This window comes from Ostrinia furnacalis, unplaced genomic scaffold (assembly GCF_004193835.3).
Source record: "Ostrinia furnacalis isolate ACB-3 unplaced genomic scaffold, ASM419383v2 OfSCF7464, whole genome shotgun sequence".
In the NCBI taxonomy this organism is placed as follows: Eukaryota; Metazoa; Arthropoda; class Insecta; order Lepidoptera; family Crambidae; genus Ostrinia; species Ostrinia furnacalis.
The window spans coordinates 1,127,100-1,239,621 of NW_021137703.1; the positions used below are offsets into that span (position 1 = coordinate 1,127,100).

Here is a 112,522-nt window from a genome sequence, read left to right on the forward strand (position 1 = left end):
TAATTTCTCAATAGATATGCAAATTAAGTAAGTAGTCAACCACAAAGGTTATTAACTTGTTTGAAGCTTATTAATAAAACTAAAACAAACAAAATATAATTTCTCTGAATCCTACGTACAAACCATAAACAAAGTTGTCAAGGATTTCAGTGAAATCGGATGATTCAGTGAAGTCTTTAATATGATGGCATATAATAAGCGTTGTAGTTGTAAATTATTATGCAATATAACCTTTGCCTGATGTTGTGTGGAATTTAATGGTTTGTGTATGGATTTTTTTATTAAGCAAAGTCAGCGTTAAGCATAAGCAGCACATCATGATAATTTATCACCGTTAATAATCGTCCGCAAGAACTTGAGATTTTACTTATAAACATTCTTTCAAATCTCTTACATAACAAATAATATGTATGCATAAATATTAGTTATAAATCTCAGTGCACGCATTTTTTCAAGGATAATTCTCTTTTCCGCATTTTTCTATTCTGTATAGGTATTTAATAGAAATAACTAGTGACGATAGTAATAAATAAAGCCGATTTACCTCAGCTGCCAATGCATAGCAACAGCAGGTCATTTCATTATAGTGCTTCAGTGCTTCTGCAGTGATCACTCGTATTTACCCCTCTCTAATTTAGTAGAAGAAGCATCCCCCACACTGACAAAAAGGGTTGGGGAGACCTGGGTCGATATTTATCGTATCTTCTATATTGCTAGTTTATATTATTTACTGCCTAATCGATTACTGCCTGGTATACTGGTATACTGTATTGGTATGGTACAATAAGGAGTATTCAGCCTGCGTTTTGCGTAAAGCCCTCAGATGGCGTGTTAGTCCGGTGGAAGCACCTGGCCTGCCTGGTAGAGTTCGCGCTGGAGCTGCAGCACGTGTTGACTGGGATCAACGAGCAGTCGTTTAACCACTTCGTATTGAGACTCGGCGTCAACCACGGCCCCATCACGGCCGGCGTCATAGGCGCCAGGAAGCCCCACTACGACATATGGGGAAATACCGTCAACGTCGCCTCGAGAATGGAGAGCACGGGGAAAGCTGGCTGCATACAGGTTCGTGTTCGGTTACTTCAAATCTTTTTTTTGAAAATTATAAATAACTTGAAAAAATCGAACTGCCTAAGGCGGGAATTGAACCCATGACCTTCCGCTTGCCAAATCTTTTTATTTTTAAATTTCACTTTAAGGACGTAACCATAAACAACTAGGTAGTTAGGTTAAAATGTTTATATTTTTCTCTCTAGTTTTTTTGTTCTGCTGGAAAGCCTGCCTTTTCTACGTTATTTTTGACTAGGTATCGGGATAGTATAAATAATAAAATAAAAATAACTTATCGACTCTTATTTAATATCAAAGGTCACGGAAGAGACTTGTCACATTCTGGAAAACTTTGGTTATTACTTCGAACAACGGGGCCTAGTCGCAGTCAAAGGGAAGGGCCAGCTCATGACCTACTATCTTCAGGGGAAGCACGCCAGCGGTACACCACAACCGATCAAACAACCCGTGAGTTCGTAGATTTTTATATTATTCTTTAGACATACGAGTACATAGATATGTACATTAATTCCAGTTTTTCAGCGCCTTCCTTACCGTAGACTATCAGGCTGAAATAAATAAGGTGATATGAGAGCGATCCAGGTGAAGTCTGATTAAAGACATAAATTAAGAGAATGATATAATGTATCCTCATATTATGGCATCATCATTTTTTTAATAATCTGTAGCAAGCAATATTTTGTACGATGAAGTTAAAAGTGTGGCAAACGGTGAATGGATGTGGGACGTTGCACTCTCATGTAGAGCAGTTTTTAAACATTGAGCAACTTTAGGTTTGTTAATCAATTCATATCTGAATAATGTTAATGTAAAGGTTGTTTTGTCATTATTTTCCAAGACTGGTCGTACTGCTTAAAGCATTTGAAGCGAATAATGTGTTTTGAATTATTTCGTTAGAACCGCTTTCACTAACAAAAATGCTTATTTTAACAAACTCGTTTCGAAGGTCTATAAAACTGGTCATAGTTTTCACCAAATAATTTAATTAGTACATTGCTAATTGCCTTCGTTGCCAAACAATAGTAAGGTTGTTAATACTAATAATAACTAAATGCGTAAATAATTGAAATGCAAAATATATTTTTTTGTCATTAACTTAATACCTACCGTATTAATATTTTTTTAACTAGAATATGTTACGTAAGAGATATTATGTAGTACGAGTATGTAAGTTAGATGATATTGTTTGTTGTGACATTTTATAGTTTTTGATACTTGTTTTTCTGAAAAGCAAGACTGAGACGTGTGACGACCCACAAGGTGGACCGAAGATCTGATAACAGTAGCAGGAAGGCACTGGATGCAGGCTGACCAACCTTGTCATGTGGAAATCATTGGGGGAGGCCTATGTTCAGCAGTGGACGTCCTGTGGCTGAAATGATGATGATGATGATGAAGGCTGAGAAGTTGGAAAGCCCTGCGAAGCATAGTGGCGTGCTCCGCACAGTCTACCCGGACAGGCCGACCTCATAGAGTCGCCCTGCACGGTCAGGCCGCGCGGATTGCGTTCACAAATCAGCGCCACAGACGATGCACCGTTGCGAAGGATCTTCTGACAAGATCTACGGAGCTGTTGGATGGAACAACTTCACTTCCTTTTAATAATGTACTAGGTATATCAAAAATAATTACATTATGAAAATAAGAACATTGTGACTCTTATTTCACACTAGAATGTTTTTCGATACTAAGTATAATATAGTAAGCACTTAAATATGTCATGCATTATACATATGTAAGACTGTAACTCATGTTAAACATTCGTTTAAACTAAAAGACTGCTGCTGAAGTTTTCTACAAGGATTTCCACAAAGGCTTGTCCTGTTCTGTCCGCATCCGCATTTTAAGCATTGTGATGTATTAAATTAATCTAGATTTCTTCGATTTAACAGAAGTACCCAGTTTCTGATTGATCTCTACGTTAAATTACGTAGTTATGTATGTATTCTCTTTCTATGTTCTGAAAAGCGATTGTTCATGATTTAATATAGCGTTTTTATAATACAAGTATTAATGAGCAGTGCATCCTTACTACAGTTACTTTTCATAAAGCATTTCCAAAATGTTATAGAATTATCTAACTAATGTTGTAATGTTGCAAAATATTGCTTCACAAAAAGTAGCTGCAGTGTGGATTAACTTTTATAAAATTGTCTTGTCACCTAAACATTTAGCTAATATACAATAATTAAGTATTCCTACTTACCTAAATTGCGAGCCTAAATACTAGTAGAACTTGTTTGAAAAAAAACCATAAAGTCGCTACAATTTATTTCTAAATTCGCAATTCTTCATTTTATTGTACAAATAGCTCTACTGAGAAAAATGTAACACATACGTCATTTAGATATGTTGCACCGGATTTGAAACGAAAATAATTTACTGTGTGTACAGTGTGCTTACCATGAGTTTACGTTAGGTGTGCTCGCTAGCGACTGCGTAAAAAAATGACATTTAAATGTATGACATATTGTGCAGCGCCCCTAGCGGCTACTTTCAAGAAATAAAATCTTCATAGAATTTTTTGACGTATTCGCTAGCGAGATCACCTAATGTAAACTCATGGTAAGCACACAGTACACCACACTGTTAACTATCCATTTCCGTTTTTGCTCTCGCTCTCATCTAATGGGTTGATTCAAAATCAAAATCAAAAGTATTTATTCAGTTTAGACCACAAGTGGCACTTATGAACGTCAAAATTATTATAAAAAATAATAAAAAAGAAAAGTTAGTCCTTATGGGGCACTTTACATGTCTCCTTATCTTTTGGGCCCTACCAGCGCTTTTTGCGATAGAACGAGATGACATGACCGCAATGGGTAGTTAACACTGTTGCCGATAATACCTTTTTAATTCCATTATTATTATTACACATTGTATCATAAATATTTGACATACGATTAGGTATATGTTATCTTAGCTTACTTCCTAAATATTACACTTAATACTCTTTTGTGAATTTGAATGTATTGTGAATATAGTTTGGGTACTTTATACTATTCAACACTAAAAATGAAATGGTGAAAATTTCAGGACGACGTTTCTGCCCTAGACGAGGGCGGCGCAGGCGACGCGCTCTTAGCCAACGGCGGCACGCCCGCGCCCAATCGCCCTTCACCGCGCCACGCAGCCTCCGAAGATGACAAACCCCTCTTACAATCTCAACCACCACCAACCGAGTAGTTCTATACCTTTTGTTCTAAAGCGTACCCACCACGTAAAACGCAATCTTTACAAGTCACTGAAAAGTTTCATAACGCCAAAGTCTATTAGTGCATAGTTAATGAGAGCTTAGAGCGTACTCGCTCTCCTTTGGCAATAATCATTTTTATTTTCAAAGTACAATTGGTAGATGTCTCACAAACAAAAGTTTTCAGTTACCAAAATTGTACTCGTAGTAAAAACGAATCTTCGGAAAATTCTAATAATATGTTTAGAAATCGGTTATTTTCATTTCAAAATCGTAAATCTTAAATTATCTTACACGCCTCTTTTCTCATCCAAAGATCGTTAACCTTTTGTTTGAAGCCATTGACCTTGACCGCGTCACGTAATTTTACGATGGCTTTGTTGAACAAAATGGTCATTCCTTCATAGTACTATTTCTGTGACTGTAAAAATAACGGTACGTTTCGAAATTCATAAAAAGGTGAAATACTGATATTCCAATAAAATATTTGAAACGGATTACGCTTACTGCAAAAAAAACTTGATATTTGTTATTATGCCTTAATTTATCAAGTAAGCTTGAGTATTAATAAAACACCACTAATATATCTAATAATAAAGTATTTAGCTGTAGAGATGTAGTGTAAGACACAATTACTTTATTGATGTGTAATTTTACATACTATGTTTTGCATATCTCATAGAGATGTGATTTTGACAAGTTTTAAAATTCCTTGAATAATGAAAAGAATGAAAATCGGACGCTAAATGCAATCCTGATGGTCTATAGATACCTACCCATTAACAAAAATTAAAATATATTTACATGGGATGACCAAGCGCTGGTTTAGATAGAGCAGACAATATACATAGGTACAGAAATATTAATCAAACTGAAATTTTAACTCATAATCATGAATTTATGTAACAAAATTTGAGTTTTTGTTTAAACAAGGAGACTTTAAAAAATCTCGTTTCCGATAAGAATGTGTGAACGTATCTATCGTGGTAATTAAAATTACCGCCTTGAATTAACTTGCGGATAATAATGAGAAAGTGAATGTAGCCTAATGGTCATTACGTAAGATTCCGACTCATGCTGAAGCCTGTGACGAGGTGTCATGAGGTCATCTGCTGCGTTAAGATTACTAGAGGAAAAAGGGACAAAAAAGTAACTCCACTCAATATAAAACGTGTCAGCAGATAACGCGTTACCGCCACTCATTATGAATCCTAGAATCCATAAAAGCCAGCCCATTAAATTGGCCCTTGCGACATTTGCGCAAAGTAGGAGGAAACAGCTTTTTTCGCATTCTAAAAAACACAAGTACATGTGCATTGTGCAGCTCACTTCGATTGGTTCCACAAAGGAAAAACAATAATTAAAAGTGGCATTATATTACTCCTAAAACAGACGCTCTATCTATTATTTATTATTTTCCACTTATCAGCGAACTGTTTATTCCATTCGGTGCTATTTCTCACGCGTCACGTGTGTATCAATGAAGCGGCAAGACGCAAGCAGAATAGTTAGACAATAGAAAGGTTTAATCATAAGAATGTTAGACCAAATAATGTGACTCAACTTGTTTTGTTAAATCCATTGATTTATATCAAGGATGAGGAGAAGATTTGCTTTTTAGATTAAAATGCATACACTTCATGATTACTGAGTTGGTATTACTTGGTCCCTGGTTCCAGGATAGACCCATCATTTATTCTCGTAGACCTTAAAAAGATGGTACCTATTTAAAGTTGTTTTATAGCATTTAATATGAATAGTGATACAAACGCTGTAATTAGAACAAAAACCACGTACAAATTACTGCTACAATATCTAACAAAAGTAGGATTTACGGGTAGTCATCTGCAGTCGGTATTTCTTCATATTTACATCGGCTGTGTCTCTAAATGTCGGCAGACGAAATGTGCACGCTCTTGATCCTTTGATCGAGCGGCATATTAACGATGGGTGATTGTTATTAAACAAACAAATAATTTGCCTGTTGAGTTTAAACCACAGACAAAATGTTGAAAGAAAAACCACCATTTGTTCTCTCAATAAATTGTTAGACAATAATTAATTACCAGCTAATGTTAGCGCACGTGCGGAAATTAGTAACGCATATTTCTGTCGTTTGGTTGTTCTAAAATAATTAATAAATAAATATAGAGATACTTGCACATCTACATGTTGCGCACTAGCCTAAGAGATACATGCTATAATTATGTTAGTACCTACAAGGGGGTTCTGGAACAAATAATCTCTATTGAAAACGGAACTTAAAGCTTTTAACTACCCGACATTATAATTTCACTATTCACATGCAAAAACTTTCACATACGTTGTTCTTTCCATATAAATATCTCATCTTAACAGTTAGTTGGTGGTCCCATATAAAAGATTTTTCATGGGGTTTATTAGAGAGAACTCTTTTGGTTAGTGTGCTAGATCGCAAGATCTCCTTAAATATGTATACAGCATCGATTCATTCGATTGTTTAGACGCAAAACGCTCATCGATATTACAAATACGCGACCTAACTTCGGCATTCAGAGATACGTAGCCCTTTACAATCTCATGTCTACAAGTAGCTATATTGTGATATTTATTACTAGTGTATAGATTGGTTAGCATCAATGTCGCATAGTCCAGGTAGCGTGAGTTGATATTTTGTGTCTGAATTAACTAGGTGATGATTAATACATTTTAATGATTAGTGTAGGTTCATAAAATTATTTGGAAACTGTGCTTTCATAACGTCGCCTAGTATTAATTTTTAGCCTAAGAAATTATCACGAATGTGTACTTTTGTATTAGAAAAATACTTAGATTAGGGCATAGTATAAACTTTGCTACTCTAATTAGAATTACCATACATTTAGTTTAAAGTTTTATCTGTATCTATATGTACGTACTAAATGTTATGATGTAGATCTTTGGTGGTGATATTATATCTATAGCATGATTTAGGTCTAATATAGAAAGATGACTTTATTTTTTCTCTAGTGAATATTTTAGAATATCTTAGAAAAATATCTTCCTGTGATTTGTGACTATTAAATAATTTTGTACATGTTTAGCTCAATAATCTGAAGGTTGAAACTCTCTCGGCTATAATTTTATTAATAAAAAGCAATATCTTTATTAAGTCTAGTCATTTATTTTATTAAAGTCCCTACCTTATCCACCTTCGGCTAATTTAGCAATAAACTAGAATTTAAATAATCAGATACAATAACAGACCTCAAAACTTTAAAAAGAACTTGCCAAGGCAAATCAAACGAGCCCTTTGATAGGGTTTCATCGTTTCAGATCATAATACCTACCGGCTCCATCGTTAGACCAGCTAGGCAGATCCATGGCATTATTATTTACATTGTCATCCGTATTACATGTGTATGCGGTTGTTAAAAAATGTAACTAAAGCTTCCAAGATTTGACCTGAACGTACTCTTAAGAGTACATACGAGTTTAATACCTACAGTAAAAGCTTATAAAATAAGGATGTTTCATCCTATTTTTTTCTCAACTTAGGTGTTTTTTTAATGAATTTTTAATCCTGTTAACGCTCATTTACAATCAAGTAAGGTTTGTTTAGATATTAAGTTGCCCATGCTTGATCACAATTTTCACTATAGGTACGTACCTACTCGTATCAAACTCAATTTTTAAAAGTTAAAAGTTCTGCATTTATAAACATGCTTTTAAATACCAAGAAATGTGTTGTAATTCGTTCTATTGAGATCCATTTATTTTGTTATAATTGATATTCAAATAGGATAAATAATTCCTTCTGTGTGTTTATTATAATAAGGCATTATGCAAAATAATAATATCATAATACTTTATAGCTAAGAGTAGGTTTAATACTTGCAGTTTTTTTTTATTTTGGTTTTTATATGTCAACTACACAATTACCTTGTTAAATTATTATCCAAAAACAACCTAAACTTGTAAGTAGTTAGTAGTTAGTTAGCATCTGACATTGTATGTTATTGTAACACGCGGTTCAAAGCAAACATAACACTAACAGTAAAATCATCAAGCTGTAAATCATTGCCCAGAATCCCAGTAAGTAATAAGTAAAATTCGTTTTTTTTTTCAGAGAGTTAAATATTTCACGTTCACGTTTTTCAGGGCTTCTTCCGTAGTCCGTTTTCACAAGGATGTTGTAAGTTGTAAGGATTATGTAAAGTGGGGATGAATTTCTTTTTCATCCTCTACCCCATCGTGTGGGGTATCGTTGGATAGGTCTTTAAAATGTTATTTTTGAGCACATGTTTATTATAGGTACGAGAAGTTACCCACACACAGCTTTTCTCAGTTTTGGAACTATTTGGCGCAGTGCAATAAATGATATGTAAATATCGAAGGATATTAAAAAAAATCATAAAACTAATTTATTTCTGCAAATAGGCTATATAAAAGATCTTTTACACGTCCCAGTATTAACCCTACCTATTTATTTAATACCATATTATGTTAAGGAAAAGAAACAAGCTTTTTCTAATTCAGAAATTACTATAGGGTAGTATGACGACAGAGCCAGACTAATTGATATAACATTTGTTGATCATGTTATTATAAAATCACCAACTTCGCAGACACATAACGACTATGATATTTGTTAAAAAATTGCGAAACTAGCTTAATTGGTATTTTTAATGTTATTATTATGTTCACGAGTGTTTAACTCGAAATAACTATTATTATAATTTGTAATTACATTTTAAACAAATAAAATGATATGGTTGTATTAACAAGTTAAAGGCAAAATATTAAACTTGCTAGGTTTCGAGTCATTTTTTATGATACTATGTTAAACTTATTGGAGTAAGATTATCTTAAGACAATAACTTTATTATAATACTCATGCTTATATCCATATATTTGATTATGAACCAAATTAAAGGCAAAATATTACTTTAATTTTATTTGTTACACTCATTTCTTATGATACTTTATTAAACTTACCGGTTTTAATTGAGTAGCGCGGGTAGTCGTAACAAAAATATTGGAGTAGGTAAGCTTCTCTAAAGAGAATAACTTTATTTAATGCTCATGCATAATTTAATGTGCCTGGTTAAAAATAATCCTCCTAGAGGCTCTCTGATCATGACTAGAGGTCCTCAGACAGATCAGGATCTCTAGCGTATTTACTAAAAGTACCTAACTAAGATTTGTGCCAGAAGACTCGAATTTGCATAAGGCCTACTCCGCACTACCGGCTAAACCGCCGCGGTTTTTAACCGCGTGATATTATAACCAAGTAAAACTAATGCAAGCGTCCGCATTGCGGTTTTTTCCCGCGGCTGATTTTTACGTACGTTTCAGGCAGTCTCGTGCTTTGGCGGTTTACCGCTTGCAGGAAAAAACCGTAGTGCGGACTCAGCCTAACCATAGATGCTATAATAGCTGAAAAATATCTTTCAAAAATATACATTTTTCTTGGCTTACCCTTTAAAACATTCAACATTTTACAAAATATTGTATTTAATTATCTCACGTAAGTGAATTATAATTCTTGTGAGAAATATAATAAAGATCTTAAACCATAACATTCGTATAAAATTGTACGTACAGTCCTACTTCCTACTAATATTATAAATGAGAAAGTTTGGATGTCTGGATGGATGTTGAAGCCGCGGGCAAAAGCTAGTAAAACTTTCGACAATGTTTAAAAAGCAATATAGCTTATATTATTTACATAAAAAATTTACATTTTGAAATGGTTATTTAATTACGATTGAAATCAGTAAAAAAAAAATTGTGGATAAACAAAAATTTGAGTTCGATAGAACCTTGATTTATAAAATAAATAAATATAATAAAAGGTAGGTTAATTCAGGCATAGCCCATAAAAGTGTGTTAGAAACAAAGGTCTATTTATTTATGGAAAGTATATTTTCTTAAAAATGGTGCCATTTATCCAAAAACTGTGAAATTCTTAAATTAACAGGGATTCAGAAGAGTCATTTTCTCATCTATAAGACACAAAAATAAAATAAAAACAACTTTATAACGGCCGATAGTTTGGTCGGGTTGGTAATCATTATGAACATGTATGTAAGTGCGCATATTTATTATTCCTGGTACAAATTGGATGCAGATAAAACAATCGGCCGAATAAAATGTGTCTTAATATGACTATTATTTATATATTTTAAAAGCTCGTATTGTAGCAAGTAATGGCAAGCATTCAGATGTTTTATTCTTGTGTTATTTTCAGTTTCACAAGTTTTTTTTTCAGTGAAACGAAGTTTACATTCTAATTTTAAAAATAAATATATTTTGTGCAAATAAGCTTTTAAAAAGCGCATTACGAGTAGTAGGGGAGTTCCTGTGATCTATATACAGGGTGTCCCGTAATGTAACGTCAAGCCGGAACTGGGTGTTGAGGCAAGTTATGCTGGTTATCAGAAAAATATTAAAAAAAATCTATGTGGCATATTTTCAAAATAATAGGCATTTAAAAAAAAAAAAAAATTCTACTCCCGGTGACGGTCTTTTTACTCGTGTTGCTACAAATCTTCACTTTTTCCAAATTTTTTTTTGTTATGTAACCCTGAATAATGCTTCTCTAAATTGTTATCAAAATTACAAAACCAGCTGCTCCAACTTGGATGAAAAAAATACATTATTCCCAAAAAAAATATCAAAATAAAAATTTTGCCCAGTTTAAACTGACTGTACTGAAAAAAAAATGTACTACGCGAGTGTGGCAAGTGACGTCATAATTTGGCGTATTTAGTAAGGATTCCAAAATGGTATAACACTTGGTAAATTTTTGCTGTTTTTGTCGACNGGGACACCCTGTATATAAAAGAAAGTCGTGTTAGTTACTTCGCTTATAACTCAAGAACGGCTGAACCGATTTAGCTGAAAATTGTCAGGGAGGTAGTTTAGAGCCAAGAGAAGGACATAGGATACTTTTTATCCCGTTCGAAATAAAAAAAAAGTCTGCTTATTTATTGCCATTAAGGCGGAACAAAGTTCGCCGGGTCAGCTAGTTTGTTATAAAACAACATAGCACCGAGTGAAACAAAAACTTTGATGTAAGTTTAATTATTAAAAAAATATATCATTATACAGCTATTTATAATAATCATTGAAATAAATAAGTAATTATTAAGTTTAATAATCAATTAAATTGATTTATTTATTTGAGTAGATATTTAAATATTATCCTGAACCTTGTTACTTATTTGAATAGTGTAATTGCAGACTAAATAAATCAATAAATTAATTGCAGTGCCAAAAGAAATAAAATACGAGTATTAAATTCTGCATTCTGAGCACTGAAGAAAAATGTACAATATTAATGCTATAATTTAACTTCTAGAAGGTATCTTTGCTTTCATTATCACTGTATCGGTCAGACGAGTAGCGGGCTCGTAGTAAGATACTACCTACATCTCTTAAAATCGACATTCTCATAAAATCAAGAAGCCAATGTCTACATTTACAACTTAATTAATACACAACAATCGTTCTTATTAGGCATCATTTGCCCATATTCTAAATAAATAAGACATATTTTCAGAGCTTTCAGTAGAGCTTTCAGAAAAGTAAGATTGGCATTCTGTAGGGGCTTAGCTTGCCTCGCTGCGTGGGGGGTGCGCGAGCCGCCAAGTGGCCCGATCTCAGGGTGCGCTGGGCAGTCGGGCCGCTCGGGTGATGCAGGTGATTCACAGCTGATGAGTTCGAAGGGTGTCGGCAGAGGTGTAAGCGCTGTGGGCGAGCGGGGCGGGCGGGGCGCATATTGAGGCCACTATTTAACCGCACGACGGCCGCGCAACGACCTGTTGTGATCCCGTCATGGCGCGCTACGCCCGTGTCGCTACTTTGGCCGCGTGTCTCTTGTTCGCCTGCGGTGAGTCCTAACCTTAATTTACGCCTCCAGAGGCCGTCCATCTCGCGACGTCACGGGCGACGAGACGTCACAAGTCATCTGCAAAAATTTAGTGATTGCGTCAATGCCGAGTGTAGCTCAAAGTGAACAGTGAAGTTGCCCGAAGCTCGACCGTCGCGAGATAGACCGAGTCTCCGCAAAGTTTACAAATGAATGCAGCCAAGCACGATTGCCTTGCATCGAACGGCCTAAGGATATCTGCGTGTCGCGGCTCAAACACTTCAAGGATACTACCAGACGTCGCACTGGGAGGAATCGTGCCTCGAAATATGATGTGCCTGTGAAGTGAAAATATTTGAAACCTCTTGTCTGACTGGATCAGTAAGGGAAATCAGTAGAAGTTACGAAATAGGGTATACTGTAACTATACATGTTCTGCAACACAGCATAGCATATTTGTTAAAGGCACGGTTTGTCAATAGCAGTGAAATTAAAGTTGCGTTGATGTCTGGCAAAGAAAGATTTCATAACAAACGTTTAGTACCGTTTTCGCCATTTAAGTTTAAATAGATTTCTATTCTCTGAAGGATGAAAAACACTATCCAGGATTTAATATAAAAGTTTTGTATTTATCAAGTGGAACAACTAGTGTTTAGGAGTTTGTAGCACTTGTTGTGTCTGAGCTGAGTGTCTCGAGAGAACTTTCACATTCGCTCTGCGTTGCGCGTTGCAGCAGCGTGCGCGCGCGGTGACGTCACGTCGTCGGCGCAGGGCCGCGCGATCCCCGCACGGCTTGGCCCGGCATTTTGCCCTCAAAATAACCCGATAACTTGCTGTCCCACATAGCCAATTTTATTTATTTCGGTGGTTACATAACGTCGATTACAGTCATAACTGCGATCACCACAAATAAGGAACTTGCAACAATGAATTGAAAACTAATTAAATATTGTCTGTCTGATTTAATAGAAAATAAAGCCGAGTTTCAAATCTACAAACATAGAAAGTTGTATAATGAACAAAATGATAATTTTGTTACTCATAATAACATTGTTTATCACATACAATCAAAGACTACTACAGACAAACATCCAGTTCATGATTCACATGATGGACTTGATTGATTAGCTTCGATTATACGTAATATTTATATCTATATGAAAACTATTTAACAAAACAATATTTCATTCATAAATCATAATACGTAATCGTATAAACTATATCCACTTTGTGCCTAGATTATGAATTAACCTTGGGTGGTAAATCCATTGGCAAATTTTTAATTAGATATTTCACAATGTTCGTTTTTACTTTGTGTAACTGTGGAATTTTAAACGCTATTAAAATCAAATTAATGCGTGTAAATTTAGTGAAATAATACCAGTAACAACCAAAGTGATCGGTAATTCAAGTAATTAGTTCTCAATCTAGTTTGTTGGTCGGAACTTCGTTACAGTAACGAGATCGTACATAATAATGCATTACATGCCATTTCGTGATTGTTAGGTAGTCGGTAACCCTGTATGTTTCATTTTGCACGATTGCATGAAACATCTTAGTCTAGAAAATCAAGTAGAATGAGTTACTAACACCAACAATCACTCTTATTAGAATATACCCTTACATATTTTCTATGAATCAACCTACGCCCTTTACGTAACGGAAAGTTTGCAAACCGCATTCCGCATTCATTGAGACACTTATCAATAAATATCTCGCGCAGTACACTATTATCTCCTAAATTGCGTACTAGGGAACTTTTCAACTGATTTTAGTGTCTGATTACCCGTGTAAGCCGACAAACCAATTAATGTTTCGGTATGAACCAATTGAGACATTAAAAGCTCACGTGCTTTCAATGTAAATAGTAACTTAGTATGATACTCAAACTAACTAAGTAAATAAGCATCATATGGAAATCGCATCATGATTATCGTTTACAATTTTCGTTACGATGACTAACTTTTATTTTTCCTTACATTTTTCATGAATAACTTGAATATTTCAGTGATCAGCGTTATGAAATAAGTAATTCTGTCAACAGTTGTTGCAACTTCCTCATAAATGATAAGATATAAGATTCGTGTGTCATAAGTATTTAATACAAAAAAGATAAATGATAAGATTCGTGTGTCATAAGTATTTAATACAAACTTAATCAAGAGATCCGTCTGCTTGTTTGCCTCCTATCACATAAAAAAACTCTATAAGTACATATGTAAAAATATGAAACGTAGGTATCTAATATTAAATATATAAACGGTATTTATTTTAGTGAAGAAGACATAAATGCATATTCAACATAAAGAACTTGTTATTTTTTTTATATATTTGCAAACCCGACCTTTAGTAACCTTGACCCCGATAATTTATTGAGCAACAGCATTTAATTGCAAATTAACATAGCTGCTTATTAAATAGAATTGGGCACATTTTAATGTATTAACCACCTAGTCTTTTCCATTAATTTTTAATATAGTGTGTAAAATTAAAAAAAGACTGAAGTTGTTTAAAATCTATTAACTAATCCCATATTCGGTCGTATAGTTTTAGATTTGACTTATTACAATATCGAGTTAGTGTTTAAAGTTGTTACAAGTTAATATAATTACAAAGATTCTTAAAAGTACAACAAACGTAACCGCAAATTAGGTTATGCTCTTAAGTATTGCTTATAACATTTGCATTCATGTAGCTGCAGCCAGGCGGTGTGGATTGCAGTGATTGCGGTTAGCAGCAATCGCAGATAACTACTTATTGTTTGCTGCTTCGTTATGTTCCTGAATATTCGACTCAAATGCCTAGTATAGGCATTCCTGAATATTCGACTCAAATGCCAGTATTCAGCTTTGGGAGCTTTAAGTGATAGGCTGATGCTAAAGATGAAATTTTTATAGTACATTAAACTTGATACTTTCAATGTATAATTTCAACAAACAATCTTCATTTAAAAGAATTTACTAAAATTGTCATTTTCATCAAATCGCTGAAGATATGGTCAGATACATAACAAAAATTTCTTATCATAAAGGCAGTTTAACTTCAGGGAAATATATTGGCTACTTTAATTGTAACTTGGTACCTACCTGTTTGTTTTGACAGTATCGAATCATTTCAATTCACCAACAATTGTGGAATGCAATACCCTTGAAACTTGTTGATTTTGGATTACAGTACGCATTCACCAAGAGCAGGTTTCAATTTCCGCATGCGGAAGTTTTCCGTTACCTACCGATAAACGGCTAGTAGTTGAAGGGAGTGCTGCTAAAGAAGGAAAGTCGAGAGGTGGCGCTAAATATTCATAAGGTCGTCCGCGGATGGAATGCGCGGTGGCGGCCCAAAGCCCCGCGCGGCATACCTATGCTCTGCCGCGCCTCGCCATTCATTTGCATATGAGATATCACCTAACGATCGTGAAAACTCACTTTCAATGTCGATAAACACCATCAAAAACACATCAAACAGCCGCCACAGCCGGTTATTTTAGAACGCTTCTCGTTTTCCTGACACGTGTTGAAGAAATGTTAGATTTATTTTAATAGTTGTGACTTCAAAATGTGTTATTTGATGTGCTATAAATGAATATCATTTTAACTTTATAGTTTTTCTAGACAACATTGTACATCCTTGTTGTAATTATTGTTCATAACTGATATTTTACTCGTTCGTTTATTATTTGTGATTGAGCTAATAAGATTTAATATCAGCTGGCAATCTAAATGCGTTTTAAGATATGTACCGAATATGTAAAACATACAACAAACAATCCATTAATTCAATAAAAAAGTGATAATTTAGATTGTGTGAACATGATGGAGCGCACGCACACACGGTAATGGTAACGCGGCGCGTCTCGCCTCTCCGCAAAAAGCTCGCGCGCGGCGTGCGAACTCCGCCCGCTCCCATTGTGATGTCGGCTCGATCATTGTATAATTAACTGGCTTACATGTCGCATACTTAATAGATTTTATTTCTTACGTAAGCCCTCTTTTTAAGTATACCTGAAGTTACGAAATTGTAGGTCAGATAGCTTTTGTTGAAAAGACATCAACGCGCTCGTGCTACGAAAATACGCCGACTACGAAACATTCTCGTAGGCATCCGATTCCGAACCGACTGAGTACTAATAAAACTATCGTATTACCTTCACTTAAGTTGAAAGGTTAATATAAGAAATCAAATCGTAACATATTCATCTAACCACACGTGGTAGATCCGGGTCAAAGAGAACCAGTTCTTGTTTACGATTCCGGCTGGTGATAGGACTATCATATTTTTTGGCATAGGCAGTAGTAGGCAATGTTGAAAATTGGACTACATTTTGAACAATGCCTTTGTTGTTACAATTATTTTTTATTATATTTTTCGTTGTAAATACGTATTATCTAATTTCAAGTTTTTTATTAACCTCAGAAATATAGGTTTTTAATTTAACTGACGTGTATCTAAAATCGTATAAATAAAACGAACCGTAGTTATCATTCCTAAACAGGATGATAATCACACTAAATAACATCATTATTTTTTAAAGTTGTTTTATTATTAAATTATTTTATTAATTTTGATACCAAATTAAAAACAGATTTAATGCTTCGAGAAAATAATTTAGTTTTAAAGACACAAAATCAACCATGTGAATGATTGATTGTAATGAGTGAAATATTTCGCAAGCCGAATATGTAGAAGAACAATGAGATAGTGTTTACATGTGAGCGTGGCGTGTGCTAATCGGGCGCGACCGATTGCTGCGTCTAACCCACTTCGGCTGTTTTTCTAGTTATTTGAGCTTGATGTTGCAGCAAGCGGTCACGTTCGTAGTAATTTTGAAATTAGTGAATTTTATTACTCATGCAACCAATGTTTGATACTAATTTCAAAATTTGCATTTAAATTTTTATTTAGTTACGTTCGCGACGCTTGCGAATTAAGATTTATGGTTAGAAGATAAAAACAGACGATTTGTTAAGAGCAAACGAGCGTGGATCGTATGCCAAGTGTGACGTACAGTCAACCGCACATCAGGCTATACATTTTTGTTGCAAAATCGTACCTATTACAAGTGATTAAGACGCCACAGTTAGTCCAGTCAATGAATGCCTTAACGACGGTGTAGAGAGAAATCCGTGGAACACAATTTCTGACCTCGGGACTTTATTTAGCCTAGTTAGGAGGTGAACATAGCAAAAGTCCCCGCCCTTAGCCCTTGAGCCGGCGGGGGGAGGGGGGTTTAAAGTTACCACTTTTCAGTTTTTCGCTTAATCCTCGGAAACTATGCGTCCTAGTGACATGACTACTAGGAACCAAATAAAGCTTATTCAATTTGCTACAGGCGAGACCGTCAAGTTTTTCTATATCTTGTATAGTTTTTGCGGCATCTGCTCTAGGAGGTCTATAAAATTGGAAATTTTATTTTTGTCTTATATGTTCCTATCAGGAGAAAATCGACTAAATCAACATTGAGCAAACACTATAGACATGCGGGAGCATGTTAAGCCTAGTTCCAGTGAGGGGACTGCACCGTGCGTATATTTAGACGAACCAATTGTAGCCACTTTTAACTCCTCGTCATTTAAAAACTACTGTGCATTAACACTTCAAATTTGGCTCATGTATTGAAACTTGCAAGATATACATCAGCTTCAAATTTCCTAAATATACCTCAAACGGTTATTTAGGTATTGACGTTCAAAAATCGACATTTAGAACACTAAAATCTATCTATCACCTGTGAAATGTTAAAATTTACTGGTTTTTTATTTGTTCATTTATATTTACATAGCTACCTTTCTGGATGCAAAATTTGAACCATCGAGGTCATCTGGAAGTGGTTAGAATTTGGTCTATAGGTCAGACATGTAGATTTTTGGACGTCAATACCTAAAGAACCGTTTAAGGCATATTTATGAAATTTGGAGCTGATGTATATCTTGCAAGTCTCAACATATGAGCCAAATTTGAAGTGTTAATGCACAGTAGTTTTTGAATGATGAGGAGTCAAAAGTGGCTACAATTGGTTCGTCTAAATATACGCACGGTGCAGTCCCCTCCCTGGAACTAGGCTTAACATGCTCCCGCATGTCTATAGTGTTTGCTCAATGTTGATTTAGTCGATTTTCTCCTGATAGGAACATATAAGACAAAAATAAAATTTCCAATTTTATAGACCTCCTAGAGCAGATGCCGCAAAAACTATACAAGATATAGAAAAACTTAACGGTCTCGCCTGTAGCAAATTGAATAAGCTTTATTTGGTTCATAGTAGTCATGTCACTAGGACGCATAGTTTCCGAGGATTAAGCGAAAAACCGAAAAGTGGTACCTTTAAACCCCCCTCTCCCCGCCGGCTCAAGGGCTAAGGGTGGGGACTTTTGCTATGTTCACCTCCTAACTAGGCTAAATAAAGTCCCGAGGTCAGAAATTGTGTTCTACAGTTTTCCATCTATAATGCTTTATTGACTGGACTAAGTGTTTACTTTGACATGCCGTCGTCTGTACATGACTCCATGGCGTCGAGGCGGCGGCGCGGTGCACGCTGCACGCGGGCGCTGCAGCCGTTAGATAATGTTGCAAAATCTCGGCTTCCTCGTGTTACGTACTCGCGCCGCGACGCTCATACACACCGCCTGCCTCTATTTCTTATTATCTATTAGCAAATATTATCTCATCACGTAATTATATGACAGACCATGAATTTGGGACATGATATATTTATTTGACAGACAATATGTCTTCATTGAAAATACACGTAAATGCTTACATAATCTATTAATGGTATTCATATAGCAACTTACAAACTAGGATCATAGAAATTGTATATTTTAAAACTAGTTTAACTGTAATTTGATTTGTTAATAGGCATACCGTAAATTTTCCTGAATCGTTATTCAAGGAAATCAACTATTCCATAACCTTTTTGAATTATAATAATTTCGACAGCTCACCTGCACACAAAAGCATCAAATGGCATGCATAATGTACGATTTAGTATAGACAGAAGAACTTAGAAAGAGTCGTCCTTGTCGCTTGCCCAAGCGCTGACATTTCGACTCGAGTCAAATGTCACGCGCGCTCACCCCACCTTTGACATTTAGATGTATTTTCAAGTGACATTTTAGTTCGGATGATGAGAAAAATCTTTGAATAGTAGGAAGTGTAATTTAATCTCATTAGTTGAATATTCATCAGAGGATTTATATTTAAGGAAACATGTAATTTGCAGCCGAAATGTAGTTCCGGAGTTATGATTTATCGTTTTTAATTGCCAGCATCAGCGTAACGGTCGAGTAAGATAATGAATTGTGAATAATGTTTTTGATGTTTGTGTGCAGCGGTTGCCGAGGGGCACAGATGGCGGCGGCAAGCGGACGAGTCGCCGAAGAAAGACGACAGCCTGGAACAAGAGCTATGCAAGGACAAGGACGCCGGAGAATGGTTCCGGCTGGTGGCCGGCGAGGGCGACAACTGTCGCGACGTCATCCAGTGCACCGCCTCGGTAACTACAGCCGCCATGCGCATTACACTCCCATCCGCACTACCTATGATGACCTTACTCAAATTACTTATTGAAAGCGAGCTTACTAAATACTACATATTACTATTTCCGCCTTATTCTTACTCATAGATTTCATTTAGCTTCAACGTGATCTCAATATAAATCTTATTATTAAAAGCACAATGTTATCCCTCACTACTCATAGATTGACATTTACAGAATATAAACGGTTCTGTTTGTAAGGTATACGAATAAAGTACCGTAAGGTACGGTATAGACCACCGTACAAGTCATTGTTTTTCTTATGGAATGGCTTTTGACTATTCCACTCATGCCTTGTGGAAACTATGTTTAGCTGAAGGATGGTGTCCTAATTTCAATATAAATACTTATTAGATTATATTTTTCATAAGAGAAGCACTGAGATCTACTCAAGCTTTGTCCTTGTCCTTGCGGTTGCTTATCCATTCACATCTTTTTTTAGTACCTACGTTTCTGGTTTTTCCACAGACTGTACCATTTAATTTAAATACTAATAAAATACAATATATCTTTGGTGCTTAGAGAATACTTAATATCTTTATCCCTCTGCAAAGTCTAATTTTAGATTAAAAAACGTAATAAGACGACGACTTACATTTGCACTTAGATAAAAAATATGTTTGAAAAAGAACCTTTATGCAGTTGATTTAAAATCAAGTATTTAAATTGGATTTTTATACGATGAGTAACTTATGTCTTACATTTTATCCTTTCCTTGTATAGGGCATTCAAGCTATTCGTTGCCCAGCCGGTTTGTACTTCGACATTGAGAAGCAGACTTGTGACTGGAAGGACGCCGTAAAGAACTGCAAGCTGAAGAACAAAGAGCGCAAAGTCAAGCCTCTCCTGTACACCGAGGAGCCCCTCTGTCAAGACGGCTTCCTGGCCTGCGGAGACTCCACCTGCATAGAGCGTGGACTGTTCTGTAACGGCGAGAAAGACTGTGCTGACGGCTCTGATGAAAATTCTTGTGGTAAGTTCACATTTCATGTCAATTAGTATCATACACGAGAAGCAGGAACTTATTAGAAAAATTATCAGGAAGCTTATAAGGCTCTAGTTACGAGAAAACATTAATCACTCACATTTTAAGAATATCTGATTGAACATACACCAGTGTTTTATGGAAAATTACACATAGTTGGCCGATTGTGTTAGTAATTATTAATTCTTATGGTATATATTGTGCAACAACATTGATGTCTACTCTAGATTTTTTCCGATACATAAGTGTTCTCAATGAATATAGTGTTTCAATGATAAAAGTTTACGTTAATAATTTCAAAATATTACGGTTACGGCTTTTTTTTATTTGCAAAAATCAAAAAGCTGGTTAGTAAGTAAAAGCTTCTATACGAGTACATAGTAGTCACATGTATAAACCTAATCAAAATTTGAATTATGTACGCAACTGAACTTGAACAAACTTCACGAGTAAGAACTGGCTCGTGAGGCGTGACGAACGACCTGCCTGAAATGCCAATCACTTGGCCTAAAAAACATCTCAATGCTATGTTGCAACCCACCTTAAGCAAATAGGGTGCTTATATTATTTACATTTGATTGAATATGTTAATAGGACCAGAGTAACGCAATAATCCTGCAGACTACCAAGACCTCAACAGCAAGGGATATTCTGTTGTGGGCGTGGGTTAAATATTTTAAACCTTTGTTACTTGGATTTAACGGTAAAATAGGCCATGATTGCCCACCACATAGATGTGTGAGCACTTTAGTAGTTATTCTATATACATCACGGTCAACAACACGTCTCCAGTCGACACAATACGCTTTTCTTCGTCGCACTGACTTGAAATTAAAGTGAAACCTTAGTTGAATTCTAATTGCGTACATGATGGCCATACTAAAGCATAAACTTGAACATTCACTCCCATCGAACCGTCTTTCGAATATGGCTGCGCATATCATATTGAAAACTACATTTAGGCTATGAGTAATAAATAAATTCTATATTTATACCTAACCCACTTATGCTTTATCTTTGTCAGCAATAACGAGGAAAAAAGATTTTTATGGGAACGTTCTTTTTGCCTCAACCTTTAGGCCAAGAGCTAAATTTAAATGTATATTTAATAATTTATATAAATAATCGATACCAGTATACATATTTAATTTTATTCTCACAAGTCCTCAATTCACTGTAGGCATTGACTTGTCTTTCACATTACGCAACTTGCTTAGTCTTGCAACGCGCCGTTCCCACCAATGATCGAACACGTGCATACATACATACATACTTGCAAATATATCAACTTTTACAGCATCGTACCGAATCAAAAGTGAAATCCAGCGAGTGTCAGCTGTGCCAAACGGTTTGACCGGGCGAAAGTACCCATACTGGTTCCGACTCTCGCCCCACCCGATTGTAGCACGTCTCAGCACTCGACCACTTAACAGCCACCCATTAATTATATCATGGATTAAGCTTGCATATAAAATGACTTAAAAAAAACTAATCGATAAATTACATAATTTTGAAATTATTCTTAAAATTACATACATACACATAGGTAGTAATATGTTACAGTGTAATTCAAAATTAAAATGAATAATATTTGTTTTAGATATCGACAACGACCCGAACAGGGCTCCGCCTTGTGACCCCTCGCAGTGCGTGCTGCCGGACTGTTTCTGCTCAGAGGACGGCACCGTCATTCCCGGTGACCTTCCCGCAAGAGATGTCCCCCAAATGATCACCATCACCTTCGACGACGCCATCAACAACAACAACATTGAATTGTACAAAGAGATCTTCAATGGAAAACGCAAAAATCCCAACGGTTGCGACATCAAGGCTACATACTTCATTTCGCACAAATACACCAACTACTCAGCTGTTCAGGAAACTCATCGTAAGGGACACGAAATTGCGGTTCACTCAATCACGTAAGCTACTTACTTCTCCTTAATAAAATGTGTAAATAATTCTAATTATTGTCATTCAAATACTTAATTATGAATTTTTGTTCAACAGGCACAACGATGATGAACGCTTCTGGAGCAACGCAACTGTTGACGACTGGGGTAAGGAAATGGCTGGCATGAGGGTCATCATTGAGAAGTTCTCCAACATTACTGACAACAGCGTAGTAGGTGTACGTGCTCCTTACCTGCGTGTGGGTGGAAACAACCAATTCACCATGATGGAAGAACAGGCTTTCTTATACGACAGTACCATCACGGCACCATTGTCCAACCCACCTCTATGGCCATACACCATGTACTTCAGAATGCCTCACCGGTGCCACGGAAACTTGCAAAGCTGTCCTACTAGAAGCCACGCTGTATGGGAAATGGTAATGAATGAGCTTGATCGTCGTGAAGACCCTACCAACGACGAATACCTTCCTGGATGCGCTATGGTAGACTCTTGCTCTAACATTTTGACTGGAGATCAATTTTACAATTTCCTAAATCACAACTTTGACCGTCACTACGAACAAAATCGTGCACCTCTTGGTTTGTACTTCCACGCTGCTTGGTTGAAGAACAATCCCGAATTTTTGGAAGCTTTCTTGTACTGGATCGATGAAATTCTGTCCAACCACAATGACGTTTATTTCGTCACTATGACCCAAGTGATCCAATGGATCCAGAACCCACGCACAGTCTCAGAGGCCAAGAACTTCGAGCCCTGGAGGGAAAAGTGCGCTGTGGAAGGCATTCCCTCTTGCTGGGTACCACACTCGTGCAAGCTGACTTCCAAGGAGGTTCCCGGAGAGACCATCAACCTGCAGACGTGCCTGAGGTGCCCGGTCAACTACCCCTGGCTCAACGACCCCACGGGCGACGGCCACTATTAAAGCGCCACGATCTCGCGCCTTAGCGCTCTAAACTTAGTTGATATAAAAATTGCGGTTGAGAGGTTGCATGGGTGACATATTTGGGGTTTGTTTTCGCTACAAGATATAGAGGTATTCGTTAAAACATTGGACAATTACGTAATAAGTCTGAATGTGTTTCCCTGTAATTTCATGTGTACCGGGTCATAATCCCGTCCGTAGTCTAAGTACCTACCTGTATGTAATATAGACTCACATAAATATTTAATAGGTCTGTTTAATACTTTATGTGATTTTCTAATGTAAGTCTGTTTGAAAAATTTAAAAATACAAAACACAAAATATCACCGTTGTTTATATTGTGTAGTTGAACCTTATCCTTGTCCCGATTACCCAGTAATTACCTATTGCATCAATAATTGTGTTACCTTATAGTTATGACCAGTAGGAACATACGAACCTGAGAGACTATACTTCACTGATATGTTTTTCAATCATTTGGCAATCAAATATCACTCTTAGTTCACAGACAGAAAAAAGTCTTTAGTCACTCATATAACAATTTAGATACAGCATGGAGACGCGAAATCCGCATGACTTGTAAATTCATCTACCTGATGAATTTTATACCTACAACTTGCAAGCCTGAGTTACCAATTCTGGTCACGCTCAGAATCCAATATACGTAAATATCAGTCAGAGTTAATACAAGGCGTAGTTTACTCGTATTAAATTTCTTAATAAATCAACCACATCTATAAAATTCGTTGTATATTTTATAACTTACAAAACTTAATATTTTATAATTAAAACAGACAAGATCAACAAACATTTTGTTAAAAATTATTTCAGATCCGAGTCTGATATGATAGTTTGAGATGCTTGGAAAAGATTGCATCAAAAGTTACTACTTATTAGAAATGCACATTACAGTCTAATAAATAAGGTACTGAACTACCCGCCCTTGAACTACTAAACACAATATTTGAAATGATTACATACTGTGGCCATCGTGTGTTGTTGTGTAGGTAGTCACAGGAAATATAACTTTCGCAACTAAGAACTAAGTGGCATTTATTTCCGCTAGATAGGTATACTCATATGATACGACTAAAAAACAAAACGATTTAAGCACCAATCAAATTATTTACCAATTTATTGATTTTTTGTACTTGTAATAGACTTATCTATTGTTATGTAGAAGCAAGCAATGGTCAAATAATTTTTACGATAGGTACAACATTTTAAAAGTCATAAAAAAATCAGTCTTAATGTATAATTTATTGGAACCAACCAAAGTGTTCCTATAAAAAATAAGTTCCAAAAAAAACAAGGCAGTCCTTGTTTTGAAATGAAGATATAACGACAACAAAATCTATCATCAAGCTTTTTTGTACCTAGTTGTTTGCTTGTACGAAGTCATTAGCCTTTCAAAAGCTTCATTACATATACTAAAAGCTTATGCCAACATGTCGCGCTTAAATCTTCCAAGACGAAGGTATGTGTCGTCGTTTAAAAAGGACAAATAAAATTCTTGAAGGAGGATCCAGGGGTATTGACCAAATGATTTATGTTCAAACGACAGTAATGTCTATACAGTGTGTCCGGGCATGTAGTGATCAAACTTTAAGGGCGTAATCTATGGACAATTTTATCGGTGAAAATACCTGACTTGACCCATTTCTCGCATATTTACAAGGATTTAAGTTTTTAATTTTAAGTTTTCACCTCTTCCTTCAAAAACAAGTGATAGCGTGGGTAACTTAACATTAATAAGCAAATATTTTATATCATGCGATAGCCAATAAAATTATCTTTTAGTAGAAGTAGAAAACAGACACAAGTTTCATACATTTTAAGGGTGTAAGAATGGATTTATTTAGAAATAAACATGATTTTTTTCACACCTTTTTCAGTTATTTCCCAACACAAGAAAAACCAGGTCGTTAAGGTATGTTTTATTTNCCCTTGCGTTCAGTACCTCTAGTAGGAAAAACTTTCGAGTTCGTTTCGTTGCGTATTCAAAGTGTCATCGAAAAATTTTGTATGAAAAATTAAACAGCGCCCCCTATATTATAGCCGCCCTAGGGGGCGCTGTTTAATTTTTCATACAAAATTTTTCGATGACACTTTGGATACGCAAACGAAACGAACTCGAAAGTTTTTCGTACTAGAGGTACTGGCTATGTATAGATTGGAAAGACGCTGTCGCGTGCGCTATGGAAACCGCTGGGAAGGGGTATCTTTGTTCAACAATTACGTCGAAATTAATAGACGTAGACTAATAAATTTACATTCGTTTTGTAGAATAGCTCAAATACTAATAATGAAATGCAAATAAAACATACCTTAACGACCTGGTTTTTCTTGTGTTGGGAAATAACTGAAAAAGATGTGAAAAAAATCGTGTTTATATCTAATTAAATCCATTCTTACACCCTTAAAATGTATAAAACTTGTATCTGTTTTCTACTTCTACTAATAGATAATTTTATTGGCTATCGCGTGATATAAAATTTTTGCTTATTAATGTTAAACTACCCATGCTATCACTTGTTTTTGAAGGAAGATGTGAAAACTTAAAATTAAAAACTTAAATCCTTGTAAATATGCGAGAAATGGGTCAAGCCCCAAATTTAAAGTATTTGCACCGATAAAATTGTCCATAGATTACGCCCTTAAAGTTTGATCACTACATGCCCGGACACACTGTATATACATTTGGTGTTTAATTTGAGCACTCAGAGCTAAGTGTGTACTTATTATGATGTATGGAGTTCGTTTAGATACGTACGACAGTGTATGAGAGATTTCAATGATACCTAAATCTATGATTAAACAGTAGCTATTACCTACTTAATAACAAAAGTAATGAATAATTTGCCGAGAGTGCATAAATAAAAAAAAATCGCATGAAAGATTATGCCTTTAATATTGTACGAATATAACTGAAATATTATGATGTAATACAGAAACTAAGTACTGACTGCGCCGTCTAGACCAAAACTAAGTAGAGCTTTGTTCTAAGGGTACCAGACAACGGATATACTTACTAAATATAAACCAATACAAACAGACATGTTCATGTACACAATACATGATTCCCGCACGGGAATCGAACCCGCGAACTATGTCTTAGTAGTCCGGCACGCGAACCACTATTGCACTATACCAAATGTATCCTAATTATCTACCTTTATTTTATAAATGATGCCATATAGTCGTGCCAACCCTGTTGAAACGAGTTAAAGGTCTACAACATGCAACCTAAAGTCAGAGTTACACAGACGAGTTTATTGATAATATGTAATAAGGTCAAGGAAGCAATAGATGCGTTGACGCATAAAAACATTCAGAAATTCAGCAGCGTCGGGCTTTTGATGAGTCGTCGACTGTCTCGTCGAACAATGGCTCATGGGCGGGTCGCGGGTTAGCGGGCGCGCGGGCGCGAGCGCAGCCAACACGCCATTATCCCTGCGTATGCGACGCGCTGGTGGGCGGCTGTTGCACATCATCACCCAATATCTGCATATTATCGCCAGCACCACAACAAACTTTCCTTTTCATGTCGCAACGCGCTTATATGATAGCAAAGAATAAGGACAATGAAAAGCAAAATGTATTGTTAGCAGCATCTAAATAAATAGAGAGTTTGAGGTTCGTTCTGTTGATATTAAGGTGGCAAAGAATAACGATGCAGTCTACGACAGTGAAAGCAGTGAAAGTATTATGTCGCACTATTCAATTGTATTTGCGGCAGTCTCGGTTAACACCATCTTAGTTGTTATCGCGTCTGTAATTCCGTATCTTCGTCTGTTTTCAATAAATGGTATGCGCTGAATATGTCAAGGCTTAGCCAGAATATATAATCTCTTGGGTTTAAAACCATGACCCAAACGCGATTAGTGTTCTGAGAGTTCACAAAATACTTTTTTTTTGCCCCAAAGAGTATATAAGCGTTTTTCCTGTATGATTTAAGTTACAACTCGTTTAGTCAAGGATACATGCCATTGTAAACGATTTGCTGTTCTGTATGTAACCATTTCTGCGAAATGTACACGTCATTGTTTACGCATTGGTTGTTACTGGTTCCACAGCGAATAATTAACATTAACTGAAGGGCCCTCTTGGCTCTTATACTGAAAACAAAAAATATTAACTTGTCAGATTACTCTTGCGATTCAAATGTACAACGTCTTAACAACGTCTACAAACTTTGCCGATAGGTATTTTGCGGTAAAGCTTTTTCATTTGACCTTATCTTAATTCTAAATCTAGCTTCACGATTTCCTAGATACAATACGAGACTCATGCGATCATCGATATTATAGTACCTATGTAGGTACATAGTTGTTTTGTGCATTTAATTAGCCTTCATAACAATGACGTATTTGTATGCTGGACGTAGAGATACCGACTATTGGTAGAGCTACTATCTATACGGATAGGTATGTATATGCATTGTCGCAAGTGAAAGGAAATATCTGGTAGGATCCTTGACTCGCGCGCGCCTACTTGCGACGACATCGGTAGGCTACGATGTACCACTGATACATCATGAAAGTTATTTTTATTAATACACGAAGTAATTAAGATCCTCGGAAGCTGTTTTATTAAATGTTTAAAGCTTGTAATTACAATCTTTTCCTTAAATTAATATGATTACCTACAAAGGAAGATGATGTTTATGGCCCGTGCTCCGCTTTGCAAAATGTCAATCACTATTGTATTTACCTATTTAATAATATACTAATTTATTAAATTTATTAAAACTTAACATAAAAAAAACATAAAGTCAATTAAGAGCTTAGTTTAATAAAATTGGTGGGTCTCATATTAAAAATTAAGTATTTTAATAATATATCATTCAAACGGTGTCTAGGAATGTTAATGTTAAAAGTTTTCAGATTTAGGTAGGTATACATTAAGAAAAATACTCGTAACAGAATTCTTATTAAAAATCAACCATTATGTTAATTCATAATACTAAGAATACTAAAAACTCTATATCCAGGTCAAATATGCACGTAACAACCGCAAGGTGTAAGCAATCGATAGTTTAAATGTTAAATCTTCAGTATCTTGCGCAACAAATAACGCATCTCGTGAAAGTGCAAATGTAAGAACCTAAGTAATCAATGGACATGACAAGTGAATCCAAATGTTTTCAAGAGTTCATGTGAGATGTTATAAACTTTTATGTAACTTTACAGGCATTGTAAGTCCAGATTAACGGTAACAATGTGTATCGTCTATTATACCGGTTCCTGTGGATCAAACAGTTATTGCAATACGAACAAGATCGTCTTAGTGGCCATATGTCTGTAATTCTGGTTTTGCAGACATCGCTAAAGATGTCGGTTCAGTCAGCGGTCAAGAGGTCGGCCTCGTCGCGTGCACGTCGCGGGCCGCAGCACCCGCCCGCCCGCGCTCGCCGGCGCCGCGCCCAGACCCCGCGGGTCTTACATAACCTGATCCACCCGGACATTACAATACGACTCGTCTCCCAGATGTTTTCATCTTCGGAAACAATTATCACTGCGTTCAGCATTGTTCTTTTACACTTAATTGCTCATTATAACTATGCTATAGCCGGCCTCGCATGGTGGTTTGGGTGACGCACTACGAGATGTCGCGGGTTCAATCCCCGCTCACAGACATTAATTTGTGCCCATGTATGTACAGGCTATGTAGCTTTTTGTATTGTTCTGGGTGATTTCTGTATACTTACAGATTATAAGGATTCATCTTGTTATGTGTATGGACTTAAGCGCCGTAAATTTTTCTGGTACATAGTTACTTACTCATTGTACAAGTTTCTTAGTTTGGATACAGAATAAATACTAGTGTGGGACCTTAGATTAATAATCTATGTTTGAGTCTAAGTGGTGCAGTGTTAAAACATGGAAGGATGTTATTTTATTTTATTTTAAATAAACAGAAAACAATATTTATCTGTTATATCAAGGAACGCATACATGAGAAGGGACCGGCTTGATCAATTGCTACGATGTTGCACTGTCACGTCGCGAATAAACCTGATTGCTATTTTTATTCAACGGGTAAAGATGTTCATAAGCACGTTCAAGATTCGAAATCAGGTAGTTTTTAGAATGGTAAATGATTGAAACCTTTTCAACTAATAAGAAGCAGACCTTGACGTCCTTGACTCTTTCTTGACTTGTACCCCATCTAAGCAGGTCTTCTCGCGCAAATAACAGGCACGTGACCTCTGAATCTATTAACATTTTCTCAAAATCACTTTGCGAATATTTAATTAAACACATTTTTTTTTATTAATTCAGCTGTCAGTCCTACATTTGATATGAGTTAAAAAATATGTAGATTTGTGTTAATTAAACTTACCTAACTACATTGATTTGTTTAAAATGATAAAATTGATTTTATTTGTTTTATATTATAGTAGGTACTATTTACAAAACGGGATTTCGTAAAAAAGGCATTATTTGAAAAATATCAAGCATACCTACTTACATTGATTCAGTTCGAGGATTAATCGTAATTTATTTTTTAGAGCAATTAAGTACTCCATAAAATAATCTTTGCTACACAGTAAAAATAAATATGGCTGTCGGAAGGTCGCAATAGTTGTTGGTGGTGGTTAAAAATCGTATCATATTCCATGAAAATACTTTCAGTGAGGTATTTATGAAGTAGTAAACATACTTATTAAGGTCGGAGTAAGTTACTACTTTTCTACGCGGCATTATTTTCCGGAAACTTCAAGTTCATGTAGATCAATGTCACATCCTATTTATGTAGATACGGCCTACTTACTGTAATTAAGAAGTAGGTAATCGTACTTTCCGCACTTTATTATCAAACATTAATAACTTCGTTAAAAATTATATGTAATAATTGTAGATGTTACTTGATTAGCCACAAGACATAAGAAGCAGTCTGAGATACTCGAAAATAGAATCTTTCTATCGACCTTGATTTCACATTGACATAATTATTTAAATAAAACAGGTTCACGCTAACCTATTTACCATTGGACCAGTATGTAAAAGAGTATTCTCGATTTCATGGAATTGGCAAAAAGGCCATCATAATCTAAAATATTAAAACTTAACTGGATTTCATCTTGATTAATTTAATATGATAATATTTTTCTAACAATCACGTTATGTAATGAAAAGGTTTAAAATGAGGGTAGAGAAAATGCGTATGACTCTGACACAACACTGGCGAGACATGCTTTTGATGAAAATCGCAATTAACGAATTGAAGTCTGTTTGGGCTATTGCTTCATGTAGACATGGTAAAAGAAATGAAATACCTTGTCTTGCACAAGGAGAAAGTAAATTGATTGATCAATTAGATTCTAGTATGCTATAAAACATTAAAACATACCTATAAAATAAAATTATTTCCCTTAAAATCTATCCATAAATAAAGATTCAAAAACAACTTTTAGTCAAAATTAACAAGGTTGCCGATTTAATTCAATAATTTGACGAAAAGTTAACCTTCAATATCACGTCGTGAATGCGGAAACTGTCTAGTTAAGGCAAAAATTTTGATCAACTCCCGAAAGTGAATATGTCATGAATAGTTTCATAATTATTTATAGGGACGATGTAGGTATAGCTTATATGACCCATATTTAATTTTAATCACGAGTAAAATAAGATAGGTAATACTTAAGAACTACAAGTTTTACAAAACAATAAAACGTATTACCTACTGAGCAGAGATGATGCACAGAATTCAATTTTGCAAAATCTATTATTTCCTGAACTCATAATTTATCACTTCAACCCTGAACCCTTTTTCAAATACTTTTCTCATATCTCATTTTACAAATATATGGGTGTCATAATAGCCTTAAATGTTAATAAACGTGATTTGGAAATATCTATGCAATATATTAAATTCCATACATGTAGACCATAATACCAAATAATGTTATTGGTAGATGTTAAATAGCAATTCATTTATTAAGTTTAGACCATGAGTTAGGTTAGCCCATGAAACTCTGATTTTAAAATCACTCCATATTGGTAATAAAAATGTGCAGCAAATGTGGTCATCAAAATTAAATATTAAAGATTCAACACCTGAACTGAAGTTCTTACCACTTGTCAGGTTTCAAAACTGAAACATTTACTCCAATATTAAAGGTACTTACTTCAAAAAGTTAGTATTAAAATATAAAATGAATTGCTTATATCTCCGTACAATTTTTCCGCGCGCGAGTCTATGAAAATGTAAAACACAAAATTATTAAAGTATTTTTTTATTTAGGAAATTAGGAAGTGATTTATTAGATGTCCTTGAAAATGGTTTTTCTTTGTAGGTAACGTTTCCGTAACACTTACTAGTAAATGGGTAAATAAAAAAAACCTTAACAACGATCGTTAAAAAAACTACAAATAGGTGTAGATTATGCAAAATATTTTTAGAAAGTTTATCATTTATCATTACGTAATAACATTAGGGGGTGCTATTAAATGACATGACGTTATTTTTCTAGCAGTCATTAACTAAAAAGGTAATAATCGTTAAATTTCGTTAAGTCCTAGTAATGTCATCCAGAGCTTAATATAAGCTGGTTGGTGGTGAGGTGGTTTACATCGACGGGAGGCGCAGTTGGTATAGGACGGCTGGAAGGTGTCAGTGCGCTGGGTACTCGGCGCGCCCTGCCAGCTTATATAAATAGGTGAAGAGGGGCAGCGGAGACCTCTTGCACTTTCTTGGCGGAGCGCGACGCAACGACCAGTCAACGCCGAGCGCCATGGCTCGACACGCGTTTTTGTGTCTTGGTGTGTTGCTGTTCGCCTGTTACAGTGAGTAACCCACCATATTTTTTTTTATTTTACAAACAAAAGTTTCATAACAATAACGGCCTTCATTATTTTAATTTTAACTTTAAAACTGGAAAACTCAATAGATTTTTACAATTATTTTTAAATTGGTACTTTATTTTTTTAATTAAGCTTATTTTGAGAGCTTTTCATTCTATTTAAAGCTACCTATTCATATCAAGTATGTACTTAAAATATTGTTTTAATGGTGACAACTTTTATTTAGGTACACAAATTATGTGTAAATTTTGTGTTACATATTTTTTTAAACTACCGGCACAAAGAAACTAAATCGTTAAATATTTGAATAATCGTGTTTGTCTTTATTATCTTAACTTATAAACTGGTGATCTTCTGCTTTTAAGGCTTTATAAATAAAATACAGGAGTGACAATATGAAATTATTTAATCCATTTTTCTTTCTTTAATATAGTTTCATACGATGGCTAGCATATTACTCGATGGTCATAATCTTAAATATTTTCAAATGTTAAAATGCCGTAAGTGGCTTGAGGTAGTGTCTCAGGCGCGGGTTAAAGGCAACAATAAGCGAACGCCGGTTCTACGTGGCTCGTTTACTTGACTGAGCTGACCTCGATTTCTTCTCAACATTTCAACTTTCAATGCCGACGTCAAGTTACTTATAGAATGTAGTTCTAACTTGAATATCTATTATGCTAAGCCGGTTTTATACTAGTGACAAATGTCATTAGTAGCATGAACTCTGTTGGTAATTAACTTTAATGATATTAGTAAGTTACTAAAGTTTTTTAAAAACTATGTGGAAATACTAATGTATATTGGGTAAACCTTGTGAATTTCCTCGGTTTAATAAGGGATATAATTAAAACCAGGCAAGCATACTCAAGTCGCGTGGCATTCGGCGTCGCAATGAAACGGTACTACATTCCTTCACCGGCGGTGTTGTAATCGTTGCTTACGCTAAGTTGCGTTACCTAATAAATATGTTAACGTTGCCGTGTTTGTAGCGAAATTTTAATTTTTTTCTTTCGTTACATAAGGCATAAAATTACAAAAAAAAATTAAACAATGTTTTTAAACAATCTTATTTAACTACATGCATTTCTAAGACAGGATCTCTATCGTACATTCACAAAAAGTAACTCTCTTTTATTACACTCTGAATACATCTATATATATAAAAGAAAGTCGTGTTAGTTACTCCACTTATAACTCAAGAACGGCTGAACCGATTTAGCTGAAAATTGTCAGGGAGGTAGTTTAGAGCCAGGAGAAGGACATAGGATACTTTTTATCCCGTTCGAAATTAAAAAAAAAGTCTGCTTATTTATTGCCATTAAGGCGGAACAAAGTTCGCCGGGTCAGCTAGTTTTGATATAAAAATTATGTAGGTACTTTCTATTTGAGGTAGGATGATATTTTATATTCATGATATTTGTTGCACAGTACACGGCGAGAACCTGAGAGTTAAGAGACAAGATGAAGATGCTGGGAGCGACGATGTGAACCCTGAGCAGCTGTGCGAGGGTCGGCCCGCCGACGAGTACTTCCGCCTCACCACCGAGGGAGATTGCCGCGATGTCGTCAGGTCAGTACCTCTATCTAGGAACAGATTACCCCATGGCTGATTGTAAAGCCCTACATGGCGCCGCAACGAGACCTCTACAAGAAAGACTAGATGAATAGTTTACCGAGGCGCTACGCCTAGACGCAGCTATCGCATGTTCTGCACGAGTTGGACCCTTGAAAGTGAAACTCACTATTCTAGTTTTGACGCAACGAGAACGCAAATACAGTAGTAGTTTGCTCTGTTTGTAAATAGAAACAACTTACATAATTTATTATTTCCAAATCATTTCCAGTGAGTACTAACTGCACTACAGTCATCTTCACACTTTTTCATTATTGATGTTAAAATTTCGATTAAGATAACTTTGATCCGACTCTATTACCTTTGCTACTGCCTTATAAAAAGTTGAAATAACATTTGCATTCTACATAAATACTATATCAGTCAAAAATTCGAGTGTCACTTTCATGATGAGGGGGTAGATCAATCAATATAAAAATATGTTCTTCTAGCATTAATCGCAGATTAAAGTATCGGATATGATGAAAAAGTTATTGTGATAGTTTACTCACATGAAATTGTGACTAAGTGAACTCCTTTTTGCTTAAAACAGAGACTAGAATAGAGATATTTATTCATTTAAATTTAGCACTTGGTATGCGGTGGTGACACTCGTGTCCGTGAACGGGCCAGTCACCGGCGTGTCATGAATACCTAGTATTTTATTTTTGTTCAAGTAAGTATACCTACCTAGTACGTGTTTAGTCCCTCTTGGGAAATCACTACCAGTCAGTAGGTTCATTTAAAGTTTCAGAATATTAAGAAAAGTTCCAATATAGTATAAAAAAATATATTAGCTTTTGTATGCTTATTTTTAATTTAATATTTTTTCCTTCTGATTGTAATTTCAAGCAAAATATGTTTATAGTTAGTTTCTTTAATGCAAAGAGAGAAAAATGTGCAAAGATGGAACTTTAGTAGTAGTTATGTAAACCACTCATGTGTCAACAGCTTTATTATAACTGTACACGAGTTGGATGAGAGAGAGTGAGTTGTGCTTTTGCTGAAAAAATCGCTGTGTACAGGTGCGACAAAGGCGGCGAAGACGGAGTCACCCGGCTCGCCTCAGTGAGGTGCCCCGGCGGTCTCGCCTTCGATATCGACCGCCAAACCTGTGACTGGAAAACACACGTTAAGAATTGCGATAAATTAGAAAGTAAGTTCCGTGTACCACAGGAAGTGGGCATGCGAAGGGCTCGATTACAGCGCTGGAATAACCAGATATAGCAAAGTCGCTACGAGCTAGCCTTCCGGATGTTCACTTCCTGTTATAAAACATTTAATTTAATTACATTTCTTGTCAACGCAGGTGCACTAGGTCAGGTCTTAAACAGATCACTTGCCCGTCTGGACTGGCTTTCGATCTCGATAAACAAACCTGCGACTGGAAGGGTAAAGTGAACAACTGTGACAAACTGGAGAGTAAGTGCCGAAATAGAAGCTATTCGCGTGTAGCGAGCAACCGGGCTTGGGTGAAGGGGCCGCGTCGCACTGTAGTTTAGGCGTTGCATGAGGCCCCGGACCGGGGAGCGGCCCGTGCTGGACCGACCCGTTGGTTACGCATTAACATTCTTCAACGATAAACTATAACTAAAATATTAATGATAAAATAAACAAAAATAAGTTATAACTACTTAAGTGCAAAACTTGTTTAAACCTACTTTGAGATCAAATTAATTGTAAAGAAGAAATTATTTTTGAAATTTCTAATCAGTATACTTATTAAAGAACAGAGTAATTTTTTGAAGTAATGTTGATGCAAAAAAATATCTTCCCCCAACGTATTTTAAACTAGCGAATTAGTGTAGCAAGGAAATGCTACAAGGGATTTAATCGGAACACTTTGCCTGTTCACTATTTAAATAAGCACAGCCAGGGATTGTAAATGTAACTTTTGTAAATATACACAAGTCTAATAACTCACTCCATACACTACACAATCCTCTATCTTCTTCTGTTACCTTACTAACTAACCTAAACTGCTTTTGAGCTTAATTTATTCTTGAAACTGTCTAACCCAACAATAAGTTTTACTCATACTACTAACACCTTGGAAATCACTTATCTAACCTATTTAATAACTACTTATTTGACTTGCCACTAATTTTTTGTTTCGAACACAACCAATAATGCTTTTCAATGTGGTACCATGTTTTGTCCAATGCTTCTTTATGTTTGATTCTGTTTCTTTCTAATTGCAGTCGCTTTAAGTTCTATGGTATGCAAGTAGCAAAAAATATCAATAGAGCATTTAAATTACTTAGTTCTTTTGTTACCCCTTAGTTAGATATCCTATAAAGTTTGAACATACCAGAACTTGGTTCGGCTGTAAATTCTTTATTACCTATACGTTTGATATTTTCACAAATAAGCATGTACCTATTTACCATCACTTAATTTTACTAAAGCTTAGTTTGTGAATATATCAAATGAAATACCATGTTTTATTGCAGTCTGATTTCTATTAAACTCCATATTCCATGATTTTAAATTCAATCTACCGTTTGTGGACCTTTTTCATTGTTAATCAATCAATATACATACCTATACCTAATTTATTTATTTCTTACTTATCACATTCAATCTAATTAATTTCTTGCTGACTTATATTTTTTCGTACCTTTCCTTTCTCTTTATTTTTACCATAATTGTTAACTTTGTCATCCTATCATGCTTTGCCGAGTCTTCTTCGCCAGATTCTCATGGATCTCATAACACAATTACATTAAATACGGAAAAAGTCACACAGACGAGGCACCGAAAGCTAAATTTCGAGTTAGACACCTGCGACCTAAAAAGACCTAATCACAACAACATTGGCTTTCAAGAAGCTTAATATCTAAATAACTATTTTCAGAACCAAGAAAAATCTTACCCATCCTGAAAACTGATGAGCCCATTTGCCCTGAGGGAAAATTAGCTTGTGGAAGCGGGGACTGTATCGAAAAGGAGCTGTTCTGTAACGGAAAACCCGACTGCAAGGACGAGTCCGATGAAAATGCATGCAGTAAGTAAATACATACATCAATTCAATACTAGTTAGTTACGTTCTAACTTTAATTAGCATATTCTTTTCATATTTTTACAATTTCTTCATAAGTGTTTCTTTTTGTGAGAAGTACAAAAATAACATATTGTTTTTTTCTTTTACAGCTGTTGACTTAGATCCCAATAGAGCCCCTGACTGTGACCCTAAGCAGTGTGCACTTCCTGACTGTTTCTGTTCTGCTGATGGTACTCGTATCCCTGGTGGAATAGAACCTAACCAGGTGCCTCAAATGATCACCATCACATTTAACGGTGCCGTTAATGTTGACAATATTGATTTGTACGATCAGATTTTCAATGGAAATCGCCACAATCCTAATGGATGCCAAGTACGAGGAACCTTCTTCGTTTCACACAAATACACAAACTATGCTGCCGTTCAAGAATTACACCGTAAAGGACACGAAATTGCTGTATTCTCAATTACACACAAAGACGATCCGCTTTACTGGACTAGTGGTAGTTACGATGACTGGTTAGCAGAAATGGCCGGTGCTCGGCTCATTCTCGAACGGTTTGCCAATTTGACAGATGCCTCGATCATTGGTGTCCGTGCTCCTTATCTCAGAGTAGGTGGCAATAAACAATTTGAAATGATGGCTGACCAGTACTTTGTCTACGATGCATCGATCACTGCTCCTCTAGGTCGTGTACCAATCTGGCCTTACACCCTGTACTTCAGAATGCCACACAAATGCAACGGTAATGCCCACAACTGTCCGTCTCGAAGCCACCCTGTTTGGGAAATGGTTATGAACGAGCTAGACAGAAGAGATGACCCTACCTTCGACGAATCACTGCCAGGTTGTCATGTGGTTGACTCTTGCTCCAACATTCAAACTGGTGATCAGTTCGCGCGCCTTCTGCGCCACAACTTCAACCGCCACTACTCTACAAACCGCGCTCCTCTCGGTCTGCATTTTCATGCATCGTGGCTCAAGTCAAAGAAGGAGTTCAGGGATGAACTCATCAAGTTTATTGAAGAAATGTTGGAAAAGAACGATGTTTATTTCGTATCGCTGCTCCAAGTTATTCAATGGATGCAAAATCCAACTGAATTATCATCGCTACGTGACTTCCAAGAATGGAAACAAGACAAATGTGACGTGAAAGGTCAACCTTACTGTTCTTTGCCAAATGCCTGCCCATTGACTACCCGGGAGCTGCCAGGAGAGACACTACGTTTGTTCACCTGCATGGAGTGCCCTAACAACTACCCATGGATCCTAGATCCCACGGGGGAGGGTTTCAATTTTAAGAAGTGATCTCTTTAAGTTAAATTAAAAGACTGTAAACACATGTAAATAATACTCAGTAATGTTAACAATAATTACAAATATGATCGATAGGCAGGTCGACATCAACATTAGTAAATATTCTTAACATTAATATATTTTTTGTTCTGTGCATCATTTAAAACAATAAGAATTCAATTAACAACGCTATAATTTGAGTTTGATGTTTGGAACACGTTATTATGTTGATAGCAACCACATGCTGCCTTTACAATTTTTACTGCAGTTAGGTAGAACGGTAGACTTGATGTTTCATTAAGTATAATTTAGGTTAAAACAAATTTATTGACAATAAAAAACAATAATTGGATGTTGATTATAATCATTTTACCCCATTTATACGCGTTACTGTAAAAAGGAGAATGCTACCTATAACTAACAAGAAATTGACGTATTCCACATTGAGTACCCGCCCAAATAGCATCTGCACGAATAGATTCCATACCATTATTTTTATATCGATAGGTGCTCTAAGTAGAATAGGCCAGGTGCTATTCGTGCAGGTGCTATTTGGGTGAGTGCTCAAAGTGGAATACCAAGAAATTAACAACGTTATTTTAATTACAATCCTAACTGAAAATTCAGATGTTATGGACAATTTTATCGATGAAAATATTTCAAATCTGGGGCTTGACCAATTTAGTATTCTTTTACATTCTTCCTTCTAAAACAAGCGACCGCGACAAGCAAATATTTGATATTATATCATGCGATAGATGATAAAATTACTTATCTATCGGTGGAAGTAGAAAACAGACACAAAGTCTCTTCCTCCATTTAAAAAATTAAATAATAATAAATAAATAAAAAAGTAAGAATGGATTTAAATAAAAAAACATTACTTTTTTCTATGCTTTTTTCACTTCTTATCCGACTGCGCCAGAAGGAGGGTTATGCTTTTTTAAGTTATTTTAAAATACGAGAAAAACCAGCCCCTCTAGACAATTTGAACTTTTCATCGAATCGAAATTCGAATCCGTCATAATCACAACTCCATAGGTACAACCATTTTTCGATTTCGATGTTTGCGATTATATTGTGCATTTTGTCTATCTAGGCCCACAGGTCGCTAAAGTACATAAATGTTTTATTAGTCTACGTCTATTAGTTAGTTGTTGAACTAAGATACCCCTTCCCAGCGGCTCCATAAAAAGCGAAAATGCACTGCCTGTAAGAATCCCACAACGCTTTATTAATCTAAGCCCACAAAACGCCACAACCTAATCCGACTACTATTACGTGCTCTGTGACTGCATGACTAGCCGCGCTATGAAACCCGCGCTGGCAAGGGGCCACTTTGTTCAAATAACGACGGAACTAATTAGGCCAGTAGAATTAGATTTTAAATCAGAAAAATTCCTACAAAAGAGTTTATAGTTTTAATGGCTTCCTTTGTTGCCCATTAATACTATCTATTTTTTTTTATTTAAAGACTTTATTGCACACACAACAATGTTCTGTACAAAAAGGCGAGCTTAATGCCATTCTTCATTCACTACCAGCTGACCTTGAGCAAAACAGAGATATTTAGTAGGCGGTGCTAAAAAGCTACAAAAATGTACACAATATAATACATAAATATTCTATATTCTATATTCTACCTTCAGTCACTATTATCTAAGACATGCAGTTGATATGCTGGATTCCTGGCTTGAATTAAATTCTTATATATTAACACGGAAATTCGATTGAATGTAGTTCAATTAAATTTTTGTGTTTTTTAATTTAGTCGATACTACGCTTCCACGCAATCTATGCACATGTCGTGGCAGCTTTTAATTAAGGCTACACTATAAACATGTATTGTTTTCAATGTTTTTTTTTCCTGTTAATTGTGTATGTCTTGTTAGCTGTCCTTAAATAAATAAATAAAAAATAAATAAATAAAATATTATAATATATATTTATACAAAATATATACATAAATTATACATACATATAATTTATATAAAATGGATGACGAGAGGTAACTCTCAGGTACTGATCTGCATGACAGTTGAAGGGCATTCAATCCTGCATTGAATAAGACCAAATTCATATGTTTTGGACAAACCGTTCTCGTGCTTATCTTCAACAAAGTAGAAAATATAACGTATAATTAATGACCCTCTCTACGTCCAATGGCTCGATCCCTGTCAAGCCTCACGAGTTGAATTTGCCTATCCTTGTTCCTCCCAGCCGATCCTTAACTAGGTTTGCTGCACCTCTTCTCTGCACTCTCCTGAACGACTCGGTGTTATCTACTATTACTGCCCCTCTTCCTTGCACCCTACTGCACGACTGCGTTACCTAGCCGTACGCCTGGTCCAAGGTTCGACGCCACAAAATCAACTACGTACGCGTGAAAATAGTTTGAAAACTATTTCCCGTGCTTACAACATTTTATTTTTATTTACTGCTTCGTCCCTATTAGTCGTAGCTTGATCCTATGTACCTATCCTATAGCCTTTTTCAATTTACGAGCTATCCCACACAAAAACAATTATTTAAATCAAACCAGTAGGTACTTTCTGAGATTAGCGCGTTCAAACAAACAAACAAACTCTTCAGCGTTTTAATATGACTCTGTTGTTGTTGATTTTTGGAGTCAAACCTTGGACCAAGTATAAGACTAGGCAACGCAGTCGTGCAGGAGGATGTAAGGAAGAGGGGCAGCCACAGTAGGTAACACAGAGTCGTTCAGGAGAGTGCAAGGAAAAGGTGCAGCAACCGCAGTTAAGGAACCAGCGCATCCAGCTCGTAAGCCTTTATAGGGTTACACTGGTTGAGGCGGTCCTTTTCAAGACTTAGAAGCCTGCGGATAACGAGACATTGGACGTGGAGAGAGTCATTAATTATACATATATTTTATACTTTGCCAAACATTGACACGCACGAGAACGGTTTGTCTAAAACATATGAATTTGGTCTTATTTAATGCAGGATTAAGTGCCCTTCAAGGATTACTAATGTTTGACCAAAAAACGTTTCCCAAATTATCACATCGCAAACAACGTTTCGCAAATTTTCATTTGGCAAAACAACTTATTGCAAATTTTTAATTCGCAAATGTCGTTTTTGGCATATTATTGTTTGGCAAAGTATGTTTTGCCAAATGTTTCATTTCACGGGAAACAATTTACAAAATAATTTGATTGGTGCATAGAATAGAATGGAATATAAATTAGCTTGTGGTTGTTATTTTGTTTAGTGAGTAGTTACCTAAGTAGTTAATTAATTGTTCTAAATTTATTTTCAGATTTCATTCTTGTGCATATAATGGAATATAAATTAGCTTGTGGTTATTATTTTGTTTAGTGAGTAAGTAGTTAATATAATTGTTCTAAATTAATTTTCATATTTCATTCTTTTTGTCGAAACTTCCAAATGATTCATTATAGGCCAGTAGAATTAGATTTTAAATCGGAAATAATTTCTACAAAAGATTTTATTGCTTTAATGGCTTCATTAGTTTCCCATAAATACTCTCCTAGGTTTTCGACTTCGACGGAGTTGTGCTTAAGTGGTGGGGGCCCCCGAAAGGGGCGCTTTTTCGGTTTTCCGGTTATATCGCGTAAAGGACTTACCCTATCGAAAAGTGGTCTTCCTGACGGTTGAAGGGCATTTAATCCTGCATTAAATAAGACCAAATTCATATGTTTTGGACAAATCGTTCTCGTGCAAATGTTCGGAAAAGTAGAAAATATGTGTAGATATAATTAATGACCCTCTCCACGTCCAATAGCTCGTCACCCGTAGGCTCCCAAGCCTTGTAAAGGGTCGCCTTAACCAGTGTATCCCTGTCAAGGCTCACGACTTGGATTCGCGTATCCTTGTTCGTCCCAGCCGTTCCTTAACTGCGGTTGCTGCACCTGTTCCTGGCACTCTCCTAAACGACTCTGTGTTACCTACTATGCTTGCCCCTCTTCCTTGTACCCTCCTGTACGATTGCATTGCTTAACCATATGCCTGGTCCAAGCTTCGACGCCACAAAATCAACTTCGTACGCGTGAAAATAGTTTAAATACTATTTTCCGTGCTTGCAACATTTTTCTTTACTGCTTCGCCTCTATTAGTCTTAGAGTGATTGTATATATCCTATCTATAGCCTTCCTCAATTTAAGAGCTATTCAACACAAAAATAATTATTTCAATCAAACTAGTAATTCTTGAGATTAGCGCGTTCAGACAAACAAACAAAAAACTCTACAGCGTTTTAATATGAACTTGTTGTTGTTGATTTTTGGCGTCGAACCTTAGACCAGGCATACGGCTAGGCAACGTAGTCGTACAGCAGGTTACAAAAGAGTGGGGCAGCCACAGTAGGTCACACAGAGTCGTTCAGGTGAGTGCCAGGAAGAGGTGCAGCAACCGCAGCTGCGCAGTTAAGGAACGGCTGGGACGAACAAGGATACGCGAATCCAAGTCGTGAGCCTTGACAGGGATACGCTGGTTAAGGCGACCCTTTACAAGGCTTGGGAGCCTACGGGTGACGAGCTATTGGACTTGGAGAGGGTCATTAATTATACCTACACATATTTTCTACTTTTCCGAACATTTGCACGAGAACGGTTTGTCCAAAACATATGAATTTGGTCTTATTTAATGCAGGATTAAATGTCCTTCAACCGTCAGGAAGACCACTTTTCGATAGGGTAAGTCCTTTACGCGGTATAACCGGAAATCCGAAAAAGCGCCCCTTTCGGGGGCCCCACCACTTAAGCACAACTCTGTCGAAGTCGAAAACCTAGGAGAGTCTTTATGGGAAACTAATGAAGCCATTAAAGCAATAAAATCTTTTATGGGAATTATTTCCGATTTAATTCATTTTTGTGTTTAATTCTACTGGCCTATTAAAAATAGAGGTGATTAGCTAGCGCTCAGCGGCCGCTGCCTAACGCGTTAATGGTCACTGTTATAACCTAACCTACTATTATCTGCAATACCTACTTTCTGCAACCATACTATTTTCTGGAATCTCTTTGTTTTACATAAAATTCTTGTGAAAACCATGATCTTTATTTTTACCGTCATGAAGAACACTTTTCGATAGGGTAAGTCCTTTACGCGGTGTAACCGGAAAACCGAAAAAACGCCCCTTTCGGGGGCCCCCACCACATAACCACAACTCCGTCAAAGTCGAAAACCTAGGAGTGTTTTTATGGGCAACCAATGAAGCCATCAAAGCAATAAAATGTTTTGTAGGAATTATTTCCGATTTGATTCATTTTTGTGTTTAATTCTACTGGCCTACCAGTATTTAATTAAAGTATAGCCTGACCAGGAACATAAAAACCCTGGCATAGAGGCGCTTCAATTGCATTTGATAGTGCAACACTGAGTACAGTCGTACATGTGTTAAATTAATAGGGTAAATTTATGTATCAGGATTCAGGATTACGGGCTAATTTGATATTTTCATAAATGAACGAAAAATATTATTTAAGGTAACCTGGTTTAAATAAATTAAATGAAACCATCAATCGAGCTAGTAGGGTATATTTTATTATTCATCAATAATCAAATTCAGAACTTGATTAATCAACTGTAATGTCTGCTCATGAACGCTTCAAACTCGGTACTTCTTTCCCAATTCCATAAAATTCAAAACTTAGAAAGTAACAAAAAACTTTAAAATGGGTAGTTGAAACAGACTACAGCTAATTTTCATAGTAGACTGTACTATACGATAAACATGTCAGTCAATTTGACAACCTTTGTCGGAAACATTATTCAATGAAAATATTGTCTGAACCCTTAGTATTTCTCTTCGACAAATACAATAACACACCGTGAACCACTTTTCTTTCACGACTATAAAAAGATTTTAGCAATTTAATTCACAAAATCAATTGCACACATTTAAAATAAAGTTTGTTTACACTTTGACAACAATAGACTGACATGCAAGGTGACATGTCAATGAAGTTTTCAGTTACTGTTGCCATTAAAATAAATTAGTACCATTAGTTTTCCGCAACATGGCGAGGGTTTTTATGTTCCTGGTCAGGCTATATAACGCCCTTAAAATGTCTTATCCATTTTTGCATAATCGGAACTAATAATCTAGAATCGATAGTATAGTTCCAAAATACTGAACTGTCCTATCGATGACATTGACAGCGGGGCGCCACCGTCATTACCGAATCGCTGGTTCCGATTTTTGTCATGTTGGAAACCATAAAGTTGAACGATGGTAGCGCCCCCCTGTCATTGAGTTTGGCGGGACAGTTCAGCGTGGGTCATCTATACGCCCTCCTGTCAATTTCATAGATGGGTTGCTGGGGACCCGGCTGTATGGCGTAATGCCCTTGCATTTTCATGGAATTAATCAAACTAAAAAATCGTGTAGATGTCATCACAGTCATGTCATGTATGTCACTTGTCAAATCATCATCGATGTTTTAAAACTGATTCCTCTGGATTCATTGAATAGGTATTTCTAAATTATCCGGCTATTCAAGATAAAAAAAAATTGAGTGCGCTACAATTCTACGAAACTATCAGAATGTCATCACCATTAATTGATAAGTTTAAACAGTTAGATGCTTATGCCAAGACATTGGAAGATTTTAGAATTAAAACTGCTACCGGTGCAGCAAGTAAGTTAAAATTTGCCTTACTACAATAAAATTATTAATTTAAACGGTGCCAAAGATAAAAAACTAAAACGTGCATTTTATTTTAGTTACTATCATTGGCGGTATTGTTATGACTTTGTTGTTTATTTCTGAACTTCATACGTACATGTCTCCAAACATATCTGAAGAATTATTTGTCGACACGTCAAGAGGACACAAGCTAAGGATCAATTTCGATATCGTTATACCTAGGATATCATGTGATTGTAAGTATCATTATAATGTAGTTTTAAATAAGTGAGCCTTGTCCACTAGACTTTGTCATCTGCATTACAAAATCAGTGTCATGAATAAAAATAAAAGAGACAAAGCTTCACCTACGATAAGTACTTAAATATTTATTTATTTTAGTCCATTTTGGACCACCACATCCCAAACAAGAATATGATACATAAGTAGTAAATGAATGTGCTTAGCAATCCTAATAATTAAAGATAGATAATCTTGTATTTATTTTGCTAATAATATTTTTTTACTATCTGTAACCATTTTATTTTATTTTCTAGACCTGGTGTTAGATGCTATGGATTCATCAGGAGAACAGCATTTACAAATGGATCATAATATTCACAAACGCAGACTAGATTTAGATGGAAATCCTATAGAAGAACCTAAGAAACAAGAAATCGCAATATCATCCACTACTGTAATTTCAACATACTTAGTAACCTAAACATAAGTATTCTTTAATTACTTACTTTTTAAATATTCCCAACCTACATAATATTAAGTTAATATGCTAATAATTTTTATAGTTTTTGTAGGTCAAGAAATGAAAATGTACTGTTGTCAGCCCCATGAGACAAAAATAACAAGCATTGAGAATAACTAAAAATCCCTTTGGAATAAATGATATAAATTACATATTTCTATATTGTTTATATATTTTTATACATATTGCAGAATCATCAAAACAACAGTATTGCACTTAAAACAACATGTGGTAGCTGTTATGGAGCAGCTTACAATGAATCTCAGTGAGTATTTAAAGTAACATATTAATTTTTTATGTGGATATACATATAAATAAAGCAATATTTTCCTTTCCTTCCCAATTAAAAAATGGTTTACTTTTACACTCACATTTACTTCAGATGCTGCAATACTTGTGAAGATGTAAAAGAAGCTTATAGAATAAGACGATGGGCTCTTCCAGACTTATCAACAATTGAACAGTGTAAAGATGATGACTCTATTGAAAGAACTAATTTGGCTCTTAAAGAAGGATGTCAATTATATGGATACATGGAAGTTAATCGGGTAATTTAGATAAATGGAGTTATATGTATGTCATGAGCTTGAAGTTTTTACTTGGTTTGTTATAAAATGGACAAATACAACATTCAAGCTTAGACTTACTAAGCCTAAATTAAATTACTTTAAATTGTAGACTGTTTAATTACAGATAATTCTCTTTTCTAGGTTGGTGGAAGTTTTCATATAGCTCCAGGAAAGAGTTTCACCATCAATCATGTTCATGTTCATGATGTGCAACCATTCTCATCTTCTGTTTTCAACACCACCCATATAATCAAACATCTTTCATTTGGAAGTGATATTAAAAGTGGGAATACTGCACCACTGGATGGTATTACTGGCACAGCTAAAGAAGGTTAGTAAAACTGCATACAAATCCTTCATCTTTGTTTATTTAAAGTTGTTTGTAATTCAAATGAAATCTTCATACTAGAAATCACTAAATTATCATATTAGCATTTTCTGTTCATTAGTTTTCATAGATTTTCACAATTTAACCCGGCGTCAATGACGCTGGGTCATATTGACCCGAGGCATTTTCAAACGTTCATATTTTTTTTTTGCGTCCATTTTGTGGTTCTAGCGTTCGTATAGCTGGAGATAGAACCTCCCTAAATCCATTCCATTAGTTAACGTATTGTGACTCCGCTTGCGTAGCGAAATACACAGGCTACAAATTAAAACGGGTCATTATGACCCGGCGTCATCGGTGGCGCGGTGACTTTGTGACTTACTTTTATTCGCTTATTTTGTGTTTAGTGCTAGCTTGTGTTGTTCTTTTTTAAGTTTTAGTCAAAATGTCTTTGTTAAATGACCTAGCAAGAATGTAGCGTTGCTGGAAGAGTCGGATTCCGAGATTGAAGAATTTCAGGCTGTAATAGCCAAAACTTAGAAATGGCAACGAATATGAAAAAGACGCAAGTAATGGGAACTCAGTCTTCGGATAATCTCGAACTTGCATTAGTACGACGCCGGCAAGTGCGTCATGCCACATTTACATGCCCAGACCATTTAATTACATACTGCACCAGTTGCAGCAGTTCCATGGCTCTGAATGATGAAGTAGAAGACTGATCTCATTGTATCTGCATTTAAAAAGTAGATTTTATCTCTTTTTCACTATATAACATTGTTGATTCCTATTAATACTAAAAATCTTTACCAAAAACAAAAAATATAGACTCAAATGTGTTTCCATACATGATTTTTTCATGTTTTGTTTAAAAATTCATAAAAAATGATTTATTTCATGTATTCGTTTTATTTTTGTTTTATTAGCTCAGTAAAGAATATAGACAGTAATTAAAATTAAGATTACTTGTACAATTTCCTGAAAAATGATCGATGAAATGTGGGTCAATATGACCCGGGGTCATCGTCTTTGCAATTATTTTCACGTCATTGGCGCCGGGTTAAATTCCTAATCTTAAATTCCTTTCTACATTGACATAGTAAGTAACATTGATAGCTAATTTGGGCAGTACGTAAATGTTTGTCAGAAGAAAATTTTATGCAGTTGAACTAAGTTAGGTTCTCATATTACATAATGAAAGCCCTAAATACCCCCAATATTTTTAAATAAAATAACATTTTGAGTAGGTACTACAAAGTTTAAATTAAAGTATTTACAAAGTACAAAACCATATACTTTCAACAACGTATTCCGGTTCCAATAGCCATAAATGTTCCAAATGTTCCTCCACCTTGAAGCATAACTTTTCCAACAGAATGAACTAATTCGCGCCCTCTTGCTCCATATCTAAATAAGAATAAAGATAATATAATTATTGGTAACATTGAAATATATTAAAACATGCTAGGTTACATTAAAAAACAACCTCAAAGCAGTGAAGCCACCGAAGAGACCTCCACTAGCCATTCCCACGCAAAATCCTATCATGAATCCCATTTTCATTTTATCAAAACACGAGGGTCCTTGACTTTGATAAACACCTCCAGGAACAGGCATTATTACCTACTCGTAATTTACTTCAAAATTAAAAGCGAAATCTGAATCTCAGGTCAAAAACCAAAATGCAGGGTACGGAAACTTCCATACTACGATCAAACTNATACGCCTCCCTCCTGTCTCGCTCCCGCATTCTATTTGTGTCACGTTTTATAAGGACATGATTAAAGCCTACAATGTTCTACCGGCCAAACGGGAGAACTACACACAGATTCTACACTACCTATGTGTTGCCCACCTGGGAATCCAAACTAGATCCTCTTGGTATAGAATACTACGCCATAAGTTCCTCTAACTCTATAAGAAGGAATTTCTTAAGATACACGATTTGTCCTACATATAATAGTAAAAATATTATACAAGGCATACTTACATACACAAAACGAACGAAGGTTATATGGATACTTACGCCCCCACCCGGATCGGAGGCGGTGGGATCTGCTTACCTGACCCCGTAAATACCAGGAAAATTAACGATATTCTCGGCTTTCACGTGTTAAGTACGTCTTTTTAGATAAGACATTCAAGATCTTGAAGTAGATATTATTCAGTTAGAATTAGGTACAGTTAGCGTAATTAGTTCGTGACACCCAGTGGCCAAATAGTTGACAACGCAACCTTATTCCAATTGTAACAAAGACGTGTTGCCGAACTTTTTGGCTACTTTGGGTGTCACGATTTTATGCTGACTGTACCTGTATAAATTATTTTTTTTTACTTTTATGTGCGTATGTGGCATAATAACAAATCGCTAAATAAATAGTTAATGAACTCTTGGGTGATGTTGCAAGACGTTTATAATATTACGACGCAATAGCCTGTAGGTACTGATGATTTATAGGTAGAAATGTGTTACGGATATACAATGTGGCGGGATAGGTACCGTGTTTGTTATGTGCGGAGCGCGGGCCGGAGCCGGGGCACGGGCTCGATGACGGCGGTGCGCGGCCTTGGCCGTGATCGCGCTCGATATAGCGCGGCCGCCGCCCGACCCGCCGCCTCCCGGCGCCGCCACCGCCGCCACCGCCGCCACCGCCTCGCACCCACTCCACCGCTGCCTCCTGCCTGATGCTCTCTAGATATTCCGGAACGAGAACCACCTCAAGATGAGGCGTAGTTTACCAACCTTATTACATTTTCAACGTTACCCGATTGCCCTATAACTAAATCCGTAATGATTTACACTAAATAAAATGTCATCATTTAAATCGCACGTTACCTACCTATCTCTACAAAAACCACTCGCTGGAACTTAGTAGGCAGACGGCGTAGTTGGAGCGAATCAGAATTAGACACCAAGGTCAAAGCGGAGTGATATCATTTATATGGCGTGCCTGTCCCTGAACTCTGTTAGCCGCGAGTGACGCACGTGGCTTCAAATATCACCGTGACCTTACTCGTAAAAATAATCCTGGTAATTTCAGGTAATGGCTCTGCCTACACCCTAATACATTTATAAAGGTCGTCTCCATTTTCAATATCAAATTAATTACCTTTTCGATACAATAAATTAGTGGAATATTATTCCGTTTCACGATGGTATACTCGTAGTATATGCTTGCTCAGTGTAGCTACAACAATCAAACTACAAAGTCTAGGCTGTAAGTTACAACGGAAGTTTAAGTCTTACCTATTTAATTTCGACAAAACGGGATGCTAAGTAGATCGCTGTAGAGTGAACACCTATCTACAGGGTGTTAGGTAAATGGGTATATGAGCCGACACTAGCCCATGTTAACATGGTCATATAAATGGTATGGTGAAGTCAGAAATTTGATATCATCATTTTAATTTTTTTAATTGTGATACAAAATAAATTTAATAAAATCCAATTTGTATGAAAATTAAAATAATTAAAATGAAGATATCGATTTTCTGACTTCACCATAACATTTATATGACCATGTTAACATGGGCTAGTGTCGGCTCATATACCCATTTACCTAACACCCTGTATACTTAAGTATCTACGTAGAGCCCGCAGACTAATACACGAAAGACTACAAAACGCCACTTCCGACGTAATCTCAAGTAATAGTATGACTGTAAATGGCCCTCTGTTATATTTTGAGTACGGTCATGCTTTATTCTACTACGACACAAAGTATTTAGCTATCGTTGAATTTTGATCATTCATACAATATTTAAAATCGGGTAGTATTTAAACGAGTGCCTGTAAATTTATGTTGTAAGGGTCAAAAATAATTAATGTGGGCTAAAGAATTACTAAGTGAGCGACTGAGTGCGAGTAACGAAAAATCAAAAGAATAGCAACTTACAAAAAAAAATTGAGTTCCTTAAAATACAAAATGAGAAGCTTCATAATATTTGAGCGACCTAATATTTGATTGAGTGTCAACGTTAGGTCCTGCATTTTTTTAAATATTTGGCAAATGCTTTTTTTATACTGAGCGGTATTTTGAACTTTAATGAAGTGTTTCGAATGCAAAAACTACTTTGGAAAATACTATTATGAGCAGCGTATTATAAGCCCACATTTAAATAAAAAATGATCTTATGAAATAAATATTTGACGGAACACTATTCTAGTAGCGAAAAAAATAAAACATTATTTAAGGGTAGGTAATCAAATGAAACAATGTATTACGAAAAATGAAATAAATTTGTATTTTCTTAAATCGAATCAACAAAAAAAAAACAAAATAAAATAAGTCGCTTCTGTCGACCCAAAAAAAGTAATCTTATTAATAAGGTTCATTGGTACCTATGAGGATTGAGGAGCTCTACCTACTCATCGTCACTGTATGATAAGTGCTGGCTTGGACTTAGCGGGCCGGCCTCGTTTTCTTTTTCGTCCAATAGGTATCTGTACCTCTAGTAGGAAAAACTTTCGAGTTCGTTTCGTTGCGTATTCAAAGTGTCATCGAAAAATTTTGTATGAAAAATTAAACAGCGCCCCCTAGGGCGGCTATAATATAGGGGGCGCTGTTTAATTTTTCATACAAAATTTTTCGATGACACTTTGAATACGCAACGAAACGAACTCGAAAGTTTTTCGTACTAGAGGTACAGTTTTGCTTCCAGTGGCGGTGTTGTTAGTTTGAGCCGAATTGCTAGACCCAAAACGTGTTTGCATACATATTTTGTTAAAAATTCGGAACAGTCGCCCCGCCCCCATTCGAATTCGGGCGCTGTAACAATCTGTAGTTTTCATGAATAAAGCGTATCAAAATAAAAAACATGAGACCTCAAATATATTATCAGTAACCAATAATCATTAATAAAGCAGCTTACAAAACTTTGCTTAGAATTAACTTTTTTGTAGTTCGTTCAGTAAAACCTCAATTAGAAAAATCTAATGTATCTTCATATTAAAGTTGCCCTCTCTGTATTTCTAGTCGCTCACTTAGTAATTTAGTCGCCCGGATATTATTTTTATGTCTGAAATGTAATAATCAAAACCCACATTTTGTAAGCTCGTTCTGGATTTTATTATTGATCAATATTCGTCGTTAGTGTGGTAAATTTTTCGCTTACTCAAATTCATACCGCTCAAGGTATTAAAACAGTATGCCATCATCAGTCGCAAAGTTTTTTTTTAGTCGCTCGTTTTATAATTCCCCTTTAAAATCTAGCTTGCTTTGCATGTCAAGTAACAACTCATGATTGCGTTTGTAATTTGTATATATGCCTGAACTGTAACCGCTAACTAGGTGAAAATACATCTCTACTTGATGCGCTTTGTTATTATGGCGCAAGTACACTATGCGGGAAATTGGTCGAGCGAGACGTATAGTGTAAGCACGCACTTCAGGTAATTTCCCTGTGCATCCCCCATACTTCGGTGTGCGGACTCGCGCTTCTTCTCGGTCAACTTCCCGCATCACTTGCGCCATTATTACAGTGATTAATTTCAACAAGCATCCAAATCGATGCCTTGCCTAGACAATTAATTCGCAAAATTAGTCCTTAATGAAAACGTGCGTCTTTTCAGAATACATCTTAATAAATTCCTGCTCATAGTAAGATAATATAAAAATATGATAACTGATAGGTTACCTATACCTACCTGAGATAGGCTAGTGTATAAAGTGATATTTAAGAGGATTCGCTATAAATAGCATTAAAACGTTTTCATCACATATTAATACATATAATATTATGTACATACAACACTTATTTAGCTTTTCCCTTCCTTTTACCTGCTTTCGCTCGGGGAGCCTTGCCGGCCTTGCCTGGCTTGCCCGCCTTGGACTTGGAGTTATTGAACTTGGCCTTCTTGCCGCGGCCCTTGGTTTTTTCCTTGGCCTTCTGCGCGCGCAGGTCCTTCTTCATGCGTGGGTCGACGACCTTGTACTGGCCCTTGACTCCGCTCGGCCGCTTCATGCGTTTGGCCGTGGTGTGCTTCTTGGCCACGACATAGGTCACCTTCTTCTTGCCATCGGTCTGCGCCTTCTTGTAGAGAGTCCTGATCTGCTGAGCCTTCTCCCGCTCGGACATGTCCGCGTTCTCCATCACGGCTTCCACCTTCTTCTTCGCCTTCTCCATCTTCTTAATCATACGCTTCTTCTTCCTAGCCTTAGCTTCGATCACCTTCTTGATTGGCCTAACATTTATGTCTTGCAGCTTCTTTTCGTATTCTTCAGTATATTTCTGAAAATATATACAGTAAAATTTGAAAACGATAATAAATTGATCAAGTGTCAATGAGGTTTTTCGCGATTGAAAAATCCGCCAGATGGCAATACGTAGACGCGAGGTCCAAATGCTGCATGATTGGTGGATTTTGACATATCTGTCAATGTCATATCAAAAATAACCAATCATGCAGCATTTGGACCTCACGTCTACGTATTGCCATCTGGCGGATTTTTCAATCGCGAAAACCCTCATTGAAAAGAAAATTCATATTCCCTACCTAAATCTAGCTTAAATATGAAAGACTAACAAAATCACAAATTCGTAGCCAATGCACAATAAAAAAATTACAATGATGAAATACCTCAGGGATGGCCATTGGTTTCTTCATGTGTTTCTTTTCATCTTCAACAAACCAATCGGGCAAATTTTTATCATTGAAGGCATACCGGTTCCATGCATCATCAATCAGATCCCGCTTGAATTTCTTAGAAGTAGCTATCATTGTTCCTAAAGCTAAAGTTTCTGCATCCATTTTCAGAGTTTTCTTTAGTCTTTTTAGATCTAAAAAAAATATTAACATAAAAACAAGTTCATTATGCATATTGCAGATCCTGTTGTTATGGTTTAGTTGTATTTATAAAATTTTATAGTAGGTATAACATTATTTTAATTATTAATTTGTGAATTTTAACTTACCAGGGTCCTGGGAAACCACTTCAAAACCATCCTTTTTGCTTGTTTTAGCACCTGCTTTATCTGCGCCAGGAGCCACAGTATCCTCAACATCATAATCGCTGTCTGATGAGTCATCATCAGAGCTCTCTACATCATTCAACTTTCTTTTCAAACTGCCATTTCTGCTATCTTCTAAACTGGACTTCTTTGCTTCCTCTGTTATTTTTTTACCTGAAATTATAATGTTACAAATAAATTATTCAAGCTAAAATTCGGATGGATGGTTTTTCAAGAAATCTATTAAACTTATTGTCATCAATGTGATGATTAATCATATCCATATTCATTTTATCAAAATTTCCTGTTAGATGTTACCTTTTTCTTTATATGTAGTGGCAATTTTATCCAAATCTACACCTTCATCATCCTCTTCATCAATGTCCTTAAAACAGTCTTTCTGGAACCAAAGTTCCGCTTTCATTGAACGTTTGGACACAGGGTCCGTGTTGTCAAGGTCTGTCAATAATGGATTGTTCTTAGGGATCGATGGAGTTTTGGTTAACTGACTATTCTTGAGGGTATTTAATTTTGTTATTTTATCTATCTTCTTCTTCTTCTTTGACTCATTATCCGAATCTGAGAAAGCTGAAACAAAAATATTTTATTAAAATCTAAATTTTCTTAAAGTGTGTAATGTCAATTACATACTGTGTAATATTGTATATCTCCAAAACAAGAGTCTTGAGACTCTTTTACAGTCAGCTAAAAATATTGAGTTTTTTGTACTTGCCTAAAGTATCTTTTTCAGTTTCATCTTCTGAATCTGATTCCATTTCCAGTTCACTGTCAGAATCTTTATAATATAACCCGGAAGAATCTAATTTTGAAGATTCAACATCATACTTGATATGTTTGGGTTTAATTTTAAATTCATCATCTGATTCATCTCCACCGTCAACAACAATATCAGGCTGTTGGTCCACAAGCCTTGACAATTCCTGTGAAAAAAACCATTGACATTAAAACACACTCAAATATGCTGCACTTAGTTAATAAAATAAATATAAAATTAAGGCATACACAACTGTTTAATTTACATTACTTATTTTGAGCAAGTGATATTGTCAATGTGTATCATTTAGTACCAAATAAATATTTTTTTCTTTCTTTCTTTCATGTTAAATCTATAGTAGGTATGTTTGGGTATATACAAAACAAACCTGAGCATTTTTAATAGATGATAGCTGAAACATATCATTGCTTTCCATTATTGGACCACCATCTCCCTTCAAAACCATTTTCAAATTCATTTTCTCTGCTAACTTTTGCCTCTGTTTGTTCAGTTGTTTTCGTTTTCTTTTTGACAATCTTCTTTCTTCATCCTGAAAATATTCATAATAAATTTGATACTCAAGACATTTTCAGTGCAAGATATAACAATATGAAATCATACTGCCATGTTTATTTCTGATAGTCTGATAATTTTGGGAATATTTGACTATTTTTTTTATCAATGCTCATTAAAATCAAAATGATTCTGGTTAGATTACCTGAAGCTCAGCAATTTGATCATCAACCTCCGCCTCATCATCGCTTTTCTTATCCTCTGTTGCCTCAGTGTCATCAGCAGCATCCACAGCCTCTTCTTTTTCATCCTTTTTCTCCTGAAAAGGACAAATTTAACTCTTTAGAAATTAAATAACAGCAAATATTACAAAGAAAACTAATTATTACAGTACTAAACTATCTTAATTATTTTCAGTACTATTGTTACCTTTGGAGTTTTTAATTCTTTCATCTGTTTCATCCAACTTAATAGCAACTTGAGATCTTTTCTGCCCAGCACTTTTATGTCCTTGCAACATATTTTTATTTCTTCTGTTGTCTTAGGATGTAATTCAATAGTTTTGTCATCGATCACAATCTGTAATAAAAACAATAATATAAAACTTCACATACTAATACTTTTTCTTCTTTGAATTTCTTCTCGTTTCTGTTAATACTGAGAAAACTTTCAGTGCTAATGAGATTTAAAAATCACTAATTACCTCAGAACATCCTTGTAAAAGATCAATTGGGTCATCTGCAGATAAAAACTGTGACAGAAGAACTTTGTGATGAGTAGTATAGTCATTTTCTTTGTAGCCCTCAGCTTTGGCTTTCTTTTGCTTTTCAGGGTGCAAAATATTTGTATGCTGTTTTTTAGCTATTTCCAAATCTTCAAACACATACTTAGGCTCTAAGAATTTAGGATCAATAGAATCTGGAGCAATATAACCTTGGCAAACAACAAATATTTCGGAAGACTCATTTCGTGAAGCCTGTGGTTTTGTTGCATGAACTTTCTTGAAAAACTGTTTTAGGACCCAAAGCAGAGCATGATAATCTTTAGATCTGAATACTTTTGTCACAAACCAACCACCTTCTCTTAAAAAGTTGGTTGCAAGTTTTAAGGCACTGAGTGTCAAACAGGCTTGCTGATACGCATCGTGAAGCCAATTTAAACCCACATTAGGAGCTCCATCATGAAGAACGACATCAGCTTTCCATGTCTTAATTTCTTTTTTGATAGCCGATTTACATTTTTCAGTTGTTATATCTTCGGTTAGACCAATGCAGCCTGGCACAGGTTTTATTGGGAACAAATCTACACCGATAACGATGCTGGATACTGGCATATTCTGATGCGCCACTTGCATCCAGCCACCGGGCGCGGCACACAAATCTATACATACTCGTGACCTTTGTAAAAAGCCGAACTTTCTGTTTAATTGAATCAACTTAAAAGCTGCTCTGGAACGATAGCCTGAAAGAAAATGGTATTTTATAGAACACATTTCACGATATGGCTGCAAATGGCCTTTCTTTTAAGATAATTTATTTTTAGGTACCTGTTTCCTTCGCCAACTGATAATATTTATCTTTACGCTGTTTCCCTACTTTAGTCTTTTTACCCATTTTGATGGATTTAAGGGGTTTTAAACTTTATTAACCAAATAATTCTCACAAACATGTGTTTACATTGTGCACTTGATCGTGCAAGATTTTGAGGTTATTTATCTTTCAAAATGACTGACAATGTCAAATACACATGGCAAATCCGAGATAGAAAAAAGCGCGGGAAACGTCAAGCTAGGCGGTTGTCTCAATTTTTGCTTTTGCGATTTTTATAAATTATCTAGTAAATAGAGATCAGTTAAGTAGTGGAGTGTAGTATATTTATGTTTATCTTTCTATTTATTTATTAGTTAGTGATTTTGGCAGTGCTCTGGTAAGTTTTTACCTTTTTCTCTGGTTACATGAACGACCCAGACGAACCTGGGGGCTCTGTCCCCCAGGTTTCGTACAATGTCACTATAGCTAATAATTATTCAGCATTAGATACTGAAAGTTCATGCACGGATGGCTCCGAACATTCTCAAAATAAATCCAAACGTTTAAAACGGGCCTCTGCACCTAAGTATTGTAAACACTGTAATAAAAAGAGGAGACGTCATCATAAAAGCTCTACAGTTCCTTCGCTTGATTCATGTGAATGTCACTCGGAATCTCATTCCGACACGCTAATTCAGCCAAAACAACAACCAAACAATTTCAATGATACTACTGCTAAAAACTCTGTGCCAGTGTCAAACTCACCAAACTCACTTGATGTTGAGTTTGAGAACAATAATTTTATGTGTGTTCATAAATAAAGTAAAATTATTAAATTGAAAAGTTTTTGTTTATTTGCATTTCCATGTGCAATGTAGAATTTTTCCAAATCCATTGTTTTGAAAATAATACAATACGTACACCATAAAGATAAATACTTTCAAAATAATGGATTTGAAAAAATTCTACATTGTACATCAAAAAAACAATAATTCTTTGAAGGTTATGAGGGCCTATGTGTGCGTGAACTGTGTGTATGTATGCGTGGACTTTATGTATGTATGTGTGCGTGTACTATGTGTGTATGTGAGCGTTACGTACGTAGGTTAAGTACAGCGAATTTAACACCAGGCTGTCAATTAGTAGGCTCAAAAATTTGACAGAGAGGGTTCTCTATTTCCTATGTATTACTTTTCTCTATGCCAAAATGCAACAATGAATGACAGGAGACAACTGTCAAACTGACAACTTCAGTCTGACATTTTACGACAACATTTTTTATCTACTTACAAGCAGAGATCACATTATATACAGCCATTAAGTTTTTATTTATTTTTATTGTGCAAAATCTTTTTTTTTGACACTGCGTTTGGGCGGGTTATATAAATGTTGCAGCTTCCAAAAAGCTTTCGATTTTTTAACTTTAGTTAATCTTTAGCACTCTTTAGGGAATTCTGATCCATCACTTAACATTCCCTAAACACTTCAATTTTCAGGTGCTGTAATGTTCCAGTACTACTTAAAAATAGTTCCTACAATGTATGTTAAATTAGATAAGACTGTGCTATATACCAACCAATTCTCTGTGACTAGACACCAGAAATCAGTCTCAAACGCCAATATGGAATCTGGCATGCCTGGTGCTTTCTTTAGTTATGAACTTTCACCTTTAATGGTAAAATACACAGAAAAGGAAAGGTAAGAAATAACAAGCACATTTTATGATTTAAACTGTTGTTTATTATTTATCTAGTATCTTCTACATTACCTTCTCATTTTTCAGGTCCATTGGGCACTTGGCAACCAATATATGTGCTATAATAGGAGGAGTGTTCACAGTTGCTGGTATATTTGATAGTTTATTATACCATTCACTTAACGCTTTTCAGAGCAAGATGTTATTAGGAAAATCTGGCTAATTCATAGTGTCTTGAGAAACACATTAAAATCATTTATATTACATTTGGCGTATAATTTACAAAAATCTACATCCGTTCCTTCAGCTAAAGCCATTATTGGAACATAATTTTCTTTCGTAGGATCAAATTGGGCTCTGCCTAATTTTTGTAAAAACAAATATCGTTGTTTAACTTTAAAACTTCTACATAATAAAATTTCTGGTTGCTGCAATATTGTTGAATGTGGAATTTTTATTGTATTATGTAGCAGGTTGAATCTTTCTAGAAGTGCTCTTTGATCTGCAAAAAAAGTTTAAAATATTATTTTTCTAAAAGAAACTATTGTGTTAATAACAGTAATAATAGTCAATAAAAATGAAGAAAGAGAATGTCTTGTGGCATTAATAAAAAATAATAAACAATTGTAAAAACTTGAAAGTTCACATTTTTCATGTATGAATGAGCACTATATTCTCTACATTCAGTTTTGTTGCACAAACCTTAGTTATTTAATATAAATAAGAGGTACCTATATAGTATGATTTATAAGAAATTACAACTTACTCATCATCCACAATCTAGGTTTATCTAATAAAAGTTTCTTTACTTCAGATTCTTCAAAGCCCATTTCCTCTTTGATAACAAATGTGTTGGTTGTTACATGATGTAAGCTGTATGTTATCAGTCTAGGTTGCTTTGTTGCTAAAAACCTGACCTCATCACCACATAAACCAAACTTTTGTTGATAGTAGCCCAATCTTCTGTCAATTCTTAAAGTGCTGAAATTAGTTACATTTTATTAAAATTAGTGCTGTAAAATAAATTACTTAGCATTAACATTTCATAACAAACAAACATACCTGAACATGAGCCAAAAGGGATTGTGTTGAATAATTCTACTTATTTGACTTTTAGAAAAATGTTTTGACTGTAAATAATTAATTCGAACCTCTAGATCATCCAGGGGCTGGCATAATATTAATGGATTTTTAGTTAGGTAATTTCCCAGTTCTTCTTTATCAACAAAGTCATTGATAAACAAAATGTGTTTCTTAATATCATCAAAATTCAACTTAAGTATTTTATTTACAACATGCGGATTCTTTTCAATTTTACTCAAATTTATATTGAGATGTAGTAAATTCTGCAAAAATTCTGAGTTGTTAACATATGAAGCCAAATTAAAAGTATTAGGGTAGTATGGAGTTACCGACGACAAATCCTCGGAAATGCTTTCTTCAATAAATTTATCATTAATCAGTTCATTTTGCGACTTTGGTTTTTCTGTTAACAAACTAAAATATCTCCAGTTCTTTGTTATAGAACTTAGGTTAATTCTTAAATTTCTGGAAACCGCCATGGTTTTAGTTTACTAAATCACTTTAATGTGTTGTCCCATTTAAAGCTGTAGTCCCATGTAAGTAGTCCCCAGTTGGCCCTCTGGTAGGTATAGTAAGATGAAAATGTTTCACCTACTAAAAGACCTGAAAAGAAAATAATAGATACGAATCATACAATTATGTAAACACAAGTAGGCTGAAAATTAGATACATACCTACGTTTAAATACTAAATGAATAAATAAATTAATATTTCTCAAGTACACAATATTTTTTTACTAAATTTCGGTGTTTGACATTGACAACTCAGTTTTGTTGAGGTTATGTTTTTTTTAATGAACAAAAATGCTGCCGGGGGGATAGCTCCAATCCAAAGACCTAGTAAAATAGGGATCCAAATTGCGAATTTATCCCGTCTGCTGACGCTGTCTTGTTGGGGATTCGAGTTAACAAGACAAGAGTGCTTTTTGTCTCGCTTGCGTACACGTTCCGATTCCCTCATAAAATGCAACAGCATTGACCCGATTTGAATAGTATCGATTAATTACGTTAAAAGGGGTGAAACGTAGACATCCCTAAATGAACTGTGTCTGTGTGATGTGTCATTTTCGTCGCCTGCCCCAGTGGTCTGCCGTCTCTCTCTCGTGAATCGGTCGGAGTTCGGAACTTCGGACGACGTTCACACTATTCACCTATTTATTCACCACTACATCGGTCTTCTCAATCATTGCAATTGCTTCTCTCATGCTTTCATTTGCCGTCGTGTCAGTGTGATTTATAAAATTATAAAAGGTTATTCCTGAAACGCCGAAAGGTTGGTTTTAGTTTTGTATTAAACATCTACCTTAAGCTTCATAAATGCATAAATCCAAACTTTTAAATTAATGATACGCATTGCAGTAGAAATGCATTCTCTTGAACCATATGGCATACCCTGGTATACCTTAAGATCTTTTAGATTATCCTAATGAGATATGCACCAAAAGCAGCTTAATACAATTTAACCTGATGCTGTTGTAGATTAAAATTACTTTTTATCTTTATTTTAATGTTGTTCTTGTAATTGTTAAAGTTTTAATAGTGTATTTTATTAACAACTTGTTTAATTATGATGATGCAATAAACAAATAAATTGTGGCTAGCCATATGGGCACCTTCCCCCAACCCAGGCAGTGGCTTGAATTAAATTTTTAATTTTATGTATATTAAAATACATACATGCTATAGGTACCTACCTGAGGTACCTACTTAAAAATAGTTAAAATAAATGTATTTGTAAATAACGTAATTTGTAACTGTGAACTTGATACATTTATTGGGATCAGGGATTCACAGATGTTTATAGATTTGCAAAGGCTATTAAAGCCCTAAGGAACTGTATACATTTCCTAGGATATGTGCATATTGAATAATCTCTGAATCAATATTTTATACATTTACTAAATAGCTTCAGAATTGTATACATTTCCTAGGAGATTCTGATTCTGAAAAATTGTTTATTTGGCACAATGTATGGAGATGTATATGTTACGGTCAAAGTGATAAATGTGAAAATTATGAATAATCGCCGGTTATTATGAATAATTACCGCATGATTTGGTTAATGTGATTAATATGAGGTCATTTATGTGTGTATAAAACTAAATAGGCGGCTTAGGGGTGCCCCAGGGCCCCCCCCCGCCGCACCTTAACCTATTTTTCACTTTAAATCAAAACATTATGTTATAGGCATCATGGAAAAGTAATATTATGCAAGAAACATTCCAAACTCATTATGCCAAATTATATTAATATATGATATCAAAACGTTCAAAAGTTTGGCTGTACACGAGCACGTAGACAAGATGTTGTTCTCTTTTAAGAAATTTGTTAGTACTAAGGTTGAATTATTAAATAATCACTGTTAAATGTGATTAATTTATCACTTTTACCGCGACTGTCGGTAATTATTCATAATAACCGGTTATTATTAATAATTTTCAATTTATCACATCAACCGTAACATATACAATTCCTAGAATTCATACATTTCCTGTAACATAAAGAAAAAAATATGTTCTGAGTCACAAAGGGTGATAAGCTGATAACATCTTTAAAAATATATGGATTAAGCAAACTTGATAAAAAAAACTTTCAAGGTGCTGCAACTGCACTGCTGCTACTTTACATATTCTAACTAATTCATTAATAAATATTCTTTGTTTTACAGAATTGGTGCATCATGGACACTTCTATGACGGGGAATGAAATTCGTAAGACCTTTATAGATTTTTTCATTGGAAAAGGACATAAGTATGTTCACTCTTCATCAACAATACCATTGGATGATCCAACTTTACTATTTGCCAATGCAGGCATGAACCAGTTCAAACCAATTTTCTTAGGATCTGTTGATCCCAACTCTGACATGGCACAATATGTAAGAGTTGTTAATACACAAAAATGTATAAGAGCTGGTGGAAAGCATAATGATCTAGATGATGTTGGAAAAGATGTGTACCATCATACTTTCTTTGAAATGATGGGCAACTGGTCATTTGGTGACTACTTTAAAAAAGAAATATGTGCTTGGGCTTGGGAGCTTTTAACTGAAGTGTATAAGTTGCCTGCTGATAGATTGTATGTAACTTATTTCGGGGGAGATGCTTCCTCTGGTCTTGAGCCAGATTTAGAATGTAAAAACATCTGGTTAAATTTGGGTCTGCCAGAATCACATATTTTGCCAGGTAGTATGAAAGATAACTTCTGGGAAATGGGAGAAACCGGACCGTGTGGCCCATGCTCTGAATTGCATTACGATAGAATTGGAGGACGCAATGCCGCACATCTCGTTAATATGGATGATCCAGATGTATTAGAAATTTGGAATTTGGTATTTATACAATTTAATAGAGAATCCGATGGTTCTTTAAAATTATTGCCCAAAAAGCACATTGATTGTGGATTGGGTCTCGAAAGATTGGTGTCAGTCATTCAAAACAAAAGGGCTAATTATGATACTGACTTTTTTATGCCAATATTTAAGGCAATTGAAAATGGTACAGGCGCAAGACCATATTCTGGAAAAGTAGGAGCTGATGATGTAGATGGCATAGATATGGCATACCGTGTATTAGCTGATCACGCGAGAACATTAACCATCGCCTTATCTGATGGCGGTTGCCCTGATAATACTGGAAGAGGATACGTACTACGTCGAATTTTAAGAAGAGCAGTTCGATATGCTTGTGAAAAACTCAATGCTAAGCCAGGATTTTTTTCTTCATTAGTTAATACGGTAGTAGAGTTATTGGGAGATGTTTTCCCAGAAATTAAAAAAGACCCTGAATCAATAATTCAACTTATAAATGAAGAAGAGATTCAGTTTTTAAAGACACTCTCTCGAGGTAGAAATTTGCTCAACAGAACTATTGAAAAATTAGGCGATTCTAAAGTAGTGCCAGGGGACATATCATGGCGTCTTTATGACACGTATGGATTCCCTATTGATCTGACTCAACTTATGTGTGAAGAAAAAGGTCTTAGCATTGATATGGAAGCTTATGAAAAAGCTAAGAAAGAGTCCATTCTAGCTTCTCAAGGAAAAGTTGCAGGTCAAGAAGATCTTTTGGCGTTAGATATCCATGCTATCAGTCATTTACAAGAAAATGGTATACCAGTCACAGATGACTCGCCAAAATACAATTACAAAGCAACTACGCAGGACAAAGAAGCAGTTTACAATTTCAGTGACTGTAAAGGTAAAATAATTGCAATTCGAAAAAATAAGCAGTTTGTTAATGAAGTTTCATCGGGAGATGAATGTGGTTTGATATTGGATCGCACAAATTTTTACGCTGAACAAGGTGGCCAAATATTTGATGAGGGATACATGGTTAAAATTGATGATGAGAGCTCTGAATTCACTGTTAAAAATGTACAAGTCAAGGGAGGTTATGTTTTGCACATTGGAAAGGTAGAAGGAGTGTTCAAAATAGGAGATCAAGTAGCTTTACATATTGATACAGTAAGAAGACGTCTTGTTATGAATAATCATACTGGAACGCACATATTAAATAATGTGTTGAGAAAGGTTCTCGGCAATGATTCTGACCAACGCGGATCACTTGTCATGCCCGACCGCTTAAGATTCGACTTTACAAACAAAGGACCAATGACTATCAAGCAAATCAAGGACGCGGAAGATCAAATCAAATGTATAATAAACGACAATAAACCAGTATTTGCGAAACATACTAGTTTAAGTGATGCTAAAAAAATTAAAGGATTAAGAGCTATGTTTGACGAACAATATCCGGATCCCGTTCGTGTGGTATCTGTTGGCATACCTGTAGAAGAGCTAGAGAAGAACCCCGAAGGTCCCGCAGGTTTTGATACGTCTGTTGAATTCTGCGGTGGTTCGCATTTACATCAAACTGGTCATATTGGAGAGTATGTAATTGTAAGCGAAGAAGGTATTGCTAAAGGTATCCGAAGAATTGTGGCTTTAACAGGCCCAGAAGCTATCAAGGCTTTGAATAAACTTAGTATTTTAGAAAACGAAGTAAATGGTGTTGCTACTATGATTCAAGAACAAGGTGACACTATCAATCAGAAAGAAATAGTAAAGAGGATCGTTGATCTTACCAATGATATATCTCAAGCACAAATATCATATTGGAAGAAAGATGAGTTAAGAACTATGCTAAAGAATTTGAAGAAACAATTAGACGACAAGGAAAGGGCATCTAAAGCAATGACAATAAACATAGTCACTGAAAAAGCTAAACAAATCTGTCTTGAAGAAAAAGATTCTGAAATAATTGTATCTGAACTACAGGCTTTTGGAAACACCAAAGCATTGGACAGTGCCTTAAAACAAGTAAAACAGCTGTGTCCTAAAACCGCAGCTATATTCTTTTCAGTTGATAACGAATCTGGTAAGATCTATTGTTTGGCTGCGGTCCCTAAGAGTATTAATGAAAGAGGTCTTTTGGCGTCTGAGTGGGTTCAATCCGTCGTTAACATTATGGGAGGCAAAGGCGGTGGAAAGGCGGAATCAGCTCAAGCATCTGGTAATAATCCGCAAAATCTAAAAGAAGCTTTGAAAGTTGCTGAAGAATTTGCTAAATCCAAATTGTCTTGAAGTGGAAATTATCAACATTTACTAAACTAAATTATTTTTTATTTTTTTTAAATATCGGAAACATGATGGTTTCATACATTATTACTTATGTAGGTACTGTTTCTAATTAAAAAAAAACTTTCTGTTGTGTGGTGCACTTATGTTTATTATAGCAAATAACTAAGTTGTATTTTTGCCATTTATTATTGGAAATAAACATTTAAGTTCTAAATGATTTTTTTTTTAACGCACACAAGTTACCGAACATCAAGGACAGTTTGACAGGACTCTAAATTGGAATTTATCGGGTTAGTTAATTGGACATTGTGAATGGCATCTTGTAGTAGTGTCAGCATATTATTAGCTTTTATTACAAACTAGCTGACCCGGCGAACTTTGTTCCGCCTTAATGGCAATAATAACGGGATAAAAAGTATCCTATGTCCTTCTCCTGGCTCTAAACTACCTCCCTGACAATTTTCAGCTAAATCGGTTCAGCCGTTCTTGAGTTATAAGTGGAGTAACTAACACGACTTTCTTTTATATATATAGATCTAGTCTTTCAAACAATTTAATTGATTTGTTTTATTTTCAAGATCGATATTTTAATGTCTATGGTAAGACGGAAAATACAATGAAACATGACAAGCCTTGCGCGCTTGCGCAGATTTTATCGGTAAAGCACCCGCACAATCATAATCTTGAACAAACAGATGCAACAGCATGTACGAAATCACGGCCATAAGAGTGTCCCAAAAATAGCAAGAAATAAAACAATCAAGATAATTTATTTATTTTATTGAACTTTATAGACGAACTTTGTTAAATATAGTTCAAACAAAATATTTTCTTATATAACTGACAGTATACTAAACATATCTACATAATAATTATAGTTTAAACAAAATATTCATACAGTATTTGGTTGGTCTTTTCGTGACAGCACCAATTCTATTGGTGAATAACCCGCTGTTACTCAAATGGTGCAATTTAATGTGCTAATAATTTACATTGGGTTCTCTATGTTTTATCAAAAGTCGTTTCATCGTTCGATGTAGCGTTTTCAATGTTATGACATTCGATGCAACGACTTTCGATATAACGTAGGAAACCCATATTTTACTAATATAGTTATTTCATAGACATTTTTTATTCTTGTCCAAAGCCTTCGGTTTCTTCGATAGCATAATTAAGTTTTTCGCATAGTTGTTCATAACTCTTATAAGGCGGTAAATCAAGCCTGTTGAAACAGGTATGTGATCGAGGCAGCCAAGTATCTTTGCCCACCTGTAAATAAAAACAACATGCCAAATATACATAAATCCTGATGTAGCATTATTTTTGCAAATTCATAGATAACAAACATCTAGTAAAATAGGTCCTTCGTACACAGCGAATTGACAATGCGATATAAATTGTTATTTGACTCGACGTTTTTAATTCGACGTTTGGTTTGTGAAAGGAAGACACTAGAACATTTCATAGAGTGGTTCGTTGTTCTGATACAAGTAAATGCTCTGGTCTATACTCACCTTAAGGAATTTTAACCTTGTGATAGTAAAATTTAAGAGTGAATTTTATTCGCAATAGGCTANTCATTCCGACTCTCATTCAATAAATAAATTAACTGATACATACATAAAGTATTTTATTTTTATATCAGTCTATTGTACAAAATAGCTTTGTTTTATGGGTTATACTCGTATATTCATAAATTATTAAAGGAGTAAGTATTCAAAAATTAGTCTCCCCACTACGTTGTAAGAGGAACTGCTGTGCAAAATTTCAAGTTTCTTACCCTTTTATACATAAGGCAAGAGGTTATATGTTTGATAGCATTGATATTATGTCAGTCAGTCAGGTAGCTTCTTCTTTTATACTACTGGTTTTCCCATGATTTAAGTTTATTCATCTCATACACACATAAAAACATCTTTCTTTATAATAATTTATACTATTAGGTAAACATTAGATATGGAAACAGATTGATAGAAAAGAAAAAAAAATTGTTAATATCTTACTATTCAGAGCTTAGGCAATGTGAATTAAATGTGTTTTTGAACAGAACAAGTTAATGAGTATTTTTGTCTTAATACTAGACTTACAAATAGGTAAAAATAATAATGCTAATACTAAGAGTTAAATGATTTATTATTGAGTTACACTTTCAAATAGTTTAGGACAAATCGGCTTTTGGCCTCGTTTCATTGCAGCCGTCAACACAGACCTTGCACCAAAAATCTTTGCAACCAAAGAACCATCATGCGTTCTGCACCGACTAACTTTTTACCTCTTCATAATCTCCAACATGCTTGATAAACTGACATGTTTTAATTTTTCGGTTTTTGCATTCAATTACAAATTCCTCCATAACACTGGTAATGTTTTGTGCTGCCGACTTTTGAAAGATTGGATTTTTTTCAGTAGCATTCTACTGATGTGCAAGATGGCTCTTCACTGCGACGATGCAACTACATTAAAAATGCAACAGCATGTTTGCAGCCCCCTGCTGCAGCTGGACAATCTTGACAAACAACATAATCTCTTCTTCTTCATCAATGACTGCTGAAACTGATACTGCTTAGAGTGCACCTTATGTTCAGGACACATTTTACATTTCAAGTTGAACCTGTTCCTTTTAAGTTGAACATAACCAATTGCATCATCACCATTTGATTCTCCAGCAGACCTGAAAAATAATATAATAGTTTAGCAATAAGTAGTTGGTCAGAGGTTAGAATACACTTATTAGTACTTATTTCCTTATTTTCAGTTAATGGTGTGGTCTAAATAAAAAAAAAAGGTTGTAAATGAACTGTACTTACTTAATTAACTTAACATTCCTTAGCTTAGCTGAGCAGAAATCAGGATTTAAAGCAAACAATTTTGTTACCATCAATGTGTCGATTTTGAGCAGATTTGTGCTTTCTGCTTTCACAAACTCAGGATCCATGATAATTTTCAATAAATGCGAACTGTACAATATTTTTATGTGAAAACAAGGCGTTTATATGAAAGACCACGAATAACCTGAAACTGGTGTTTGACATTTTGTTGTTTACAATATTGGTGACGTAGAAACATGGCGGACGGTGTTTTCAGTCAAGAGAAAAAAAAGTAAAAAATTAACGGGTTTCAGTTGAATTTTTACAGCAATCCCTTATTTATATTTATTGAAGTTTATATATTTCGGACCCTTGTACAGAATAATATTTGAATTAAAAGTTATTATGATAAATGGTGACAAGAGGCAACTTGCCTATTGCATACACTNTATTACAACAGAGCGACTTGCAAACATGCAAGTGTGGCAAGCAAAGATTCCGTTTTTTATTTTTCAATATGAGCAGTTCTGTTCTTGCTGAATAAACATTTATTTCTGCCATTACCAACGTCGATATCTAACCCCCAAGAGGTCACGAGTCTGGTAAACAATTTATTTATGTACCAACGTGGCAATGTGTTATTATGTGTCTCAAATAGGGTTCCCAACCCTCCCGGATTGCCCGGGAGACTCCGGAAATAATGGTTAACCTCCCGACCTCCCGGAGAGCAATATTTTCTCCGGTATTTCTAAAAATTAAATGCATCCATTGCTGCTCGTACTTGTTTATAAATTTTATCTTTAAAAGAACCAATCACATGGACCAGCATTACTAAACTCCAGGAATTATTAAATATTGACATAGATAGTGACAAATTGTACGATGAGTTTGGACTTTTGCGTGAAGAGCAACCACATCTTATTGAAGAAAGTCGAGTGGATTTACGCTGGGTTGACTTCTTTACGAAATCGAAAGACAGAAATCCCTGTCCTGAATTAAAAAAAATGGTCACGTTTGTTCTTTCCATTCCTGTCTCTATTAATGCTTCATTCGAGCACGTATTCAGCGTGATGGAGCAACTATGGAGCAAGCGCCNAATTCTCCCGGGTTGGTCCTTTCAAGAGTTGGCAACCCTAGTCTCAAAGTAAATGGGTTAAATAAATCATATTATTATTATAACTTGATTATTAGTAATAGGTTGATACATTATTGATAAGGGACCGTAAACTAGTACATAGTAGGTTAGCAGTGTTATTTTACATCTACTATCAATATTACACCTTTCATATCGATATAATATACTATATCGGATTTCAGGTCGGTAATATTTTAATAAACGTGTATTTACTTTCGTGTCATTTCTTATGCTGATTTAAACTGTCTATGAGAATATGAACATTTGTTTAATTAACAAGGGGGAAAAATTACTATCTCAAAAAAATGTGGTACAGTTAAAATTAAATGTAAAAAGTAGTTTACCTTTTCAATGCAGAATCTTTGTGGTCCATTGGACCCCATCAATTCGGCGAAGCCTCCCACGGGCACGCGGCACGTGCCCGTGACGAACTGCAGTAGCCTCGCTCGCTTCTCGTTGTCCATCTGCCGTACGAACTACAAAATACCAATAGACATGGCGTTTCAGTTGCTGAATTGACAATGTCTATAGATCGTTTCATCCACGAAGATGCGCCCAACCATTCTTCCGCTAATGTCTTAAGTGTTATCGGTGCACGCTAAATTATCAATAAGTGCACACGCACACTACAATACTACCCTCATAAGCCAAAAAGCGGCATCATATTTCTTACATTTCAGTAGCCTTAATTGGCATTAAAAAAAATCAAAAGATACCTAAGATATAGACATTAGAGATCTCATGACGTCATTGGCATTTTAGACAGACACGCAGACAGAGTCCCATACAAGCTACTATAGGCGGGTGACATTTGACGTCACGCTCAGCTATTTCCATACAAAGTTTAAACACTTGTAACTTTTTTGCTTCCAGTTCGATTTCTAGATTTTTAGTATGATTTAACTAAAGTGTTTATTTATACATAATTTATTAACTTTTAAAATCGATGCATATCCTATTGGTGTTTTCCGATGTCTGTACCTGCCAGAACCAGACGACTTGCTTGCTGGTCCGCGTGTAGTGGCGGTAGATGGTGTTGCGCTGCCAGTCGTCCACGTCCACCTCCTGCATGCCGCACAGCATCAGCTCCAGCTCGCGCTCGTCGAAGTACTTCAGCCACTCCAGCGGCACCACCTGAAGTAAAACGTAAAATTGGTTGAAAACCGCATCTTCATTGCATAAAGCTCGATTTGATTTGGGGTCTATTAGCTATTACTTGGTTAAGGGTTAAGGATGAGCCACAATAAGGGTTTTAGCGATTGAAAAATCCGCCAGATGGCAATACGTAGACGCGAGGTCCAAATGCTGTGATTGGTGGATTTTGACATATCTGTCAATGTCATGTCAAAAATTACCAATCATGCAGCATTTGGACCTCGCGCCTACGTATTGCCATCTGGCGGATTTTTCAATCGCGAAAACCCTCATTGAGCGCTGCGTGGCGTGCCACGAAGTGTCAAAATATTATTTTACACGTATTTTAAATGGTGAGTTTCCCATTAAGCGGAGCAGCGAGGGTCGTTCCATAAGTGATGTGCAACGCAGTACACGCCGTCTTCAACAGCGAGTATTTGAACAACTACATTAACGCGAAAGTATAAAATCTAATATGAACTAGTGTGGTTGCTGAGCACGTAGAATTCGTCCAATGACCCCAAGCTACCCATCCTTATGTTGCTGTCGCGCTCGCACACTCACTGCGGGCGCCCGTCGCACAGTCGCGCTCGCGACAAGGATGGGGTCATTGGACAAAATTCTTCGTGCTCGGAGACCGGGCTTTATTTATTTATTTATTTAATGAAAGAAACATACAGCTTTTATATTACATATAGTTACAGGAAAAAGTTTAGTTTATTCATAAGCCAAAAAAGTTTCCAATGTTAATTTGTCAATAGCGAAGACATATTATAAAAAGTTTCGTAGTAATTTAACTAGGTAATTTCGTTCATCAGAAACAAGATAATCCCACTTAAACGTGGTCAACCTTCTTAACATGTGAAGTAAAAACACGCAGAGAACAATTGAATATATCAATGTGGCTATATCGAACATTATGTGTGTTGCAAGCACGAACAAGAAATCTATTCTTTGAATAATTAGTTCTACAAATAGGAACAGAGAAAACTGCATTGGAGCGGGCACTGAGCCTGGGGCACCTGAATGACACTCGGCTGAGAAGGAAGGATGAATCTATGTAGTCATTTAAAATTTTAAACAAAAATACTTGATCCCTATGTTCACGTCTTAATTCTAATGACTGAAGCTGCGCTGAATGATCCCTAAACAAGTATCTAAGTCTTTTTAAAAATTTGTTTTGTATCCTTTCCATCTGATCAATATAAGTGGCATAAATTGGGTTCCATACTGTTGATGCATATTCGAGATGACTTCTTACTAAGGAGTTATACAACATTATATAGGTGTTTATATTTTTAAAATCTTTACATTGACGAAAGACAAAACCCAACATTTTATAAGATTTCGCAGTAACTCTATCAATATGAGACGCCAAGTTAAGTTCATTATCTAGATATACTCCCAGGTCTCTCACCTCGGCCACTCTTTTGATCATAATGTCATTAAATGTATAATTATAATTAATCGGACGTTTTTTGCGTGAAAAGGTAATAGTATGACATTTATCAATATTTAATTTTAGATTATTAGCTGAGCAATAATCATAAAAATTATTCAAATCGTTTTGAAATAGCAATGATTCTTCAACAGATTTAATGAATGTAAAAATTTTAGTATCGTCGGCGTATAATAATGCTTTGGAATGAAGAAAACAATTCATGACGTCATTAATAAATATATTAAAGAGAAGAGGGCCGAGATGAGAGCCCTGAGGCACGCCAGATGTGATAGGAACAAAGCTAGAAGTATAGCCCTTTATCGCAACTGCCTGGGATCTTTCGCGCAAGTATGAGGTCAGCCATCTCAGGAGATCGCCGTGTATACCTACCCTTCCGATTTTGCTAATCAATAAGTTATGGGAAATTTTGTCTTTAGTAGGTAACACAAATTATAAATGTTTATTAAAGTACAAGGTAATTTACAATTGAGAAAAGTAATGTTACCTCATTAAATCCATCTAGAAAAGCAGACGTTTGCTCTTCTATACCTCGTGTCATTCTCCATTGCGTCACGAGTTGAAGATATTGTTCTTTATTTGCCTGAAAACCAAGAAATACATATCATATCAGTCAGTATTTCAAAATAATGTCTATAGCAAAAGAATTTTCTCAACTTGCAGAAAAATAGAGATTAGATTGAAATATCATTGTGCAACAACTTACTTCAGTAACGCGTTCCTTGTCTCCTGCTGGTTTCAGTTCATGGTGAATAACCTGCCCCAGAACTTCGAAATCAACGCTAAACCACATCTCAAGGCCACATTCATCAATATTATTGTCTTTTATCCATACTAGTGAATTGTAAAACTCTGGGTCGATTGATTCTATATCTTTCATCGTTAACTTTTTATTTAACATTCTTTTGTAAAATGGCATCGTGAAACCAGAGTATATGAATCTTCCGTGATATAACGCCATTGCTATAAACCTTCCTATAAATTTGAAATACAGCAAATGGTCAGGATTCACGTAGCTAGCCGGGTTGATCTGTAGACTGTAGTTGTTCTTGTTGGCGTACTCGAATAAACAGTACATGGGGTTTAAAACTTCATGCGAAAGCAAGAAAAACCATTCTCGACTGACACCGCCATAATCTAATCCTTCTTCTCCACGAAATATTATATACAGTCGTCTACGTAACTCGTAGGCTGGTAACCTCATGATCTGAAAAAGTAATAAAATATTTTTTTAACAAAACATTAGTTTTTATGTACCAACTTGATTTGGGTGTGGCTCTGATCATAATAATAATGTGATTAAAAGTTTCCCAAAAGTAACAATTAAAATAGATAAATAAATTGACAAACGATAATACAAATAATAAATTTTATAAAAAGAAAGATCAAAACTTACTTGGTGGTAGGAGTCTTCGAAAAGCGTTTGCCTTGAAAGTGTAATTTTGATATGGCTTGGCAGAGCGTTGCTCTGGCAAAGGTATCTGAATTGACTGAGCTTCCACCGGAATGATCTCTCGTATGCGCGCGGTACTCCATACGCACCCTATGGAATGAAATAGAAGGTATTAATTAAGCACATAAGTATAGCCACTGTTTTGAAAAAGAAGTTTAGTTGATTCTGAACTGAACTGATTTCTCAGAACTTAAAACCGTTACTGAGCTGGTTTTGTCACAATTCGCATGCTTCTTGCTACCCGCTGGCTGCTTAGTTGGCGTCTCTCAAGACACCTTTAAGTTCTGAAAAATCGGTGTTGTTTCAACTCATCTCTATTTCAAATCACCTCGGTCTTTCCTACTATTTATTCAGTTCTGCTGATTCTTAAATGTGAGTAATTTAAGAATTTCCAGAACAGGTTTGGGTTTTTCCTTAATTTTTTCATGTGAATGAAATGAAATAAGAACGACTTTTCTAAAGGATTCAAACGACTAATCATAAATTGGCATAAGCAAGAGTGCGGTGTACACCTTGTTGTAACCTACTGTTGACAACAATAACCAGTTGGGACGGTAGGTAAACAAACGTCCGAACGAGTAACAGTGTGACTGAATGGGTTTTTTCCCCAACGAGTGACACTGTTACTTACATACAAGCAATAAAAGGTTCGGCCAACACAACGCGTGCAGCCGGCGTGCACGATGGCGATGGCGATCAGAATTAAACGCATTGATCACCATCGCGCACGCAGGCTGATCGCGTTGCGTTGGTTTGGCCGAACCTTTAAAAGGGTCTAGTGTTACCTGCGGGCCCTTGGGCGCGCCGGGCCGCGGGTCTTGGAAGGTGGTGGTGCGCGTGTTGTGGTCCACGAAGTAGCGCGTGCCCTCCTCCGTGAAGCGGATCTCCCAGCCTGGAGGCAGCGCCTCCTCCGGCGCGCTCACTTCTTGACCCTGGAGCGACAATAACAGTCAAGGTAAATAGGTAGTCTAGGGCAGTGTTCCGCAAAGGGTGTACCGCGGCACACTGGTGTACCGTGGTCATTAGATTCTGTGACTCGGAAAAATAAGGTTATTTTATAAACTTATTTCTAGTAAGTAAGTAAGTAAGGGTAAGACTAATAAAGGTAATTATTACTTAAAAATTTTTTGGAGCGATTGTTCAGTGAACTGTTCCACAAAATTTTTGTGTTCAAGGTCTAATTCTAATCTATATCTTAATATCAAGGTCTAGTTCTAGTCTAGGGGTCATCATCATTATCTGCTCGTGTAGTGGCTATAGCAGGAACACGACATCTCTAATTTACCAAAGCAAATGGAAGATTTGGCCTATGCTCCCCGCGATGGTCAGAGGCTACGATAGCGACAGTGGTGGTATTCCACTCTGCCAGAACCACAAAGCCAATAAACACCATTAAACAATCAAGACTGAAAAATAATTTATTGATAAAAGCACGTTAATAAATTGAGTTCGCTAACCAGTGACGTCATAGTGTCCCATTGTCTTAATGTTGCTAAAAATAAAACAGCATATAAAGATTTATCCATCTTTAAGACACATGCTCAGCCACCTTGCTCGGTCAATAGGGGTCCAGAATTTTATGCCATTTAAGCGACGCCAGTAGTTTTAGAAACAAACTTAACAAAGCAGCCCGACATTGATCCTCACAATAGCCCCATTCGGCTAGTTGACCCTGACCTTTCTTATTTCTTTTACACTTAGTCTGGTAATTAAGTAGAATTCCAAAGTCAAGTTCAACCAACCCCCACCCTGAGAAAGGCATTATTGATTTTTCACCTTCCACTCGAAAGTAGATTAAGCTCATGGCCATTAGGTAATAAAGACGCTAATTAAGGCTACACGATAAAGGCCATAAAAATACTTAGTTAATAAAAGTATTACTTTTGTACTGCATTAAATGAAAATTGGCTATGATTTCTATAATAATGTAAGTCCCGTATCCGTACCGTAGCTATGGAGCTATGGGACTTACGCTCGTATTCACAAACGATGCTTGCTTAAGTGAAGCAGCAAATCGAATGCACAGCGTTGAATAAACCTTTGTGATTGGTTCATATATCACCCTGTGCGTCCACGCGCACTGTGAGACCTCATAGTAATGTCTGTTAATACATGGTGTGTCTTAGGCCCGGTTTCCACTAAAGCGGAGCGGAGTGTTGAGTTCTTGTGGGGGATGCGTCCACGCGTTTTAATATTAACTAAGACGCGGCGGTAAATCTACTAAGATGCGGCTGTAAACCTGCACGCGGCGATCCAGTGGCGTAACTACAGGGTGGCCGGGCTGGCAAAATACCACGAGCCCGAGCTAAAAAAGAATACATTTAAGTATAATGCACACATTAAATTGTTTGGGTTAGCGATTCGAAGTTGATAGAAGGTACTCATTCGTCTCATTCATACGTGCTAAGATACCAACCCCCCCTTGTCATTATGGGATTTCAATGCCACGGGCCTCGGATGGTATAGTTACGCCACTGCGGCGATCATACATTCCACTATGAATCGATGTGCCATACCTGCGTCCTGGGGTCCTCCCACTGCGTGGTGCGGTTCTTGTGGTTGACGAAGTAGACGCGGCCGTCGGGCTGCACGCGGCGCTCCCAGCCGGCCGGCAGCGCGCCCAGCGGGTCGTCGGCCGCCACCGCCGAGCCCACGCCGCCCGCCGGCGCCGCGCCCGCCGCGCTACTGCTACCACTCGCGCCTACACCGGAGGCGGCGCTTGGAATAGGCGCAACGCTGCTGCCGCCTGGACCTGTGGGGAAGATTAATGTTGGGCTACTGATTTAAAGATGATAGTTAATAGTACTAACTCAAGAGCTAGATGTCCAAGCTCTTGAGTTAGTACTATCGACGAACCTACTATCAAAAAAAAGAACCCTAGATACGCATTAAGTCATTAAGTTCGCCACAGTGCATTGTTAGTACCTATGTGTGCTAAAAGTTTAAATAAATAAATACGCCAATGCCGAGAGTAGGTGCTACTCTACTGCCTTCTGGACCTGTGGGAAACCTTCACATCAGACGCGGAACGCTATTCACGAGTCCACCAATTTGTCTTTTATTGCGCGCTGGGGATAGGTGCTACGCTGCTGACATCTGGACCTGTGGGAAAGATTAAGTTTAGACACGGAATTCGCTTGACGGGTTCGCTCGCCTTTATTTTACGCTCTGGGGATAGGGGCAACACTGCTGCCTCCTGGACCTGTGGGGAAGATTAAGATTAAGGAATTCGCTTTATGGGTTCGCACGTCTTTTTTTACGCGCTGGGTAGCGCGCAGTAGTGTAGCACTACTGTCACCTGGACCTGTGAAAACAAAACTAAGTTTGGAGCGAAATTCTCTTCACGAGTCCACCAGTACGTCTATTTTTTAACTGCTGGAGATAGGTACTACTCTGCTGTCGTCTGGATCTGTGGAAAGATTAAGCTTAGACGTGGAAATCTCTCCGCAAGTCTACAAGGCTCTTTTTTTACGCGCTGAGGGGTAAGTGCTACTCTACTGTCTTTTGGACCTGTGGGAAACCTTCACTTTAGACGCGGATTGCCATTTACGGGAACCGGTACCGTGTACTTCAAGATTTTAAAGCATACGCCTGTACATATTTGTAATGCAAAGCTATAAATTGTTTTTGGGTTGCTAAAATGCTAATAAAATAAACAAGATATATTTTATCCTCTCCGACAGAGCTCAAGTTTGCTAGGAATTAAATAACTTTCTGTATTTTATCATTATCATTCCAAGGTGTTGCCTTTTTACTTGTTTATCCCTCTTATCAAAGGCGGACTTATTTGCGGTATTAAAAATTGAACCTAACTAAGCCATTTCATATTTACTTAGACGACGAAATAATTCAACCGAAATTAGCAAAAGTTTTTTGTAACTCTCATATTCGACATACTGAAATCTATATATTATATAAAAATGAAACCCGTTTCGCGTTGTCACGGCATCACGTGTGAACGGCTGAACCGATTTCGATAATTCTTTTTTTTAAATGTTTGTCCAAGTCCAAGGATGGTTCTTACGGAAAAAAATATTAAGAAAATCTCTACGCTAAGGCGGTACGAAGTTCGCCGGGTCAGCTAGTGCATGATAAAAAAACATACTATAAAAACGTCATATAACTTATCTATGCTTATCAGGAATTATCATTATATCGATAATGAGTTTTATCAAATAAAATACTTTCTCTGTGATAGATAACTAAAATATTGTTATGAATTATATTATGTATAATAATAATTTCTTGCTATTTTGGTATCCTCATTCAATCATTGTTCAATCTTAAATACAAGCTTTCTTGATTCGCTCCAATATATTGCATCTTCATCCCGTTTACAAGTCTCGTTTCAAAATGTTTAGTTTACTCACTAACATCAACGTCTCTACATGAAATACCACACAGATTTTTCTACGACTATCCGGAGCGTTTTCGCATTCAGATCAATCGTAGTGCGAAATCGTTCTTTAGCTGTTGGCTCATAAAATCTGACACGACAGTGTTGAAAGTTGCTCCGAAAAAACGTTAGGTGGTTTTGGTTGTCAGGGGTTACAGTTTTAGTAGTAGTTTGGTTACGTCTGGCGTTTCGCAGGGCTCCATTCTTGGGCCGCTGCTGTTTATAATATTTATAGAGTTTCTGTTATATGCAGATAATCTAAAAGTTTAAAAAAAATTATAACTCAGATGATTGTCTTAGTCTTCAGGCAGATTTGAATCGTCTTGTTGAATATAAATTACATCTTAGTATTGAAAAGTGTAAATCCATAACATTCACAAAAATTAACTTTCTCCCGGAACAAACTTGACCTTCACTGGTTGGGTTTTATTGGAGGTTAAGCTGTAGATCCTGGCTACACAGGGCCCCGATTGCGTTAATGATTTTCAACTGCAACGCGACTGGAACACGAACGATAATCAGCTGAAACGCGATTGAATTGGAGGCGTAATAAATTAGCGCAATCGAGGACCAGGAGTTGCAGCGGTGGGAACAGTCCCGTGTCATACCGACGGCGGCAGCGTCGCTGTCAGCGTCGGGCTGGTGCGGCGGCTGCGGCGGCGGGTACAGGAAGCGCTGGTTGCCCTGCGCGACGACGTGGCGGCGCTCGCCGCGCCAGTGCTGGAAGCGCGCCAGGCGCTCGGTGTCGGGCCGCTGCCACGTGGTGGTGCGCGTGTTGTGGTCGACGTAGTACACGCGGCCGCGCGCGTCGCGCCGCACCTCCCAGCCCGGCGGCAGCGGCTGCGGACGCTCCCACGACGTCGACCGCGTGTTGTGGTCCACGTAGTATCTGTTGTCGTTCGATTTTAACTTTTAGCCCACTTGTAAACAACCGTTTTTTTACCGGACTACGGCCCGATTTTTTTGGCCTGAATTAGCGGTGGTATATGGTTTATAATGAACGTGTGCACATGCATCGGACATAGGTCCGGCGAGAAAATTGACAGCAAACAAAAGATATCCGTTTTGTGACGGTCGGTCGTCCAGTGAAAAAACCGATGTCTACAAACGGCCTTACGGCTGAATTCGTCGCTACGATAAATCGCGGACACTCAATTTTTTTATTTTTTTTTTCTCGCGTTTTTGATCTAAGCTACAGACAGACCAAAAAGGCAACGAAATAAATGTTTATATGACTTCTGAAGTTAATAATGATTAAATTGTTTACAGTGTTTATCTAAGTCACGAAACCGAGATCCAACTTTCCTCGTTTCCTCGCTACAGCTAGCGTAATATTAAAATGTAAGCTGATAAGTTAGTAGACAATGTATCTTGCTCAATTTTCAACCGACTTCAAAAAAGGAGGAGGTTCTCAAATCGACCCGTATGTTTTTTTTTTTTCTATGTTTGTTACGCGATAACTCCGCCAATTATGAACCGATTTGAACAAATCTTTTTTCGGCGTATAGGTAATATCTCAAGGGTGGTCCCATTTAAATTTAATAATAAAAAAAACAACCCCCAAGGGTGGAAAATTGGGGATGAACTTTTTTATACGCAATAGAGTCGGTGCAGGCAAACTTAACATGTTTCATAATCTTGGCACCGACTCCAGAAGTATCAATCATTAATAATTAATTCGTCGTAATAAATAAGTAGGTAATTAGTAATTATTTTTCTACGTTTTAGCAGGCCTGGCTCACTCCGCGCGGTACATCCGATAATTACCTACAGCGAAGCGCCCCGCCGGCGGGTATTATATCAGTCGAGTGTCACGCGCTCGCCCGTCAGGACGCTGGCGTGCGTTTTAGTATGATTATAATTCTATGATCGAAGTATTATTTAAAAATGGACATGAAGAGAAAGAAATATTGTGCGGCGTTCGGGTGTTTAAATTCGAAAAGAAATTACCGGATTTATCTTTTTTTTTCGCTTCCCAAAGATGCTGAAAGGTATGTTGGCCATGTAGGTAATCAATAATAAAATTTATAGGATAGTATAGGATTCTTTTTTTTTCTGTAATAGTATGTTTAATAATTTATCTGTCTTATGTTAAAATAGGTATGAATGAAAACATTGTAATAGAACAAGTTTTTTTAATCCTAATTAGATATATTTGAAATGTTATTTTTACTTACCTACATACGTACCTCATTACAAATAAGTAGACTAATTATTTTTTCTCTAGACAGCAACCCTAACAGCGTAAGAAGAGTTCAGAGGCACGCGATAGAATGAGACAAAACTTGTAGGTGAATAAAATTGTAGGTACGTAGTGCTGTGCGAGCTGAATTCCACTGTATCGCGTCGCAGCAAGACTCGCATTTACTTAAATCGTCGTGCGGAGTAATCCTTCTGTACCTGTACTATTACTTATTCTGTGGTTTTAGTGCAGGTTTTTTGGTGTCGGTTTTTCTCCTTTACCTCCTGCCGTAGACGTCGTATCTCATCTCCCAGCCAGGAGGCAGGGGCTCCTCGGTGGCGGCGGGCGCGGGCGCGGGCGGCGGCGGGTGGTCGGGCGCGGGCAGCGCGGGCTGGCTGGAGGGCCCGGCCGCGCCCGTCCCCGCGGCGCTCTCGGCGCCCGCGAGAACAGACCCGTTGCTTATAGGCGGTGGGCCCGGGGGTGGCTGCAAGAAAATAAACCTTATTAGACTTAAGGCTTGAGATTGAGAGCCATCTGCGCTCACCTATTGCTGCTATCAGCATTGTCAATCCGAAAAAAAAAACTCGAAAAGGATGTTTTAGGAAATTATCTCATCCTAAATTTGCCATCATTGAAATGTGGTCACGCCACACATGAAGAATAATGCAAACATCGAAACACACAGCATGACCTAGATTTATACGCGCACTTTTTTTTGCTAGATGTTTTATTATTATGCTACATTTTGAGATCCGCGTCAATTAATCTTATACATACGAGGTGTGTTCAAAAAGTAAGGTGACTTTGTATTTTTAAGAAAAAATATTTATTTATTTATCAATATTTATGTCGTCCCCTTCAAAGTAATCCCCCTCAGATACAATACACTTATGCAAACGGTTTTTCCAATCCTCAAAGCACTTCTCATAAGCACTTTTCGGTATAGCCTTTAGCTCTTCCAGCGATGCAGTCTTATCTCCTCAATCGTTGTAAATCTCCGTCCTTTCATAGGTCTCTTTAATTTTGGGAACAAGAAACATTCACATGGGGCCAAATCCGGTGAATATGGTGGCTGAGGCATGATTGTGGTGTTGTTTTTAGCCAAAAAATCTCTCACAAGCAAAGATGAGTGAGCAGGGGCATTATCGTGATGCAAAAGCCATGAATTGTTTTTCCAAAACGTTAGAAAAAAATTCATGGCACGAGCCAAGCGATATGCCGATATCCTCAGCAACTTCTCTGATAGTGATTCGACGATTTTCCAAAACAATTTTCTTCACTGCTTGCTCGTTTTCATCAGTTGTTGACGTGCTTGGGCGTCCAGAGCGAGGCTCGTCATTGGCATCTTCCCGGCCATCTTGGAAGAGTTTGAAACATTTTTTTTTACTCAGAACAGTTTCACCGTATGCCACTGTCAACATTTCAAGTGTTTCGGAGCACTAAATTTAAATGTTTTTACACAAAATTTGATGCAAATCCTTTGATCCATATTTTTCGATAGTTAAAAATCGCCGAGCACGCAAAACACTTATAACCTTTACGGCTCTCACAACCAAACAAAAAATGCTATACAGTTGAAACTTGGTACAGATGTTCGGGAAGAGTGTACCAATATAACAAAACAAAAAAATCGATAATCGAAAGTACGTTGCCCGCGAAATTTGAAAAGTCACCTTACTTTTTGAACACACCTCGTATGTGGCAGAATGATACTGATTTATAACAAGGCTGTGCTGTTGTAATATATTTTTGATCAGATAATGGTGTATACTAGTAGAATGATTATAAACAAAGTACTGAAAACATAACATGTTTATAGGATTAAATTCTATAGCTACCCTCAATGTTTGTGATCGTAACATCGATCTTAGTGTTTCTGGATTGTTTCGTAGTCTGATGCGAGCTCGAATTCCTTCGTTTAATGGATTTCTTGAAGAACTTGCTTCTCCAAGAACTTCATGTGACTGGTGTAAAATAGCTGGGTCAATTCTTAGGCCATCCAAAAGTATGATAAGCTCAGCTGTTTTAGTTTCAGAATTTGCACTGGAAGCATTGTCTTGGGATGGGGTTTTCATCATATCTAAAAAAAAGTATTATAAGAACATATTAAATAATTGGCAATTGCTGAAGTAACACAGGTAATTAATAGTGTGAAAATTCATAAACTCACCTAAAGTCAACTCTATATTTTCGCATTTTCCGTTAAAGAATTGCAGAACTTTTAAAAGATTTATCCTTTTTTCGCCTAGAATATTGTCTTTTCTAAAGCTATGATGGTCTGCAAGTTTGAACAACAACTGTGACAATGGTGTGACCAATATTGTGAAATTTTCGTTCCATTTTGGATGTAAAGTATTCTTTATAACTTCAGTTTTTCTTGATAGCTTGTCATCAACAGTTACTTGCAAATAAGGATTTGGCTTGAATAGTCCTGAATTCCGTATGCTTGCTGTTTCAACTAAAATCAATAATATTATAAGTGTATTGTGAAGGTCACATTTCATAAATCAAAATTGCAAATCTAAACCCTGGGATAAGCAGACTAATGATGTCAAAAGATGCAATATATATAATTAAACCAGTTTGTATCCTGAGAAAAATGTACCTGTTAAGCTAAGCTGGTGATATGTGGACAGAGATATTGGAGCTGTGAGAGTTGCTATACTTTCAGTCATTGTGATAACTAATACTTCATATTAACACTCAATTCCAAAATCTGCTATATATTTGAAGTGAAGAGACCTGAAACAATTTTATTTGAAATTATAATTAACTAATCTATAGTTGCATATCTAGAGGAAGTATCAACAAAGGCCATCTAAAAGAAATCTAGATAATCAAAAATATAAATAAATAAAACACTATTAAATTCAACTCTTTAAAAAACATAATTTCTAACCAAAAGTGTGAGTATGGGGAATGGAAATGTACAGAAAGTTTAATTTCTAACAATAATTAGGTACCTATTTTCACTACTGCATTATTGCAGGACAGTAATGGCACAAATGGTTTGTAGTTTTCAAGGAATGATAATTAATATTATTCTTGAATTAGCTGAAAATGTAGATAATGGGGAGATCTAAGTTGAAGATGTAATAGATTACTGTACATTATGATCAAAAATATCAGAGTTTAAAGAAGCGCTATTGCTTAAAAAAATACTGAAATGGGCTAAGCATAAATTTTATTCTAAAAAAGTATTTTATTTCAAGAGAAGGAACAAAGGCTACAAATTAAAAAAATATACAATATTTATCCTTCTTTTACAGTGAACAGAAACTGTTATCTTTATCCTGTTTTTGAAGTAAACCTACCTCATGTCATGCATACAACGTTGATAAAAGGGAGTATCAGTCTTGATAGCACAAGAATTTAATTTAAAAAAACTATGCACTAATTAGATAAAAAGGTGCATTAGATTACTATAAAAAAGTGCCATACAAGCAAGTAAACAAGTGTTTTGGTAGGTAAGTGTTATTTATTAGAAATTGATATTATTTCATAACATTGTTACCAATTTAATACAATTCAATCTGCAAGGCTCTTTTAAATTTATCTCATTATCGCAAAGCCTTATCTTGCTGGAAGGAAAAGACAAGAAATAAGTACTCAGAAATCATTGGAATGAGTCGATTGCAATATTTACTTTGTAGATCTTACTCACTTGACATCGTTAGGTAAAACTTTGATTAATTGTGTAAATAACTTCACTGCTACACCATTAAATTACCAAAAACGCGAAACTTTAGCGTAAATAAAACAATAATTCTGAAATTAATCACCAATGACCACAGATGTTGCAAACAAACATGGCTTTCCTTCTGACAATTTGACATTGACTTTTCTTCCTCCTCCCTCACAACCATTGATAATGTAATAATGAGAAAGACATTTAAAAAAGTTATATGGATTAATTTTCATCGTATTACAATCGTGTCGTTTTTCTGTAAAGTCCACGAATCAGGAGACAAAGTTGGGGAAACGTAGAGAAGAAATTATTTTAAGTTTTTCTTGAATTCCATGAATAGGAGTATTTATTATTATTTTTATTCTGTCTAATGGCTTCAATAGTGCGAAGCGCACTATTTTAACATAATACTTTAATATCAGTTAAAGTAAAGATATGCATTTTTTTATAATCTTCTATTGCTAGCTATGCTGGTTATGGTTAACGGCTGGTTACATTCTATGCTTTATTGCCTATATTATTTTATTATCGGTATTCTATAGGTTTGTGCTAGCTACATCTTTTCTTAGATAATCTCTGACCTGCTTGTGTCACTTTTATCAGCTGTCTATCTGACAGATGGCGTTATTTGACTGTTTGTCAGACGTTTCATTTGTATTACTTTTCTCTATGGTTTCATTCATGTTATTGATTTTCGACTTTTTCAATCTTCGATTTTCATACATCATTTTCAAAAACATTAATACATAGTACATACATATATCGTCATTTATAAGTTAGTCATAATTACTCAAGCTACATACTGCATCTTGTTTTCCGTTGTATGAAAAAAATATACGTAGTCTTCGGACATAAACGGGGTAAGTATTTCCTCACTTGCAAGACGTAAATACACCCACAAGCACACACATTACCATTTTGTCTTTAATTTGCTTGTCTCAATGCCAACGGGTAGTCTTACAACACATCCATTACGTTGTAATATTGAAGAATAGTAAGAATAATTTGAACCATATGCCAGTCTGTAATAACCATCATAATTTTCATTCATTTCTAATATATCATTTAAGACATTCACATGATTTCTTATTACAAACAAACACCAATATAACAAGATTTCACTTTCTGAGCAATGCTAATTTATAATTAACAAAAACTAAACTTAGTTTATTATTTAGGTTTATCATGAGTCCTGTGGAAAGTGTACCAGTAGCAGTACTGAACTGCATTGATGATTATGTGGAGTTGCTCTATGATGATATTCCAGAAAAAATTAAGGGATCAGCTCTGATTCTTCAGTTGGCACGAAATCCAGATAATTTAATTGAATTGTCAAGAAACGGTCAGTCTCTCATTTTATAGTTTGTCTCTACATAGTACTCCTAAACAGCCTTTACTTAATATGCTTCAATTTTATTTCCAGAAGCTTTGCTGAGTGCTCTATCAAGAGTTTTAAGAGAGGAATGGAAAAGAAGTATTGAACTAAGTACCAACATAGTGTACACTTTTTTCTGTTTTTCAACTTATAATGAATTTCATCCTGTAATTATACAGTATAAAATTGGATCACTTTGTATGGATGTTATAGATTATGAACTGAAAAGGTATGACCAGTGGAAAGAAAAGGTAGAAGGGAAAAAGCCATTGTTAACTCCTGATAAAGTAAGTAATTCAATTAATTAATCAAAACACTGCTATCCTATCCTAATTAATCCATATAATGGTCAGGAGGTAATGCAATAAATATTTTCCTCACTCTTTTCAGACTAAATAACTTTGTATTTAGTTTCTAGATTCATAATCTGAAGTCTTCTTTGCAGAGTGAATTACCCAAGAGTAGAATTCCTGAACCAAAAAGAAGGCCTAAGTCAGGCACATGGGCTGTGGCTGATGTTAATATGCAGAAATCTAGAGCTCTTGTTTCTAGTTACCATGAAGACCTATGCAATGCTTCAGATGAATGTCTTTCTAAAAATGATGAAGAACAAATGAAACGAAAACTAAAGACCCTATCTAAGAGACAAGAACAATTGCTAAGAGTAGCCTTTTATATGCTGCTCAATATTGCAGATAATGTAAAAGTGGAAGAAAAAATGCACAAGAAAGATATAGTTGGTCTATTGATTGGAGCAATGGAGAGACATTCAAATATTGATTTACTTATTTTAATTGTGTCATTCCTACAGAAATTGTCTATTTTTGTGGAAAACAAAAATAGTATGGCTTCAAGAGGAATAATAGAAAAACTGGCACCTTTGTTAGATTCTCCCAATGCAGACTTAGTCAATGTTTCTTTAAAACTGTTGTTTAATCTAACATTTGACACGAAATTGCGCAATAAAATGATTAAGATAGGTTTGCTGCCGAAATTCATTCAGTTCACAAGTAAGCCACCCACTGCATTTATTTTTCAACATCCATGAAATTGATATATTTCATACTCCACTGAAATCATATCACACCTTTTTTTTATTTACAGGTGACGACAAGCACATCAATTTAGCAATGAAAATTTTGTATCATCTGAGCATGGATGACAGAGTGAAGCTTATGTTCACCCAGTCAGATTGTGTAAAACTTGTAAGTACATACTTATCATTATTAATCCTTTGTAAAATGTGTATTTCCAATAATTTACATATTTTTCTGAGTTATTAAATAAGGGTTATTTATTTGGTCATGTTTCTAAAAAAAGGCGCTTCTGAACGTGAACAGGACAGCAACCCGGCTTCCAGCCCGGGCGTGACGGACTTACTTTTGGTCATTTTTCGTAATAGACCCTATTTTGGCACCCTCGTTTCCAGCTAACGGACATGCTACTGCTAAACGTGAACAGCGAGAGCAGCCCGGGCTCGGGGTCGGGCGTGACGGACGTGCTTCTCTATATGTATAGGGTTCTTTTTCAGGGAGGGCCTGGCCCCTGATATGCCATGTCTTATTGAATTCGTATCATAGCTCACGAGTTAGTACTATCAACTATCATCTTCAAACCAGTAGCCCAACATCCTGGGAGGGGTACCAGACCATACGCCCCTCCGCTATGTACGCGCATGAATGTTATCCTTCGTTATGAGTACCTCGTTTCCAGCTCACCGACATGCTGCTGCTAAACGTGAACAGCGAGAGCAGCCCGGGCTCGGGGCCGGGCGTGACGGACGTTCTACTCGCTTTGTGCGTGAACCTGGCGTGGTGCGAGCGCGCCGCGCAGCAGATGGCCGCCGAGGGTCGCCTGCGCGAGTTGCTCGCACGCGCCTTCCGCCACCGCAACACCATGCTCATGAAGCTCGTGCGCAACTTGTCGCACCATGCCCAGAACAAACTCCTCTTTGTGGTGAGTTGCAAGTTGTTTTTTGATAATTGATGTGGGCACTGACCTGGCGTGGTGCGAGCGCGCCGCGCAGCAGATGGCCGCCGAGGGCCGCCTGCGCGAGCTGCTCGCCCGCGCCTTCCACCACCGCAACACCATGCTCATGAAGCTCGTGCGCAACTTGTCGCACCATGCCCAGAACAAACTCCTCTTTGTGGTGAGTCGCGAGTTGGTTTTTGATAATTGATGTGGGCACTGACCTGGCGTGGTGCGAGCGCGCCGCGCAGCAGATGGCCGCCGAGGGCCGCCTGCGCGAGTTGCTCGCACGCGCCTTCCGCCACCGCAACACCATGCTCATGAAGCTCGTGCGCAACTTGTCGCACCATTCCCAGAACAAACTCCTCTTTGTGGTGAGTTGCGAGTTGTTTTTTGATACTTGATGTGGGCACTGACCTGGCGTGGTGCGAGCGCGCCGCGCAGCAGATGGCCGCCGAGGGCCGCCTGCGCGAGTTGCTCGCACGCGCCTTCCGCCACCGCAACACCATGCTCATGAAGCTCGTGCGCAACTTGTCGCACCATGCCCAGAACAAACTCCTCTTTGTGGTGAGTTGCGAGTATTTTTTTTTTATAAATGATGTGGACACTGACCTGGTGTGGTGCGAGCGCGCCGCGCAGCAGATGGCCGCCGAGGGCCGCCTGCGCGAGCTGCTCGCGCGCGCCTTCCGCCACCGCAACACCATGCTCATGAAGCTCGTGCGCAACTTGTCGCACCATTCCCAGAACAAACTCCTCTTTGTGGTGAGTTGCGAGTTGTTTTTTGATACTTGATGTGGGCACTGACCTGGCGTGGTGCGAGCGCGCCGCGCAGCAGATGGCCGCCGAGGGCCGCCTGCGCGAGTTGCTCGCGCGCGCCTTCCGCCACCGCAACACCATGCTCATGAAGCTCGTGCGCAACTTGTCGCACCATGCCCAAAACAAACTCCTCTTTGTGGTGAGTTGCGAGTTGTTTTTTGATACTTGATGTGGGCACTGACCTGGCGTGGTGCGAGCGCGCCGCGCGCAGCAGATGGCCGCCGAGGGCCGCCTGCGCGAGTTGCTCGCGCGCGCCTTCCGCCACCGCAACACCATGCTCATGAAGCTCGTGCGCAACTTGTCGCACCATGCCCAGAATAAACTCCTCTTTGTGGTGAGTTGCGAGTTTATAAATGATGTGGGCACTGACCTGTTATTAATACACACTTGACTGGCTGCTGTTATAATATTGTTGTGCCGCCTATTTCAGTTTCGCCATTTTGGCGCTGTAGGCCATACTCTACGCAGATACGATTGTCCATGGAACTAAAATTAATTTTCTCGCTTAGTCCTATGCTTCCTCCATACAAAGTACGTCAAAATTAGTTCTCGGGACAATCGTAGTGGCGCTTCAAATTGCCACACAAAATTAGCTGTAATTAGTATGGAGACAGTAGCCTGTCCAGTGTGTAATAATACAGGTCATTAGATGTGGGAACCCATAATTGTACAAAAGCCAACTATGATAGTTCAAAAAGGCCACAAGGCCCTATTTTAAGGCCCTGCCGCTGATACTTGATTCTCTAAATCAGCTACAAACGTTTATCACTTTGTGAAATTACTCATACGATTTCAGGAATTTGTTGGTGACATAGCCGGGGCCGTCACTAGCGGTGACGCTGCCGAGGAGTTTATAATTGAATGTATTGGGACTTTGAGCAATATTCTGAATTCGAACAATAACATCGACGTTTATGCCGTTGTGGAGAGATACAACTTGATTCCTTGCATTATGAAAATTTTAGATCCAGGCAAGTACTTATGTTAACTAATTAATATTAATTTGATATGTAATCGTGTACTTTTTAAAATAGGTAAGTTTACGACATATCAGGCTATCCTACGTTTTAGGGTAAAACGAAAATATTGTTCAACTTATTAGCAGTTCGCGATTCGTGAAGTCTACTCCTAGTTAAATGAGATCGATGAATCCGTATATTCTTCTATCTCGCACGTTGTGATAATTTTTGATTTGTGAAAGTCTTTTTGATTTCCTGCCCAGTGCCCGTTTTAACCACGTAATGAGGGTTTTCGCGATTGAAAATTCCGCCAGATGGCAATACGTAGACGCGAGGTCCAAATGCTGCATGATTGGTTATTTTTGACATGACATTGACTGACAGATATGTCAAAATCCACCAATCACGCAGCATTTGGACTTTGCGTCTACGTATTGCTATCTGGCGGATTTTTCAATCGCGAAAACCCTCATTGGGATAATTTTATTAAGTAACAGTCGACGATTGCCATCGCTCATAATAGTCTTGTGTAGTCGGACGTCCTCTTGCGACGAGAGTGTGACATCTCTTTAGTTCTTGCAACTCATGGAGGCGTGTGAGCTTTACTTGTGTGTGTACGTGTACATGCACATAACGATATTGTAGTCTATCAAAACTTTTGAAAGACAAACAGTAGCAACTAGCGAGCCACCACACATGTAAAGCTTATTTGCCTTCATGAATTGCAACAACTATAACTATAATACATATAAGAGACTAGCTTTCCGCCCGCGGCTTCGCCCGCGTGAAATTTTGTCTGTCACAGAAAAACTTTATCGCGCGCGTCCCTGTTTCAAAAACCGGGATAAAAACTATCCTATGTCCTTTCCCGGGACTCAAACTATCTCTATGCCGAATTTCATCAAAATCGGTTCAGTGGTTTAGGCGTGAAAGAGAGACAGACAGACAGACAGAGTTACTTTCGCATTTATAATATTAGTATAGATGTCACACTGTCGTCGCAAGTGGACGAGACCGGGCCTATTCCCCCCTCTCTTTCCCACCACGGCAACTCCTGTGTAGCCAGGATCTACAGCGTGACCGCCACAAAAACCCAACCGATGAAGGTCAAGTTTGTCCCGGGGGAAAGTTAAACTGTCATTGGACCCGCAACGAAATTAATCAGAAGAACATAGGAGGAGTTCGAAATTAAGGTTCGACTTCCCTCCATTGCAAAGCGGATGACAGGTGACAAACAAAGGTTTAAGAAAAGATTATGCACCACGGACAATAAATTAAATTAAGGGGGCCTATCTTATGAGCAATTAACAACGCAAAGTGGACGAGAAGTGTTCGACGGGGGGCTTATATTCCTTCGGGTGTCCTGCGCAGAGAGCACGTGCGACCCGGAGCTGGTGCTGGAGGGCGTGGTGTGCGCGGGCGCGCTGGGCGCGGAGGAGCGCGCGGCGGCGGCGCTGGTGCGCGCGGGCGGCGGCGAGGCGCTGGTGGCGCTGCTGCGCCTGCGCCAGGCCGACGACGAGCACGTGCTGCAGACCGTCTACGCCTTCCGCCAGATGCTGGCGCACCCGCGCACCGCGGAATACCTCGTTACGCGCACCGGTCAACTTATTTTTTTTTTAAGAGCGTTGTAGCAAAAAGTTGGCGTTCGAATTTTAGGTTTTTATTGCTTGACGTCGCGTAGTGAGTGCGCAAACTGTATATATCTGTACAATTTCAACGCTGCGTCGACTAAACGATCTTAATCCGTAGTTGTATCGTACCTAAGACAGTACATCATACATAATAATAAAGAAATAATGTATAATTTACCTATTTGATTTTTTCTCAGATCAGACTTTTAGCAAAATCAAGTTACGTTAATTAATGTATTTTTTACACTAGTAAATCCCGCGACAAGTTTTTAATCTTTAAATTGAGTAAAGTAATAAGTTGATGGGTTTGAAAGAATTTATGTTTTATTTTATTCTTTTTACAGCATCAAAANCACAATAATAGTACTATGTTTCTTCTTAAGTATAAAGTAGTTTATGTTGCCAAATGACTTTTAGATTATGAGATGTGACCTGTTTTCTTGCAGTAATTTTCTCGAATTTTGACTATCTTAGACATGATAAAAATGCATTTTAATGAATTAAACATCAAAATTTTCTCAATACACTTTCTTCTTCAGGGTATGCTTATTCTAATGAATACATTCTATCTTCTTACTTGGAAATAAATTTGTTGTAATATTGGTTCAAAGTTGTGCCATCGCGAGTTACCTGGAAATCGGGCTTTCGAAATTCGCTGTTTTCGTAGGCAAAAATCCAATTTGAACGAGATTTTGTCAATAGACATTCCGTAAAAACGTATGATAATTACGATGATATAAGTCAAAAGAAGCCATAACAATAAATTATATGACTAAAATCATTTCGAAATCTGCCAAATTCTGGATTTCTGCATGAAAAATGTGACAACGCTCTTAATATTAAGTTATTTGTTATTACACTATGAGGGTTTTCGCGTATGAAAGATCCACTAAATGGCGGGACGTGGATGTGGGGTCTGACTGTTGCGTGATTGGTGGATTTTGACATATCTGTCAATGTCATGTCAAAAATAACCAATCGTGCAGCATTTGGACCTCGCGTCTACGTATTGCCATCTGGCGGATTTTTCATACGCGAAAACCCTCATTATAGTTCGTTTCATCCACGAAGAGGCGCGGGGTCGAGGGAAGCGCGGGGTGCTGGGAGCATGATCCTACCAATCCGAGCGTCATCATTGTAGTTTGCGCGCGCACTCACGGACAGACAACTATCCAATGAAGGCTATCGTTTTAGCGCTCACCAGTTGGCGCCACTGTAGAGTAAGGTCCTGTCACTTGCTAGTAGCGAAGACAGTGGCACCAACTGGTGAGTGCTAAAGTAGTAGGAGGACTATCGCATTTGCACTCATCAAGATGGCGCCACTGTAGAGTAAGGTCCTGTCAATCGCCAGGGGTGCCAACTGTTAAGTATAAAAACGATAGCCCCCATTGCAACGCTGCCAATGCCCACAATGACGCTCGGATTGGTCGGATCAAACTCCCCGCACTTCCCGCTTCCCTCAACCCCGCGTATCTTCGTGGTTGAAACTAACTATACTAATAGTTAGTTAGTTCAAGCTTGCTTTTTGTATTTAATAACAAATAAATAAATGTCGTTAACCCCTCGTGGTAATTGCCGATGCTTCATGCTTGTGTTACGAGTGGGTTCACCACAATAGTCTAAACGCGTTCCTCATATCACGTTGCCTGTGAGTCGGCCAGTCCGACACCTTCACGATTCGGCTTTTGTTAGTATTTTTAGTTAGTATAGTAAATTTATTGACATATTTTTATTTTACAGAAGCTCCAGCTTACCTCATCGATCTCATGCAAGATAAAAATGTTGAAATTAGGAAAATGTGCGACTCTTGCTTGGATATCATATCTCAGATGCAAAATGACTGGGCAGCTAGAATTAAGGTAACACTATAGAAGAAGTATAGATCGTACCATCCATGAGGATGCGCCCCACCACTTTTTGGGTGCGGGGAGTTTGATCCGACCAATCCGAGCGTCATTGTTGGCATTGACAGCGTTACAATTGGATAGTTGTCCGTGAGTGCGCGCGCACACTACAATGATAACGCTCGGATTGGTCGGATCAGGCTCCCCGCACCCCGCGCTTCCCTCGACCGGGGAGTGGTGGGGCGCGTCTTCGTGGATGTGATTTCTATAACGTGTAATATTTTGTGAAAGGTTGAACGGTTTCGGTGCCACAACGGGCAGTGGTTGTCAGTGGTGGAGACCCTGGGCGCCGAGGGCGGCGCGGGGGACGCCGCGGACGACCTGCCTCCCTACCTCTCCGCAGAATACCTCACTACGCATCGACTTACTACCTCAGGTACATATTTATTTGAATGTTAACGCTTCATCGAAATTAATTAATATTATGTGTGTACTAAGAAATCGATTGAGTATTCAATCAACTCAAATTATTACCATACTGTTAGGTTCCTGTTGTAAGTTGTAATCTATTTTTAGGAGCAAAATAAGTGGGCATTTTGCATTTCTAATTTTTCTGATAATCTTTAATTTTATTTTAGATTCCCAAACTTCGCTCAACGAAGATTCGGACAGTTTCTCAGGAGAAGTTGACATGGATCGTATGAATAACAGGTAAACTAAAATGAAATACAGTAATAGGGATGATGACTGGGTAATGAAATCGAAATTCTATTTAGTCCGCCAGTCAGATAATAAAAAAAATTTTAGACTCATATTTTTGATTTTTTTTTCATAATCGAATAATTACAGTATTATAGCCCGACCAGGACCATAAAAATTCTACGTGCTCACGGACCAGGCTTTAGTGCCACACTGAGTACAGTCATACCTGTGTTAAATTAATAGGCTAACTTTATGTATCAGGATTCAGGATTACGGGCTAATTTGATATTTTCACAAATTAACGAAAAGGATTATATTATACACACACCGGCAGATTTAGCGGAACGCAAAAAAAAGTATGAAAATAAGGAAAATTACTACTGATCTATGAAATATTTATTATACAAAATAAAGAGATAATTAAAATAAAATAAAATAACATATATTTTTTAAATAAATAGTCGTTTTTATTTAATAAAAAATCATCGAAACGAAATTTCAATTTTTCAGTTTTGAACAAAAATTAGAAATTGTGGCCAGATTAAAAATTAGGGTAGCTTATCACTATCCAAATGAATGAATTAATGATGGGTATTTCCCCCTCTTGCTCTGATGATGGTTTCCATTCATCTGAGCATGCTGCAGTTAATGATATGAAGGGTATTTTGGGGCAATGTCTGCCATTCCTCTAGTAACGCGTTTCTCAACACCACCGGTGGTATTCTGAGTTTAACACATCTTTTAAGAAAGTCCAAGACATGCTCTATAGGATTCTTGTCTAGGGATCTTGCCAGCCACTGCATCATGGGTATATCCAAATGGTTTAGATGTGCCTGTACTGAGCGAGCACTGTGAAAACGAACATTATCGTGAATTAAACTAAAGGAGTCCACAATAAATGGAGTAAATGGCACATCATGTNTTAACCTGTACGGCTAGCACGAAAAACTTTCGAGTTCGAATTGTTTGCGTATTCTAATCGCCATCAAAAGATTTAGTACGAAAACTACAACAGCGCCCTTGTGAACGTGTCGTAAAGTGAACTTAGTATGAGAAATGGTAGCACGAAACTTATTTTGAGAATCAAAATTGTCACGTTATCGTTTAATTTGAACGTTGAGTATCGAAATTTGTCGAAAACGTAAACGATTCGAACTCGAAAGTTTTTCGTGCTAGTCGTACTATTTTAAATAAATTAAATGAAACCATCAATCGAGCTAGTAGGATTTATTTTATTATTCACAATTTAATCAAATTCAGAACTTGAATATTCAACTACAATGTCTGCTCATGAACGCTTCAAACTCGGTACTTCTTTCCCAATTCCATAAAATTCAACACTTACAAAGTGACAAAAAGCTTTAAAATAGGTAGTTGAAACAAACCACAGCTAATTTTCATAGTGGACTGTACTATACGATAAATATGTCAGTCAATTTGACAACCTTTGTCGGAAACATTATTCAATGAATATATTGTCCGAACCCTTAGTAGGTATTTCTCTTCGATAAATACTTTAACACAATGTTGGCAAAAAGTTAATCTGATTAATGATTAAAAATTAATGATTAAAATCATAATCAATTTTTTTTGTTATTTTGATTATTTGATTAACTATTTACTATTTTCATAAGAAAAGGGTTGGGAGTGTATGAAAAGGTACCCGCGACTTATAAAATATCTAGCAAAGGGGGGATCTGGAGTTGTACTGTCGTTTTCCCAAAAAACTGCGTCAATTTTCACTACTCAAAACACTTATCGCACTAGTTTTGTTTCTCACAATTCCTTCTATTCTTCCGGTATCCTCCAGCAAAATTGGGTCAGGATAGAAGTTAAGCGGGCTGGCTGACGATAGGGGAGAAGTCCCCCCCTCCCAAGGTAGGCGCAAGCGTGGGCAATTCAACGGAAAGGTGGGGTTGCTAAACTAGGACGTTTTGTGTGTTGGGGAGGTGCAGGAGAGTTCGTAACAGAAGTTTCGGGGGGAGGCCCACGCGTGGGCAATTCAATAGAAGGGTGGGGTTGCTAAGCTAGGAGGTTTTGCGTGTTGGGGAGGTGCAGGAGACTAAGTACCAGAAGTTTCGGGGGGAGGCCCACGCGTGGGCAATTCAATAGAAGGGTGGGGTTGCTAAACTAGGAGGTTTTGCGTGTTGGGGAGGTGCAGGAGACTTCGTACCAGAAGTTTCAGGGGAGGCTAGGGGTGGGGGGCAGGTGGTGGGAGTGTGGGGTTGCAAGTAAGTGCTGGAACGGTAGAGGAAGTGGACTGATATCCTCCTACGGGAGGTCGGAAGACTGCACCGGAAGTTTCAGCGAGGGAAGGGGGCGGGGGGCAGCCTAGGTTACCTTATATTTATCTAGGTATGACCTGTCATAGAATTGTAGCCTAAAACCAAACATCTAATATTAGAATTCAATGTTTTAACATTGTTTTCGATAGAACATTTAAGAAGTTAATCAAGTTAATCAAATTAATGATTATTGATTAATGATTAACAAATTAATCATGATTATGATTACTTTTTTAATCATGATTATTTTAATCAGGATTAATTTAATCATGATTAAAATTAATCAAATTAATTAATTGATTAAAAAATTAATTGATTAGTGCCAACACTGCTTTAACACATTGTGAACCACTTTTCTTTCACGACTATAAAAAGTTTTTAGCAATTTAATTCACAAAATCAATAATTGCACACATTTAAAATAAAGTTTGTTTACACTTTGACAGCAATAGACAGTTTAATTAATGACATGCGAGGTGACATGTCAATGAAGTTTTCAGTAGTTACTGTTGCCATTAAAAGAAATTAGTACCATTAGTTTTCCACAACATGGCGCGGGTTCTTATGTTCCTGGTCAGGCTATATTATATTGAGTCGAAATGTCGTCTCACGTCACTCTTGAGTAAAAAATCTACTCAAGTGTGACGTAACGCGCCTTTTCAACTCGATGTAGCACTGTTATTATTTAATTATGAAAGAAAATAAAAAATATGATTAATATTTTCTAATTATCTGTCTTTTTTCGGACAAATGATTGAAATTTTGTCTTCTAGCCTATTGTACGTACAAAAAATATTAATTTATAAACATTGGATTTCGATGTGATGAATGGTTTTGAACTTTGTTTATTTTTTTTATATTTTTTTTATTAGGGATAACAATAAATAAAAGTTGCGGGCATCTTTTAGTATAGTCAAACAATTTTGAAACATCAAGTTGCGAACTAATTAATAACCCAGCATTGATAATAGCGCTCTCCTATAAATGCCATAATTATAAAATTGACCAATGTGGCAAAAATCGGAACTATAACCCAGTATTGATAGTAGCGCCCTTCTGTCAATATCATAGCTGGGACGGTTCAGTTGGTTCAGTGTTAGACAACTATACCTATTTTTTTGCAATGGGTACATTGCAAATACACGGAGATATATTTAAAAAAAAAATGTAGAATCACCTCAGCCGATTCTCACTAACAAGGTTAGTTTGTTTACTTTTTTTCCACTTACTTTATTTTTTTTAATATTTTTTTTATTCGGTCGTGGGTTTGAAGTTCATTTGCCCGAAATAAAACTGTAGCATTACTATTATAGAGCATGTTGATGGAGCAAGAATCTTTGTCTAATGAATTTGATAGGATTTTTTTTGTTATTATTAATGTTTAATCCACTCTTGGCTTCATTTTCAGTAACCTGGGAAGCAGTCAACACAGTGACTTGTATGGAGTATCAGAAAAAACAATGGAAAGCGATGTCTTATACAATAATGATTTGAAATTATTTGCCTAAATATTTTTTTAACATAGAATGCGATATTCTTAAAATTTTAATATTCTGAAAACTAGTTACCAATATACATTAAACTATAGAGATAGATTGAAACATAATTAATGTATTTTTTTTATGCTGCTAGGTGATCCGTGTCATGAATAACTAAGCTTTTACGACGAAACCGCGACGTCGTGATTTAACAAGTAAATTGTTCATTTTCTGTTCCTCGTTTCTTCCAACGGCAACTTTCCAGATTTTTTTTTAGTTTTAACTAAGTAAACAATAACACAGCGCGCTATTATGAAAGCACAATCTCACCTAAGTTTCATTGTCACAAAATAAATACATAAAGAAATTACTATAATTATGTGTTTTATTTTCATACCTATACAGTTGCGTTTACGGCTCGGTTGCGGTGCAAAGGTGCGGTATGTATGAGAAACGATGCGGTAAAGGGTTAAGGTTAAGGGCTACCTTTTTAGGGTTCCGTAGCCAAATGGCAAAAAACGGAACCCTTATAGATTCGTCATGTCTGTCTGTCTGTCCGTCCGTATGTCACAGCCATTACATTATTAAATTCATAATATCCGGCGATTATTAATAATTTTCAATTTATCACATTTACCGTAATACATACACTTAATTAATTTGTAAGGGGCTCGTGGCATGGTCCATTGATGGTAACTGGAAATACCCTATTGACGGGGCATGCGAACGTTGTAAGAAATTATAGATGGATTATGTAAGTGCCCCTTTTCCTGTGATGCGGATTTCGGCCGCGTGCGTATTTATTTAGTATGAGTTTTTCCTATTACGCGGGCTACACGCACGCGGAAAAGTGGATTGGCTGTGGGCATACAATACAAAATCTTTGTCCTGCATGCAGCCAGTAGCGTGATTTTACACGCAAGCGGACGGAACAACCGCACGCGTGCCGAAATCCGCATCACAGGAAAAAGGCACTGAGTAGGTAGGAACTTAAGTGCAATATTTAGAATAGTGGTTAGAATTATTTATTAAACAACAATTTTCATAAAAGTAAATAATCAGGTAAGTGTATCACATTGCTACAATGATAAATGAAAATAATATCGATAATACATACAATCACATATTTTTTTAAATCGATAATACCGTACATTTCAGTAGTAACCCAAATAGGTAATCAGTTGCCATTATTACTTTTCAATGGACTTCAAATTTTCGTTTCTTAATTCTTCTCTAATACTTCTATTAGATTGTAAAAGTTCTTTCAATTTTTCATGAATGTCATCCGTTCTTTTTTCTAAGAAATCCAAAGCCGTATTTAGTTCATCAAGTTTCGTGTCTAGTAAATAGTATTCTGTAAAAAGAAAATAAAAGAAGAAAATACATTATATAAAAAACTAAATCAAAAACATTTAATTTACATTGTATTCTTCTATCCTTATACCTTCACTCATGTTCTCGTCGTTATCTTGTTCTGGGTCTGTGATGTCTACATCGTTTTCAGGCGCAACTTCGTCTTCATTGTGTTTAGTTTCATCTTGTCCAGCCATTTTTAACAATTTATAATAGATCTTATTGATTTTAATTGAAATCTGAAAGCGCACACAAAACACAAAAACAAGATATTATCCCATTCGGAAAAGAAGTCTTTTAGTGGCGCTAGTGTGTAACCAAAATATGTCAAAATACCTAATAAATTTTAGTTCCAATAAATTCCGCGTACCAACAGAATCATGGCGATTCATCGTAAATTGTCTATGCCCGACACTGGTCAAGTGACTGCGGGGTTATTCCGAAAAACGATAATCGATATTTCAAATGTTGCCATCCCTCCCGCGCACAGGGAGATGCCAGCATGAGCGACGATGACAGATAGATTCGAAACTACTACGTAAACAGCGTTTCAGAGTAGCGGCCGTGACAAAATAGGTAGAAGTAGTTTTATAGAGGCTAGACTAGACTATGGTTTTTTCCACCATTTTATTGTGTGCTTGGAGCTTGGAGCCATGTCGGGGAACATTTTCTTTTACTTTTATTAGCTGGCTCAAACAAAATCACACTCCCATCTCCCATACAAAAAAAAAAAACTGAAAATAATGGCGTCACACAACTCGCACAACACTGAAGCCCGAGGCGTTCAAAGCTTTCGTTTTAGCGGGACACCACAAATAAGGAAAGATCCTAAAAGATATCGACATCGATAAAATCACTGGAACATGGAATACGATTAAATAAAGTTTCGTTCCAAAGATACAATAACACGATGTACCTATTTGACATTGAATTTATAACTTCCTGCCTGCCTACGTGTTCCCTTTCACTAATCTCTTCTTACTCTTTGCACTAGACTTTGCTCTGTGAGCCAACATTGCCAACTAACTATGGTTTCCACCACAGTTTCAACTGCCAATAATTTCAAGGTAGGTAATGTCTAATTATTTATATGTAGTGAAGAAGCTTAATTTCTCGAAGTTTGTAAGTATAGATTCTCATTTGTTATTTATAAAAGTTAACTTAATATCATCAAATAGAAGTTTACAATTTTTAGTTCCTAAAAGATTATCAATTGTTTTAGTGGGTAGGTAAGTAAGTACCTACTAAATATTAGTAAAAAAATTGTAAACAACTAAAATTACTGGAAAAATTGTTTTATAATTATTATCAAACAATTACCTATTTTAAGTATACCTAAGGTTTTTTGTAATACCTATATATCTATGATTGTGGGCTTATCTAACAGGTACCTTATTTGTTATGTAGACCACAATATCATGCGGTAGTGCGGTACATAACTTATAGTCATTATGCACTGCCTAATAATAATAAAATATAATGATAATTTTGTAATTCAGTAGCACACCAAACAATACCTACATTTTTGATCCCCTAAACATTCTAGATAAAAGTTTTATTTTAAGCTTTGATTGAACATCAAAATAATACCATTATTTAATTTTATTTGCTATTATTTTTTAAATTAAATTAATTTTAATAGAAAATAAATAGGTTGGCAATGGTTGGCATCAGCACATGCCTAGCTTCAAGTTATAAGTTGCTTTTGCCATACAAACTAGTTTCAGGCTATCCTTTTTCTAATAAAATATGTACTTATGTAAGTAGGTAAACAACTATTTTTAGAAGAAGAAGAGCTTTTAACCAAATTAATAATTTAATGGTATTGTCAATATATTATATTGGTTTTCTTTGGATTTTTTTCAGGATTCAAAAATGCTACGAGCGGGTTATAAAGTGGTAAGCAAACTAATACACATATTTTATCTTAACCCCTTGAGTATCAAAACCGCCGGCGGTCGCTGTTCTAATGCCGATTTTCCGTCAACGATCACAAGACCGCCGGCGGTCGTGCTTGTTCGGGCGACTTTTGCTCTTATACCTCTCGATACGTTATATTTTTGTATGGACAATGGACATGTTTATTTCATACATCAACAGGGTATACCTACTTAGGTACCTATACCTATCAGTAATACTGTGGTAATACCAACTAAGAAAAAAATGATATGTTATGTTATGTTTATCGTCTTACTTTTTCTTACCTCCACCTAGACAGTAGATGCACGTAGATGTCGCTAGCGTAGGTCAAAAAATTCAGTCGAGTAAGTTACTAAATCATTAGTCGAGCCAGTTTATTTTGTTCTATTTTGACAGGCGAATAGTACCTACCCCCCACCACGCCACCACGCATCCCTGCTCACTCGCTCATCGGCTTTAAACAAGTTCGAACCGGGTAGTTTAGTCCAGTCCATTAAAACACTAACTACTTACAGTAGCAACATGTAACCTACTCAACTAAATTTTTGGTTTTCGGACACGTATAGCTACTAAATTACTCGCCACACGCCTAAATTAATCGACTAGCGCGAACAAGGTTTTACGAACTTGTTATGACATGTAACTATTAGGATTTAAGTACTTTTATTTGTAACTTTATATGAGACTAATTTGTACGCCACTCATAGGCAAAACAGAGCTCTACTCACTATGTACCACCTGAATTCCACATGTTCACCTATGTTTTAATAAATAAATGGATTTGATTTGATTGGAACTGTGATATGTTTTTTTTTTTTTTGTTACAGTGTGGACCCAAGAGTCTTTTTTTGAAACCTTATGCAAGTTCTTTTGAACTGTCTGCTCATTATGTATCTGCAAATACTGCTGCTAATGTTCAAAATCTTCCGCGGCTGCCAGTCCCAAAGCTAAGCGATACTCTCGACAAATATTTGAAAACCGTGAGGCCACACTTGAACGATACGGAATTTTCACAAACGACGAAATTAGTAAAAAGCTTTGAATCTGGGGAAGGTAAAAAATTACAAGTAAGTCTAACTTAATAATTCTTTGCTTTAATAATGTAGGTAGTATACAGGGTGTTAGGTAAATGGGTATATGAACCGACACTAGCCCATGTTAACATGGGCATATAAATTGTATGGTGAAGTCAGAAAATTAATATCTTCATTTTAATTATTTTAATTTTCAAACAAATCGGATTTTATAAAATTTATTTTGTATGAAAATTTAAAAAATTTAAGTGATGATATCAAATTTCTGACTTCACCATGCCATTTATATGCCCATGTTAACATGGGCTAGTGTCGGCTCATATACCCATTTACCTAACACCCTCTAGAATACTAGAGGTGGGTTTCTAATTAGCTAATAATTTATCACTGTTTTTCTTTTTTCCACTTTAGAGATTTTCCGCTGGATCCGCGCCTTTGTGTTAAATAAATTAGTTTTGATCTGATCTTACATTTTTTTACAGAGTCTATTGGAAAGTCGAGCTGAGAAACATCTAAATTGGCTAGAAGAATGGTGGTTAAATACAGCGTATCTCGAATATCGCGACCCAGTCGTTGTTTATTCCAGCCCTGGCTTAGTATTCCCGTTCCGTAAATTTAACAATCAAAACGACCAACTCCAATATGCAGCGAAGACTTTGCTCGCTGTACTGGAATATAAAGCTCTAATTGACGGGTAAGGGTAATAAAATTTAGCATAAACATAATATTTAGAAAATTGATTGTTATTTTATTATGAACACCTGCTATGTTTTGAGATTATTGTATAATGATGTCAACTAAACATTACATTACTTTAATTAAATAGTTGCTCTTGCTTTTAATGTAGGTACCTACATATACATTCTTAATTGCGTTATAATACTTGTGTTTTACAGGAACAAAATACCCGTAGAAATGATGGGAAAGAATCCACTGGATATGTCACAATACAGAAAAATATTCGGCACATGCAGGATACCTGGAGAAAAACGAGATAAACTATCATACAACGATAGCAAATATGTCACCGTCATCCACAATAATCACGTAAGAATACTAAGGCTTAATCTATACTTCTATACTAATATTATAAATGCGAAAGTAACTCTGTCTGTCTGTCTTGCTTTCACGCCTAAACCACTGAACCTATTTTAATGAAATTTGGCATAGAGGTAGTATGAGTCCCGGGACATATTATGATACTTTTTATTCCGGTTTTCGATACAGGGACGCGCGCGATAAAGCTTTCCTGTGGCAGAAAAATATCCACGTGGGCGAAGCCGCGGGCGTAAAGCTAGTATTAATATAAAATACTGCACTATAATGAACCGTTAAGACTGTTGTACCTACATTAATAATAACTACTTAAAGTGAGCATTTAGGTATTATCCTAAATTGTTGTTGTAAATGTGNGGCCTCAGCCTCGAACTTAGCGGGCAGCGGGGCGGCGGCGGCGGCGGCGCGGGAGCGGGGCGGGCAACGCAGACCCGTTCTCGAAACCAGCGGGCAGCTCGCGCGGCGCTTTAGCGGCGAAGTGTTGTGTTCGGGGTTGTGTTGTCGAGATATTTGTTTTTATTCGCAAACGAAATGTCTGAACAACGGCAACAATCTTATTTCGATTAAAATTTATTCCTAACGCTCGATTTATTGTGGGCAAAAGAAGGAGTGCGCTGCCCGCTCGTTGCCCGCTCCCTCGCCGCTGCCCGCTCGTTGCCCGCTGCCGCCCCGCTGCCGCGCCGCTGTTTTCGAGAACCGGTCTATTTGATTTTACGCATAAGATCCTGCCGCTCCCGCGCCGCCGCCGCCGCCGCCCCGCTGCCCGCTAAGTTCGAGGCTGAGGCCTAACGACGTCACGTGACTGCCTATCACTTGTGTACGTGAGACAGCGTATTGTATCTATCTAGTACGTAGATACAAACACTACAGTTGTGTTAAAAAAACTGACACTTAACACTTCTAATATTGTATGGCTTTATTAAATGTATGTAAGCTGGAAGTATTGAATTTTCGGATAGATCCAGTTTATTCTGTAACTTATATTGATATCATTGGATAGAGCACGTGAAGCACTTTTAGGATCAGTAATCAGATTTTCGATGTCTCGTATAGTTTAGAATTAATCGAGTGAGATCACTTATCGTTTCCACCTTGTATAATCAATATTGATTTGTTCTTGCAGATATTTCATCTAGATTTATGGGGCGAAGATGGCGTGAGATTAAATGAAGATCAAATCAAAGATCAACTTAAAAAAGTAATGAAATTATCCGAAACAGCAACAGATAAGGGTATTGGAATACTTACATCTGAAAATCGTGATACTTGGGCTAAAGCTTATAATATTTTAATTAAAGGTGGGTATCTTCTTGTCTTGTAATTATACATTTAGCGTTATGAGTTGCTATTTTAGAGGCTTTACTTATGTTTTATCATACATACATAATTTAATTGGTAATTTCTTAGATAAGGAAATCACTAAATATATCCGCGATATCGATAACACTAAATTACTTACTAAAATGCAGATGCGAACTCAATTTTAATTATTTCTTGGTGGACACTGGTGTACTACTCTATGTATAACTGCTAAGAAGTTATCTACAGTACCTTATAACATTTATAAGATACGAGCTCTACTATAATATGTAATTAATTATTTATTCAATTGTTTATTATTATAACTAAATCGTTATTTTCAATTCATAGATAATTTGAATAGGGAGTCGTTAGCCGATATAGAAAAAAGTTTAGCCGTACTCTGCTTGGACGCACCAGTAGACTTATGGAAGTGTCCGGACAAGAATGCTCGTCAGAATTTAGCCGCTGCCCAAACAATTCATGGCGGTGGTTCAAACAGCAACGGTTGCAATCGCTGGTTCGACAAAACAGTACAGGTTAATTCACTAAATACCCTGTAATAGGTGATTAAAGTGGTGGTGGAATTTTACTTTAAATTATGTTCACAATTCTGTAACAAACTAAAGTTAAATGATTTTTATCGCAACGCGCAACCAATGAAATCTATTGCTAAAAATACTAAAAACTTTTCCAAAGATTATATTAATTAAAGGAAAGTTTGACAGGCCTGATTTAGTATCAAATATTTTTCCTGATGAAATGATGATAAAAGGATATCATGCGCTTGAGAGCTATCTTAAATCCATTGCTACTTTAGTTCAGCCTTTATTAACCTTTAGCAAACCTAACAAATAATTTTAAGGTGCCCAATAAATAATGGCAAACGAAGCGGCACGAAGGCTTGCTGTACCTACTACTTTCACCATACACGCCTCTACCTCGTTCTATCTTCTTTCTTTTCTTCTAGAAAAGTGACAAAATTATCATATTCGTAAGTTGTGTTGTTTCCATTTGCAGTTTTTGAAAGTTTAGCAACCAGATAATAATTTATGATCATAAAAAATATTTCAGTTCATTGTTGGCGCTGACGGAATAACGGGTTTGACTTACGAACATTCTCCAGCGGAAGGACAACCAATAGCTGTTCTAACCGATTATATTATTCAATACATGTACGTTTTCTTTCTTTATTATTCGTTAAAGGTATATTTTCCAAATAAGGAAAATAAAAAAAAAAATGTAACTTGCTGTGCCATCGTCTATTACATTTTATTTCTCAAATTTTCAGAGAACAAGATAAAAAGTCGCCGACGCAGTCCGCTAGGCCTAAGGAACCAGTTTTATTGAAATTTGCGATGAATAATGAAGTTTCTGAAATGATAAATAATGCCAAAACGAACTTGAACAGGTGCGTATTGTAGAAATTATTTAATTTCATGTATGTAGGTAGCTAACTATATAGGTATATAAATATAACTATATAAATATAATACATGAAATTATATAATCCGGCTGTATCTCCAGGTCACCTAGATACATTCCATAGCAGCTGTAATAGACATTTAGGTACATACATATACCAATTTTGGTGATAAATAGGCATTTTGTATTAGTTTTTGTATAACGCCTGAACAAAAACAAAGGGTAATATTTTGGTGTTATACATAGATTTCGAATATAAAAAATATATAACTTAACTAATTAAGACATGACAAAAAAACTGAGGTATGTCTCGTTTCTGTCGGGCCTGGGTCACAGATGTCCGTTCTTCTTTATGACCCCCTATGCGCCCCTAGCGGAAACTTACAAGAAGTAAAATTTCCATACTTTTTTTTAATGCGCTTACTACTAGTGAGCTTGTTTGATGTAAACTCACACTAAGCCCTCAGGATGCTGAACTACCTACCTAATACCACTCCATTCAGTAGCAACACATAATAAATACGGTTGCGATAGCTTTTAAATAGTGCTGCTATAGGTAAATGTACTTCGTTATGGTTACTCCAATTAATTACGGTTCTGTGATGAATGGCTGTCCATCAAGATTTTAAGTCAGTAGGTTTAATAAGAAAATTACTGTAGCTAGTTTAATTCACTTGGTTCGTACAAAGAACTTGACGGATATTTTTTAATTAATTCATCATAATGTTCCAGACTCGCAGACAACTTGGAACTCAATTGTTTTACTTACGATAAATATGGCAAGAATTTTATAAAAACTCAGAAGATGAGTCCCGACAGCTATTTGCAGATGGCGATGCAATATGCTTTTTACAGGTTGGTTATACATCACATTGCTTTTGAATATTGTTTATATATGTTGTTAATAAATCATAAAGTTAATATAGGTAGGTTCCATAAACTAACTTTGGCAGAATGATATGATATCAAAAATTATGACTAAACCATTCCAAATGCTTTTTATTCGAAGCTAATGAAGGTTGAAGAACTAACTAAAAGAACGCAAGCCATTGCAATGGTATCCTTCCGTTTGGCCAAATTACTTTTCGCCAAATTGCACTTCGCAAACAACTTATCGCCAAAGTTTCATTTCCCAAATGAACTTTTAGCTACTGTTACTTTTCGCACCTAATTCATTTGGCAAAATTTTACTTGGTCAATTTTTTTATGGCAAATGTTTTATTTTGCCAAATATATTACATTCCAAATAATTTGTTTGGTCAAATTGACACTTTACATACTTACCCACAAATCAAAGCATAAGGTCATAAGATCATGATTTTCTTTTAAACAAAATTTTTAAATTTACCTTAAATTTAACAAAATAGTATGGTTTCAGAAAGTAGGTATTGCAGAAAATATAATATAAATATCCTTGGACATTTTACACTACGCTTCTAGTCCCAAACTAAGCAAAGCTTGTAGTATGGGTACTAGACAACGGATATAAACATACTTAAATACTTTTTTTGTAATACATAGGGTAAACCAGAGAGTGATTGCCCACTGGTAGTAATTGCCCGCTTTAAGGATAATATTGTCAGGTGCTGACTTTGAATCACTCCAGTTATATTTGAATTTACTAAGTAGATGGCTCCGAGATCAATGAACAGTAGATTTAAAATTTACAATAGGAAACACTAAAAAAAAAACAGTCATGGCGGATTTTGTCAAGACGGGTGAAAATGTTACTCAAACAGGTAAAGACTTTAACAATTTTACTAAGGAATGACTTGCTTGGAGGTTAATTTTTTTTTGCAAATTATTTAATATTCAACTAATGGCAGGCCTGTTCATCTCCGCGAGTTTACATCGAAAACAAAACACGCACGATTGCCCCCTACAAGAGTACTATTCGACAAGGCCTCACATACGAGCGAACATTGACTCACGCACGCGTATTCTTGTGTATGATGGAAAAAAATAAAGAAAATGGTGTACTAAATACTGTGCAGTATTTAACTGCCTAAATAATAATAAAAACACAGAATGTACTTTTTTAAGTTGCCTGAAGACACTGAGAGGTAAATAAGTAGTTAATATTATTCATGATAATTCATGCTAAATCATGTATTTCCTCCGCCATTTTCTGCAGATTGGCACCTCACGTCACATCATTTTACCGAAGTCAGCCCTATAGCTTCGGCGCAGTACCGATCACTGACGTTTGTCAACAAAACTTCTGACAAACTTGCTTGACTCTTGAGACAAGCTAAATTACACCATATTGTTAATGACATTGAGCATACATTTTTTTAAATACCTTCGCGAAGTAAAACTTCTGTACGTAGTACTTATTATTATTCTGTGATTAGCTCAAGAAATATTTGATAATATGTTAATAAGGCCAAACGCAATTTATTTTGAAATTTTGAAGACTGTACTACTAGAATTTAAGTTTAATGTTTTGTTTATTTAAAGTCTATTTTGTCATTTTAAAATTGATTATTTTGTTTTAAGATACTGGGCAATTACTGTGCTTTGATGTGGGCAATTAGTGTAAGTAATGGGCAATGACTGTACTTTTTGGAGGATTTTAAATTTATTTCAATATTTTCTAAGTTACGTAAGTTTTAACTAAAAACTGTTAATATTCTGTTTAACAGTTAATTGAGTTATAAGAAAAAAGTCATAAATGGTCGATAATTAAAATACTCTCTTTAATTTTTCATCTCAATGTATTTGAAATCTTTAAGTGGGCAATAGCTATACGGTTTACCCTACATACATATTATACATAGTAACACCCAGACCCATCACAGTAATTTAAATTCATCATTTAAATTTCTGCCCGGCCGGGAATCGATCCCGGGACCTCTCGGCATAGTAGTACGTTCCGAACCACTACACCAAACGGCCGACAGTGACCATTAACGCGCGAAGGCGAGCGAACGGAGCGAGCGAAGTGAGCGTGCCGCGGCAGCGGCCGCCGAGCGCTAGAATCACCTCTATTGTTAATGAATAATTTGGAAATTTCCATGAAAAGAATGAAAATTTAAATTTAATCTAAATGAAAATTAATTTAGAATAAATTTAATATTAACTAAGTACCCACAAAATAATAATAACCACAAGCTAATTTGTTTTCCATTCTATGCACCAATCAAATTATTTTGTAAATTGTTTATCATGAAATACTTTGGGAAAAGTAACTTTGCCAAACAATAATTTGGTAAACAAAAATTTGCAATAAGTTGTTTTGCCAAATGAAAATTTGCAATAAGTTGTTTTGCCAAATGAAAATTTGCAATAAGTTGTTTTGCCAAATGAAAATTTGCGAAACGTTGTTTGCGATGTGATAATTTGGGAAACGTTTTTGGCCAAACATTAGTAATCAATCTCATTGCAATGCTTCCGTCTCTGCTCCATATACATACAATAATGTTGTGTAACATTATATGCTTTTTTATAATAATTAATTATACAAGGTGTTGATTTCAATCCTCGCCATATTTAGGGAGTTGATTAAGTAGCTTTTTCTGATCACGAATCAGTAAAAAAAATTACTTCGAAATAAAAATGAACTTTAGTTAGTCAACTACTTTACGTGGCTTCCTTCTGTAGGCTATCCAACATGATAAGCGAGCGATCCGCGTGGCTCGATGGTGCCGCAGTGTAAACGTGCAGTATTGCGAGCCACAGTACAGTTGATGTCGCACGGAAAATATTCGCTAAAAAGTCCACTTTCGTTTATATTTTTTTTGTGGAAAATGCGTTTATATAAGTCATAATAGATCACCTAAATAAATATGGTGAGGATTGAAATCAACACCCTGTATAACTAACAAGTTTTGTTTTATAACTAAAATAATTTTAGGCTTCATCAAACCCCTGGCGCTCATTACGAGTCGGCTGCTACTAGAATGTACGTTGGAGGCCGCACAGAGACTATTCGATCGTGCTCTATAGAGTCTATTGAATTTGCAAAAACAATGCTAAATGCTCAAAGTAGTCCAAAAGAAAAAATACAAGCTATGAAGAATGCCATAAATGCTCACAAGAACTATACAGTACAGGTAATATTTTCATAAAATTACATCTGTTATCACTTAAATTATAACTAGGGATCAATTCAATATCAGATTTACCAGGAGGTTAAATGAACACTTTAATAGAAAACCCATCGAATAGTATAGAGACTGGGGGAGGAGGAAATAAATGGGGTAAATCCCCACTGAGCTAAGTACCTAATCTTCGTAATCAAGTACATACTATAATAATATTATTATTTCTTTAAGGCACTTCAAGGATATGGTGTTGACAGACATCTGCTTGGATTGAAACTTACTGCTTTGGAAAATGGAATAGAAGTTCCCAAATTGTACTCGGATGCAGGGTATATCAAAAGTGCACACATGAGAATTTCCACAAGCCAGGTAAATACCACCGATAGAAATCGTTACAGGGTTAAACAAATGAATATTCCAAAGAGACAATATGGTAATTTCAATGGATGAATTTCGTTAAATTACGTTTGAAACCTTGGGGGAGGCCTTTGTCCAGCAGTGGACGTCATTTGGCTGAAACGAACGAACGAACGTTTGAAAGACATTATCATAGAAAAAATATAATTTTTCAGATAAGTTTTTGTTCTTTACTTGATAAAAGATGGAACGTTTAAACACTACAACTACACTAAAGGCTGATTTACACGTATTAAGTAGTTAAGTAGGTAACTAAAAGGCAATGCCGGAAATAGGCGCATTTTTTTTTCGCGCGGCCAACAACCAAACCTTGTTGTTATATTACAAAATAGTGTGATAAACCAAATTTACTATGACATGTATACCTCTCAGTCTGAACTGAGTTACGAGCGTTAGAAATTAGATGATTTTACATACTACTAGATTTATAAGAAACTTTGCCTTTTGCGCGCAAGTTTTGTAAGAAATTGCAACAAAATAGCGACATTGTATGTGTAAACAAACAATACAACCTATTATAGTCTCCACCTCCAGCCATTAGTGTGGAGCAGAATCAACGCAATAAAAGAAGGACGGCACTATACAAACGCCATCGACACTGACAGTAGTCCAGTCAATAAAGCATTATAGATGGAAAACTGTAGAACACAATTTCTGACCTCGGGACTTTATTTAGCCTAGTTAGGAGGTGAACATAGCAAAAGTCCCCGCCCTTAGCCCTTGAGCCGGCGGGGAGAGGGGGGTTTAAAGGTACCACTTTTCGGTTTTTCGCTTAATCCTCGGAAACTATGCGTCCTAGTGACATGACTACTAGGAACCAAATAAAGCTTATTCAATTTGCTACAGGCGAGACCGTCAAGTTTTTCTATATCTTGTATAGTTTTTGCGGCATCTGCTCTAGAAGGTCTGTAAAATTGGAAATTTTATTTTTGTCTTATGTGTTTCTATCAGGAGAAAATCGACTAAATCAACATTGAGCAAATACTATAGACATGCGGGAGCATGTTAAGCCTAGTTCCAGGGAGGGGACTGCACCGTGCGTATATTTAGACGAACCAATTGTAGCCACTTTTGACTCCTCATCATTCAAAAACTACTGTGCATTAACACTTCAAATTTGGCTCATATGTTGAGACTTGCAAGATATACATCAGCTTCAAATTACATAAATATGCCTTAAACGGTTCTTTAGGTATTGACGTCCAAAAATCTACATGTCTGACCTATAGACCAAATTCTAACCACTTCCAGATGACCTCGAAGGTTCAAATTTTGCATCCAGAAAGGTAGTTATGTAAATACAAAGGAACAAATAAAAAACCAGTAAATTTTAACATTTCACAGGTGATAGATAGATTTTAGTGTTCTAAATGTCGATTTTTGAACGTCAATACCTAAATAACCGTTTGAGGTATATTTATGAAATTTGAAGCTGATGTATATCTTGCAAGTCTCAATACATGAGCCAAATTTGAAGTGTTAATGCACAGTACTTTTTGAATGATGAGGAGTTAAAAGTGGCTACAATTGGTTTGTCTAAATATACGCACGGTGCAGTCCCCTCCCTGGAACTAGGCTTAACATGCTCCCGCATGTCTATAGTGTTTGCTCAATGTTGATTTAGTTGATTTTCTCCTGATAGGAACATATAAGACAAAAATAAAATTTCCAATTTTACAGACCTTCGAGAGCAGATGCCGCAAAAACTATACAAGATATAGAAAAACTTGACGGTCTCGCCTGTAGCAAATTGAATAAGCTTTATTTGGTTCCTAGTAGTCATGTCACTAGGACGCATAGTTTCCGAGGATTAAGCGAAAAACCGAAAAGTGGTACCTTTAAACCCCCCTCCCCCCGCCGGCTCAAGGGCTAAGGGCGGGGACTTTTGCTATGTTCACCTCCTAACTAGGCTAAATAAAGTCCCGAGGTCAGAAATTGTGTTCCACGGATTTCTCTCTACACCGTCGTTAAGGCATTCATTGACTGGACTACATGTTACATTCGGACATTCTAGTACATTGAGATAATGCAGGGCAGACAGGCAATACATCCACTTACTCGTACTGCAGATGTTCCATGTTCAAACATCCAATGCCGTAACATTGAATGATCATAATATCGAAAGGTAGATTAATCGTGACATCTTCTTCTATTCGTATTCGGTTCTCTTTTCTTCGTCTTCGTCTCTTCTCCGCTTCGCCTTGGTGGAAACCGGGCCTTAATCGAAAATCACATACTCCGAGGATTTCTTTAAGATTACACAGATAATAAATTAAAAAAATATGTTTAGTCATGCCTATCCTAGGAAACTTATTTGATAAACAAAATAATCTTAAATTCTTAATAAACATGACTCTTGTATATTTGCAGGTCGCCTGTAAATGCGATGGATTTATGTGTTACGGACCATTAGTAGCTAATGGATATGCTACGTGCTACAATCCTCGCGATAATGATGTCAACTTTGCAACATCTTCATTTGCGTCGAATACCGAAACAGACTGCAGTAAATACCGAACGGCTTTGGAGCAGTCCCTCCAAGACATGCACGATGTTTTGCTACAAAATACACAGTCTAAACTGTAAAGCTTTTTAATCAGCAAGTTTTGTCATAATGAAATGCATTTTACCTTGTCATTTCTACATAACTACTTTGATACGTTTTAGTTTAAGAAATTGGGTATTGGTGGAGAAATTATGCATATTATGTAACTTAAATATGTATAATTTATGTAACTTAAATATTTATAATTCACTGTAATACTTATAATAATAAGTACTAAATGTTCGAATCCAACTCGGCTGGGCAGCGTTCGGGAAACTACGCAACATCTTTTCGTCCAAATTACCTCAATGCCTGAAGACTAGAGTGTATAACCAATGTGTGTTACCAGTGATAAAGATGTATAATGCCTACATATTTTAAGTGATTGTTATTACAAGACTGACAAATAATCTTGCGTTACACTAGTTGCGTTATAAAAGGCTTGAGATTATTATAATTTCCTTTTATTGTAAATTGCCGAATCGCTAATAAATTGTAACTGTTTACATTTGCGTATTAATTATAATACTATGTACATATGTATATGTAGACGACTGCCCATCAACTTAGACCAATGAATAGTACTGTAATTAGTACAGTATCATACCGTGAGTTAGTAACTATCAACTCATCTTCAAATCAGTCAATCACCATTCTTGGGGGGGTGCCACGCCTATACAGGGTGGAATTTTGTAATGCCTGGAGGAAAAGTACTCTTAATATAGAAATTTTTTCTCAAAGAAACATTCCTTTATTTTTGAAAAGAAATAGAACTGCATTCAAAGATTTCCAAAAATTTGCGTGCCACACCCGGGAATCGAACCAACTATAGTCTGTTAAAAATTACACCCTGTATTTTTATTACATCGATCGTTAGGGTTTAGTATAAGGATGAAATCTCTCTAACAAACTTGATAAATCAAATGAAAGGAAAACCATGAAATCTTCAATTATTTTAATTATGTTACAGAAAATTGTATGGTACGTTAGTGAATTTTCGAAAATCTTTGAATGCAGTTCTGTTTCTTTTAAAAAATAAAGGAATGTTTTCTTTCAGTAAAATTTTCTATCTACAGTATTAAGAGTAGGCTTTCCCTCCAAGTGGCATTACAAAATTCCACCCTGTATACGCGCATGATTAATACATTAATTCTTATTCGAGCGGTAGTAGTAACCGCTTAGTTCAGTCAAATCAAGAAATACTTTTATTTTTTGTTTTGCTTCAACGTTTGCTTTAACACAAGGTCAGCAGGCACTGCGGTATTTATGCAAAATAAATAGCAATGCAATGTAAGTACTACCTATTAATGATTTATGGTGGATTTAACTAATTGTCTTTAACACTTCCGATTAGGAATTCCCAACCCTTTTATAGACTAATAGTTAGTAGTTTGCAGGAAGAACCTCCCTTTTATTAGCTTATTCCACTATTCCCCGGGGATAAGTGAACTTTTTGTTCACTAATCCCCGTTAACGCCAATTGGAGCTTATAATGGGAATAATGAACTTAAAAGTTCATTAATCCCCGTTATATTAGG

General features: G+C 36.4%; 13 protein-coding genes across 21 annotated transcripts in view; 7 read left to right on the top strand and 6 right to left on the bottom strand.

The window, feature by feature from the left end:
• Ac3 (Adenylate cyclase 3) overlaps positions 1 to 7,154 on the top strand; it is a 21,602-nt gene extending 14,448 nt beyond the window's left edge. For both annotated transcript variants that reach the window (XM_028321007.1, XM_028321008.1), the window contains exons 20-22: positions 817 to 1,065; positions 1,369 to 1,518; positions 4,108 to 7,154. In XM_028321007.1, coding sequence (XP_028176808.1) covers positions 817 to 1,065; positions 1,369 to 1,518; positions 4,108 to 4,257 — 549 coding nt within the window. In that variant the 3' untranslated portion in view covers positions 4,258 to 7,154. The remainder of the gene's footprint in view (positions 1 to 816; positions 1,066 to 1,368; positions 1,519 to 4,107) is intronic.
• A 4,857-nt stretch (positions 7,155 to 12,011) lies between these two features.
• On the top strand, positions 12,012 to 23,782 carry serp (chitin deacetylase-like protein serp). The gene is made up of 5 exons (XM_028320970.1): positions 12,012 to 12,119; positions 19,427 to 19,590; positions 20,356 to 20,605; positions 22,218 to 22,539; positions 22,628 to 23,782. Exons 1-5 carry the CDS (start codon positions 12,065 to 12,067, stop codon positions 23,454 to 23,456), a joined length of 1,620 nt encoding a protein of 539 aa, XP_028176771.1. The 5' UTR covers positions 12,012 to 12,064; the 3' UTR covers positions 23,457 to 23,782.
• Positions 23,783 to 32,029: 8,247 nt separating this feature from the next.
• On the top strand, positions 32,030 to 38,490 carry verm (LDLa and CE4_CDA_like_1 domain-containing protein vermiform). 2 transcript variants are annotated; one of them, XM_028320955.1, is made up of 5 exons: positions 32,030 to 32,248; positions 33,695 to 33,836; positions 34,904 to 35,034; positions 36,736 to 36,885; positions 37,032 to 38,490. In XM_028320955.1, exons 1-5 carry the CDS (start codon positions 32,197 to 32,199, stop codon positions 38,189 to 38,191), a joined length of 1,635 nt encoding a protein of 544 aa, XP_028176756.1. In that variant the 5' UTR covers positions 32,030 to 32,196; the 3' UTR covers positions 38,192 to 38,490. The 2 variants fall into 2 exon arrangements, with proteins under 2 accessions (XP_028176756.1, XP_028176757.1); XM_028320956.1 differs by lacking the exon at positions 34,904 to 35,034 and adding an exon at positions 35,188 to 35,300 and having other exon boundaries at positions 32,031 to 32,248.
• Positions 38,491 to 44,661: 6,171 nt separating this feature from the next.
• On the top strand, positions 44,662 to 58,178 carry LOC114364718 (endoplasmic reticulum-Golgi intermediate compartment protein 3). Its single transcript, XM_028320986.1, has 8 exons — positions 44,662 to 44,802; positions 44,889 to 45,047; positions 45,348 to 45,487; positions 45,745 to 45,818; positions 45,936 to 46,101; positions 46,264 to 46,453; positions 57,715 to 57,916; positions 58,002 to 58,178. The coding sequence occupies exons 1-8, from the start codon at positions 44,709 to 44,711 to the stop codon at positions 58,135 to 58,137; spliced, it is 1,161 nt and encodes a 386-aa protein (XP_028176787.1). The 5' UTR covers positions 44,662 to 44,708; the 3' UTR covers positions 58,138 to 58,178.
• LOC114364720 (reactive oxygen species modulator 1) lies at positions 46,473 to 57,448 on the bottom strand. Its single transcript, XM_028320989.1, has 4 exons — positions 57,426 to 57,448; positions 47,937 to 48,132; positions 47,515 to 47,857; positions 46,473 to 46,595 (listed from the first exon to the last, which is right to left on the bottom strand). The coding sequence occupies exons 2-3, from the start codon at positions 48,065 to 48,067 to the stop codon at positions 47,749 to 47,751; spliced, it is 240 nt and encodes a 79-aa protein (XP_028176790.1). The 5' UTR covers positions 48,068 to 48,132; positions 57,426 to 57,448; the 3' UTR covers positions 46,473 to 46,595; positions 47,515 to 47,748.
• On the bottom strand, positions 52,166 to 56,410 carry LOC114364717 (pre-rRNA processing protein FTSJ3). The gene is made up of 10 exons (XM_028320985.1): positions 56,236 to 56,410; positions 55,393 to 56,150; positions 55,119 to 55,268; positions 54,895 to 55,008; positions 54,565 to 54,726; positions 54,135 to 54,342; positions 53,720 to 53,989; positions 53,366 to 53,575; positions 53,031 to 53,230; positions 52,166 to 52,681 (listed from the first exon to the last, which is right to left on the bottom strand). The coding sequence occupies exons 1-10, from the start codon at positions 56,300 to 56,302 to the stop codon at positions 52,205 to 52,207; spliced, it is 2,616 nt and encodes an 871-aa protein (XP_028176786.1). The 5' UTR covers positions 56,303 to 56,410; the 3' UTR covers positions 52,166 to 52,204.
• On the bottom strand, positions 57,988 to 59,795 carry mTerf3 (mitochondrial transcription termination factor 3). 2 transcript variants are annotated; one of them, XM_028320988.1, is made up of 4 exons: positions 59,676 to 59,795; positions 58,977 to 59,600; positions 58,681 to 58,895; positions 57,988 to 58,416 (listed from the first exon to the last, which is right to left on the bottom strand). In XM_028320988.1, exons 2-4 carry the CDS (start codon positions 59,474 to 59,476, stop codon positions 58,139 to 58,141), a joined length of 993 nt encoding a protein of 330 aa, XP_028176789.1. In that variant the 5' UTR covers positions 59,477 to 59,600; positions 59,676 to 59,795; the 3' UTR covers positions 57,988 to 58,138. The 2 variants fall into 2 exon arrangements, with proteins under 2 accessions (XP_028176789.1, XP_028176788.1); XM_028320987.1 differs by having other exon boundaries at positions 59,672 to 59,795.
• Positions 59,796 to 59,890: 95 nt separating this feature from the next.
• On the top strand, positions 59,891 to 64,791 carry AlaRS (alanine--tRNA ligase, cytoplasmic). Its single transcript, XM_028320984.1, has 2 exons — positions 59,891 to 60,269; positions 61,665 to 64,791. Exon 2 carries the CDS (start codon positions 61,677 to 61,679, stop codon positions 64,578 to 64,580), a length of 2,904 nt encoding a protein of 967 aa, XP_028176785.1. The 5' UTR covers positions 59,891 to 60,269; positions 61,665 to 61,676; the 3' UTR covers positions 64,581 to 64,791.
• A 710-nt stretch (positions 64,792 to 65,501) lies between these two features.
• Positions 65,502 to 82,972, bottom strand: Su(dx) (Suppressor of deltex). 3 transcript variants are annotated; one of them, XM_028320952.1, is made up of 15 exons: positions 82,808 to 82,972; positions 82,658 to 82,724; positions 81,749 to 81,885; positions 81,314 to 81,601; positions 80,982 to 81,223; positions 79,425 to 79,627; positions 77,570 to 77,850; positions 75,082 to 75,317; positions 73,351 to 73,497; positions 72,509 to 72,655; positions 71,819 to 72,319; positions 71,600 to 71,695; positions 69,501 to 69,653; positions 68,864 to 68,995; positions 65,502 to 65,846 (listed from the first exon to the last, which is right to left on the bottom strand). In XM_028320952.1, exons 3-15 carry the CDS (start codon positions 81,816 to 81,818, stop codon positions 65,709 to 65,711), a joined length of 2,634 nt encoding a protein of 877 aa, XP_028176753.1. In that variant the 5' UTR covers positions 81,819 to 81,885; positions 82,658 to 82,724; positions 82,808 to 82,972; the 3' UTR covers positions 65,502 to 65,708. The 3 variants fall into 3 exon arrangements, with proteins under 3 accessions (XP_028176753.1, XP_028176752.1, XP_028176754.1); XM_028320951.1 differs by lacking the exon at positions 82,658 to 82,724; XM_028320953.1 differs by lacking the exons at positions 82,658 to 82,724; positions 82,808 to 82,972 and adding an exon at positions 82,458 to 82,601.
• Positions 66,480 to 67,812, bottom strand: LOC114364700 (uncharacterized). The gene is made up of 2 exons (XM_028320954.1): positions 67,385 to 67,812; positions 66,480 to 67,248 (listed from the first exon to the last, which is right to left on the bottom strand). Exons 1-2 carry the CDS (start codon positions 67,510 to 67,512, stop codon positions 67,014 to 67,016), a joined length of 363 nt encoding a protein of 120 aa, XP_028176755.1. The 5' UTR covers positions 67,513 to 67,812; the 3' UTR covers positions 66,480 to 67,013.
• A 537-nt stretch (positions 82,973 to 83,509) lies between the features above and the next one.
• Positions 83,510 to 96,265, top strand: Kap3 (kinesin associated protein 3). 2 transcript variants are annotated; one of them, XM_028320958.1, is made up of 12 exons: positions 83,510 to 83,691; positions 84,010 to 84,173; positions 84,255 to 84,493; positions 84,652 to 85,216; positions 85,311 to 85,411; positions 85,920 to 86,162; positions 87,787 to 87,961; positions 89,321 to 89,548; positions 91,321 to 91,439; positions 91,716 to 91,860; positions 92,063 to 92,135; positions 95,820 to 96,265. In XM_028320958.1, exons 2-12 carry the CDS (start codon positions 84,017 to 84,019, stop codon positions 95,917 to 95,919), a joined length of 2,145 nt encoding a protein of 714 aa, XP_028176759.1. In that variant the 5' UTR covers positions 83,510 to 83,691; positions 84,010 to 84,016; the 3' UTR covers positions 95,920 to 96,265. The 2 variants fall into 2 exon arrangements, with proteins under 2 accessions (XP_028176759.1, XP_028176760.1); XM_028320959.1 differs by lacking the exon at positions 83,510 to 83,691 and adding an exon at positions 83,748 to 83,825.
• A 633-nt stretch (positions 96,266 to 96,898) lies between these two features.
• On the bottom strand, positions 96,899 to 98,648 carry LOC114364706 (UPF0184 protein C9orf16 homolog). The gene is made up of 2 exons (XM_028320964.1): positions 97,334 to 98,648; positions 96,899 to 97,243 (listed from the first exon to the last, which is right to left on the bottom strand). Exons 1-2 carry the CDS (start codon positions 97,437 to 97,439, stop codon positions 97,080 to 97,082), a joined length of 270 nt encoding a protein of 89 aa, XP_028176765.1. The 5' UTR covers positions 97,440 to 98,648; the 3' UTR covers positions 96,899 to 97,079.
• Positions 98,068 to 111,191, top strand: CRAT (Carnitine O-Acetyl-Transferase). Of its 3 annotated transcripts, none has more exons than XM_028320962.1 (13): positions 98,068 to 98,154; positions 99,109 to 99,141; positions 99,990 to 100,229; positions 100,679 to 100,890; positions 101,093 to 101,243; positions 102,376 to 102,550; positions 102,903 to 103,090; positions 103,626 to 103,726; positions 103,843 to 103,962; positions 104,709 to 104,831; positions 107,833 to 108,031; positions 108,254 to 108,391; positions 110,810 to 111,191. In XM_028320962.1, the coding sequence occupies exons 2-13, from the start codon at positions 99,118 to 99,120 to the stop codon at positions 111,023 to 111,025; spliced, it is 1,887 nt and encodes a 628-aa protein (XP_028176763.1). In that variant the 5' UTR covers positions 98,068 to 98,154; positions 99,109 to 99,117; the 3' UTR covers positions 111,026 to 111,191. The 3 variants fall into 3 exon arrangements, with proteins under 3 accessions (XP_028176763.1, XP_028176762.1, XP_028176761.1); XM_028320961.1 differs by lacking the exon at positions 98,068 to 98,154 and adding an exon at positions 98,155 to 98,309; XM_028320960.1 differs by lacking the exon at positions 98,068 to 98,154 and adding an exon at positions 98,295 to 98,364.
• The last annotated feature ends 1,331 nt before the right edge of the window (positions 111,192 to 112,522 follow it).

Bases quoted from the DNA above. Each gene is read 5' to 3' on its own strand.
- serp (XM_028320970.1), top strand. From the start codon at position 12,065: ATGGCGCGCTACGCCCGTGTCGCTACTTTGGCCGCGTGTCTCTTGTTC. The intron at 19,591-20,355 runs GTAACTACAGCC...TTCCTTGTATAG, and splicing joins TCATCCAGTGCACCGCCTCG to GGCATTCAAGCTATTCGTTG. The intron at 20,606-22,217 runs GTAAGTTCACAT...TATTTGTTTTAG, and splicing joins CTCTGATGAAAATTCTTGTG to ATATCGACAACGACCCGAAC.
- verm (XM_028320955.1), top strand. From the start codon at position 32,197: ATGGCTCGACACGCGTTTTTGTGTCTTGGTGTGTTGCTGTTCGCCTGT. The intron at 35,035-36,735 runs GTAAGTTCCGTG...AACTATTTTCAG, and splicing joins GAATTGCGATAAATTAGAAA to AACCAAGAAAAATCTTACCC. The intron at 36,886-37,031 runs GTAAGTAAATAC...TTTCTTTTACAG, and splicing joins GTCCGATGAAAATGCATGCA to CTGTTGACTTAGATCCCAAT.
- LOC114364718 (XM_028320986.1), top strand. From the start codon at position 44,709: ATGTCATCACCATTAATTGATAAGTTTAAACAGTTAGATGCTTATGCC. The intron at 45,819-45,935 runs GTGAGTATTTAA...CATTTACTTCAG, and splicing joins GCAGCTTACAATGAATCTCA to ATGCTGCAATACTTGTGAAG. The intron at 57,917-58,001 runs GTAAGAAATAAC...CTCATTTTTCAG, and splicing joins AAATACACAGAAAAGGAAAG to GTCCATTGGGCACTTGGCAA.
- LOC114364720 (XM_028320989.1), bottom strand. From the start codon at position 48,067: ATGCCTGTTCCTGGAGGTGTTTATCAAAGTCAAGGACCCTCGTGTTTT. The intron at 47,858-47,936 runs GTTGTTTTTTAA...ATTCTTATTTAG, and splicing joins GGTGGCTTCACTGCTTTGAG to ATATGGAGCAAGAGGGCGCG.
- LOC114364717 (XM_028320985.1), bottom strand. From the start codon at position 56,302: ATGGGTAAAAAGACTAAAGTAGGGAAACAGCGTAAAGATAAATATTAT. The intron at 54,343-54,564 runs GTTTGTTTTGTA...TTTTTTTCACAG, and splicing joins CATCTATTAAAAATGCTCAG to GAATTGTCAAGGCTTGTGGA. The intron at 53,231-53,365 runs GTAAGTTAAAAT...TATTTTTTTTAG, and splicing joins AGTGGTTTCCCAGGACCCTG to ATCTAAAAAGACTAAAGAAA.
- mTerf3 (XM_028320988.1), bottom strand. From the start codon at position 59,476: ATGGCGGTTTCCAGAAATTTAAGAATTAACCTAAGTTCTATAACAAAG. The intron at 58,896-58,976 runs GTATGTTTGTTT...AACTAATTTCAG, and splicing joins CCCTTTTGGCTCATGTTCAG to CACTTTAAGAATTGACAGAA. The intron at 58,417-58,680 runs GTAAGTTGTAAT...CTTTTTTTGCAG, and splicing joins ACCTAGATTGTGGATGATGA to ATCAAAGAGCACTTCTAGAA.
- AlaRS (XM_028320984.1), top strand. From the start codon at position 61,677: ATGGACACTTCTATGACGGGGAATGAAATTCGTAAGACCTTTATAGAT.
- LOC114364700 (XM_028320954.1), bottom strand. From the start codon at position 67,512: ATGGATCCTGAGTTTGTGAAAGCAGAAAGCACAAATCTGCTCAAAATC. The intron at 67,249-67,384 runs GTAAGTACAGTT...ATTATTTTTCAG, and splicing joins AGGAATGTTAAGTTAATTAA to GTCTGCTGGAGAATCAAATG.
- Kap3 (XM_028320958.1), top strand. From the start codon at position 84,017: ATGAGTCCTGTGGAAAGTGTACCAGTAGCAGTACTGAACTGCATTGAT. The intron at 91,440-91,715 runs GTAACACTATAG...ATTTTGTGAAAG, and splicing joins ACTGGGCAGCTAGAATTAAG to GTTGAACGGTTTCGGTGCCA. The intron at 91,861-92,062 runs GTACATATTTAT...ATTTTATTTTAG, and splicing joins GCATCGACTTACTACCTCAG to ATTCCCAAACTTCGCTCAAC.
- LOC114364706 (XM_028320964.1), bottom strand. From the start codon at position 97,439: ATGGCTGGACAAGATGAAACTAAACACAATGAAGACGAAGTTGCGCCT. The intron at 97,244-97,333 runs GTATAAGGATAG...TTCTTTTTACAG, and splicing joins CGACGAGAACATGAGTGAAG to AATACTATTTACTAGACACG.
- CRAT (XM_028320960.1), top strand. From the start codon at position 98,317: ATGTCTAATTATTTATATGTAGTGAAGAAGCTTAATTTCTCGAAGTTT. The intron at 102,551-102,902 runs GTGGGTATCTTC...TTCAATTCATAG, and splicing joins TTATAATATTTTAATTAAAG to ATAATTTGAATAGGGAGTCG. The intron at 103,963-104,708 runs GTGCGTATTGTA...ATAATGTTCCAG, and splicing joins GCCAAAACGAACTTGAACAG to ACTCGCAGACAACTTGGAAC.